This window comes from Mesoplodon bidens (assembly GCF_964165515.1).
Source record: "Mesoplodon bidens genome assembly, chromosome: 17".
Lineage (NCBI taxonomy): Eukaryota > Metazoa > Chordata > Mammalia > Artiodactyla > Ziphiidae > Mesoplodon > Mesoplodon bidens.
This window is the reverse complement of record NC_138174.1, coordinates 781,390-925,568: the sequence shown is the minus strand read 5'-3', so window position 1 is coordinate 925,568 and position 144,179 is coordinate 781,390. Positions and strand designations below refer to the sequence as shown.

General features: G+C 43.1%; 3 protein-coding genes across 8 annotated transcripts; 2 read left to right on the top strand and 1 right to left on the bottom strand.

Annotated features, from left to right (window-relative positions):
- Window positions 1-9,319: 9,319 nt before the first annotated feature.
- GJA3 (gap junction protein alpha 3) lies at window positions 9,320-10,552 on the top strand (the record flags this gene model as incomplete). Its single annotated transcript, XM_081214763.1, has 1 exon — window positions 9,320-10,552. The coding sequence occupies one exon, from the start codon at window positions 9,320-9,322 to the stop codon at window positions 10,550-10,552; it is 1,233 nt and encodes a 410-aa protein (XP_081070889.1).
- A 31,760-nt stretch (window positions 10,553-42,312) lies between these two features.
- Window positions 42,313-127,902, bottom strand: ZMYM2 (zinc finger MYM-type containing 2). Of its 6 annotated transcripts, none has more exons than XM_081214939.1 (26): window positions 127,858-127,902; window positions 126,740-126,808; window positions 105,312-105,813; window positions 104,957-105,050; window positions 99,318-99,603; window positions 97,958-98,123; window positions 96,800-97,012; window positions 84,281-84,352; window positions 79,218-79,368; window positions 78,640-78,755; window positions 75,888-76,004; window positions 73,832-73,982; window positions 71,386-71,558; window positions 64,398-64,563; window positions 63,714-63,748; window positions 58,068-58,197; window positions 56,761-56,876; window positions 55,983-56,151; window positions 54,645-54,770; window positions 53,743-53,837; window positions 52,092-52,260; window positions 50,855-51,006; window positions 45,756-45,870; window positions 44,875-45,126; window positions 44,464-44,584; window positions 42,313-43,185 (listed from the first exon to the last, which is right to left on the bottom strand). In XM_081214939.1, the coding sequence occupies exons 3-26, from the start codon at window positions 105,801-105,803 to the stop codon at window positions 42,993-42,995; spliced, it is 3,870 nt and encodes a 1,289-aa protein (XP_081071065.1). In that variant the 5' UTR covers window positions 105,804-105,813; window positions 126,740-126,808; window positions 127,858-127,902; the 3' UTR covers window positions 42,313-42,992. The 6 variants fall into 6 exon arrangements, with proteins under 6 accessions (XP_081071065.1, XP_081071062.1, XP_081071060.1 ...); XM_081214936.1 differs by lacking the exon at window positions 127,858-127,902 and adding an exon at window positions 127,742-127,763; XM_081214934.1 differs by having other exon boundaries at window positions 104,957-105,813; window positions 127,858-127,876.
- Window positions 127,903-138,038: 10,136 nt separating this feature from the next.
- LOC308604883 (uncharacterized protein) lies at window positions 138,039-141,874 on the top strand (the record flags this gene model as incomplete). Its single annotated transcript, XM_081214446.1, has 5 exons — window positions 138,039-138,127; window positions 138,994-139,050; window positions 139,396-139,756; window positions 140,454-140,603; window positions 140,698-141,874. 5 exons carry the CDS (start codon window positions 138,039-138,041, stop codon window positions 140,839-140,841), a joined length of 801 nt encoding a protein of 266 aa, XP_081070572.1. The 3' UTR covers window positions 140,842-141,874.
- Between the last annotated feature and the right edge of the window lie 2,305 nt (window positions 141,875-144,179).

Sequence of the window (144,179 nt, the reverse complement as noted above, 5' to 3'; positions counted from 1 at the left end):
TTCAGAGCACTGGTAGCTATTGCACCCCTATAGTTTTCTTGATTGTTTTTTACTCTTGGCCCAAACCAGCCTTCAGAAAGTGATGCATTAAGTTAAGGGCAATGACTTTCTTTTCATTATTCAGTTATTAAAACCTTAGGGCTGATGTTGAAGTACATTAAAATTAACACAACACTGAAATGTCTAAATAAAATGTTTGAATAAGTGAAAAATTCTAATGGTATTCCTAGGTCTTTCACAGAGGTCATTCTAGGAACGTATAATGCTGTTTAATAATGGGCAGAAAAACTAGAGGAGCCTGCAGGGTAGTGGGGCAGGGAAGCTATTTGGAGGGTTTAAAGAGGGAGCCCTGCGTGGCACGAATAGTCTTGGAAGACAGTCATGTTTCTAATTCCACTCCAGACTATCTACATTTTCTGTCAACTGAACTGAAGCTCAACCAGCTGGTAATTTTCTAGCTTAATATTAGAACTCTAATTGTGGAATGGTGATGTGATACTGATATCTAGAGGGAATATTTATTTTATTCAAGTATTTTGAGAGGAAATACTGTGGATAAAAACTTAAGTGTACTTTTAATTTTGCCATTGTTGAATATAGAACATTAAAGGCATTTGTTCTTAAACTAACACAGTCTTTAAATTGCTTCTAATTTAAAATTAGCTCTCACTAAGCTTGCAAGTGACAGAAGGTCAAAAGCAAAGACCGATGAGTACTTCCCTTTGACTAAAGATCAAAGTGTTACCCATATTCACCTTAGCCAAAGAAAGACTTTTTTGAATATTCATAAATGATTAAAATCCCCACATGAAAGAGAAAAATATGAGGATAATAATAATACATGGATGGCAGGAACTATTAAAAGTGCTTTCCATACATTCTTATTTAATAAATAAGATAATTAAAATATTATTTTAAAACAATTTTATGTTTCTGGAGATTTATCCTCTGCCAATAAAATATATAATACTAGAAGTGCTTTAGAATTATTAATAAAGAAGTTGAAAGTTAGTGTATTATAATTTCACTAAGTCAGTTGGTTCTGGATGAGACTGATGTTTCCTGCCAGAGCCTTACATTATTGAAAAGTTGAATTTCCATTTAAAATTAGGAAAGAAAACCCCTGGAACTATATAATAATGAATAATTTTATACTAAGGTAAAGGATACTCTTAAATTGTATGTATGCCATTTATAAAACTACCAGTAAACACTGAAATCTTCATTATCTATTTAAAAGATCCATAGGAATGTTTGGTAGATGTATTCTATGTACTGTGAATATAGCATGCATGGTAAGACATTGAAAAAAATAACCTCTCATTCTGTTTCAAGCATATCAAAGTTGGTTCTTTAATAAAAGAGAAACTTCTAGCAAGACTAACATTTTAAGCCTCAAACAATATTTGGAACCAAACAAAGGACTCTAACTACAGATATCATAGGGTTTTTTAAATCATAAGAAAATACCATGAACAATTTTATGCCAATAAATTTGAAATTTAAATGAAATGGAAAATTCTCCAAAAGATGTAAACGATCAAAAATGACTTAAGAAGGGCTTCCCTGGTGGCACAGTGGTTGAGAGTCCGCCTGCTGATGCAGGGGACACGGGTTTGTGCCCTGGTCCGGGAAGATCCCACATGCCCCGGAGCGGCTGGGCCCGTGAGCCATGGCCACTGAGCCTGCGCGTCCGGAGCCTGTGCTCCACAACAGGAGAGGCCACAACAGTGAGAGGCCCGTGTACCACAAAAAAAAAAAAAAAAAAAAAAAAAAAAGACTTAAGAAATAGCAAACCTACTTGTATGTCAATAACAGTTGATGAGATTGAATTTGTGATCTAGTCATCCTCCTAACCCCCTCAAAAAAAAAAAAAAAAAAGACGTTAGTCCCAAAAGCTATTATAGGACATTCTTATACAAGCTTTTTACATAGAGAATTTTTAATTTTTCAGGTTAAAATAACTTTCTTACCAAAATCCAATGATAGTACAAAAAAACGTTGAGATCAATCTTAAGTATGAACAAACACATAATCCAAAATAAAGTTGTAGCAAGTTTAATTTGATAGTATATTAAAAATAAAGTCATGACCAGTAAGGTGTTTCACCATCTAAAAATCACCATAGATGCAGGGGGGAAAAAAAGTATTCCACTAAATCCAATACTTGTTCATGATTTAGGAAACAAAAGCAGACAAAGACTGAAGGAAAATTTCTTCACCAGATACAAGTTGAAACATCATGCTCTGTGATAAAACTTCAGAAGCATTCATTTTAAGGCAGAAACAAGGAAAGATGTCACCATATCCACATTGTACCAGAAGTCCAGGCCAATGCAAGAAGTCAAGAAAAAAAAAAAAACAGGGATTCGAACGACACATCTCTTCTTCATGGCAGACGATATGACCGTGTGTCCTTCACAGAAAATCCAAAGGAATCTCCTGACTTTTTGCAACTAGGAGGGGCTTTCTAACAGGTCGCTGGATACAAGATCGATATATAGAAATAAGGTTCCTAGGTAGCAATAATAACTACTCAGAAATTATAATGAAAACAACTATTTAGAACGAAGAATTAGAACCACCACAAAGCTACCTGGGAATAAATTTAACAAAAGGTGTGTAAGAGCTTTCGGGACAGCGTCCAACAGCATAAAGATGCCCTCCGTGGAGCAGTTGTGCTTAGTGGTGGGGGCCCTACATTGTAAAGAGGTAGATTTGATTCATCTGTGAATCCTATGCAATTCCAATCAAAACGGTGTCCGGATTTTTGTGGAACTTGACAAGCTCTGCCTAAATTTCATATGGAAGAAATAAAAGGCCAAAAACTGTTGAGACAAATATGAAGAACAAGGCCAAGGACTTGTCCTGCCAGGTATCCAATGTGTCTGCAGCCATTGCCACTGGGTGTCCTGCTGGTCGCTGAGATCAGTCCTTCTCTTGCGGAGAACAAGTGTCCCGTGTTACTCAGTCTGACACTTCGGAGGTTCAGCTTTTTCCTCTTTCATGCTTGTCTCTGTGGTTGAACTTTTCCACGTTGCTGTGGCCCTGAATCGGGCCGGCTCTTACAGAGCTGGCTTCTCTCTTGCTCTTCGGAGTTTGGACAGAGCTACATGTTGGGGTCACCTCCCCAGAGTAGAAGAAGAATGAGTCTTCTGTTATGTTGACACATTTATTTTGAGTTGTTTCCTCTTTGCGCTCTGTTCCGACGTGACCCTGTGCGCCCTCTGCCCCGCCCCCATCGGACCCTCTGCTTTCACCCTGGCCCCCAAGACAGTCCTCAGCACAGATGCCAGGGGTCCCGTGAGAACATGGGTAGGATTACATCACAGCTGTTCAAGCCCCCCACCCAGTACCTTCCCGTCTCACCTGGAGTCAGAGCTTGGGTGCTGGTCACCAGCGCCGTGGTCCATCGGCCTCCACTCGCCTGTGCCTCTGACCCGCTCGACCCCCGCCTGCCCGCTGCTCAGCTCCCTCTGAGCCACCCTGGCCTGCCCTCTCCCGGGAGCTGAGAGCCGTGCTCCGCCCCAAGCTCCGCTCCGTGTCTCCCTCTCGGGGAGGCCGCCACCCTCCCCGGCGCCCCTCTCACCCCGCCCTGCGCCCCCAGCTCCCTGCGGCTCCAGGGCACCCAGGCCTGAGCCCCCTGTCCCCTTGCTGTCCAACTCTTTTCTTCTCGAGCTCAGGTCCAGCCCGTGCCCGAGAAGACGCCCACTGTGGCTCACAGAGGAGTCCTGTCTCGTGTCCACGCTCTGCAGAAGCTTCTTCCCACACCGGCCCCCCCCCCGCCCCCGCCCTGGCTGCCAGGCGGCGGCTGCCCCTGCTCTGCCTCGTGGTCCCTCCTCCGCGGTGCCAGGCGCCGCAGCTCCGTCCAGAGAGCCTCCCTCCGCCGGGCGCTAGTGCCCTGGGCCCTGTCTGCCCCACAGCCTGGGCACTGGAAGGGCGTCCGTGGCCGCCATGTTGTTACCTCAGAGGGCCTCGTCTCTGCTTCTCCGGGCACCCCGCTCCACCGGCCCGGCGCCTCCGGCACCTGCTGCCCCGCAGGGCCTGGCCTGTGCAGGCGGCGGGAGCGGCCCGACCACGTTGCCACTAAGGTTTTCCTCGAGGTGGGTCTTCCCACGGGAGAGGCGGCCCTGCTGCGTGCCCATGCCACGTGCCCATGCTACCACTTCCGCCCCGAGCACTTCCGCCCCGAGCACTTCCGCCCCGAGCACTTCCGCCCCGAGCACTTCCGCCCCGAGCTGCGGCCTCCATCGCCCCTTCCTTCCGGAACGAGCAAGGCAGCTCCTCTCCCTCCGCGTCCCGCCCCCGCCCCCCCTGCTCCTCTGGTTCCGCGCGGACACCGCGTGCTGCTCTATTCCGTCCTCACGATGTGTCTCCTTCCCGTCCTCTTCCCCTGTCGCGCCTCTTTCGGCACTCACCCAAGATCACCGCCCTTTGCCCAAGGCCCTTCTTTCTGAGCAACACTTGCAGGGTCCTGTCCCCTCGGGGTGAACGTCCGCCCTATGGCCCCCGCCCCGCCCCCTTGACTGCCCACCGCACCTTTGCCATGGCCACCGGGATGATGCTCCGGCCTGGAAAGGCACTCCTTCTCCCTCGTGCTTCCCGAAGATGCACCGCCTGATCCTGCGGCAAACCCCCCTCTTCCCTGGGTACATGATTTCACACAGATGTCCTTGTTCTCTGAGACCCTCTTCGCTTGCATCACTGCCCGTTTTCCTGACTTCCGTCTCCACACACAGATTTCAGAAGCAGGTGTGTTTAATTCTACTGTGTCCAACGGAACCTGTGGCCCAGAGTTGGACAGCAGGCTGCCACTGAGCAAATAACCATTGATGGACCGGAAGGGAGAACGACATGACCTCAAGCCCAAGGGGAAACATATAATTTTGGAAGGAAAACAACCATCGGAAGAATGGGAAAGCGGCCACGTAAACTTTGAGACATAAGATCTTCTTCGTTCTGCAATAGTGTCAGAATGAAATTTTTCCTTGAGATAAAAATAGAAAACAGTCAAATGCCATCCCATGAAGAAAATTAATGTCCCACCTCCGTGTGAGCTCAGTGGTGTAACAGCGTTGGGCTCTGGGGCCTGTGGGCGGCTCTAGCTTCGTCCTGAGATGGCCCTGCGCCTGGATGGTACGTTTCCTCTGCCGACTGCCTCTCAGGACGGTCCACTCTGGCCTCAGTAGGGCGTGGAGTCTGTCTGTCGTCGATTTCTGTCCTTACTTGGCCCAGCAGAGCTTGCTGTTCTGAGGGTCTCATCCTCTGCTGTTATTTTGTTCCTCAATTGCTATTAGGGATGCGTGGTACTGACAACACACCCCGAGGCCTCTGTGTGCTGTCTGGAGAGACAGGCTGAGGAGCTTTGGAGGCTCCCGTCTGGATCCGACCTGGCCCCATGTTGCCAGTCTCCCAAAAGATACTCAACCCTTTGGTTAACTTTTTTATTCATTCATTCATGCGTTTTCCACAACAAAACCAAAGCTTCAAAGTGTGGTAGGAAGGCCGGGAGCAGCAGGAGACAGTCCGGCCCCTGCGCACCTGGGGTCCCACCACGGGGGGAGAACGTAGCCCAGGGCAAGCCCTGCGTCCTCCGTGACGGCCACTGTTGGGCCAGTGGTGCAACATGTATTGTGCTCGTCCTTTGCGTGTTTATTAGGGACACGATTTAAGAGATCTAAGGTTACAGACCATAATGAGAGAACAATGAGAAAGGAATTGGCAGACTTTTTCCAAAACTAGAACTTCAGAAAATGAAAGTCATGGTCATTAATCTTTTATGATGATAAATGTGCTAAGTTGTAATGGGAAATGCAAACAAATATGAAAAGAACAGAAAATCGCCCGGTTCTCAGGAACCCTGCAGTTAACATTGCAGTATCATCCCTGCCGTTCCTTTTCCTATTTGCACGTACAAATGTTTGCAAAATCTAATGAATACCTTACATTTTGGTAGTTATGAATGAACCGTGGCTTTTCACTTATGCCTGGCCTTATTTTATAAAGATTTTAAGATAGCATATCAGTTGGGAGTTCTTTTGTCTGCAGGCGACAGAAAATCTGACAAGCAAATAAGGTTCTTCCTCTTCCGTGAGTCTGGAGGTGGCAGCTGGGGTCAATTCAGCAGGTCCACAGTGTCCCAGCAGGGGCCTGGGGACTTTTTTGATGGTTCCCTCACGCTTATGACACGTGGTTGCAAGACGGCTGCCCAGCTCCAGGCATCACATCTGTAGTCAATGTGGAAAGAAGGGAGGAGGGACAGCACGAGTAACGCCTGCCCTTTTATCAGAAATCCAGAGGCTTTCCTAGAGGTTCCCCAGCTGGCTTCTCACACATCATTGGATAGAACTGCCTTCTGTAGTCACCGCCAGCCACACAAGGAGACGGGAAAGCAAGAACTCCCTTCCTGGTCATGTTCGAGAAGAGCAGCACTGGGCGTGGCAGCTGGGTCACCAGACCACGATGTCGCCGTGGACAGACAGCTGCTCGTCTTCATTTAACTGTTCGTCTTTCAGGGGACACTTCACTCCCAAGTGTTCCTTCTTCTCAGCAGTATTACAGTAAACGTCCGTGTGCACCACTTATCAAAGGCTCTGATTAGCTCCTTCGTGTGACGTCCTGGAAGTAGAATTGTGGGTCAGGATGTCCTCACCTCCACAGCTCTTCACACATAGACGAAACTCCTTCCCAGGAAAGCGTCCCAGCCTGTGCTGCCGCTCAGTGCAGGGGATGGGTGCTCCCCCCGGGGACGCAGTCTCACCCGCAGGGGGACACAGGCTCTCCACCACCAGGGACACATGCTCACTGGTGCCGTCGTGGACTTAGTTTGCCTTGGAAGCTGCCAGATGCCCGCTGGGTTTGCAGGTGGTAACCCCCTTCTGTAGGCTGCACTTGGGGGTCGTGGTGCAGCTTTAAGGCACATTGTTTGGAAGTGTTTTGCGGCCCCTGGACCCAAGGGCTCTGGAGAGGCTGGGCCACCGCGCCTCCTCCCTCTGACTGACTGAACAAGCCCATCCATAGCCCGCGTCTCTCAGCAGAGGGCGTTTGGGGTGGGACGGTTCCTTCCTGTGTCTGGTTTCCTAATAAAAGGGCAGATGCCGCGGGTGCTGCCCCCCTCCCACGCGCACACACACACACACTGCAGGACATTTCGCCTCCCTGGCCCCGCAGGGAGATACCAGCAACACTCTCCAGTCTCCGGGTCCCCTCCCTCTGGGCGCCGGCTGTGCGGACCTGCTGCCCTCGGCCTGGCACATCCCTCCGACGGCTCCCCAGCAAGGATGACCTGCGCCCGCTCATCCCGACGAGGCAGGAGAAGGACCGAATGGCCCACAGTGTTCGGCTGGTGAGGCCCTGAGTGCCCTGTGCCCGACCCCTCTGCCTGCAGGTGTCGGACAAAGGGCCGTGGCCTCAGAACTGGAACCAAAGGGCAAGGCCATGGGTGGTCCGGACCGTCCGGGAGGTTTTCTGTGGAGGCCTGAGGCCACGCCGCCGGGGGCCCTCTGAGGCCGGGCGGCGGTTGGGGAGGGTGGCAGACCCGCGGGCGCAGCCTGATGAGGACGAAGGGCCAGCGCGGCCCCACGGTGGCCTAAGTGTGGACGTCAGCAGGCCGGGCCCCGCCCCCCGGCCGAGCTTTAAGGTGAAGAAACAGCAGGTGCGGAAACTCGAATGAAGCGCTGGGGGCACAGCGGCCTCGTCCTGCCCGGATGGGCTGGAGGGCAGCAGGGGCAGGGGGGCGGCAGGGGGAGGGGGGCGGCAGGGGGAGGGGGGCCGGGGTGAGGCGGTGCCGTCCAGGCCCAGATGGGCGGCTGCAGTGTCTGCGTGAGAGTCAGGTTTAACCCAGAAAGTGCCTGACACCTGACTTCCTTCACGTTCAGTAAGTTGTCTCTAAATTTAAACATTTTACCCTCTGAGAACAAGCAAAATAGAACAGGTGCCAGTCACAGTCAGGGGCAGGGGGGCCGGTGGGATCTGAGAAGAGTAAGATGTCTTGAAAGATCTCAAACAACCAAAACAGAGTTGGAAATTTGGTCTAAAGAGAGTTAACTTTTGTCTGTTTCTTTAGGTCACAGTAAAGTTTTGTATTTTGCCTCAGAACCAACTCATAAACATCAATATTTTTAAACATTTTAAAATTCAATGTGAGAAGAGTTGTCTTTGGTTCCACTGGAGGGCCATGAGTGTGTATATGTGTGTGTGTGCATGCGTGTGTGTGTGTCTGTGTGTGTGCATGTGTGTGTGTCTGTGTCTGTGTGTGCATGAGTGTGTGTATGTCTGTGTGTCTGTGTGTGTGCATGCACCTGTGTGTGTGTCTGTGTCTGTGTGTGTATCTGTGTGTGCGTGTGCATGCATGTGTCTCTGTGTGCATGCGTGTGTCTGTGTGTGCGTGCGTATCTGTGTATGTGTCTGTGTGTGTGCATGAGTGTGTGTATGTCTGTGTGTGTCTTGTGTGTGCATGCATCTGTGTGTGTGCGTGTGTGTGCATGCGTGTGTCTGTGCATGCGTGTGTGTCTGTGTGTGTGTGTCTGTGTGTGTATACGTGAGGCTGGCAGTGCCCTGCATCAGGGCACGGAGGCCCCTGGGTTCCCCCTGCCGCCTCCCGTGGGGCCGTTGGCCGCGTGCGCCCGGGTCCCGTCTTGCAGGGGGAGGCGGCATGGCTGGGCCTGCAGCGAGCTGACCGTTTGTGGAACATTTGCCTGGTGAGGAGGGGGGGGAGGGGAGGCAGTAGGTGGACATGGCAGGAGTCACAGCAGTGGCCTGGGAACCGCGGCCGTTTGGGAAAATCCCTCTGATTTCACCTGAACAGAAAGGTCCGCTTAGGAACCCACCCAGCTGTGTGCAGAGCATCATGACCCCCGAGAGCCGCTGGACGAGACCAGGACGGGAGTCGGGAGGCTGGGGAGAGGTCCCTCCCCTCGGGCACCTTTCCTAGCGTCCTCGGCTCTGAAGTGAGAGCGTGAGCAGCCTGCGGTCGTCTCCCTCACGCTGGCACTTGTGCCGTGTAACTGCCGCCGCTCAGGGCCACACGTGCTGTGGACAGCTACCAAACCCTGCTCGGCGGACAGCCGGGAGATACGCATGCAGGTGCCTGCTCACACCTATACCTACACACGTATACATACACACACCTGTGCGTGCACGTGCACGCACACACCTTCCCGTGGAGAGTTCCCGCTGGTCAGTGGGAGCATAGCTCCCCATGGCAGCGAATTCCGACGCCCGTCGGGGCCCAGGGCTGCCCGGGGGCCGCACCCTCAGCTCACCTGGCGAGCCTGCCTAGTAACGAGCCTGTTCCTTTGCAGGTTAGCAATCCGAAGCGATGGGCGACTGGAGCTTCCTGGGGAGACTCCTAGAGAACGCCCAGGAGCACTCCACCGTCATCGGCAAGGTCTGGCTGACGGTGCTGTTCATCTTCAGGATCCTGGTGCTGGGGGCCGCGGCCGAGGAGGTCTGGGGGGACGAGCAGTCGGACTTCACGTGCAACACGCAGCAGCCGGGCTGCGAGAACGTGTGCTACGACCGCGCCTTCCCCATCTCGCACGTGCGCTTCTGGGTGCTGCAGATCATCTTCGTGTCCACGCCCACCCTCATCTACCTGGGCCACGTGCTGCACCTGGTGCGCATGGAGCAGAAGAGGAAGGAGAGGGAGGAAGAGCGGCTGCAGACCGACGGCCCGCCCCTCGGGCAGGACAGGCCCCCGGTGCGCGACGACCGGGGCAAGGTCCGCCTGGCCGGCGCCCTGCTCCGCACCTACGTCTTCAACATCATCTTCAAGACGCTGTTCGAGGTGGGCTTCATCGCCGGGCAGTACTTCCTGTACGGCTTCCAGCTGAAGCCGCTGTACCGCTGTGACCGGTGGCCCTGCCCTAACACAGTGGACTGCTTCATCTCGCGGCCCACGGAGAAGACCATCTTCATCCTCTTCATGCTGGCCGTGGCCTGCGTGTCCCTCTTGCTCAACATGCTGGAGATCTACCACCTGGGCTGGAAGAAGCTGAAACAGGGGATGACCGACCCTTACCCCCCGGACACTCCCGGCTCCAGCGTGAGGGCCGCAAAGCCTGGGTGTGGGAGCCCCCTCCTGCCGCCCTCCCACTCCAACCCACCCGCCCTCACCATCGGGTTCCCGCCCTACTACGCGCCCTCGGCCTCTTCCCTGGGGCAGGCGTCGGCCCCAGGCTACCCCGAGCCCCCTCCGCCGGCGGCCCTGCCCGGGACCCCCGGCAAGGGCCACCCGGCCGGCTTCCCCAGCGGCCACCAGCACCTGCTCGCGACGGCGCCGAACTGGGCCGACCGGGAGGCCGAGCAGCAGACTTCGGCCGGGAAGGCCTCCCCGCCGTTGTCCGCGCCTGCAGCCCCGAAGCCCCCGGCCGGCCCCCAGCAGCCCCCTCCGGAGGGCGGGGCGGGGAGCTCGGGCGACGGCGACGGGGAGGGGGCGGTGACTGCCGTGGAGCTTCACGCGTCCCCCGAGCTCCCCGCAGACCCCGGCCGGTCCAGCAAGGCCAGTAAATCCAGCGGCGGCCGGGCCAGGGCCAGTGACTTGGCCATCTAGCGGTGGCCTAGCATCCAAGACCCAGGGGGCTCGCACCGGCGGTGGAGCCTGGAGGCGGGAGGAGGGGGCGAGCGGGGGTCGGGCTCGTGTGTCAGTGCTTGCTGTTCCTAATGCTGGGAGGTAGTGGGGAGCGCGTCCGAGGCAGGGAGGGGGCGCAGGGGCGGGGCCGCCAGAGATTCTCCCAGCAGCCCCCGCGCCCAGCACACCGGCCGCCTCCGCAGGTGCTGCGGTCTCCGCGGGGCGCTGTTCTGTGGTGGCAAAGCGGGGGTGTCTGCGGCACTTCAGTTCGGGGCAATTCGCTTTTCCTTTCCTACGCCCCCATCCCCGCCCCGGAGCCTCTGGACGGCCCAGCAAGTCTAGATGCTCTTAGCCTTATCTCTGTGTGAGACTTTAACTTAGAGTTGAATTTCATTTGGGATATTTGCCAAACCGCACTAAAAAAAGGTTTTGAGCAAGTCCATGTAGCGTCACTGAGTTTCTGAACCGGCATGTGAAGCCCAGGATATCAAGCCACACACTTCATGACAAGTGACAGGAAGCAGCCGCCCACCAGAGGCAGAACTGCGGCAGGGGGAGAGCAGACCCTTGAGATAAGTCTGAATAGCCGAGGAAACTGAGTGGAAGGGTGGCCGGTATGCCTTAGGTATTTATTTTTTAAATGACATTTTGTGCTTTGATCTGAGTCGTACAGGTAAGCCTATTTCCCCCACTTTCTAGCTTTCAGGGAAAAAATGAAAGAAAATAAAAGTATTAAAATGGATACTGACCAAGAGAATGCAAATGTGTCCCATTACATACTAGTAAAGATTTGAACTTTATTTTGAAAGAAATTCTTTGACTTTATGAGTCGGCTAATTACTATGAAAATGGACCGTATAAAACAAAAGCAGGGGAAATCTTTAAGTGCATTTCAAACGCTTGAAGTTGTGAAGTTTTTGAATGGGAGGTTAAAAGTTAACTACTGTTGCCAGAAAAATTATTTATACAGATGAATCCACGACCTACATTTTTTAACAGTACAAAATAAAACTCTTCAAGTTTCCTAACCATTCTTTGTGGGCAGCCTCTTTGCTTTCTGAAGCATGAGTGACAGTGTCGGGGTCTCCTGCCCGCGTGAGTGCACGTGCTGGTTGGGACGAGGGCCCCGTTTGGCGTCTACACGGATCCTGCGCTGACCGGGGACGCTAGAAGATGACACAGGGGTCCCGTCGCTGTTTGTGTACAAGCCAGTGGACACTGGTGATGTTGAGCCTGGTCCTTGTCACACCTCACATCCTACCTCCTCTGCGGTGGTCAGTTCTTGTCCCACAAAACTGTACCCTGCCCCACCTGATTCATCTTTTTGTGAATTACTGTAACTTCCTGATGATGTATTTGGGGTCAGACTCCACAGCAGACTGTTGTGTTTTTTCTTTTTAATTTAATTTATTTTTGGCTGCGTTGGGTCTTCATTGCTGCATGTGGGCTTTCTCTAGTTGCAGCGAGAGGGGGCCACTCTTTGTTGCGGTACGCGGGCTTCTCATCTCGGTGGCTTCTCTTGCTGTGGAGCATGGGCTCTAGGCGTGCGGGCTTCAGTAGTTGTGGCTTGTGGGCTCTAGAGCACAGGCTCAGTAGTTGTGGCGCCCGGGCTTAGTTGCTCCGCGGCATGTGGGATCTTCCCAGACCAGGGCTTGAACCCGTGTCCCCTGCACTGGCAGGTGGATTCTTAACCATTGCACCATGAGGGAAGCCCAGGCTGTGTCTTATATCATAAAGAGTGACCCACTGACAATCTGATGAAAAGGTGACTGTGTACAGCTGACTGGTGACCGCCTGCTTGGAAATTAAAGCCTTTCCCAGCAGACTGATGGAGAGACTTATCCAAGTGGCTATTTTCTCCATTCTCCCCAGGCTGGTGCACTGGAGAGAAGGTAATTCCTTACCCACAGGGGATGCCTCAGGCCCCCGGCTGTGGGGCTGAGTTTTCCTGGGCGAGAAGGGCCGCTAGAAAATCCAAATTTGAAAAGCTTTCTGATAAAAAAGCTTCAGCCGCTGTCGCAGTGACCAGACGGTGAAAGGACAGCTTGCTGGGTGGCTGTGAATGTTCTCAGTACCCCAGATTCCACCAGGACAAATGTCAGGTACAATCGTGACCCACGATGTGATTCTGAGTGGGGCTGGAGATGGAAGTGAAAACTGTAATTGTAGTTCGTTCCTACACTTTAAATGTGGATTTTATTCCCTGCAAGTTGGTGAAGGTGCCAGTTTGGTCTATAGTCTAGTAGGGCCGCTCGGTGCCGGGTCAGGAGGGTAAAATTAGATGCTCCTACTTGAAAACCACTAATTGATAAAGAAGCAAAATTTCACAATTCCACGGTGAGTGTGGTATTTCTTCAGGTTAGTGTTTTGATTTCAGTTCGTGTAAACAATGAAAGCATGTCTTACATTATGTTGCTATTTGGGGCGTCCGTGACCCTGAAGGCCACGGTCCTCCTCCCTCACAGGGACATGGCCAGGGAAACGGTTGCCTCTATTCAATCACTTTTAGCACTAATATGTGTGTTAAAAACAGAAACCATCACCCCTGTGGTCAAGATTCCAGATGTATTTCTTCTGGCTTGTTAATTATTTGGAAATTTCACTGAAACTATTTTTCTCCCAATTTAATAGAAAATTTTAAAATCCCTAAGCTTATTTTTAAACTGAAATGCCATACCTATTACATTTACACACTCTGTTTCTTTAATCCACAGCGTACAAGACAATTATATTCTTCCACCCCTGTTTTTGGAAGCCCGGTCATCCGGCTGGCACTGCACAATCTATAGTGGTTACAAAATGTCAAGTATTACTGCATTCACAGTGCCTAAATCCATTTTTTAAAATCCTAAAACACTTCACACATCATCACTCACTTTCCCTTTTTTAAACTTTATTTTACTGAGTTGTTTTTCCCCCATGAAATTAACAAAAAAGATACCTTAAGTTTAAAAAGAAAAGAGAAAGGGGAGAAGAACAAGCCTGACTCTTTCCGATATATCCCAGCTTCTTTGATCTTTAAATAAGTGGCTAGATCATAGATTTCTTGTACGAGAACACCTAGAATAAGAACTGTGAAGACAATTCAAACATCCTTTAAAAAAATTAACCTGATGAGGTTTAGTTCTCTTTTCTGTTTAGGCTTTTTTTTTTTTCCCCCTTCTATTAACACTTTCTTTAATTCTTTAGTGTTACTGAAAAAAGTGGTTTTTCTAAAATGCTTTCTTTTGAATTTTTCTTCTGATATTTGTAACGTTGACTTATGGATCAATTTTTGGATCTCCACCCAAACTAAACTCTTATACAAAGTATTGCATGATTTCAAAGGGTGAATCTTTTGTAAAGATCCTGCCACCCCACCCCTGCCTTCAGAGGGCTCAGGGTATTCTCGGAATAGCTTTTTAAAATAACATGTAGACATTGTACATTAAAGTCAGAAAATGTATTTCTCTTCCTAATTCCACATTACACTGCAGAGCTTCAGTTTATTCACTCTAAGATTTCTTACTGCCCAAAAGATTTTTTTCCCCTTTGCATTATGGAATGCCATAGGAAGACTTTTTAAGGTCAGTTAGGAATTTAAATAACTCTAAAACAGTGAACTGTTCCTAGTACCATATATGTAAATGGTAACTTAGGTCATAATATTTACAAAACTCTTCCTAAAACTTTTTGTACTATAACAGTATCTTTCATAGATTAAACTGTAACTGAAAATAAGCATTTTACCAGATAAGTAATTAAAACTGGCCTTAAATTTAAATCACTAGTTCTGTAGTGAGTTAATTGTTTTTCTTTTTTTTTTAACTTTTTAAAACTTTTTTTTGGAGGTATAGTTGATGTCAATATTATATAAGTTTCAGGTGTACAACAAAGTGATTCACAATTTTTAAAAGTCATACTCCATTTATAGTTATTATAGACTACTGGCTGTATCCCCTGTGCTGTACAATATGTTCCTGTTGCTTATTTATTTATACATAGCCGGTTGTGCCTCCACACTGGTAACTACTAGTTTGTTCTCCATCTGTGAGTCTGTTCCTTTTTTGTTATAGTCACTAGTTTGTTGTATTTTTTAGATTCCACATTTAGAGTGAAAACACACAGTATTCGCCTTTCTCTGACTTACTTCACTCAGCATAATGCCCTCCAAGGCCCTCCAGGTTGTTGCAGATGGCAAAATTTCATTCTTTTTTATGGCTGAGCAGGGCTCATTGTTTTTATTGATGGAATTCCTGAGCAGGTTTTCAAAATAACAATTATTTATATTATATTTTAGATATAATAAGGAGCAAAACCTTCTTCCCTACAAGAGAAGCTCGAGGAATTACTGCAGTAGCTCTTCTGTCTTTTCACATGTACTTAACCAACTTAGAAAAGTGACCTCGAGGATCCTTGTGGCAGAGCTGCCCCTTGCTGTCAGCTCTCAGGAAGAAGTCGTGCTGTAAATGTCACCTTCTTGTCTGTCCCCGGAAGTCCTCCTCCATCCACAAAGCTGCTAAGCTCTGTCTAAAGAGCAAGAGATCTTTCCCCCAGCAAGGCTGGAGTTTACGGTTCTTGGGGAAGACTCTTCTGTGTATAATTACACATAATTTTGTAGTTGTAGCTCTGCTTTTATGACGCAGGGCGATACCTGTATGTGTCTGACAGCAAGTTCTTAATCAGAAATGCAATATTCCCACTCACACTGCCCCCGCCTGGCAAACCCACTTCTGGATGGATGCAGGACACAGCATAACAACACCAAGACCAGCCCAGATGCTTCGAAGGCTCGAAAGAAACCCAAATTCAAAATGCAACCCCACCAGACACGAATTGGCGGGAAGTTCCCATACTCTTCACTGGTTGTGACCATGGGTGCCAAAGCTGTCCCCATGGACAGTTTTGGGAAGGGGCTCAGCCCTGTGGAAAGCGCGTCACCGGCGGTGCCAGGCCTGAGCTGCACGCACGGGGCTCCAGGGGCGCGTCCTGACCCGTCGCCACGGATACACGAGCGGCGCTCAGAGGGGAGGTGGCACCCATCGCCCCCCACCCCACCAGGCATTCCGGGGGGCGGCCAAGCGCACGGGGGCGGCGAGGGGACTCTCCACAGCCGGGGGGACTATGGCCACGCGAAGGTGCCCAGGTGCGCGCTCTGCGGGCCCTGTCGGGGAAGGTGACCCCAGGCCGCCAGGCTGCAGGCCCCGCTCAGCCAGGCCCAAGGTGACCCTGAAGTGGTCGGCAGGAAGTCACGGCTTCCGCGCAGGCTCAGTGGTGCCATCACGCATCCTGTAACTCAGAAGTTCCCCTCTCCCCCCGCGCAGCCACCCTGCAAGGTGGGCAGGTCCAGCCCAGCCCAGGCTCGGCCTCAGTCACAGGACAGGGTCTGCACTCAGCACTGCTTCTTTCCAGCCCTGTGACTTCGAGGAAGTGGTTTCACCTCTCTGCCTTTATTAATGTTTTCTCATCCGAAAAATGGAAATAAAGTTGTGGGGAGTAGACCAGAATGGACAGAAATTGCTCCGTGTAGACCCTGACCCACAGAAGCGCCACACAAATCCTCCAGGTAAATGAATTAAAATTATCCACGGGCTGACAAAGTTTTCTTGTGTCTATGCATTCCTACCTTTTACCTTTGTTTTAAAGCAGAAGGGTTTATACCATGGAAATGGAAGGGTTTATTCCCTATTATGGAATATTATTCAGCCCTAAAAAGGAAGGGTATCCTGACACCTGCTAAACACGCATGAACCCTGAAGACATCATGCTCAGTAAAGAAGCTGGTCACAGAGGACAAGTACTGTGTGACTCCACTTGCATGAGGTCCCTAGAGGAGCCAGATCCACAGAGGCAGGAAGGAGGGCGGGTAGTCGGGCCAGGGGAAGGGGATGCAGAGGCGTTATCCGGGGAGAGTTTCAGTTTTGCAAGATGACAAAGTTCTGGAGATGATGGCAGCGACGGCTGCACAGCAACGTGACGTAATGCCGCTTAAACATGGCCAAGATAGTAAATTCTATGTTGTGCATTTTACCATGATTAAATATATATATATATACCTATGCAAAAAATTTTTAAGTTTTACATTGAACTAAAATATACACATAGGAGGACACAGCTTGATGAACTGAACACACCTGGCAAGAAACAGAACTCTTCTCCTTCCCAAAGCCTCCCTCTCTCTTTTCTTGTCGGTGTCACGCTTTTCCTGTTGTTGTCATTCACTTGAAAGTATTCCTTCTGGGGGACCTTCGGGAGGGGGAAGGAGGCACCGTGTGGAGGGAAGCGGGTGGCGAAGTCTCACCGTCAGAAGCCGTCCAGCCCCGCTGCTCCCAGAGACGAGAGAGTAGCGAGCTCTGAACGCGGCCCAGAAACTACTGTCATTGAATAAGTTCTCAAGCACGTGTGAATATCGAGTGAAGGCATGTGGACGTCCCCCTGGCCTGAGGCCACGGGAGCCACACGTGGGGCCGCTGGATCAAAGCTCGCCGCCTCTGCAGGGACCTCCCCTGCGTTCCGAACGGTCTGCTGCTCCAGGAACAGGCGCCGGGCGCCAACGGGCCACCCCTCCCCAGAGTCTATGCACGTGCAGCTTTACTGTGTGCGACGCCGACAGAACCAGACCTGGACCTTCCCCGTCCGCCAGAACTGCAGGTCCCGTGGTCCACAGTGGGGTGGGCTGGGCGGCACCCCGGGACGCCCAGGGGTAAGATGATGCCAGCTGGGCTCCGAGGGCGTCCGTGGGGTGGAGGCCCAAACGGGGAGCTAGAGACTCTCGTGGAATAGAGGCCGCGCCCCCGCTTCTAGCTTCCTCTCAAAGCTGAAAGCGAGATCAACGGCAACAACAAAGTCACCCTCGGAAGTCAGCGGGCCTCTGGCAGGAGCTCAGACCTGCGAGGCCCCCGGCGCCGGCCTCGGGGTCCTGGTTCCCCAACACGTGCGCGGGGTCCCCACGAAGGAGGAAACATGGGAGCTAAGGACTTTCATTCCCAAGACCCTCAAACCCCTTCAGAAAGCGCGCCCTGCCTTCCAGCGTTTACCCCGAGTGCGTGAGTGTGTGCGGACCCCGGGCCTCCTCGTCGTCCTTTCAGGTTTGTTCTTCAACTGTTTAGGGCCCAAACCAGACGAAACACGAGGCAGATGCAGAACCGAGTGTGATTTCCTGCCGTTCGCTGCGGATGGAGGCTGCGGCTGAGGGTGCGCTTGGGGTCCCGCTTCCCTCGCTCAAAGGTGCTAGGACACCAGTCCTAGGGCACCTCTCGGGTGTCAGGGGTTGGTACTAGGGCATCGTGCCACATACCAAGAGCAGAGCGATCACAGGAAACCCAGTGTGTTCTGGAGAGGAAGGCTTTTTTCTTTTCTTAAGAAAAGGCCAACACTAATATCACAGATCCAAGCCTCAGTCTGCAGGTTCCTCTCCCAACTGCTCACTCCAGGTAGAGCTCAGGGCCTACATCACCACGATGAGGTCAACGCCAGGCAACCCCTCCCCCCTCCCTCCCCTCCCCCACTCCGAAGGCTGGGAGCCGGCACTGTGCACGAAACGCCAAGGCCCATTCAGTTATGAGTGTGGACTGTGTCCAGCTCTGTGTAAATTAAAGTTGTGAGACTGTGTCTATGTGTGGTTTGGGTCTTTGGGGTTTGTTTGTTTTTTTTTTTAATGAGCAAGAGGGACTTTAATGCACAGAAAGAACTTTACGGCTACTTAAATTTCAAATGAATGATGGCTTATTAAAGTTCAAATTCAAAAAAACCTTTTTTTCTCTAGCTTTTACATTCATTGTACAAATCTTACGTCATGTTCTACTATGTGTAAAACTTCAGATAACGTAAGAATCACCTTCAATTAGTTGAACCAACTAAACTCTTAAAAATCAATCCATTTAATTATCTTCTCCACATTCTCCATGAACTGCACTTATAAATTTAATATATTCATTTTTCTTCTTAAATATTTCAAATGTCTGAATGGCACATGCAACCTATATCCCCAACTCAAAAAACTTATGACAACCTTAAACAACTCGTTAAAAATCCAATAAATCAAAGTTGTAAGTACAGGAACTTTCAACTTCTTGTATACGTTCCAATAGCATTTGCAAACTTTGTCAAATGCTCTTAAACTTTTTAACTTAAAAATTACAAGTCTGTCAGCCATAAAAAGAAACGAAACTGAGTTACTTGTAGTGAGGTGGATGGACCTAGAGTCCATCATACAGAGTGAAGTAAGTCAGAAAGAGAAAAACAAATACTGTATGCTAACACATATATATGGAATCTAAGGAAAAAGTTCTGAAGAACCTAGGGGTAAGACGGGAATAAAGTCACAGACCTACTAGAGAATGGACTTGAGGACACGGGGAGGGGGAAGGGTAAGCTGGGACGAAGTGAGAGAGTGGCACGTACATATATACACTACCAAACGTAAAATAGAGAGCTAGTGGGAAGCAGCCGCATGGCACAGGGAGATCAGCTCGGTGCTTTGTGACCCCCTAGAGGGGTGGGATAGGGAGGGTGCGAGGGAGACGCAAGAGGGAGGGGATATGGGGATATATGTATACATATGGCCGATTCACTTTGTTATACAGCAGAAACTAACCCAACACTGTAAAGCAATTATACTCCAATAAAGATGTTAAAAAAAATTACAAGTCTACACCTAATTATACACTTTCCATAGAAATTACAAACCTATTTTGTCAGACTCCCTAATATGTCAGATTCTCCTAAAGATTATGGACATATTAAATATCCGATATACAAGATGTGACACTGACACTGACAGAAGGCAGATTAGTGGCTGCCTGGGGTCAGGGTTTTCACTTCATGGGGTTGTGGTGAGATCGACATCCAGAGATCATGTGAAAAGGCTGCATCCAAATGAAAACAGGCAAATAACACATAACTTTAGGTTTAAAGGCATCATCCAACATTAATAATTTTTACAATTACATCCTTAGCTATAAACTTCCAAAATAAATAACTTTGACTTAATGAACTTATCAGACAGTTTACCTAAATCAACTCACTTAATCCTCACAACAACCACACAAGGCAAATAGTGTCGTCAAAGGCAAAAGCTGCAAATTAGACCAAAAGCAAAATATGCATCATGCGCCTCACAGCTGGTGTGTCCTCTGCCCTCGGCCTTTGCAGCAGACTGTGTGTGGGGGGGGGGGGGAGGCTCCCATCGCCACCTCCTTCTCATGGGCAAAAGCTGAGGCACAGAGACGCCCAGGCACCTGCCCCAGGTCACAGAGCACCTTCTCTCCAGCACCGAGAGGGGCGCTCTGAGCCTGCAGGGAACATCGCGCACGTCAGATGGCACTGGCTCCTTCGCACCCCGAGGCACCCCCCCAAAGTCCTCAGCAAGAAAACACGTTTCCATTTAAAATGAATTCTCAGTGCATTGGACAAAATTCAGGTTACTGCTTCTATGATCAAGCGTTTCTCTTTTAATGAGTTCTCAAATCGGGGGAGTGGTGTTAACATGGCTGAAGGCGTGGTTAAGAAACTAATTCTTTAACTACAGCAGCAAAGTCGCCACCCGGCGTGGGCTGCACGACCAGATCTCCTAGGACCGCCTCTACTAGTCAGACGGGGCTGGTTCGGACGAGACGCAGAACAGCTGCCGAGAATCCTCGCACCCATTTGGAACTGACCCGTTTGGCAAGTCTGGCTAAAGCTGAAACAGGTCCTCCCTGTTCACCTGTGTTCCAGGCCTCGTGAGACTTCCGTTTGCTCCTTTACACTCTGTCTTGGGAAGCTTTCCCTGGTGAGAAGTGATCCATGGCCTCCGGATCGTGTTGAAGGTGGGAGTCGGCTCGGCTCGGCCCTCCAGGCATCGTGAGACTGAGGGTGAGGCCGGCTGGAGGTCCGAGGGCCAGGGACACCCCACGTTCTGTTCCGGCCCAGCCTCTGCCTCGTCAGGTCCCCCACGGGGTGAGGGAGGGGCAGGGGGGTGGGCAGGGCCAGCATCACCGCCTGCCTGGTACAGCAGCTGGAGGGGCACCCCCGCCCCGGCCCCTGCGCCCCAGGCGGGCTGGGCCCAACTTGGTTTCTGCCCGACCGTCTAAACGTCCTCTGACGCAGGTTGGGGCAGCGAAGGACACGGTTTCAGAGAAGGTCACTCCCGCCAGGCTGGCTGATTCTTTCTGCAAAACCAGCTCTACTGAGACAGAATGCACGTTTGCCCTGTGTGCGCCAAAGTGCCACCGCCACTGGGGCCGTGCCCGTCACCCCACGGGCTCCCCATGCCCCTCAGGTCACCTGCCCTTCACCAGCACCGCCAGGCTGCCCTCCAGCATCACAGATGCGTCTTCTCTGGAATTTCACACAAATGGAAACACAGTACGAACTCATCTGTGTCTTTTTCACTCCACACAGGGCTCTCAAGGTTCCTGTCTGTTGTTGCTGTCTCGGTAGTTTATGCCTTTTTACTGCTGAGAATTCCAGGATTCGTCCATTCACCGGCTAGTGAACCCTCTGGGCGGCATGGGGGTGTATGCTGAGGAGCTGCCTCCCATGGCTGTAGAGGCTGATGACCCCCGAGGTCTGCGGTCGACAGGCTGGGGGCCCCGGGAGCCCATCGCGTAAAACTCCAGTGCAAAGGCCAGTAGGTTTGAGACCCGAAACGAGCCAATGATTCAGTCCGAGAGTAAAGGCAGGAGAAACGCAGTGTCCCGACGGCTTCGCTCTTCCCCATGGGGGCAGTCTTTTCATTCTGGTCAGGCCTTCAGCTGCTCGGATGGGGCCCACCCTCAGGAGGCGTGCAGCTCCATTGTTCATCATCCACAAACACCTTCCCAGACACACCCGCGATCACGTTTGGACAGATACCTGGGCACCCCATGCACGGCCTGTCAAGTTGACACGTACAGTTGACCATCACAGACGGTTTGCTGTTTGGGGTTGACAGAGGCTGGCCATTGGCTGATGCGGGGCATCTGCCGACAGGAGGACCAGGGCCCACACTCCAGGCCCTGGAGCGGCGGACACAGGCCAGCAGGTGTCTCAGCCTCTGCTGGGGCCACACCTGCCAACCCCCCACAGCTGCGGCACATCCACAGCCGAACGCAGGATCGGGGGAGAGAAATGGCCGAGGAAATGCTCAGCGGCGGTGCCAGTGGTCAGGCTAGAGGGGAGGCCAGAGGGGACAGCAGAAGGGGGTCGTGAGAAGAGGTCAGACTCCAGACATAACTAGAGACAGAGCCACCATGATGTCCTGTCAGATTCATGGTGCAAAACAGAGAGGAAGAAACGGGTCAAGGATTAATCTGAGCCTCAGTATCCATGACGTCATAGGAGGAACTAGGGTTCAGGGTCACGTCCATCCGAGGAGCCTCACAGACACCCAAAGCCTGGCACCCAGAGGACCGCACACTCAGCTTAACAATTAGAAGAACAGGGGGCTTCCCTGGTGGCGCAGTGGTTAAGAATCCATCCGCCTGCCAATGCAGGGGGCACGGGTTCAAGCCCTGGTCTGGGAAGATCCCACATGCCACGGAGCAACTAAGCCCGTGTGCCACAACTACCGAGCCTGCACTCTAGAGCCTGCGAGCCACAACTACTGAGCCCACGAGCCACAACTACTGAGCATGTGTGCCACAACTACTGAAGCCCATGCGCCTAGAGCCCGTGCTCTGCAACAAGAGAAGCCACCGCAATGAGAAGCCCGCACATCACAATGAAGAGTAGCCCCCGCTCGCCGCAGCTAGAGAAAGCCCGCGTGCAGCAACGAAGACCCAACGCAGCCAAAAATAAATAAATTTTTTTTAAAAAGCAGGGTTTATGTTCTAAAAAAAAAAATTAGAAGTCCCTCCCCTGTTCCAAACAATGCAAGAAACGTTGCTGCTTTCAACCCTGGTGCCCAGGGGACGGGGTATCCTGCCCCAGGGACTTACAACCATCGCTAGTTCTCACTGCAGATTTGCAGCCTAAACTCACGTTCCTAGTTCAATAAAGTCCCTTCACACTGAGAGCTGGATTTAAGGCATCTCCAAACGGGGTAAAAAAAAACCCTGCACTTCCTCTCTGGAGGAATTTTTCTTTATCTTTCATCTCTAAGAAACCCACAAATGATTTTCCAGTGAGTAGCAACTGGAGAGGTAATACTCTCTTTCCCTTTCAGCGACCAGAAAAATTCATTTTTTAATTTACTCTTACAGAGCTCACAGATAAAACTCATACAGGCACAAAAGAAATGAGCCTCCAAGGAATTCCCTGGCGGTCCAGTGGTTAGGACTTGGCGCTTTCACAGCTGAGGGTGCGATTTTGATCCCTGGTCTGGGAACTAAGATCCCACAAGCCACTCAGCCAAAAAATTAAAAAATAAAATATTTTTTTTTAAAAAGAGAAAAAGAAATGAGGCTCCATGATTGAGGATAAACAGAAACAACAGACAGCAGAAATAGACCTACAAGGACTTTAGATTTTAGAATTATCAGACAGAATGTAATTGAACTATGTTTACTATGTCTAAAGAATTAAAGGCAAGATTAAAAATATGTGCAGAGAACAAGAAATTATAACTAATGACCAAATAGAAGTTCTAGAAATTTTTAAAAATAATAATGATATTTGAAATTTAAGATTCAATGGATAGACTGAACACACAGATGAAGAAACACTAAAGATACAGTTGAAGGAATGATTGGAATGTTGCAGGGAGAGCCACAGAAACGGGAAGAATGAAAACAAGGTTCAAGGGCATGAGGACAGAGAGAGAGGGTCCAGGGTGTCTAATCAGTGACCAGAGGGCAGGAAACAGAGGAGGAGCAGAGGCAATATTTGAAAAGATTACAGCTGAGAATTTGCCAGGATTAATCGAAGATCCTGTCCATAGACTCAACAGCCCAATAGATCTCAAGTCAAAGGAAAAAATATCTACACCAAGACACATGATACTGAAAGTACAAACACCAAAGCATGAAGAAAAATGCACAGGACACTTAAAATCCCACCCCCAGAAATAAACTTTGCTAATGTTTTGATTTTTTTACTTTGAGATACTTTCCAAGTGATCATATTTATTCTGATATTCTTTCCTAATATACTATGAACATTCCTCCAGGTTAATACATTTTCTTCTAAATCTTAATTTTAAAGGATTCATGACATTCCACCATATAAATGTATGACAATTTGTTTAAGCAGAATCCAACTGTTGGACATTTAAATTATTTCCGATTTTTGGCTATTTTAAATAGTGCGTGTGGTCCATAAATCTTTTCCACATCACTGTTTCTTTAGGACACATTCTTAGAAGTGGACTTGCTGGGTCAAAAGACATAAACTCCATCGAGACTTTTGATGTATCTGCCTCCCTGCCTCCCAAAGAAACCAGCAGTTCCCGTGGACAGAAGTCTCCTCACCTAAGGAGAGGATGTCCAGCTAACTCTGGACGGCTTGGTGGACGCACTTCCCAAGTTAACTGATTCTCATTTACACATCAGTCCCAAACCAAAAGAGCTGATGCTTCTATACTTGTAGAAGAACACCGACCAGGAGCTTGGGAAGGGGAGGCCGCCCCGTCCGAGGGCTTGCCGGTGAGGGGAGGGTAGATCAGAGCCCCCCCAGTGTGGGACCACGTCACATCCCACGTAGGAACTCAAGTGACCAAAGTCCCTCTGGAACGTAAAAAATATGAGCATTTGAAAACCTTTTCAGCTCTTTTAAAACTTTGCTTCCCTGTTTTCCAAAATGACTATGCTTCATTCACTTGAACAAAGCAGTTTAAAATGCAGTTGCCATCTATTCTATACCAGCCAGGCAGCTGTTTATAATAAAGGTGGTCTCAGTTCATGCTGTGTGACTGAGGGCATTCGGCCTCTAATCACAGCCGTAATCTCGTTTTCACATTTCTCTCTGGTCCATCCTACTTGACCCTGCTTATTGAAGCACTTTTATTGTGCTGGTTCAAAGGACAAGGGATTGAGCAGAAACAAAAGTGAGGTCTGAGGATTGTGTTCACGACATGTGCCCGGTCCTGCTCTACCGTCAATGAATAGAAACTCTCTGGAATCCGGCCAAGCCACTTAATGGAAAACTCTGACTTCTAAAAATTATTCCTGGTTCTTTTTTAAAGCATCACAATTCGCCCAGGTTGAAAGAGAAAGGTCCGTCTGCTCATGACAGGAGCACAGCTAGCTAGGTAGCCAGCCATATCAGCCAGGGTTCCTCAAATTTTCTGTAAACAGCTGGGTAGTAAATATTTTAGATTTTTCAAGCCAGACGGTCTCTGGTGCAACTACTCAGTTCTGCTGCTGCTGCTCGGGAGCAGCCAGACTCTGTGAGCCCCTGGTGTCCCCGCACACCAGGAAACCCCCCAAAGGCCGGGCAGGACCTGGCCTGCAGGCAGCAGCTTTGCCAGTCCCTGGTTCTCATCTGACAGTCACCTCGAGGGGCCCCTCCAGTCCTGAAATCCTTTGAATCTCTCAGTAGGCTTGGCATGTGGTGTTTGGATTAGGTTGCCCGATGCCGGCTGGTGTGGGGATAAGGGTGGAGGGAGAGGAAATTGCTCCAATCTGCAGAGGCAGACAGACCCTGGCAGTAACACCCGCCAGCCGTGGAGACTAAACGCCCCACTCCCTGCCTTTGTCTCTTGGCTTGGATGTTGACATTTGAGTCTTGTTTTCTTTTTAACTCAGATCCTGTTAAATTCTCTTCAGTCGGGGTAAATCTTCCAGTCTACCGATCTGTTAAACCTGTTCCCAGACGGTCTTGTGATAAGGACACTTCACCTCCCGTGGACGGAAGCCTCCTCACCTAAGGAGAGGAAACTTCACCGCATCAGAGGCCAGGCATAAGCTCATGACAAGACGGTGTGGATGGGAAAGGGCCAGTGGGCTGAGTCTGCCCTCACAGAGCCTTTCAGAGGGCCAGTGAGTGGGAACACATTGCCCTCGGACAGTTGCAGGGCCTGCTTCCAGGGCAGCCTCCAGAGGGAGGCTGGGCTCTGATCTCCACTCCCTTCACCAGCAAAGTCCTCAGACGGGGGCGGCCTCCTCTTCCCAAGCTCCTGGCCTGTGTTCTTAGCTCAGCATCCCCGTTGGCCCCGGTGCATCTGACGCCCGGGACCCTCTGCAGCCCCGCCCGCCCGCCTCCTGGCCATGCCCTACTTGTTCTCTCTCTTCTCCTTAAATGTGGCCATTCCCAGAGTCCCCGTCCTTTGCTCTCTTCCCTTTAGGGTTCTCCTGAGATCTCGTCCATTCCTAGGCTGTCATCACGGAGTTGCCCTTGGTCTTCAGGGTCCCACCTGGATCCCGACAGCGCGCAGCCAAAGCTGGATGAAAGGTCTGCCCAGGCTGGGTGCTGCTCCCCACGGCCCTCCTTCAAAACCTGAGAACGACCACCAGCTCCCTTCCCCTTCAATCCCACATCCTGTCTGCGCTTCAGCCCCGGTTCCCCTGCCTGGCAACTCTCACATTTATTCCTACCACCTGCTCCCTGGCCATTGGACTGCGTTCTCTGCCTGCAGACTGGGCCCAGTTCAGCCCATCCTGAACAAAACCACTTATATTAATATTTTAAAGCTCCATTTTGAAATCACTCACCTATTTAAAAACCATCTGTGGGTCCCATTTAAATAAAGCTTCGAGGGCTTCCCTGGTGGCACAGTGGTTGGGTGTCCACCTGCCGAAGCAGGGGACACGGGTTCGTGCCCCGGTCCAGGAAGATCCCACATGCCGCGCAGCGGCTGGGCCCGTGAGCCATGGCTGCTGAGCCTGCACGTCCGGAGCCTGTGCTCCGCAATGGGAGAGGCCACAACAGTGAGAGGCCCGCGTACCGCAAAATAATAATAATAATAATAAACTAACTAACTAACTAAAGCTTCGAGGTCCCACAGTCCAGCTCCAGCCGTTACTGGCTTTGGGGGACTGTTTCCCCACGTGGACTCTGCACCTGAACCAATGGAACACCCACTCACCCACCAATCTCCTAACATGGCTAGCGGGTCCTTCTTCAGTACCTGCTTCTGTTAGTCTCTAAGAGTAGAATGTCTCCTGTCTTTCCCAACCCACTCATCGACCCCAGTTTAAAATCCAGCCCCTCCAGACATCTCCCCATATCACCGACATGGACAACAGCTCCTTTAGCCTCCTTGCACTATGGCCCTGATTTTGTGGCCTTCCCATCCCATGGATCACATGACACCCAAGGGTGGAGGTGCCCTTGCTGGTCCTGATGCTCCCTGGCTGCTCTGTAAGACACTTCTCCCACATTGCCTTGTCCGTTGTTGATGCCCGATCAATACTGATCAAATGAAGAAGTGTGAATGAAGAAACAATGTTGTTTCTACCATTCCTAGAGATTAAGATCCTTTGTGTTTGGGGGTTGGGTTTTGTCGTTTTTGGGGTACCTTTTAAGTCACTTCACAGACAGGCACAGACATGTATTTCACAAGTGGTTCTTTTTCCTTTTTTTTTTTTAACAGGTGGTGGGCTGTAGGTTGTTTGTTTTTTATTTTTTATTTTATTTTTATTTTTTTTGCAGTACGCGGGTCTCTCACTGTTGCGGAGCACAGGCTCCGGACGCGCAGGCTCAGTGGCCATGGTTCACGGGCCCAGCCGCTCCACAGCATGTGGGATCTTCCCGGACCGGGGCACGAACCCGTGTCCCCTGCATTGGCAGGCGGACTCTCAACCACTGCGCCACCAGGGACGCCCTGTTTGGTTTTTAATATATATTTATTTATTTTGGTTGCGCTGGGTCTTAGCTGTGGCACATGGGGTCCTCGCTGCGGCATGCGGGATCTAGTTCCCGGACCGGGGATGGAAACCAGGCCCCCTGCGTTGTGCAGGGTCTTAGCCACTGGACCACCAGGGAAGTCCTCACAGGTGGGTCTTAATAAATATAAAGTTAATCTTAAGAAAACAGCAGTAATGAGTAAAGCACAGCGGCAGCCTATTCCCAATGACGTTGTGCTAAAAACCATTTTTAAGAGGTCACAGTAAACTACAGAGATATTTTATGTAATCAAAAATGCTCAGGAGAACTACATTAAAAATACTTATGGGGCTTTAAAAACCATCTGTGGGTCCCATTTAAATAAAGCTTCGAGGGCTTCCCTGGTGGCACAGTGGTTGGGTGTCCGCCTGCCGATGCAGGGGACACGGGTTCGTGCCCCGGTCCGGGAAGATCCCACATGCCGCGGAGCGGCTAGGCCTGTGAGCCATGGCTGCTGGGCCTGCGTGTCCGGAGCCTGTGCTCCGCAATGGGAGAGGCCACAGCAGTGAGAGGCCCGTGTACTGCGCAAAAAAAAAAAAAAAAATACTTATGATCTATCAATGCAAAGGTAGAATATAAATGTAATTGTATTTATATACAAATCACATGAACATATGGATAAGGACCAGATGGAGGAAATATTGATATGCCAAGAGGGTGAAGTTTCAGATATATTTGTTGTATTAAAATGTTTCCCCTTTACTATAACAATTTAATATTCTTTACTGCTTTTACAAAATAATCTTACCCAAAATATTTTTTTAAATCTAAAGCAGAATATTTACCAAAAAGAATGAGAATTGTCCAGAAAGCTATTATTTAAAAATCCTAACTCCAAAATGTAATGAATTACTTTCTACTATGTCTCATTAAAAAAGCTCTTTAGAATCTTTTTTGCTACCTGCTCCCGGTTCCCTGCAGGTCACCAATATGTGGTCCATCAGCCCCTCATCACAGTGTCACTGTGTAGCCGTGGCTCTTTGTTATGTGTTGCCTGAAAGCTTGACCACATGATTGTCTCAGAGATTCAATTCAGTAGGATGGAGAAGCTTCTGGTCCACATCACCAGACTAGGGGGAGAAGAAGAAAGACAAACGGGGATTTAAACCATTACCTATTATTTCAGAAGGTTTGCTTTTTCACAGTCTTTGAGCAAAACTCACCTAGATTTGAGGGCTTCTGGAATCTACCACAGGGTTGAGATTTCAATTACAAAATAAACCCGTTTCTTTCTTGGTTGATGCTCCCCCGTGTCACTGGAAATGTCATGCACAGGAATCCATCCCATGTTGCCAAAGAGAAAACCTCGTTCCTTCTTGCACACACGGCGGGGAACAAAATCATGAATGCGCCCAACCAACACATACAAGGCTTTCAAGATGTGGCGGCATGAAGCTGCTTAACTACCCACCAGCTTAAGTCAAAACATACTGTTTATCACACAAAGGAACAAGCTCAAGTGCATCCAGACAGGCTCTGGAACAACAGCTAATACTTCAGTATAGATTTTTTTTTTTTCCTTTCAAGTTCTGGGCAAAGGGCATAGTTTTTCTCCTGCAGCTTCTCAACTGAAGAATGTTGTAAGCTATCAACTTCCTGTAATAATAATAACAAGAGTCACCCTTCAGCGCCCACTGTGCGCCGAGCCCTACTTCAAGGCCAGCCCCACCTCTGGACCCCGGCAAGTGGCCGGCGGTCGGGGTGTCCGGTGGTCCTGGGGCCCGTCTACGGGCACAAAACATGACCAGAACGGAACCAGGCGGAGAAAGACGGACTTTGCAGAAGGAGCAGCAGGTGTGGGGAGAAGACACGTTGTCCTGGGCCGTCTGGGGAGGAGGCCAGGCCCCCGGCAAGGCTGCCCCGCCGTGGATGCCCCACCGCCTCCAAGGAAGGCCCCAGGGGACCCTCTGTCCGCCGACTGGGTGCAAACCCGACGCCTCCCCGGCGGCCTTCAGAGAGGCTGGTCCTTCCTGCAAGCCTCTCCACCCGCCACCACTCCCGGGTCAGCATCTCTGTTAAAGTAACGAGCGAGCAAATGTTTAAAAAGATTATTCGGAAACGGCTCCAGCAGCGCGCTCAGCCCGCCCGCCCGAGGCGCCCCCTGCGGAGCCTGTCTGCGATGGGGCCGCTCCCGGCCGCACCCGGACCAGGCGCCTCGGGGACCCCGCGCATCCCACGCACCCCGCGCCAGTCCGTCGGTGCAGAAGCAGCCCCACCCTCGGCGCACCCCCTACCCCCCCAAGGCCCCTCGGTGCATCCCCGACGGTGACTCTCCTGGAACGTCCGGGTCGCGCTTGTTGGAGCCTTGGCCCCGGGGCTCCGAGCACAGCGCTTGGTCGGGGGTCGGCGGACCCGCGGGAGAAACGAGCGCCCCACCTCCCCCCAACCCACAGGACACAGGTACCCGACCTCAGGCTCGCCCCACGCCCCCGCGCCTCCCCCTCCCCATCCGTCTGTCCATCCGCCCTCTGTCCTGTGTGACCGCGGGGACCGAGGACCGCTGTCCCACCTCCAGGGCATCCACGTACGCCCTGGTAGGGGGGCGGTGCTGGGACCCAAGTGCAGCTCCCAACACACCTGGTTCGTCGCTGGGGCGAAATCACGACCCAGATGAGGAAGCGAGGCGGCGGCCCAGGTGAGGAAGGGGGCCATTGACGCTGGCACAGAAAAGACCAAATTAACATTCACGCGCAGGCTGAGGCTCAAGCTCCACACAGACGTTCCTATTTCAAGTCGCCGACATGAATTAGTGCTCTTTCTCTGAGACTCATATATTTAATGCACCAATTTTTATCAGACTTAAATTTTCTCATTCTTATAAAATATACATGGAACTTTCTACTGTAACCATTTTTCAGTGTGTGGTTCAGTGGCATTAAGTACATCCACCCTGATGTGCAGTCATCTCCACCATCCAGCTCCGGAACTCTTCCATCTTCCCAAGCTGAGACTCTGTACCCATTAAATACTAATTCCCTATTCTCCCTCCCCTCAGCCCCTGGCACCCACCATTCTCCTTTGTCTCAATGAGTTTCCCTATTCTAGGTACTTCATATAAATGGAATCATAAGTCTTTTCCTTCTGTGTCTGGCTTATTTCACCTAGCATAATGTTTTTAAGGTTCATCCATGTTGTAGCATGTATCAGAATTTCCTTCCCTCTCAAGGTTAAATAATATCTCATTGTATCTCCACACATTGTTTATCCATAATCTATCGATAAACATTTGGGTTGTTTCCACCTTTTGGTTATTGTGAATTCATTTATCTTTTTTTCGGTAGTACATTTATATGATTTAAAAACAAAGCAGTACCAAGGGCAAATAGCAAGACCTAGCCGTCTCCTGTCACACTCCTGATTCCTGTCCTGTTGCCCAAAGGCAAGAACTTCCGTATCACTTAGCTCTGTCTTCTGGTCATTACAACCGTATTTCTAAACATACTTGCAGTGCATTTTCTTGAGTTTTAAAATGTGTAATGTCATCTCCTGACTCCCCACCACAGAAGACTGGCCCCGCTTCTACACCCCTTCGCGTACCCACCCAGAAACGTCTCCCTACACCACTGTCCCAACACAACCACGCCCCACATTTTGGCAAAATACATTTCAGTGTTTATAGTACCGTGTGTGCAGACAGGGTCCAGCCAGGAGACAGCACATCAGTAATATGAACAGAGAAAATTTAACACAACTATTAACTAGCAGTTAGGGAATTGACAACTCTAAGTGTGGAAACATCGGGGCTGGGGAGCAGCTGCTGTCTCTAGGATGGGGAGAGAGCGCCCTCCCCCCGGGGCAGAGACCTGTGCTTGTGACCTCCTGTTGGCAGAAAAGGTGGGGGATGTGCCAATGCTGAGGTTTCAGTGAAACCTGGCCGTCTTGCCTGGAAAAGAGAAAACCAATGCCTGAAACCCAAGAGAAGCCAGCCCCTTACTCTCTCCAGGCCCTCCAGTGCCCTCCAGCGAGACCTGACACTGTGACATCACAAAGGAGACGTGTGCGGGTCCAGCTCCAGCACCACAAGGCGGGGCCGGGAGAGACGCACCCTGGTCCCGGCCCGTCACCTCCCTCCCATGCTGTTCCTGGACCCACATCTTCCCTTTCCTCCTTGGTCACCTCATTTTGGGGGGAATTGAGTTGCTTTTTGACAAATGTATCCAAATGGTAAACTTTCTGAGAACTTGCATATCTGAACACATCCTGGTAGTCTGGCAAGCTACAGAATTCCAAACTGGAAATCACTTTTGTCACAATTTTAAAGGCACTGTGCCATCATTTTCTATCTCCCAGCACGGCTGCTAAAAAGCCTGATGACATTCTGACCCCTAACCTTTTGTATGTGTTGTTTTTTTAATCCTTCCTCTGTGGAACCCTTTAGAGTCTTTTCTTCACATGCAGACTTTTTACATTTCCCAACAACGCGTCTTGGGTCACAGAGTCTTTAGTCACTCTGTGCGCCCTGGGCCCTGCTCCATCTTCCTCCCCTGCATTTTCTGTTCTTTCTGGAAGTTCTGGTTGTTTCATGTTGGACCTCCTAGGCTGAAATTCAAATTTTCTTTTCTCTCTCATCTTTTGCCCTTTTTCATCTTCTTGCTCGACTTTATGCAAATCTTCTCAACCTTGTTATCCAGTCTTTCTACTAGGTATTTCCATCGTATATATTTTTAAAATTTATTTATTTTTGGCTGCGTTGGGTCTTCGTTGCTGCGCGTGGGCTTTCTCTAGGTGTGGCAAGCGGGGGCTACTCTTCGTTGCTGTGCGGGGTCTTCTCATTGCAGTGGCTTCTCTTGTTGTGGAGCACGGGCTCTAGGTGCGTGGACTTCAGTAGTTGTGGCACACATGCTCAGTAGTTGAGGCTTGCTGGCTCTAGAGCGCAGGCTCAGTAGTTGTTGTGCACGGGCTTAGTTGCTCCGCGGCATGTGGGATCTTCCTGGACCAGGGATCGAACCCACGTCCCCTGCATCGGCAGGCATTCTTAACCACTGAGCCACCAGGGAAGTCCCTCCATCGCATTTTTAATCTAACATTCCTTTTCCATAGCTTCTGATTGCTTCCTGTATGTTTATCTTCCCTCGAATATCACTTTTAAAGTTTTTAAAAGTTTTCTTCTGCTTCCTCCAGTTTTTTCTTGCACCTTCCTTTTATTTGGATGTCCATCTTTCCAGCTGGCAGTTTCCGTCCTTTCTCCAGAACGAGAAGACACCTGACAGGAGGCTGTGGACATGAGCAGGGGCTCCTGCCAGACTCAGGGAAGGCTCACCGTGGGGAGAAGACTGTGGGGTCTCTGTCTCTTGTCCTGGGCTTGCCTGTTTCCTGGGGTGGGGTGGGGGTGCCCCAGATCTCCAGCTGCCTGGGCGCTAGGCTGGGTCTCCCACCAGCCCTCCTGTCGGTTCCGCCTGGTGTCTGCGGCCCTCGGCCTCACCCTCCCATGAGCCTCCAGACCCCATGGGCGTGGGGAACGCTGCATTGCTGGGGCAGAGGATTTTGGAAAGGGCTAAACGACTCCTTTTAGAGACTTTTAAACCATCTACTACACCCTATCTTCAGGGTATCTGCTTAATCCAATTCCTGGGATGCTGGGGCATAAACCACTACCTCTTTGTTGGACGTATTTAGCCTTCTAGACACTAGTGTAGTGACTGAACACGTGGTGTCTGGAGCCACCCATGGGAACCCTAGCTCCATCACCTCCTAGCTGGTGAGCATGGGCAAGTTACTCAGCCTCTTTGTACCTCAGTTTCTCCATCTGCAAAATGGGGATAATATAACTACCCTACAATGGCTCCTAGTGAGGCCAGCACACAACCCACAGCCCAGATCTGGCCCACAGCCTGTGTCTGCGTGGCCTGTGAGCTGAGAATGATTTTTGCATTTTTAAAAGGTTGAAAAAACTCAACATGAGACAAAACTGTTAAGAGGCCCACAAAGCCTAAAATGGTTACTATCTGGCCTTTTACAGATCGTAAAAGCCTGGCTTTCAGGGCGGTTGTATCAACTGAGTTAATGCAGCTAAAGTACTAGAGCAAAATAAAGCCATTCTTCCCTTTATTCCTCAGTTTGGATATGTTTACTTTCACACGTGTGATGAAGTCCATAGTGTACTGACGGCACTTAGAGTCACTGAACCCACACGAGCGCCCAAAGGGCTCAGTTAATAGAACAGACGCCCCAGCTTTTAGAGGTTAGAGAACAAGGGGGATATTATCAAAATACCAAGAAGGGGCGTTATACAAAGAAGAATCAGGAGAACGTAGAATACAGGAAACTAAGTTTTAAAAAGCATTTCAGAAAGAGGCAGTGACCTGCAGCTGCTGACTGGCTAGTAACAAGAGGCCTCAGAGTCTCCACAGGTCCTGGTGACATGGAGAGCTCGCCTAGTGGGATGACAGAAAACTTCTCAACATTTAAGAGAAAACAGGAGTTAAGGACCATGAGGACAGACAACTCTGAGGAATTCTGCCACAGTGTGAGGGGAATTTCAGAGGATTTTGAAAGACAAGCCCTACAATGGACCGCAGGCTGGCAGGAGAGGCCCACGTGCTGTAGGTGAATGTGACAGGGACCCACGGAGCCTTCTGCCGGCTTGGACACCTGTCATATTTTCCAATGAAGCAAGAGGCAGGCCAAGCAACTCAGCACACGTCACCCGCCACCTGCTTCTGCGCAGCACACTAGCCAACGAGGACTTTTTTACATTTTTTAATGGTTCAGAAATTAATTTAAAATATTTCGTGACATAATAAATTTAAATTTCAGTGTCCACAACTAAAGTCTTATTGGAACACAGCCATGCCTTTGCAGCTGCGTATCATCCGGGGCAGCTTAGATGCATAGGGTGGTCTGGCCTCTCCCAGCAGCGGGCAGGCAGTGCTTCATGTGCTGGGTGTATTGCTCGTGCCCCCGTGTCACGTATTTATTTATTTATTTTACCAGTGCAAACCCACCACGTTGAAACAAAATGTTCTCTAAATGTCATGCTGCATTACTGTTATTGAATTACAGGGCGTTTGTTGTGCTGCTTTTGCAAAGACCCCCCAGCTGTGCTGAAGGAATGCAATATGCACAACACGACCAGACTGGGGCTCCATCCCAGTGTTTCCAACATACGGGAGAGCGACGGTCAGAAAGCTAGAAAACGCAAGATGGAATACCTCATTCCAGCAGGATTTCCTCACAAAATATAAACATCCGAATGAGGCTGCAACGAAAGCAAGTTTCCAAGCGGCTCATCGGTCAGCCAGGTGCGCATTTATGGATCAAATCAAATCATCTGATTGCAGCAGCCAAAGAAATGTATCCAGAGAAAACAAGCTCAGCCTTTTGGCAAAAGAGTAGCTCAGAGTTGAAGAGTCAAAAATTGAAAAAGGAGACAAATGTTTTCAAGTGCTTTTCCTCAGCTCTTGAAGAGCGAAAAGTTTTTTTACCCAAATTGCTTAGCTGTCTCTCCAAGAAGTCAATGCCAAGTCTGAAGGGAATGAAGACTGGCCTCCATGATTTGACAACTACAGACAAGAATACCTTCAAACAAGCTGACACAACACTCACTCAGGAAAACCTGAAAGCAGCATCTGGGAAGATGTGACTAACGGTGCAAAAACACGCGTGGAGCAGAAGCCGCTTCCGTTGAAATGGAAGTGTTCGGGGGTTATCCGCTCACCAGCGGGCCCCGAGGTGAACACTGAGCCAGAGGTGTCAGGGCAAGCCCCTCGCGGGGACTCTCCCGCCATCAGTTCTGGGTGTTGGGTCACAGGCCACACGCAGGCGGCCCCCGGGCTGAACAGGCGGAACGGCACCCAACCACTGTCACGGGAAATCAGCTGTTGTTGCAGGCCTGATGAAGTTCCCGAATAAAGTCAACCTAAAATGACGAGCGCTGGGTGTACCGCCCTGCGCCCCCACGGCACGTATTTCTTACCAGTGCAAACCCACCACATCAAAACAAAGTGTTCTCCAAGGCAGTGCTTGTACACAAAACACACTGCAGTTACGTCCAGCAACGAACGCTGCCTGAATCCCAAGTAGCGTCACTTCTCAGGCTGTCCCAAGTGAAAGCAGCAGCACCTCGGTTCCCACACACGTTTCCCACACACGTAGAGCAGGTATATTTTCCAAGCTCAAACGACAGTTCCAGCAGTGTTTTTCAAAGACCATTGCAATTGTAAAGGAAAATTCCGTATTTCAAATTTTATTTAGCTTTTGCAACTGAGGAGATTCCCTCTAATCTTCAGTTGGAAGTGATGAATCTGCAACATAATGTCTTGCTAAGAGGCAAACATCAAATATCAAAATCTAGGAAGTTGTACAAACGCCTCCCAAGTGAGAAACGTGCTTAATTAAAACCCTGTGCTCACGGACTGAGAGCAACATGTGGCCGTACTTACGTTTGAAAACATTTTCAAAACTGAAATACATAAAAGCTAAGAGATGAACATTTGCAATCAATTCTGATGACAGTGAAACCTTCTATCCTCCTCATAGTAGCTGTGTATTAGGAAATGTTGTACTCAATTATTATATTTCGAATTTGGTCAGTAAAAAATCTGTGGAAATTTGTTTCCTCTTGCAAGTGCCCACATACCATGCTTCATGTTGCCTCAAATATTGACTCTGGTCCTTTACATGAGTTTGCTGACCCCTGAGCTTCAGTATGGGGGAAAGTGTTAGATTTGAGGAGAAAGGCAAAGGTCTGAAAATAATTGAGAAGAAACAGTGGGTGGACAGAGCAGCGGGTGAGGGGCAGGCAGGGCACCTGCTCCAGGGGCGGCTGTTTGTGGCCCCAAAGTCCATCTGCCTACCTTCCAGAATTCTGCTGCTGCTCAGCCTTTACTCCGGTCTTGGTAGATGCTTACGAAACATTCCTTCTATCAGGGGAAGCAGTTCTTGGATGGCCGGCGTAGACCAGAACAGGAAGTGGAAAGCAGAGGGGTGAAGGAGCACACAGGCCCGGGGAAGACCTGAATTGGGCTCACAGCTGCACCACTTACCGAGCTTTACTTGGAGACCATCTCAACAATACCTCGTGGGCTTTCCCACCGAAAGCACTCCGGCAACTATTCATCTCACTCCCACAGCCACCCTGGAAGATAAAAAAGCCTCAAACTTAAGGGAACAGGCAGACAAAATGTCCATCTCAAATGAGCCGGGCGGCCACTTAGTCACGGCGAAACGAAAAGCTTCTGTGTTCACAATTCCCTGCAGCTCGATGTAGGTGAAACTAAGAAAGCAGGACTGAAAACAAAACAGAAGGCTCCCATTAACAGCGAGTCCTTCCACGGATATGCGGCTTCTCTCAGTGAGCTTCCTACAGGGAGTCTTTCAAACTCTGACCGAAAAGCATATTTCAGTACACAAGTACAGAACAATTTTCATGAGAAAAATGCCCGTATTAAGTTCTATTCCGTTCAATTCTATTCCATTTTTAAAAAAAGATGTTTGTGGCAGATTTTAAAAAATAAATTTATTTATGTTTAGCTGCGTTGGGTCTTCATTGCTGCACGTGGGCTTTCTCTAGTTGCAGCAAGCGGGGGCTGCTCTTCATTGCGGTGCGCGGGCTTCTTATTGCTGTGGCTTCTCTCGTGGAGCACAGGCTCTAGGCGGACGGGCTTCAGTAGTTGTGGCTCACAGGTTCTAGAGCGCAGGCTCAGTAGTTGTGGCACATGGGCTTAGCTGCTCCACGGCATGTGGGATCTTCCCAGACCAGGGCTCGAACCCGTGTCCCCTGCATTGGAAGGTGGCTTCTTAACTACTGGACCACCAGGGAAGTCCCAGAGATTTGCATTTTTAACAAACTTCACAAGTGATTTTTAAGTGTTTCTCTTTTGATCACGACTACAAATCATCAAGATCTACATCCCAACCCCTCAGCCGTCATAAATGGAAGGTTACAGGAGCTCAAGCAGCACCAGCGAACGCAGGGCAAATCGGACAGACACACACAAAGCATCCAGGAGACTAGTGTCAAAGGCGAACCAAAAAGCAGGTGTTATTTCATGGATCATGGGTCATGCTCCCCATGGTTCACGTTCAAGGTGCTTGAATCTTAAGGTACTTACAATCAATAATTCACTCAACAAACATTTATGACCACCTAGTGTATGCTGGGAGCTTCTCCAGGTGCTCGGGACAGAGCAGGAAGGCACATTTGCTCCAGCCCGTAACCTTACCTTCTGGTGAAACACCTGCTCCTGCAGCATGGCGCCCCTGACCATGGCCGGTGGTGCGGCCCTGCCCTATCCGGGCAGTCGGCGCCCACTCTCCCTCTGCAGGATGGGAAGCAGGGGGCACAGTACAGAGACCTGGCCTGCAGTCAGGACTGGAGAGCTGGGCTCACTAAGAGAAGGGGCTTGATAAGTTACCTGACCTGTGTATTAAATTTATTTCATCATACAAGTGATTGTGCTCAATAAGGCCCATGGCCCCATCTTATTCTGACATTCCATCACACTTTCACTTCTCTCCAACTAGACTAAGTCTTCGAGGAGAGGTACTGTGCTCCCAGTACCTGGCTTAGAGTACCTGAGAGAACCATCACTCGAGTGTTTGTTGAATGAATAAACAATGTCTCCAGGAAACGACAGCAGCCACTCAGAAAGCCCTATCACATTTATGCAGAACAGTCATGCTACAAATACTGAGGCAAAAAGGAAAGTAAAAGCAAGCAGTTGTTCTTAAGTTTCAGCATTCAGTAACGGTTCTGCAAGTGTCATTTTATTTATGCCTGTTCTAAGCATTCCCTGCGTTTTCCTTTAAATTGAATAGGCAAATTTTACAGTAAGCCTTTAGTTACCTCTACCCAAACTAAGCGATACAAGAGAAAAAACTACTAGATGTTTTATTGAAGGAAAATACCAGATCTGCCACTAGTTTTATTACAGGCTTGCAATTGCTCATCAGCAAATCTGAGATCCAAGAAGTCTGAAAATCTAGCTTTTTGTGCCTGTGACAAAAGCCGAGCTAAGCCATGCAAAGCATTCTGTGGCCACACACCGCTCACCCCGTCACTATCGATACCTGATTTAGCACGGAGGAGATACTGATTACAGGGTGTTGCCCCGAGCCCACTGAGGGTCCTATGTAACCTACAAGCACACGTATTTTTGAAAAAGAAAATTCTGAATTCTAAACCCCCAAGAATTTCTGCTAAGGGACTACAGTACACTCACAGTCATACAGAGACAAAAAAGCAACTGAAGCCTGGTGCTGTACACTACTGCCATCTGCTGACGGCAGTTGAGAAGTACAAATGCGTAATCAAAATGGAAACGTTTCACCTTGCTCATAGGGTTATGAGCAGCAACACCGGTGACTTAAAAAAATTTGAGATTCTGTTTTTTTCAAAAGCAATTGCTATGAAATAAATCCTCAGTGGCTGAAGTTCTTTTAAATTTCTATAATGTATTGGACCTCGTATGTTCCATCCACATCATATAACCTAGAAGCTGAATTATCTTAATTCAATGTGGTTTCATACTTTTCAGTATTATCTCTAACTCATGCTCTAGCGAACCTTTTGGGTGCTATTACAAGTTAGTCTGAAAGCCAGAGGTAAGGATCGATGCCACCAAAATGGAACCATTAAAATAACCGGAAATTGCTCCACTGACCATTTCTTACAGAGCCATAAGCAATGTCAAGGTTACAGGAATCTAAATAAACCACAGGTGGTGCTAATTCTATGAAAACTACTCTAGACCATAATAGCCTTTTAGGGTATTTCTGAGTGTCCACAATCTTGTCTGTTTTGAACTATTATGGATACATTCCCTACGTGTTCCCTAGGAGTTAAATAACCATACAAGTATAGCTCGTTTACCCTCATAATTGTAACCTTTGGAACACTGCTTTTATTTTCTCTCCCTCCCTAACTACCATGGTTGGCAGTAGCTCTTTAGCACAGGGGAAATATGAAACAAAGATTTGTTATTTAGATTTTGGGATAGTGAATTTTCATGTGCTGAGTTTACCTCTGAGGAGTTATCCAACGATACAGTGACCTCCGTTGGTATACCCACATGATCCGTGGACCCCCTCCGGTTCTATTCCTAATACGTACTTTATTTACAGATTAAATCTTAGTTTCTTTTTTCTCAAAAGGTCTAAATTCATGGATTGTTTAACTCAGTAATTAATTAGTACATTATATGTCCAGATATTAAGAGCAACTTTCTCTTGTCCAGTTCATTTATAAGGCAGGGGATCACAGCAACTTATTTGGGGTACCCCTCTAAGTAAATATCCTCTCTTGTCCAGTTCATTATAAGGCAGGGGATCACAGCAACTTATTTGGGGCACCCCTCTAAGTACATACCCTCTAGGTATTTTGGGGTACCTAGCTTCTAAGTAAAGCATTTTAAGTGTTTCTGCTCTCAGATCCAGACTGACACAATTAACCTGTTCTGGTCATCAACTTCTAAATTTATAAGATTTTGTTATGTGGTATCATTTTCAAGCATGATATACCCAGAAACGACCAAAAAAGTACTTAATACAGGAAAACAACATTAACAATGGTCTATTCCTAAGAACACAGCAGAATGGAAAAACTTAAATCCAAAGAACTTCTCTAAAAATGAGTAAGAGGCTTATTAAGGGGGAAAATTCAACAGTATTATAATTTAGTTAAAGAAATTTATTCTTTAAAAACATTTTCATGCACACTTTCACGACTGCATTGTTTGAGGGGGTAAGGAGATGACCCTACAGGCAGGGTCCACTCAGAACATACGTGATATGCGTATAACAATACATTTTGGAAATAATTGGCAAAATAAAAGTGTAAATTTTCGTAGTGATTTAAGACTGCAAGACATTTAAGATCTCAGGTTAAGTGGACCGATATTAGAGTAGTAGAGACCAAAACTATGCAACGTTATCACTTCTGCGTTACTGTGACCCTAACACGGTGCACTCCTAACCACCGCAGCCACAAAGCAGTCACCCAGGACAGAGGGAAACCTCATCAGAAAACAGTGACGGAAGTCTGAACGCACAGCACAACATGCACCCTTCTCCCTATCTCAGTGTGTGCAATCTACTGGTAACAACTCCACGCAGTAGGACAGAAAGAAACATGAACTACTATTTGAACAAAAAGTATTTTTATGGCCAAAAGAAGAGTTGAGCTTCTTGCCTAGAAAAGTCCTTTAATATCTTACATTACCCAATACAGTTAAAAGTCTTAAAAAAAAAAAAAAAAAAGGCAAGTGTTAATGAAGATTCAATTTTGCCTGGGAAATTCACTTTTCTCAATATGGATAAAAACTTTTGTATTGATTCATTTTAAATGGCAAAATCTTCAGAACAGAAAAATATAGCATCTCCAACAGACATCTAAAGGCAACGATATTGTATTTACAGGATGCCGTCATCAGAAATCACTAGGAAGCAGAAAGCAACTATCATTTCACTACCCTTTTCTCAGCAGTCATCTAGGACCACACAAACTAAGGAGATTCAGGAACTAACGAAACATATTCTAGATGAAGCAAGTTTCACAGAACAAACAATTCTCATAAAATAGTATTATTTTTTTCTTCCCCCCCTGAGAGTCAAGTTAACCAATCCTTGGATTGCAACCAAGACACAGACAAGAGCTCTAAATCCTCAATCATACCAACATCAAAACTATGCAGACACGTCTGTTTAGAAAAGCCAAAATGTACAATAAAGGAAATGAAAATAGCAAGACACGGTGCTATTAATAGTGGGATCATAGGAGAAATGTAGGGTATTTGGTAAAATATACATTAAGTGACATTTGGGGAAAACTTTATTGCTCTTGATGGAATATAGCACCAGTTCAAAGAATAAAAGATGCTTAGGATTAATCACCTTTAATCAACAATATGTGTTTATATGAAAAGTGCTTAAAGCAGTAGTTCTGGAAAAAGGTGAGGATGAGAAATTTTTTGTATTATATATTTTAAATATGTTAACTACTTCATTAAACAGACAACAAGCAATCTATACCTATTTAAGTGTATGGGATTTGTTACTGTCAGTCTGAATATCAAATCCAGAAATACAAAATCAATTAAGGGACAAAAACGTTATTCAAACTTATAAAACAAGTTAGAACATTAGAAAGTAATTTTTATGCCAAAAATATTTGTTAATTATTGCTTAAATATACAGCTGATTACACTTGTGAAATTTTCCAAATCATAAATGAGAAGATTTCTTCTGAATGTTAACATTTATCACAAGGAAGAGAGAAATATTTAAGGGATGTGTAGACATCGCTTAACCACTGTGGAAAATAGCCCAATTTCCCCCAAACAGTTTTAATAACGAACATCACCGTGGTGACTGAGGAACTGGAAACAAGACTACATGATCACACTCAAGCTCAATGAAGTCAGCCAAAGGATTTCTTCATGATAACTGCAGCTGGCACTTTCTCGGTCTTTAGAAGGTAGGATTTTATGTAAACTTCTTGTTCTAAAAGAAAAGGTCTGAATGGATAAATCGCTATGCAGAAGTACAAAGTTTTTTAATACAATCTTCTGTAAGAAGTAATTAAAATGTAAAAGCCAAACAATCTAACATCGAACGTAATTTCCTTCGAGATACACTTTATCCATCAGTCTGAACCGTCAGTCACTGCCCTGCTAACCCTCATAGTGAAACGGGTGCTGTCTTACTTAACTAGCTTGACTTTCCGTAACAACACTCTCAGGAGTGGCATTTTTAAATACCCAGCGTGTGCATCAGTCATATTTGAGGGCAGGCACAAGAATTCTCATAAAGTTGGTGAAGCTGTGGAGTACCACCCGGGGGATGGAAACATGACCTGTATCTTCGAGGGGAGAGAAAAACCAAACGCTTATAAATGAAGGGGATTTGGGATACTTAGGGTTGACGTAGGAAACAGAATTTTATATTTTCATCATTTTTGCAAAGAAAATGTCTCCATGATCATGTTATCAGCATCATTCTCTATATGTGTGTATACACATATGTACACACACACACACACGTATGTAAGTATATATACATAATTATTATCGTTTGGGGTGATGCAGAAAGCCACAAATGAGAAAAGGACACTAAGGTTTTAATAAGGGGAACAAAAAGTTCTGTTCACCAGTATAGATTCACATTACAGTACACCAGTATCGACAGCATTTTCTTGTCTATTTTTGGTACATAAGATGGTATCTCTCTACATAACCTGGTAAGGCTTCAGTAACTAAAGCAAAAAACAAACAAACAAAACCCCCGCAAAAAACAAAACAAAAACCCCAGCCTATTAGTTTACAGTTTATTTTAAAAATTCTGAAAGACGCTGCAAGTTCTAAACTTTTAGTAGGTGCTCCCCCCACACAACCGTCTTGTCAAGAACCCAGCAGAAGAGCCCCCTTTCCAGGAAGCTTTGCAACAGCAGAGTTGTGCAATATGGGTGTTTCTTACTACAAGAAAAAATTATACATGGCACATTCTCATTCGTATCTTGTAATGTAAAAAGTTACAAACATACCTAATCAAATAAATAATAATAAAAAAAAGAATTTGAATGTATTTGTAAGTATCCTAACACCACTACATAGAATAATGGCAGCTTTCACTCACAGGTTATTTACAAGGTAACACCCAGGGCGGGTGCACTGCTACGAAACTCAAAACAGAGGAGTAAACGTGAAATGTTTTCCATAGTAAAGATCTAGCAGCATGACTATCTAATGCTGTTCTCTCCCGATTGCTTCTAAAACGTTTCTTTTTACTCTGTGTCTTCATCCAGTTCATAATTGTCTTTATCATAAATATCTTTTACTAAAAGAACCCGTACGAGCATATTTTCCAAGGTGTTTCGGTCCAGCGAAGCAGACGTGTACCAGACAGGGCTGTCTGCAGAGCTAGAGCGTTCTGGTTGCAAATAGAAAACATCCATTCTCTGGTGTAGATTCTGTGGACTTCAGGAGAAAGGAGAAAGTCCATGTCACAGTATGTACACGAAATTCCTCACAACTTCCTTCTTTTCTTTCAAGAATAATTCTGCTACCATTAACCACATTACATGGGCAGACCACATGCATAATTACCTACATTAAATATTCTATCACTGAGATATTCTGAAAGTTAATTTCTACAATAAAAGATTATTTCCCACTATAATTTAAATTCTGTATTTCACTGAATCCAATACACCATCGATAGAAACATTATTTTTAATCATTATTTTAATATTGCCATTAAACAAGTAAAGCACTGCCAATTATAATTTCAAGATGCATCAATTATAATATGCATCCCAGTTTCAGAGACAGTATAAAATGTGAGAAATGTGTCTTAGAATTGATGAAATACAGTAGCATATAAAATAAAAATACGTAACAGCATTCCACAAAAGAAATAATTTTTAAAATAAGATAATACTGAGACAGGAATTTCCAACTAATAAATAGTTACTACCATTGGAAGATCCAGATACTGGTGCAGGGCCACCCAAAACTATTGTCAGAAATATTATTAAAAATAATCATTCTATAGGTGACATTACTGCTTTTATGGTTCTTGAGAGTTAACCTGGAGAAAATTTATAAAAACAATTTACAAAACTGTTTACATAAGAAAATACATTCTGAGTTCATGCCTGCCTTTTAAAAATTACACAGTGCATACTTAAAATAATGAACAAGCATAAAATAATTTGTGGTCTCCAAAAATTTCACTGGTTTAAAATATTTTAAATGCCTGTTGGTACCCGCGGGGGAAAGCAGTGGTGCAGTTGGAACGCACAGGGCCCTGAGAAGACGCCGCGCCCTGCAGACACCTCAGGGATCTCCCTCCAGAACCCAGGACTCGCCTCTCTCCACCCTCTCACCATGGCGTCACTGGGACCCAGGCCCAGGCAGGACTGCTCTCTGCTTGCCACAGCAGAGCTGGCTGCAACAGAGACACCACAGCCCAAAAAGCCTAAGATAAGACATGTACTGTCTGACTTCTACAACAGCAGTCATTTTGTTAGTAGAGAGCGATTTCTTAACATGTGCTTAAAACATGAAATATAAGCTGGGTGTTTTATAATAACAGGGCTAAAAACGTTATAACTGAAAGGATTTCATAAGTGAGAAAAGAGAGAAATCTAAAAAAAAGGACCAAGGAAAAAAATGTCACCTCTTGGTAGTGATAAATTCACAGCAACTAATTGTTACTACCATTTAAAAAAATCAAATGTCATTAACACTTACCTTTTAGACAAGTAGCATTCAAACATTTTCACAGGACATCTAGAAGGATTGGCTGTATTTTCAATTTGTTCAAATACTGGCTCATCATCTTCATGTTTTCTTTTTCCAGTAGTAATTTTATCTTAAGAAATAAAAATTACATAAACTTTCTAAGACCAACCTTGAAGAAAGGTGACACTATTCACTCTGATCACTCCCAGTATCTCTTACACCAAAGAATGGGACCAGGTGTGCTTCAGAGCTCTAAACTGTGGCTTCTGGTAATTCCTAATTTTAAGACAACATAGGTTGTCTTATCTTATGAAAATGACAGTCCTTAGGTTCTTAACAAGTGACCAGGTGGTCTTTAGTAAGGCAAGGAGTGGCAGTCCCTGCCACAGACAATCCCAAAATGAAAACCTGTTACACTACCTTCATTATCTGTTCCACATAAGGAAGACACTTGGTATCGAAGACATGCTTTATTTTCCATTGTTAAAGGGTTTTTTTTCCAATGCCTAAACACAGTGCCAAAGGAAAGCCTTAAGTGCTGTTCCACTGTTTTCAGGCCAAAATACTTAGTGTTAAAGTAGAACAGGGTATTCAGAAGAGCTACTGGAGAGTGTGATCCTAGATGTTTTATCCTCCAGAGATAATCTTCTTCAACTCGAGAAAATATTGACCCTTAAATAGAGAGAAAGATTTTTAAAGAATTACAATACACAGTTTTCACGTAACCAGCTAGAAACAGATAAAAGTTAATTCAAGAACAAACCTATTCCAATCCTCCATTCACTCCAGATCAACTGGAATGAATTTCAGAATCACCTATGCAGCTCTGAAACAACACAGAGCCGGGAAACACAACAGACTACACAGCCAGCACCCCCGGGGTCAGGCCTGGAGTCTGCTCCTGGTCTTCCAGAGGACAAGCAGACCATGGTCAGAAGGGAATTTTACATCTGTAGAAATCCTGAAAAAAAATAGGTGATTTCCATTCCAACAATTTTTCTTTATACATCTAAATCAGAGGTTTCTTAGAGAAATTTACATCAGAATCTCAACTGGAGGGCTTAAGAAATGAACATCCAGTTTCTTACTCCAGAGAAAGTGGGTCACGTTTATTACAAAGTTCTTCATAAACACTAGCTATCTAACCACATTCATTTCTAATTCAACGAAAGACAGGCCGATGCGTCCGTGAGTAAGTACTCTCTCATTTAAATTATTTCCTAATTATCTTTAGTACATTTTCTATAAACACAGAAAATCCCAGCAGCAAGTCGGCGACATTTTATTTAAAGGAGCATTACCATCTGGAAGTATGCTTGGTTGCCAACTTCGGAGTATTTTATTCAATTCTTGCTCAAATGTCTGGAATCCGGGATCAATAAATATGTTGTCTTTTCGATTACTACCATACAAGTACTACAAAAAAAAAAAAAAAAAAAAAAAAACTTGAAGGATTTAAGATTTATATGAGCTAATTACAGACCACTTATACTCTATTTCCTAAGGAAAAAATAAACGTCTTACGTCTTTGTCTTTATTAGCATACTAATAAGAGATGACTGCCTTCTCTATATATCTGGAAATCAAAGAAACATAAGTTACCAATTAATCTGTTGCTTAAAAAACTCAAAGCTGAAATACAAAGGCAAGAACTCAGAACGTAAGAACTAGATGAGAATCTTCAGTCTGTCAGATACAAACAGAGCACGTGGCTCCAATGCTCAGCACTCAGTCCACGGACACGAAGGGTGAGAGCAGGGTGGGAGGGTTTCTGCGCGTGAAGCCTCTCCGAGCAGCCTGTGAGCTTGATGCTTTCCCCCTTGTTTCCTCTCTATGCCCCACTCTCCTTGAGTTAGTGCAAATTTAAGAATCTTACAACTTACTATGACAAACCTTAACAGTGAGGGTTGCTAAAGAATGACTTAAACACCAAAGTTTGCGAAGTCCATCCCCAGTGGGTAAAAATAATGTACAAGTAAAATATGTGAAAACAGCACGAAGAACGGAAGGTGGTAACTGGGATTACAGGGCTTGAGGTTATCACATGTGAGACGGGGCAAGAAAATTTGAAGGTATATAATGATTAACTGAAGATGCACATTGCAAACCCACTAAAAATAATTTAACAGGCATAAATAATAAACCAATGATGGAGATAAATGTAATCACAGAAAAATAATTCAAAAGAAAGCAGACAAAACCAAAAAACCCCCACAAAGAACAGATACAGTGCCCCCTCATCCACAGTTTCACTTTCATGGTTTCAGTTACCCACAGTCAACCAAGGTCCAAAACTATTAAATGAAAGATGACAGAAATAAACAGTTCATAAATTTTAATTGCAGGCCATTCTGAGAAGCTATGATGAAATCTCGCGATGTCACGTCGTCCCGCCCGGAGGGACGTGAATCACCCTTGGTCCCCTTAGTCCGGCGCATCCCGCACATCAGCCACCTGGTGGCCATCTGGGTTGTCAGATCCACTGCAGGGTCGCAGGGCTTGTGCTCAGGTGACCCTTACTTTATATAATTATGGCCCCAAAGCAAGAGGAGTGAAGCTGGCAATTCGGACACGCCAGAGAGAGGACGCACAGTGCCTCCCTTGAGTGAAAAGGTGACAGTTCTGGACTTAATCAGGGAAGAACAAAATCGGATGCTGAGGTTGCTGAGAGCCACGGTAAGAACGAATCCTCTGTCTGCGATGTCGTGAAGCAGGAAAAAAATTCAGGCTAGGTTTGCTGTCACACCTCAAACTATAAAAGCTACAGCCACAGAGGGTGGTCAGTGCTTCGTTAGGATGGAAAAGGTGTTAAATGTGTACAATAAGATTTCTGAGAGAGAGAGAGAGAGAGAGAGAGAGAGAGACACCGCATTCACATAACTTTTATCACAGCATATTATGATAATTATTCTATTCTGTTAGTAACTATTGTTGTTAATCTCTTACTGCGCCTAATTTACAAATCAAAACTGTATCACAAGTAGGTGTGTAGAAGCCACTGTAGTATACACAGGCTTCAGCCCTCCAGTGGGGATCCTGAAGTATCCCCTGTAGATAAGGGGGGGTCAACTGTCTTACAAGCACAAACAAGCAGGATTTTCAATCCAGTGATTAATTACATTAAATGTAAAAGGTCTAAACCAGGGTCTGCACTACAGTCCTGAAGGCTGGCCTGCTGCCTATTTACAAATACAACCAAGTTTTCTTAAAACAGAGTGCAAGCGCCCAGGCTGCTTTCCACAGATTAAGTATGGCCTACAGAGCCTAAAATGTTTACCAGCCAGTTCTTTAAATAAAAAATTTTGTTGGTCTAAACACACCAAGACAAATATTACCAGACTGGATTAAAATTGTTTTTAATTTGAAAAACAGGGCCAGGACTTCCCTGGTGACACAGTGGTTAAGAATCCGCCTGCCAGTGCAGGGGACACGGGTTCGAGCCCTGGTCCGGGAAGATCCCACATGCCGTGGAGCAACTACGCCCGTGTGCCACAACTACTGAGCCTGTGCTCTAGAGCCCGCGAGCCACAACTACTGAGCCCACGTGCCGTGCTCCGTAGCAAGAGAAGCCACCGCAATGAGAAGCCCGTGCACCGCAACGAAGACCCAATACAGTCAAAAAAAATAAAAGAAATAAAAAATAAAAAACAAGGCCCAATAATATGCTGCCTAAAAGGCACCTACTTTATACCTGGAGACACAGCAAGTGGAAAGTAAAAGGATGAAGAATATAAACCATGTGTACGCTAACCAGCAACTAGGCCAGAGCACCATCATCTGAGTTGACCTAACGTTACTCCCGCTAGTCAGAAGGAAGATTAGAAATAAAAGCACCAGCTCTTCAGGACAATTATATAAGATCTGGCAGGGGGAGAGAGGGTGCACATTGTTTATAAAACAAAGGGAATGCTCGTCACTGACTGAATTCACTGAGCTCTGACCCAGACGTCTTCAGGGGCTGACACAACGACTGGGAAGCAAAGGGAAGGAAAGACACCAAAGTGTGTAACGTGGTTCCCTGTCCTTGGGGACAAAGCTTCCATGTCTTTTGCCACGTTCATAAAAAAACAGAGATGCATGCACATCTAGCCAAGTGCGATGGGGTGGGAGGACCCAGGGGAACAGGCGCCCACCACCCACTCTGGGTAAACGTGGTGTGAAGGACTCGCACACAGATGCAGAAGTGTGTGAAAGACTGACCGGGACTGTGGGGCTCACGGAGCCCCTTCTTTCTTCCTCAGACATTTCCATATTATGTGAACCTCTGGCGACAGCCACCACCCCTAACACCATCGGAAGAACAGGATTAGCTACTGCATCTATGAGGGAGGAAAGAAGCTGGCCCACCCTCACTTCTCATCACACCACCTGCCCCACACGTCCACAGGGCTTGGAGAGGAAGCCATGCTGCTTTTGTTGTCAGCCAGGGACGGAATCAGAAAACACATCACACGGAAAAAGACGCACATTCTTCCAAAATAGCTTCTACCTCTGTACGCATCCTTGAAGTACCAACAAACAGCAACGATTTCTGGAAACTATCTTTTAGACATCTTATCACCACAGTGAGTTTGAAGATTATTTTTAAAGCTGGTTATAAATACCATACAGTCTTTTACAAAAAATTAAATCAAGCCTGTGAAAATCTGTCCAGTGATGAGAAGGGTAAAACAACTGGTTTTCCAATTGTGGTAAAAATACACAGAACATAAAATTTACCATCTTGACCTTTTTTTTTCCTTTTTCTTTTTTATAAATTTTTTGGCTGCACCGCACGGCATGTGCGATCCTAGGATTGAACCCGAGCCCCCTGCATTGGAAGCACGGAGTCCCAACCACTGGACCCCCAGGGAAGTCCCCATCTTGACCATTTTTAAGAGTACTGTTCCAGTAGTAAAAATTTATTTTAAGGAAACATTTTTCAGTATATAAAGAACCTATTTTAAAAAGAAAGGAAATTCTGACGTGTGCTACAACATGGATGAACTTCAGGACATTATGCTGATTTCACTTACATGAGGTACCTGGGAGAGTCAAACTCACAGAAACAGAAAGAAGAGTGGGTGCCAGCAGGAGTGGGGGATGAGGAGTTAGTATTTAATGGGGACAAAGTCTCAGTTTTGCAAGGTGAAGAGGGTTATGAAGATGGATGGTGGTGATGTTTCCACAAGATTATCAATGTACTTTATACCACAGAACTGTACACTTAAAAAATAGTTAAGATGGTAAATTTTGTGTTATATGTATTTTACCACAATTAAAAAATTGGAAAAAAATGAACCTACTTGAAGACATAATTTATAATCATTAATATTACAATCCATTTAGCTTTCAAACCTCTAATGGTATTAGAAGTTCTAATATATAAATATTTTGCTGCTGTAAAATATGTGATGGTCTCTGAATACACAGTAATTTAGAGCTATGTGTTATTCCCCACCACTGCTTAGATAATCTTAGGCAAATTTCTATCCTGAAGAGGGAAAGTGAAATACAAATTAAGACAATTCTAGTTTTCTCCAGTAATTTATTTCAGCACCTACTACCTGTTAGCAGCGTAATATTTAATTTTAGGCCTATAAACAAAACTCTACATAAGAATATATCTTCCTATCATTTACCATATTTACAAATACATAGGATGTAAAGCTAGGACCTTTTCTGACCTCTGGGCTCAAACCTGTACGATCTGTTCAAAACTAAAAGTCATTATCTAAAGTGGATCTTCATGTTTATTATGGGAAATGTATTCATTCAAGATTCACAAACATGTGGTTGAAGTTTACCTAAAACCTCTAAAGAATGAAATCTTTTATAAGATGATTCCAAAGAACTAATGAGTACTTACACTATTTAACAAGTTAGAAACACAGCAGAGATGAAACAGACCTATTTGCACAGGGAAGTTATTTATCTGTTTACATGTATATCAGCACAGATCTATATATACATATATACACCACGCCTCAGAATGTTAATTCATTTATTTGCAATTGTAAGGTGGGGATGAAATCAACCTGATTATCATACATATACATGGTAACAAACAAACACATCATCAGTCCTGTTACAAAAGATGCATGAGCTTCGAGTGGTCCATTACTAACTTTGTTTTTCACCTAAGTTCTTTTTGGTTTTGGTACACAGTTTTGGAGAACCTGAAGTTCACTTTTAGGGACACAGCACATTATAGCAGAAACACCTGTATACAAAGTAGCTAAGAAAACCCTTTATAATACCCCAGTATTTTCGAATAAATTACTTTTGCCTTTCTTGGTAAGCCAGTAAACCCTGATGTTCCGTAATATTCCTGAAGCAAAACATTTTTTTCTCCAAGAACCTACCACAACAACCCCTCTAAACAACAATTATATTCAAAAGTAACCATAAAATCACTCACCTCTTGAATCCCAAGGCAAAGATAATAGATGCTGTCAGGTGCATAATTCTCCCCATTTGGCCTTCGGATCTCATTGACAAAATGGGCCAAGCCATAGTCAAGCTCAGCTGTGGTGTGACACAGCAGATCCTCGTTTAACTTTACTGACTTAGCTAAAAAGAAATAAAGTTTAAAATAGTAATTATTTACTGTCTTAAGATTAAGAAACTTTCTGAAACCACTTTATTCTGTGTAAGAATTTAAAGGTAAAATCACAGCTACATTTTTCCCCCTTTCCTTTTTCGGTACGCGGGCCTCTCACTGCTGTGGCCTCTCCCGCCGCGGAGCACAGGCTCCGGACGCGCAGGCCCAGGGGCCACGGCTCACGGGTCCAGCCGCTCCGCGGCATGTGGGATCCTCCCGGACCGGGGCACGAACCCGCGCCCCCCGCATCGGCAGGCGCACTCCCAACCACTGCACCACCAGGGAAGCCCAACAGCTACATTTAAATGTAAAATATTTTAAGCTATGTTCATGCTTTTAAAAATCAAAGGCAGTTAATAACAAAAACCTTGATTTATTTTTTTCAAGGAAAAACATTTTTTTAATGTACAGTACACGTAGCTTCATGGTAATTAAGGATTCCCTTGAGTACCTTCTGGATTTTCACATACTATGGGTATTCTAATATCAGTCAACATTAAGCCTTTACTGCAGATGCAGGAATGTTCTAAATTTATGTGTATTTTCTAATGTAACTCTCATGACAACCCTACAAGGTGGGTTCTGTTACCCCCCGCCCCAGCTTCAGAGCTGGGGAACTGAGATGCTACTCCGTGAAGGACCCCTGGCAGTCTGACTCTAGCACCTTAAGAAGGCCATACTTCCTACCCTCTTTGTGGTGCCACGGACTGGTCCATCCACGGTAGAGTCTGGCCTGCTGCAAAGGGCTCTATCTGCTTAGAGCAAACTTTCTTCTTTACCCACAATCATCATAATCATCAACTTCAATAAGGAAACAGAAGGTTTGTTTGAGTTGTACCGACCAGCAAGCAACAAGAGCTCCATGAACTGACATTACTGTAAGGGCTTCATTTGTGCAACACAGCGCATGCCCGTGCGTGTGTGTGTGTTGTGTGTACACGCGCGCAAGCTCGCTCATGCACATAAATGGAGGCACAGAAGAGCAGCTACCAAAATATGAATAAAAACCTTGCTTTTAAATAGTACATATGGGAAACAAAATCAGAACACTTACGAGATTTTAGCTCATCTAACACCAGAAGATCTTCATCAAGCTGCCTCGTTCTGACCCAGTGTTTCCAGGCATTTACCCCGTACGTGTACTTGAAAGGGAAGCTGCACTCCGAGTTGTCAGAACTGTCATCACGACACTGGTACCCTGACACTGCCTTCCTCTTGGCTCCCTGGTAGTAAAACACCCCTGTCAAATCTTCTTTTTCTCAAGCCTGTATTATTTCATGACTTTATGTAAAAAGCCATCTCTCAACAAGTGCACATTACAAAGGAATATATTTACATGATTAGAACTAACTGGAATTTCGGATCTGACAAGTTACCTATGACATTACTTGGACTCTCTCTCCAGGAAAGCTGCATTTCTACATAGACTACTTTGTACAACAGAATCATACTAACTACTGCTGTGAGTTGAGAGTCACTGATGAGAAAATACATATATAATAATTAAAATCTGAAATAGAAGGGTTCCAAATATTAATGTAAGAGAGAGACTGAAGAACTTCTCGAAGACTCCACCTCATAGGTGATGCCTCCTCAACTCCTTCCCACTTTCTTTTCTTTCTTTTTGCGGTACGCGGGCCTCTCACTGTTGTGGCCTCTCCCGCTGCGGAGCACAGGCTCCGGACGCGCAGGCTCAGCGGCCATGGCTCAGCGGCCATGGCCCAGCCACTCCGCGGCGTGTGGGATCTTCCCGGACCGGGGCACGAACCCGTGTCCCCTGCATCGGCAGGCGGACTCTCAACCACTGCGCCACCAGGGAGGCCCCTTCCCACTTTCTTGATGGTACTGTTTGCTGTACAAAAATTTTAAATTTGGATATAACCCTATTCATCTATTTTTTCCTTTTGTTCCTGTTCTTTTGGTGTCGCATCTAAGAAACAGTGTCTAACCCAAGTTAATGAAGATTTAGGCCTATGTTTTCTTCTAAGAGTTTTGTAATTTCAGTTCTTACATTTAGGTTTTTGACTCATTTTGAGTTCATTTTTGTGTGTGGTGTCAAGAGTACAATTTCATTCTACCGCAGGTTCTCACTCCTTTTTTCAATTTTTCCTTTCTTTCTTTTATGGGGAAATTTGTGAAAATCATCTTTTTAAAAAAAAAAAACACCTTGCTTTATGTTGGAAATCAGAAATACAGAAAGTTGTTAATAAAATGTTCAGAACAATGATATCCGTTTGTACATTTAGATTTGGGATCCCTGAATGACTGAATTGTCCAGCACATCCTCCTATGTGCTGGGATGCTTCAGCAAGACCAGATATAACAACTGTGTACCTCAACCTCATCAAAAATAACAATGGAAAAAACAGCTCCCTAGAAAATAGTCTCAGGTTGTTGTCTAATAATTGAATTTACTTTTTTAGTAAATATGTAAACCGTTTATCAATGACAACCTTTTATCGATAAAAATTAAAAATAAAAAGTTGCAATAATATTCACTCTTCTTCTATGAAACTACAGCTAAATAGGATATATTTTTATTACCTAGAAATGAAGTAATAAAAGCTTTACACCTCTTAAGTCTTTTTAATTCCAGAAAACAAAGTACCTTCCCACATTCTCAGGCACAACTGAAGCTGAAGTACACTTGCCCTCTATTACACAGAGACAGGATGTGAATGCAAGAATACTGTTACATTTCATACCTTTTTTTTAGATCGAGGTCTAGGCTGTTCCTCGTATTCTTCTCCAAAAACAGGTGGTAATAAAAACTCATTTTCCATATCAAGCTCCTCAGCAGCTGACAAATGAATCAGAAGAACTTTCATTTCAAACGTAATAGCAGACTTATGCTATATAAACTCAGCCAACGAAGGACCACCCGCTGAATGCGCACAAGCACCATGCACAGGGCAGCCTGTGCTGGGTGGAGAACAAACCATTTTCTCTACCTAACCTGGTCTGTAAGTTCTGATAACACCTGTTCATACTCTTAAAAAACACATGTACAATGCGTATCAACACAGAATTTTGTGGAAGTGTGTGACAGAAAAATTACTAAAACCTGAAATTTAATTATAAGATCTAAATGGTCTCAGTACAAATCTGTTTCAATCTATTAAATCTTTTCCAATGTAAAAGCCTTTACATTCTATTCAATATGCTTATTGGCCATCGATAAAGAAAATAAAACAATGAAAAACAGAACACATTTCTTTTACAATAAAAGACCTGAAAATATTTGTTTCCCTTTGAAGGTTAATTTTCAAAACGACTTTAAGAAAAAAAATATCAATATTTTATTTAAATTTTTAAAAAGACACCAACACTTCTATATCTGCAAAAGTTTCTATAATGAATTAGTTTTAAGAAAGTTTCTTTTTAAGGCTCTGGGAAACTCCTTTTAAGTTCCTACAATTCAACATACGCTTCATTTTGGAAGTTAATTGCTGAGTTTTATCTGGGTAAAAAAGAAAAGACCAATAATAACAGTACAGGCAATGACATGAACATTAGATTGTTAATGATCATAACCACGATTATGACACCATAACTAAAGTGCAGAACCACACTTCGCACGGAAAGAATAAAACAGCATTTTTACTACCTCTGGGGAAATCTATTTCAATGTCCAAATCTGGTTCATATGGTACATCAGGCATGTTGGACTGTGTCTCTGGGTCAGAGTTCTTCAAGAGATCTGAACCAATTATGTCCGTTTCAGTAATTACACCTGTAACCAAGCCATAATATCATCAGAAATCAAAACAGAAAACTGCAACAATACCTACATATAATCTGGCAAAAGCCATTTAATTGTAAATGCAAAATAGGAATACTTATATTAATATATACAAAACGAAAAAGCATGCAGCTACCTTGAAATGTAAGCTACTATAAACTTTGTATTAGATAATCACGAATACACAAAAACTTTCAATCTTTTAAGTTTTGACTGCCCCTCTACAAAGTTAAAAAGCATGCTTTAATAGTAAAACAACTCTGTAGAGTGTTTCTAAGAGCAATCTCTTGTCAAAAATAAACTTACGAGCATGGGTAACTGTAATTTTCAACATTCTTTTTGAATTGTGACCTAGGTTTTCACATCATTCAATATATGCTTATTCACAACTGGCTTCTAATGTTTTGATCGGTTGCTTTAAACACATTTGTACTGCAACCCAGTGAAAAAGGCATTTTATTGAGTTCAGGGTAGTGGTGGGAAACAGAGACACATGCGTACACGATGGAAACAAAAGTTTCACAAAACAATACCCTTTCTAGGAGGGATTCATCCTGACATATTTTTTCTGTTTCTTTCTTTTTAACCCCCCCCCACCAGAAAACACTGGTTGCAACCCACTAAATCCATTTCCCACTCCCTAACAGAGTGCTTCCCAAATACTGTCACCGCGAGACGCACTGTGCTCTGGGTGAGGGGGAGCAGGAAGCTCAGGGTGGCCCCAGAGGGCTGAGGCAGGAGAGGCATTCCCAGAGACACACGTCCTGCTACACCGTTTGGCAAGCACTGCCCTAGCAGAAGTTAAGACAAACGCTGGTTTAGATAATGCAACTTACTTTCTTAGTATAAATCAATAAAACAAAATTGGGGATAACCATCATAAAATAAGAGTTTGAATTATAAAAGCCTACTACAACTTAGCTTTTTGTGTCTGAGCTTGTCCACTGAAACAAGAATAACTGAGAGTCGATTTTACAAGTTAAATCCTGTTAGCAATTAAAACAGGGACCGTACAAGTTCCTGGGCTCGACATCAGAGAGCACCTGCTAGATACAGTGCGGGCTTCATAACCCGAAATCCACTTTTGCTGCAGCGTGCCCACACCCGCTCAGGCTGAAGCACAGCGACAGCCCGGCCTCGCTCTAATAGCAGCCCCTCAACCCCGATGCCGTCCCCCACCCGCCCCAGCAGCGGGGGACTCACTCTGGATGTCGGCGCCCTCTGCCTTCCCCTCGTCCTCAGCCATGTCGGTCACTGTCAGCAGCTCTGTGCCCAGGGAATCTGAAGAAACTGTGCTTTTGAGCTCCTCGGCTGACGCAGGGATCTTCTCACTGCTGTCCAAGGGGGCGGGCAGAAACACGGGTACTGGCACCTAAGTAACCAAAGGACTTACTCTCAGGCTCACTCAACATTACAAGGTATTTTTCCAAATTAAAAATCACTCTGACACATGATCTACTTCATAATGCTGCAGTGGTTAGAAGTTTTGGAAAGAACACGTATGTTAAGTATCACAAAGAAAGCCCCGAATACAAGCAGCTACTTTTTGAAGTAACAAAGTAATTTTTGAGGCATTTCTGTTGCCAGGGGACTACAGTACAGTAGCCAAGCCCTGATACAGTATCCCCAGCACTGCAGGGGATGACATTTATATGAGCCTCCATTCCATGTATCAGTTGTAAACCTTATGTTTCACAAATCTTTCTTTCTAAAATGAACACAAATATGTTTACACAGTATGTGTAAAGCAGGTGCAGACATCGGCTGAACTTCTCTCTCAAGGACAAGCGCTTACCTGACTGATTACACACAGAGCAACCCCTGGCAAAGCCTCACCCAGACCCAAGTGAACCGCTGAAGAAAAGCCAAGCCTCCACCCTCTGTCCCACCAGTGTCACTGAAGCAGTCACCGCCACCCCACTGCTGCCCCGCCTGCACCTGAGAGATGTCAGGAAGAAGGGGAGCTGGAAGTCTGACTTACGGGCACAGGAATGGTCATGGGCACGGGGATGCTCTGGCTGTACATGTGCATGGGCACCGGCACGTACACGGGCACCGGGATGGGCACCGGGATGTACTCTGTCCTCCACTCACCGTCTGGGGGCACAGAACGTGTTCAAGGAGCAACGTCAACCATGACCACACTTAAACACAGCTGCTCAGACAAAGTAATGTGGTAACAAAGAAAAATTTAAGTGCCTCAGTACCCATTTAAAAGAAACTCCCAGTTTTCAAAAAATTAGGTAAGTTAAAAACAACAGGGACGGGCTTCCCTGGTGGCGCAGTGGTTGAGAGTCCGCCTGCCGATGCAGGGGACACGGGTTCGTGCCCCAGTCTGGGAGGATCCCACATGCCGCGGAGCGGCTGGGCCCATGAGCCATGGCCGCTGAGCCTGCGCGTCCGGAGCCTGTGCTCTGCCATGGGAGAGGCCACAACAGTGAGAGGCCCGCGTACCACAAAAAAAAAAAAAAAAAAAAAAAAAAAACAACAACAGGGACTTCCCCGGCAGTCCGATGGTTAAGACTCCACGCTTCCAGTGCAGGGGGCATGGGTTCCATCCCTGGTCAGGGAACTAAGATCCCACATGCCGCGCGGCGTGGCCAAAAACAAACAAACAAAAAAACCAAAAACAACAAAACTGAATGCAGTAGCTGTCCTAAGTTATAGAGAGCACAAGCAGAATTTAGACTTTTTTTTTTTTTTTTTTTTTGGCTACATGGCACGTGGGGATCCGACCAGGGATGGAATCTGCGCCCCCTGCAGTGGAAGAGCAGAGTCTTAACCACTGGACCGCCAGGGAAGTCCCTAGACTTTTTTAAAATAGAAAGAAAACATCTTTTAAAGTATTATATGGTCCCAGACACTCTCACACCCCCCAAAAATGGTTTACTTAATCAAACAATCAGAATACAGGTAACGTTTAAATTTGATGAAAATACATATCTGAATGATTTCAACTCATTCTGACAAGGAGACAGAATAGTTACGGTTGTAGACCACACTCAAATAGATGGTTTTCTCAGAAGAGCACTGTAACTTTAGTGGGTCTTGGCCCCCAAGGAAATTTTTGATACAGCGTTTTATCACTGGTGACATAACTTGCAGGCCTTTGTTAGAGATTGATCTTTATTAATGACTTTAAATGACATGCTGTATTCTGAAGGCATGTCTAAAACCAGGTAAGCAAAATCAACAGAAAGTGACAAAGTGACCCAACAAATCTATTCTGTAGCCCATTATTTGAGAAAAGGATGGATTTCACTCAGCGAGGGTCAGGATGCGAGTCACCTGTCTGACAAGACTTGCTCTGCATGTGAGGTTTGCAGTAAGTTGCCTTCGTCATGGTCAAAGGTTTGCACAGAACTGCCTTGTTCTTCATCTCCTTGTTGGGGGTTGGAGAAGGGGGTGGTGCTGAGCCCTACAGAGAAGCAAAGAGAAACATTTTTATTTCTGCCTCTAATTTTTATTACTTTATGCTGTTAATAGTATCTGGTTTCTAGGTCCAGCAGCGAGAACACACAAAAGTGGAAGAATATAATCAATTTATGCTGTTTCTACTATGTCTACCAAAGTCTTAATCTGGAAGGATCAACATGAATCTATCCCAGCTACTGGCAAAGCAGTAGTAATCGTTCACTCTACAGATTTGTGTTTTTCGAAAGATACCACAGGGTACTTTTTTTTTTTGCGGTACGCGGGCCTCTCACTGCCGTGGCCTCTCCCGCTGCGGAGCACAGGCTCCGGACGCGCAGGCTCAGCGGCCATGGCTCACGGGCCCAGCCACTCTGCGGCACGTGGGATCCTCCCGGACCGGGGCATGAACCCGCGTCCACTGCATTGGCAGGCGGACTCCCAACCACTGCGTCACCGGGGAAGCCCCAGCGTACTTTTTAAAATAACATAGAAGACAAGTCTCACTCTTAAGTAAAAAAGCAAGGTTGTTGGGCTTCCCCGGTGACGCAGTGGTTGGGAGTCCGCCTGCCAATGCAGTGGACGCGGGTTCATGCCCCGGTCCGGGAGGATCCCACGTGCCGCAGAGTGGCTGGGCCCGTGAGCCATGGCCGCTGAGCCTGCGCGTCCGGAGCCTGTGCTCCGCAGCGGGAGAGGCCACGGCAGTGAGAGGCCCGCGTACCGCAAAACAAAAACAAAACAAAACAAAAGCAAAGTTGTTAACCTGAATTTTGAAAATAATTAGACTCTTATTATGGCTTTCTGATAACTCTAGCTCTCTCCACTGCACAAACTGCTTATACGTGGTGCTAAATTTGAAGAGAAAAATGATGAAAATTATTACCAAAAATGTTATCAAACTTGAAGTTGTTTCCTCTGTCCCAACCACTGCAATTTTCGGAACGTCTCCTCTCGATACAGGCGTTTCCGCCTGTTCACCACAGTACCGTTTACACCACAGAAACACACACACACGCTGTAAAGCAAGCTGCAGCTCTGTGCCTATGGGGCGACATGAAGGTGCTGTGCACACCACCTACCGCTGCGGGGAAAGGGACACAATTCAGAGTTTCGGGTCTTCGGGTGCCAAGCGCACACACCCCGGCGGACACGGAACCCTCGCTCCAAAAGGGAACTCAATCCGCACGCGGCGTACGGAGCCCCGCCCCGCGCACGCAGCCCCGCCCCGCGCACGCATGCGCAGCAGGCGGAGCCCGAGTCCGGGAAAGCGAGGGCGCCTCGCCGCCGTCCCAGGGCTGCGCTGCGCGGGGAAACCCGGGCGTCCCTGCGGGGCTCGCGTCAGAAATGAAGCCCTCATGGTCTCTCGGCGTTTTGCCCAGGCCCATCCCGGCCCCGCGGCAGGACCCCAGGACAGTATCTCAGCCGCGGTCAGGGCAGAATTCCGGGGGTCTCGGGCCGTCTTCCAGCAGCCATTCTGCGGCTTTGATCTGCCACCTTGTCCGGTCTCCCCGCTGGGCTTGGCCACCTTTTCTGCCACAACCACCTCCACTCATCTGTGTGCGATGCGCACCATGTTTTCAACGCTCCTCTTTTTATTTTCTATAACACCTTAAAAGACGGACATTTTCCACGCAGTCTCGTCAAACATCTTCCAACGCCACTCATTTGCCAGGCGGGGCCCGTCCCCGGCGTCCTCGCTGCAACTGGGCCCTGAAAGCCCAGTGCGCCCTGCTGGGGGTGGGGGAGGGGTACTCCGCGTCTGGGGGTGGCTTCTGAGTCCTCCACCGCAATGGATAACATCCGATAATCAAAACCCGAAGGCTCAAGGTTTTCATTCTGGAGGCCGAGTTCAACTTCTAGGATGATGCAGCTGCGAAACCAACCCCAGAATATTTTGGACACCACCCCTGCTTTTTCTGTCAGGTTCCCCTCTAAGCGCTCGTGGTCTGGGGCTCTACGCACCAGAGGGTTGCACTTGGTCACCCTTGGCCTTGGCCTTGGCCCAAGAGCAAGGTCACAGAGTCTCAGAAGGATTCAGGTCAGGGCTTCGAGACCACTAGCACTCGGTAGGTTCGTTTTACCAAAGACCTTGCAAAAACTAGCCAACCTGCATCTTCCTGCGTAACCCCCAGCAGCCCCCTCTGCAGAGCCCAGACCTGCAGAACCCACCGGGGCCTGCAAGGCCCACATTTTTCACATGTGAGTGGGCCAGCACCAGCACAAAGAGGCCACCCTTTCCCTGATCCTGGTGACAGGCTGTGAGCTCACAGTCTCAGCACCCTGCCTGCCGGTCACTGTGCTGTGCTGTGATCAGTCACAAGCTCGCGAATCCACAAATTTGGTCACCATACCATCTTTCCCACAGCTTCCCCACGCACTAGAGTTTACCTTAGCCCTACAGACGCTGGATCTCTTATCCCTCTTTATAGATGAACCATATCGTCCATCCACAAAACTGAACTCACACGGGTCCCCCAGTCAGACACACAGCACTTTCTGGTGCTTAACCCAGCAGCAAAATCACCAACACAAAGCACAAAAATAGGAAAAACTGGCACTCGTCAGACTGTGAAGAGGACACTTGCTTAAAGCATAAGCTGAGAGGAGATGGTCAAGCAGCCCCAGTAGCCCACACCCCTGGACACGCACGGTCTGCAGGTGACCTCGACAGCTAGTGGGCACTGATTCAGGGGTGACAGACACATCTTAGAGAGCAGGCCGATCCACAAACATGAAAGGGTACTAATACAAAACGGTGTACGGTGGATCTCTCGTAAGTTTCAAGTCATGCTCATGGCCCAGGGGGCTGGTCCCGTGTGAGCTCATTCTACGCTCACCAGGATTTCCAACCCCGTGCCACGGAGGCTGGTCTGACGGCACCGCTGTGCAACATCAGACAAGTCACTCGGTCTCCTGAGCCTCAATTTCCTCAACTGTAAAGCGGGAGGAACAGTTAACAAACAGCTATTGAGTATCTACTACATACCAAACCTGGGTAAGTTGGGTCTGCACTGGGAAATACTCTAGAACCCCCTCATGAGCCAGGGGTCAAAGGCACAGACATCCTAGGTTACTCGTCACTCTGCTGACAGGGCACTAAGTCGACTAAACTATGCCACCTGGTAAAAACCAACACTTGATAATGCTTCTTACTTTTCTGTTGGTCAACAGGCAGGATCTATTCCTACTGATAATGAATTCTGAAGAAGGACCCCAAATAATGAAAATTATAATGACGAAAGCCACCACACCTCTTGAGTATTTGCTATATGGCCAGGGACTCTAAGCTATAGAGAATGTCTATGACCCCCTAAAATTCACACTCAGATCTAATCCCCAGGGGATGTCATGTGAAGGTGTGACCCTTAGGTGGTGATTCGGTCATGAAAGCAGAGCCCTTGTGAATGGGATCCGTGCCCCTCACAGAAGAGACCAAAAAAACCCCTCCCCCACGTGAGGACACACGACAAGACTGCCGTCTGGGAACCAGGAAGCAGGCCCTCAATAGACACCAGGTCTGCCGGAGCCATGATCTCAGACTTCCAGCCTCCAGAACTCCGAGAAATACCTTCTGTTGTTTGTAAGCTGCCTCGCTTATGGCATCCTGTTATACAATATATAGTAGCTCAAACGGACTAGGACACTATGCAAAGCACCAAAGTCACACAACTCGTGAAATGAATTCTTTAACCCTCTCAGCACCACAAGGGGTAGTAGGTGTTTTCTCACTCCTATTTTACAGATGAGGAAACTGAGGCTCAAAAGCTGTACAGCCCAGTGGAGGTGACAGAGCGAAGAGTTCTGAAGTCAGGGTTCAAGTGGCTTCCCCGATGCAGGCCCTGTGTGTCCAACACCACACGCCCTGCCCCCGTGGGTTAGCGCTCTTGGTGATGACCCCGACGAGGTTCCGTCTTCATACCCACATTACAAATAAGGGGAAAGTCACACAAAGAACCGTAAAGTAACGTGCCCCAAACTCTACAGCTGAGCTCTCATCCAAGGACAAGGTGGAAGGGGCTCTACGTGACAGGAGGTGATGGCTGCAAAGGCCCATCCTTCCATCCGTCCCATGAGGCGGCCTCAGTGCTCCTGCAGAAGAGCACCTGCTTCTGTGCGGGCGGAAGGGTGTCTCGAAGCCTTGGTCAAAGCTTTGAAACAAGGTTGGGAGTCGCCTTACGGCTGCAAGCAGATGCCAAACAGGGAGTGATCATCTTTACACTCCTCAGCATGGATCAAGTGCCTGGTTAGAACCTGACAATTCAGCTGAATACTCCTGAATTATCTGACTTAAAAATATATTACCACAAGGGCAGAACAGATAGGGGAGGAAAGCAAAGAAAAAAGCACTCTTACTTGTCTAGCATTCTAACTATTAACATCAAAGCCCCAAACCGGGAATTCCCCGGTAGCACAGTGCTTAGGACTCTGCACTTGCGTTCCATTTGATCCCTGCGCGGGGGAACTAAGATCAAGCCAAAAACAAACACTGCATGGAATAATATAAAAACACCCATCTTTCATCTACATCAGAGATCCTAAACTGTGGTTACATGTTAAAATCACCTAAAGAACTTTTCAAAACTACAGAAGTTCTGAGTTGGAGCCCAGGTATTCGAAAGGTTTTGAGAACTCCCCAGGTAATTCCAATGTGTAGCCACAGCTGGTTAACTCCTTCTGCCCAGGGCCACACGAGCAGAGGCTCACCATGATGCTGCTAAATGGCTCCCACAGAGGACCCTGGATCAGGGTGGCTCCTGCAGGCGGGCACAAGAGGGCCGGCCCACTGTTCAGTGCAAGGCTCCTTTTATACAGAAACGGCCACTTTCAGCCCACAAGAGCCTTGAAATGCTAATGTAAAAGCAGAATCTGATGTATTACACCAAGAGAAAGAAAAACACTACAGAAAAAAAAGAAAACAGAAAAAAACCCAGGAGAAAGCATTACAGGAGAACTCCTCAAGCTTACAAACTCCCTGGGCCTGGCCCCCAGGACAGATCTCCAGACCTGTCTGAGGGGCATCCGCCTAGCCCGGCCTGCCTCCCGCTTCCCAGGATCCCCCTCAGGTCCCTCCAAGGTCGGCCCCAGTGAACAGTCTGGCCAAACACGCACGCCTCTGAACATTATTATTCCTCCGACTCTTCATCGTCTACTGGCAACCTTCTACTCAGCTGTTCAGAAGTTTTGTCACAGCTGCCAGGACCGCATACACTCAACCATTTCAAACGCACCATTGCTACTGCCCTAAAGATGCAGCTGGGATGAGCGCTTCAATGCAAATATTTATATGTCTGTCTCACCCAATGTGGGTAAAGGCCACAATTAATTCACCTTTATATTCCTTAGCAGGTAGAAAAGGACCTTTTTTTATATCGGGTAATTTAGCAGAATATGAATCTTCAACTGTCTCAACAGAGGAAAGTAAAAAAATCTTTTATTATTACAATCAGATGAAAATGGACTAATTACTTTTTCTCCCCACATGAAGAAAGTCAGTATTTAGCACTTTACTTAAGCAATACTTACTGTCATTTTGGTTCGGGACGTCTGACAACCCTGATCTAAAAACAAACAAATTTAAAATAAGACAATATCACTTTCTTCAGGATTTTCTAAATCCATATTTCTCATTAATTTTTACTGATTTTTAAAATAGTTACTGAAGAAAATATATTTTAAGTTCTTTCAAGTAAAGAATATGAGATTTGAGAGCTGAAATACAGAGCTAAGTAGTGGAATTAACTCTTTCCCCATTTTGTCCCCTCAGAAAGTATACACTGCTTTGGGAGCAATACTATATTCTTAGACTTAACTCATTTATTAAATAAGTCTAAAGGGTTTTCGTTGTTTCTCCTACCTACCCCCAGGCACATACAATTTGCTAAAAATAGTTTTCATTTAAAATTGCAAGTGACACATGATAGGCAGATCAACTTTTCTACAATTTTTGTTATAATTCTGTTTAGCTTCTCTCTACCCCCAAGTAGACTCTATTTTTTTCAACTAGCATTAAATTTTTAAGAGAATAAAACAAAAAGCAGTACATCTACAGAAACATCACTGAAGGCACTTCCACCCCGGGAAACTACGGAAGTTGCTATTAAACTATCTCTGAAATCAACTGCTTATTATCATTACCTTGAATCCAGATCTCTGAAACTAAAAACTGCTTTACAGGTTTTTCAGGTTACTGCCTAAACGATCACATACCATAATGTAAGTTTTCAGGGCCTTTCTGGGTTGTCATGTTGGGCTCGTTCTGCTGACAGTAGAAACGCAACAAGCAGTGCTGGTCGCAGAAATGCTTCATCTCCCCTCGCCACTGCACCCTCTCCCTCAGGGTGCCTTGAGATTTACAGCAGTCACACCTTGCAGCCTTGACGACAAAAGGAAGGTGTCAGACATCTCCCACGACAAGGTTTAAAAAGTCAGACATGTATTTTACAAGATTTCTAGACATTTCAGTGACTGTTGTCAAATGTGATAAAACAATGTCAGATAAAGAGAAAATAAAATTGTAATATAAATCATAAACATACAGTAAAATCCACAAAAGTTTAAAAAGTAGTAATTTACCTAATTGTCAGAATCCCTTTCTATACTTACCAGAAGTCAAAGACCAGCATTACAAAGATAGGCTAACCAAAAAAACTGAACAGTGGTAGACCAAATTGGTATGATGTTTTTTTTTAAGATTTTTTTTTTGGATATGGACCATTTTTAAAGTCTTAATTGAATTTGTTACAATACTGCTTCTGTTTTATGTTTTGGTTTTTTGGCCCGAGGTATGTGGGATCTCAGCTCCCTGACCAGGGATCGAACCCACACCCCCTGGATTGGAAGGCAAAGTCTTAACCACTGGACCACCAGGGGAGTCCCAGTACAATGCATTTTAATATTACAAAATAATTTTGAGAGCCATAATGATATACTGGTCGAAGTCTCCCACAATCATACTACACTGAAAATCTCTGATTAATGAACAGATTTCCCAGGTTCAACTGAGCTCATAATGGACCCATTTAATACAACTGTATAGACCAGAATAATTTTGAAACCAGCTCTTATGCTGAGAAAATCATGGATGTTAATTTGAAATGTTTTGTTTCAATAGTTTAATATAATAAATTTGAAGGGCTTTGATACTGTTTTTTTTTTTAAATTTATTTTTGGCTGCGTTGGGTCTTTGTTGTTGCACAGGGGCTTTCTCTAGTTGCGGTGGCTTCTCTTGTTGCGGAGCACGGGCTCTAGGTGCGTGGGCTTCAGTAGCTGTGGCTCACGGGCTCTAGAGAGCAGGCTCAAGCAGTTGCGACAAATGCGCTTAGTTGCTCCGCAGCATGTGGGATCTTCCCGGACCAGGGCTTGAACCCCTGTCCCCTTCCTTGGCAGGTGGATTCTTAACCACTGCGCCACCAGGGAAGCCCCAATAACTGTTTTAATAACAAGAACTTCAAGTTCATGTCTTAGAACACTCGGTATTTAATTAATTAAAAAACAATTATATTTTAAGATCACAAATGTGAACTACATCTAGGAAAACAATCAGCCCTAACTAGTCTACAACTTAATATGCAAAATAAAACCAACTAAAATTCATACATAAAAAGTTATACTTTATGATTGGGGAATCAATTAATCTAGGGACAGATTTTTGAGAGATTCCATTTACCTAGATTTTGCCCATTTTCACTATTTCTTAACATCTTGATCAATGAGTGGGCCAAAAGGTATAACAATCAATTTCAAATACAGTACCTTTCATAATTAAGCTTTTTATCTACTTACAGTAGAAATAAATTACTGCAATTTTAAAAACTGCCCTTTAGTTTAGCCACCAACTTAGAAGTTTTGACAAAGCAGTAAATATTAAGTACTTGGTAGCTGGTAACAGTCACAGCTGTAGCTTTCCCTCGCTGCTCTAATCACCCAGACTTTTATACTGTGGGTTTGGAAACCACTCACTTTATGTCTCCACAGGAGTCCCATGAATCAACACTACAACAAATTCCTGGCTGGCACATGAACAAAGGGCTGTGTGGGTAAACAGGTCTTATGTAACAGACATACCCACCCAGGGTCAGAACACAGGCTCTTTATTTCTCCAGGTCAGGGATTTCTCCTGCCGAATAAATGTTAAACCAATGAAGATTTGCAGTATAAATTATGACTATTAAGTGATGCCAATATTGCATCTCTTGTCCAAAAACTTGTGAGCTTAAATGGTATACTGCTGGTAATATAACATGGTAATCACAGTAACATTAGCACTTACTATCAACCAGGTCCTAGTTTACTCAATAATAAAAAAAAAGTCCCTATATAAAACTCTCACCAGCAAAGACTGTTCTTTAAAATAATCATTGAAGTGCTCCAGGTTTCCGGGATTTTTTCCTTTCTATACTTTATACTCAAAGAAAAGCCAAAGTACCACGGGAGGAACTGAGTCTAAACAGTCAAGAACACAGCAAAAGTGAAGATGAGAACCTGAAAACAAAGGCCAGGCTGCCCTCTCCATTCCACAAGCCTCACAACAGGGCGGGAAACTAAAGTCCCAATACAGTAAGTTACTTCTTAGGGCCAAATGCCAAAGTGCAGAGGCAGGATTCAAAGCAAACAGTCCAAGTCAAAACCAAGGATTTACTAAAGTGCACCAAGTTACAAAGACAATGGAAAAACAAATGAGTTAATATGAGTAACTAGAAATAAAAATCCTAACATGTAAAATGCTGTAAGAAGGTTCTCAGTGTAACATCTAAAACCCAAATCAATTTGTATACAATTCGTATTTGTATAAAAAGTACTGTGCTGACTCTTTGTATACGGTAATATTTCCACTTACACAATAATTTAATAGGCCTAGAGCCTACAACCAAGTACATTCCACCCAAAGAATCTGAACAATAAAATCGCTTCATTATTTTATAATTATAGACATTTGGATTTCTGTCCTAACAACACTTTAAGCTCCTTTCTTCCAGGAAGTTCAAAACAAATTTAGATGATTTCAATTAAAAAAAATAAAAGGAGCAAGATTAGTGCTAATTTGCAGATGGCAACAAAATATGTATGTATTTTTTCAGGAAAAAGGATAATAACAGAACTCAATACTAATTCAAGCTTAATACCATAATCAAAATTTTAGAGGTTGTGAACCTCTTGTTTTTTGGCTTGTTTCTTCCTTTTGCAGCCACTCATACAAACTCCTGGTAAAGTGCCTGGAACCATGCTAAATGGAAAATCTCACTAATGCCCATCATTCGTTACCTACACCAACACCACTACCTCCTACTCACCAGACAGGACTCTTAGGAGAGCTTAACATTCCTACAGTATAAGAACACATGTTTCTGGTTTAAAAAACACTTCGTGGTTTTCCTGTCACTGTGAAATATCAAGGGTTGTGTATTATTTTGAGGAGGAAAAAAAAAAGTTACTGATTCAAACAATCTAAATAATAGGCAGGTACTAATGAAACTCAGTTCAAAAACCTTAATCCAACCACTCCACTAATCCAGGAGCCTCCTCTGCAGTAACTGAGGAAAGGTCATTGGACCTACACTGACACAGCCCCTTACCTGTCTTGGACAGTTTGGGTTGATGTATACACATCCTTGTAACCTTCCACCCTCTTGTTGCCCACTTCCCCAGTCAGACCTAATTTTGCAAGGGGGAACCACGAACAAAATGAAACAGGGGATTTTATAGTCATTTATTTAAAAAAAGAATGCAGTAATAAAAGATTGGGCACTGGATACTATGCAAAGCATTCAAGTGATAAGAATTCTTCAGTTACCCAAAGGTACATTTAAAGCGAGAATATTAGGTATTTCCTTTCAAAACTTAATGTCAAAAACAATGAATGATTTTCTAAAATCAATATTTCTGGCAGTTTATAGACAAAAAAGAAAAACATAGAAGCCCCAAAATTATTTTTCATTCAGGTATCCTTTTATGAATAAGGCTTATTAAAATGTAAGTATTAATTTGATTACAGCCCAAAGTCATGCTGTTTGACTGTTGGGGCATTTGCACTGAAGAATTTAACACTGTCACCCTTCACTACTGGTTTTTAAGGCAAATCGAAGTCTGTATTAGGGCTTCCCTGGTGGTGCAGTGGTTAAGTTAGTCTGCCTGCCAATGCAGGGGACACGGGTTCGAGCCCTGGTCCGGGAAGATCCCACATGCTGCAGAGCAGCTAAGCCTGTGCACCCCAACTGCTGAGCCTGCGCTCTAGAGCCCGTGAGCCACAACTACTGAGCCCATGTGCTACAGCTACTGAAGCCCGCGCGCCTAGAGCCCATGCTCCGCAACAAGAGAAGCCACCGCAATGAGAAGCCCACGCACTGCAACGAAGAGTAGCCCCCGCTCGCCACACCTAGAGAAAGCCCGCGCGCAGCAACGAAGACCCAACGCAGCCAAAAATAAATAAATTTTTTAAAAAAGCCTATATTAAAAAACTGTAATTTGAAGAAAGTTTAAGAAAAGCTTATTAGTTCTATTAAGAAGTACTATGAAAGTATTCTTGGCAAACAGTGGGACTTCGGAAGTATCTTCGCTGTGTGTCAAACACCTAGCTTTTATTCTATTACAATACAAAATCCTTTTTCTCCAAAAAATTTAAACTTACAGAAATGAAAAGAACTATCCTCCCACCTGGTTTCACATTATGCCTGGAAACATTAACCTTGAGGAAAAGTAAAACCTAATTCCTTCTAAAGAGTTATCTGGGAGAAGAAAAAAACATTAATTTTATTCTCAGCGTTTTTTGGTTGCATGATTTCAATGGCTTTTGTATTCTAATTTCGAAGAGACAGTATTTAATTAACCTCTATTTTAAATCCAAAAGGAAACCATTTTACAGGCCTGAAAACACAGATTATTCAAAAGGTCTTGTCAAGTTCAACAAACATGGGTATAAATATTATATTTTTAATTTTAAAAATATAGTATCAAATACTTAAATTTAAACAAACAAAAATGTAAAGCTCTTGAAACTCTAGGTAAATACGGCGTGTGCTCCTCTGTGGCGGCATCAGCTGGGCTGGCTGCTCTCGTTGTAAACATTCCTTGATGAGGCACTTTTTATAGATTATGGGTCACATTTTCTAATGAACTAAAATCTAAAATTCTGAGTTCTTAAATTTAAAAAGTGGAAGGGGAAAGAAGGTCAGGAAAAAAATCATAATTTGGTTGGGACTCAATTTAACACATTTTCAAGATGACCATGTAATGGTAGCAGTGGATAAGGGGACTCATGAAAAATGTCAGAAAAGACGCTGCTCGAGCAGAAAGCACAGAACACAGGGATTCTCTGACTCAGCACTGGCTGCCTCCACACAGGGCCCAATTAATTAGGAGGGGCGTTGTAATCCTATTGATTACATTAAAAATCATCACTGTTGCTTGCTTTACAAATTCCTATCATGTGTCTTTACTCCTCAGATTAGTACAGTTTGTAATAATGCTATTGTATATATTATATAAAGATTTGTGGGGTTTAAAGTAAGACAAGGAATAATAAAAATGTTTAATGTATAGAATACTGACATTAAACATAAACACAGAATTGTCACTAGTTATTTAACTAACTTTCTGAAATGCACTGCCTCCCTGAAATTTCATCATTGAACTTATAAAAACATGAGCTACAATTATCCTTTAAATAGGAAACTGGAACAAATGGCAACACCTAGAATAACTTGGTCTTTCGCCAAAGAGCACTTCTTTGCTTCCCAAAAAAGGAAACCAAACGATTTCTCTCTTTTAATTATAAGTAATATAAAAGAGAGCAGGGTGGGCTTCCCTGGTGGCGCAGTTGTTGAGAGTCCGCCTGACGATGCAGGGGATACTGGTTCGTGCCCCGGTCCGGGAAGATCCCACATGCCGCGGAGCAGCTGGGCCCGTGAACCATGGCCGCTGAGCCTGCATGTTCGGAGCCTGTGCTCTGCAACGGGGGAGGCCACAAGAGTGAGAGGCCCGCGAACCGCAGAAAAAAAAAAAAAAGAAAGAAAAGAGAGCAGGAAGAATCAAAGAAAGAAGCCAAACAGAGAAATACAGCCCATGTGTTGTGAACAAAAAACAATATCCTCCAAGAAAGACTATTTGAAAGAATTGAAGTTTTGAGTTCACAATTATACGACTGGACAGAAATCTATATGATAAACTAATGACAGGGGTTCCTCAATATCACACGGTAACAACCTCTGTCTCAAACAGCAAAGCAAATGGTGAAAAGGGTGACAGACAGTAAGAACAAAATGGAGTTTCCACATCTGTGTCCACTAAACACCTGCATCCAAAATCAGTTTTTGAAAATAAAGCCTCCTCAACAGTGGAGGAAAAGGTGTATTTGTGTGCTAAACTGAAACTGAGCGCTTAGAGGCATCAAAGTAACATTTCCTGAGTGATTTCTCATCTGTCTGTAACAAGGTACTGATCCAGACGGAAAGGGATGCAGCCTCCAGTGTGTTAGTATTTGTGCTGTGTGTTTCTAAAATGTGAACCTTAATTCTAAGGCTTAAAGTAGTCAGAAATAACAGTAAAATAGTGAAGTAACTTTCAAAGTGCAGCAAAATCTTAGCCTATAACAACTTGGAAAGTATCTTGTTCCTCTCTTTATTTAAAAAGATGTTTGGGGACTTCCCTGGTGGCGCAGTAGTTGGGAATCTGCCTGCCAATGCAGGGGACATGGGTTTGAGCCCTGCTCCGGGAAGATCCCACATGCCACGGAGCAACTAAGCCCTTGCACCACCGCTACTGAGCCCATGTGCCACAACTACTGAAGCCCGCACGCCTAGAGCCCGTGCTCCGCAACAAGAGAAGCCACCGCAATGAGAAGCCTGTGCACTGTGACGAAGAGTAGCCCCCACTCGCTGCAACTAGAGAAAGCCCACGTACAGCAACAATGACCCAACGAAGCCAAATAGATAAATAAAGAAGTAATAAATGTATGAAAGAAAAAAAAAGATTGAACCCTGTTATAAACTATGGACTTAGGAAAAAAAAAAACAAAACACATCCTAAGTATCTAAAACAATTACCTGCCAATGTTCATAACTGATAAAGTACTCATCAAAAACATTTCTATTTAGTGAGATAAAGACACAAATTTTAGACAAATAATCCACTTTGTTAAACTACACTGCTGAAAATACAGATACATCTTAGTTTGGGGGCCCACGGGGCTGGCGGTACTCGCCTTGTAGTACCAGTCCTGGAACCGTCGGCAGCAGTCCTCGCTGCAGAAGTCCCTCACCACGCCGTCCAGCTCCTTCGTCGCCCCCTTCTTACACAGCTGAGAGCAGTAGTTGCAAGTCACACACCTCAATCCTAAACGCCTTGCAAAATCCTGTTTGTACAACAGTTTGCAGCCTGAGAAATATAAGGTTTTATTATTAAAACAAAAACTCATTTTTGAGGTAAGAAAGAGTTTTACGGGTCAAACAGAGCACTGGCTTTAGGAAGTGTTTATAAATTCACATATACAGTCCTCTTTCTCTCCTGATCAAAACTGTGAGATCTACTGTGATCAACACCAGCCTGTGAAAACTGCAACAGAACATGGAATGTTACAAGAGATATGGTGTGGGTTCAAATAATTCATGTTCTAAGACTTTCAAATCTAGTAACACTTCAGAACTGTTGAACCTGCTCTGTGTAAATATAATCCAATAGAATCCTGCTTAAGTATCACAAACACACCACAAATGGGCATTTTAGAGAAATGAAAAGTGGAGACTGTTGAGAGGCAATGAGCAAACTTAAAGATACCTTCAGCTAAGCAGGCATTTTAGCTCAGTTTTCTAGCCTTGCCCGTCTCTGTCACCCTAAAGGACCTTCGGGGAAGTAACACTGGTTTAATGACTCGTCCAAAAACAGCATTTTGTTATTCTGTTCTTTAATCAAAACACTTCCTTTACCTACTATATAAATGCATTATTTTAACGGTCCTTACATTTAAATCTTAGTTATCCCCTATGATATCTCTATAAGGATTAAATAATCTTCATATATCTACTCATGCTGTGCACTTAAGAATGACCTTCCACTCATGTATCTACCAAAATACGACCCATCCTTTCATAGGGGCTGCAACTGTTTCCTATGTAATTTACTTGGCAATTACTTACGAACTGTCCTTATGGCTTCTTTTCTGTCACTTTGAACTATATCTTAAAACATGTTTCATATTTTACCTTTATTAGCTTTATCTTTCTAACTAGGTTTTGATGGTAGTACCAGGTATTACATGTTTTGTTATTTCTGACAGGTTCCAGCAGAGAACTAGGTGCAGTCAGGGAAAGCAAATATATTACTAAACAGGAAAAAAACAGACGTCCTTTTTAACCTTTTATTGCCCAGAAAGTCCTCCCAATTGAAGATTATGTTCTTTAATGTCAATTATCTTTTTGTTTCAACTTGTCGTTCATTTTAGTAAAATCCATATAATCCAAATGATGCAAGATCCTTGATATGTATGCTAGCCCTCAACACTAATGCACTCTGATTTGTGAATCACTGAGACTGTCACTGCACAAAAATTCAGGTAAAAGAGTTAAATTAAATTCAGAATCAATCTCTTTAATGAAACATTACGTCACTTTTCATTACAGCTGCAATATTAACAGTAAACGTGGTTACTATTCATCTGGGGGACTGAGCCTTCATGAATAGGAATGCCTGCTGTAAGCAGTACCCTCTTGCAGACATGACCTCAAGTGTGAAATGCTTAATGTATAAACGGAGGCACCTGTTGAATGGACTAATAATCTTTTGATATTGCTGCCATTCCCTACTGCTTTTTTAAGGATTTTCCAACCTTTTTCTTGCCTCTAACTAGCAGTAGAAATCGATAGAAAAAGTGGATCCAGGAAGAAGGGGAAAAAAAAAAAAAACTGGAAAATAATTGATGAGGACAGCAGGTAGGAAAGCTGGGAGGCCAGTGCCTGGGGCCAAAGAAAGAACAGAGAGTGAGAGCCACAGAGCAGAATAGGACATTTGGGGAAAAGTAAAAATAGAAAAAGCCCAAAACCCTTAGCTACAATCCTGGCTCCTATCTCTGGAGAATCAGAATGAGAAACAAACTCCATTTTTCTAATCTGCTGCCTGGCACCAGAGCAGCAAAAAGTATAAATGAGAGGAAAGAGAATTCCTGAATGTACTAATACAAAAGCCAGTGTCTCCCTGGCATCCCAAATAGAAAACCTAAAAGTCTTTTCTGCCTGTCGTAATGCCTCGTGTGATGTTCCGTCTGGTATACTGAACACCTCTGTAGACTAGGCAGTAAATGGGCAGGGAATGAAGCCAATGGAAAGTAATTCTAATCCACTTGGAAAATCAGCTTTCAGATCACCATCTGTCTGTTCAGAAATGACGTGGTATGATAATGCTTGTGGTTTATTCTCAAAACTTCCTCGTAATGGAAAAACATGTTACCAAATTCTTAGAGATAAAACACTCTGAGGCCCAGAGGTCTATAAATACATATAAAATAACAGTAGAAAAGCTAACTCAAGTTTTTGGTTCAGCTATACAATTGTACCACTACTCTGAACATATGTAGTTACGTATTTTGAAAATATTTTGGCAAAAAATAAACATTAAATATTAATGAAAGTTATGAACAACACTGTATATGCACTTGCCTTCACTACAGAAAGGTCTCTTAACTCCAGAGAAGTTCACTGTTTCGTGAAGAGTCTTCTCCTCTTGACAGTATTCACAATATGTAACTATGCAGTGCAGCTTCTTATAGTCATCTGAACAAGTTTTGCTGCAGAATTGATGCACTTTGTTCTAAATGCACAATGGGAACCTTGGTAAGTATATGACATCCACCTCAAGAACAAGTTTAAGAAATACACAAGCCACTTTTACAGAAACAAAGTTAAGTCACTTACCTACTTAATGTTATAATCCTTAGCGATACATTTCCTATAGGCCACAGACACCCAGTTTAACTAATTCACTGCTATATTTAGACATAGCTCCACAAAATTCAATACCATTAACTACCCTAAAATTAGTCAGTGAAAGAATAAAGCTATAAGTATCACTAAGACAAGATGGCAGTCTGGTGTTGCTAACAGAACTGGAGAAATGGGAAGAAAACAATGGAAGATACAACATGGATAAGCTACAAAAAGATAAGAACTATGACAATTATATCATTTTCACTCAAAAAGAAATATTCTTAAAAAAAAGGATAAAGAAATATTCTGTGTTGAGTACAGTCAAGCAGACTCGATCGCATTCCTACCACAGCTTAATAGTGACAGACCTACTATGGGAAAAGTATTCCACTGGGGGTCATCACACGGTGTGCGGCCAAGTGTGAGACTGAGTTGGTTCCCTTGAATAGAGCAAGGTTAGTAATTATTTAGTTATTTCTCCTGGCCCCAAATCCACAAGAGCCAGAGCTACTTCTCAAATATCCAGCCGACCAGGAAAGGGCGGCAGCTTTTCTTTTCCCATTTCTCCAGTTCTGTTAGCAACACCAGACTGCCATCTTGTCTTAGTGATACTTATACCTTTATTCTTTCACTGAGTAATTTTAGGGTAGTTAATGGTATTGAATTTTGTGGCGCTATGTCTAAATATAGCAGTGAATTAGTTAAACTGGATGTCTGTGGCCTATAGGAAATGTATCGCTAAGGATTATAACATTAAGTAGGTGAATGATTTAACTTTGTTTCTGTTTTTTTCAGGGCCTTCAACATCCTTCCTGCTGTGATTTAAAGACGGTAACAGTCACTAAAACTCACCACTGGGTGCTGACAACGGTCTCAAAGAACGACTGGTTTAACTGCTCTTGAGACGGCACCAAACACAAGAACCAAACACACCACTTCTCTAGGGACTAAATGATACACTGTCAGAGTTCCGAAGTACGTTAGAAATCACGCAGTCCAGTTCTGGGGATCACCTTCTGCCTAAGACTCAGATACGGAGGGATTGGCCAAGAGCCACTATTAAGTTTGGCTCAAGAGCAGCTGTTGTTAGCACTACAGCTTGTACACCATTTATTACATACTCCATGCCCTTAAAAACATGGAAAGAAAGAATAGCCGAAGGTGAACACTGCTCCAGGAGCAGCATCCAGCCAGGGCCACCCTGTCCCATCCTCCTCCCACCCCCATCCATCCATCCATTCCTTACTGCCCCCTTACTGAACCAAACATTAATGCTCACAGTTTTTGCTACGGCAAAAAGACACAGCAAAGTAAATTAATAAACTGGTGAAGGAAAGAGTGATGAGAAAGGGAGAATAAAATCTATATTAGGATTCCTTTATTAAAACACAATTATAAAACGTTAATGACAACATGGTAAACATAAGGCAATGTAAGATACTACAGTTAACAGACAATACTTATAAAGATGGGGGGTGGGGAAAGAGACGGGAACAACACTGCACAAACAAAAGACACCCCAGGTATGTGGCTAAAATGACATTCTGTACGCTACTATGAACACAATATATCGTGGATATGACTTCAATAATTTTTTGTTTGACCTAAAAAGAAACAGATCCTTTCTTGGTGCTACTCCCACATAAAAAAAGCAAATAATCCAATCATCACATAATCTGAACTAATCCTTATCCACTAAGAAATAGGTTCTCAAATGGAAATGTCATAGTTACTATACCAGACTTTCATTTTAGCACTAGATAACATACATTAACAAAATAGGACTTGCCTCCCATTCCAGGATTTCTGGCTTTGAACAAAAGGAATTTTTGCAATAGTTGCACTTCAACTGAATATCACTTGGAGCTACAAACTGGCCGTTGGGAGATGACTGCATGCTGAGAGCCTAAAACAAAGCACAAAACACACGGAGTCTGAGGTGGATTTTAGAAGTTTTTTTTTTTTTGTGACGACCATCAAATATCAACGACGTCCAGGAAAATAGTACCTATCTTTCTTAAATACTTATTTCCTCAACGTATAAAATTACATTTCTAAATTTTGTCTTTAAAAATACTAGTATGCTAAGTTCGTTTTATGAAACTGAAGTTCATTTTCTACCACATGATTCCTACTAACTATTTAAAATAATACGGAAAAGGAAAAAAAATCATAAAGTTCAATTATGATTTTTTCTTTTAAGAAAATACAAGCAAATAATAGTGAGGTCAGTTCACCAAGTTCTGAACTAGTAAATAAACACAAAAGAACCTAGCTCCTAGTTCTGCCTCTAGTAGCTAATTTACTAATGATTTGTTGCATTATTGCCATCATTTTCATTCCAAGTCCATCCATGAAAATAGCCTTTTTATACTTTTTTTAAAACAAAGTTGGGGGGTGGGTAAGCTTTACAGACTGGTATTGATGCCAGAAATTTATTTTAGTTTTATTACATTTTTAAGAGTTAAAACGATTTACAGAGTAGAAAAAGATATAAGCATACATGGGCTTTAAAAGTTTTGTTCTGGGACTTCCCTGGTGATCCAGTGATCAGGACTCGCACTCTCACTGCCGATGGCCTGGGTTCAATCCCTGGTCAGGGAACTAAGATCCCACAAGCCAGGCAGCATGCCCAGCAGTGGGGGCGGGGAATTTGTTCTAATTTCTAATCTGAGTGATGAGTAGAGTATGCTGATATTTAATTATCACTCTTTAATCCATATTACATATAATCTGTTGAATGTATGAAATAGTACAAAATTTTTCAAGGCAGCAATGGAGGGAGAAAAAAACCTTTATCATTTTAAAACTTCGACATACATCATACAACACAGTTAGAGTTTGTGAAAAGAAAGAAAACACGTTTATTTAAGACCGTAACTACCAGGTGAATGAATTATTTAAAAAAATAAAACCCAGCAACAATACCCTTACCTTAGTGTTTCCAAAAAACTGAAGTCCATTAAAGTTAATTATCCCTTCAAAACAAATGAAATGTTATCCCATTATCTTACTATGAAATGGAAAAACATCTAAGGAAGACATAAAACTTCAAGATCTACGGTTTGCTTTAAAATAAAGAAAAAATGCTGCTTTTCTATTTGTCAACTTTGTACTTTTGTGCAGTCACAGAGTGATGAGGCTGCCCTACAGGCTTATCTTGGATGCATTCCTCCGAAGTAAGAGTCTAAATTGTTTCTTTAAAATATACAATGTATATACACAAATGTTCTTATCAAATGATGGGCAATACAAGTTTCAATTAAATGAAAAAAGTAGTGAAAACATTTTTAATTCACATTTCAGTTTACCCAACATCAAAAAGGAAGAAAGTTAAAAATCTGACAAAGACACTGTCCTCCTCTCCCATAATTAACCCTTAGTCCCTAATTTCTATTTTGAGAAGAACCAACAAGTGGAAAGCAATGTTTACCACTCTCAGGATGTATCAGGGGCCACATCCCAACTTCCAAAAGAAAAGTTTAATCTTGAATGTGGTTAATTACCTAAGCTCAGGCAAGGTCTAACTATTAACAAAAACAACATTCCCCTGGCTGAATTCAAACTAATGAACTCAATCTAGCCTGAAATTTCATACACATCAGGTAAACCACTTAACTCATACTGAATCCCCAACTACTCCACCTTACTGGTCAACCAGCTTACATCTGAACACATCCAGCAGTCCTATCCTGAGACTATCCATACTCCAGCTCTGACAACTATGTCAGAGAGCTCTTCTTTACACTGACCGAAACGAAAAACGTCTCCCTGAAGCTGATCTTGAATGAACCGAAGGCCGACCGGGACGAGTCCCGTCTCCAGTCCCACAGCAAATTTCTAAGACGTGAAGAAAACGTGCACACTTGTCACTTCCGGGGTAAGGGTACCTACATCCTCCACCCACTTAACATAAAACAGAACCCGTAAAAGTCAGATGCTACTCAAACCATCTGCTAAGAAACAACTGCACGGCAGGCACTGAGCTCAATGACACTATGTGAAAATGAATCAAGAAAAACCTCATTCAAAATGGGGCCAGGAAGCTGGGCGGCTAACTTCAGACCAGCAGGAGGAGAGGTGCGTGCTTGCCCAGCAACCCAGGGGCAACCCAGCGGTGAGCAGCCCCACCCGGGACGCTCGCCCTCTTCCAGCTCCCCCAGGCTCCAATCTCACCCAGCTCCCCCCTTTCCTCCCCTCTTTCAGTCTCCAGGTGTGCCTGTGGGGCCGCCTCCTCGGCTACTCCGAGTAAACTCGTTTGCTGGCTAGACCACTCACCCTTTTGTTTTAAAGGCTGGTAGCTAAAATTTACTTTCCTTCCAAGTCTGTATCATAAATAACAATTAAGAAGTCAATTTCGAGCAACTGTGCTTAGAGAGCTGGTGAAGCTACCTCTGCGCTGACTCCAGAATCTCTACCCTCCAATTTGACCCTCAACAAAATATGTAAAAATCAGCACATTGAATAAAGATGAAGTATATTACATCGTTAATTTTCTTTGTGTATTTTACTGGAAGCATTAGGCAAAGTAAATAACAAACCTGGAATTTAGCCACACAATTGGAATTGCAAAAGTTATACAGTTTTCCATCAGGCATTGTGGCTTGATACTGAGGTAAAGAGTTTCGCTTACAAAAATGGCAAATAATTCCCAAACCTAGGAGAGAAAAAGTACATATCTGATTTTTTATAAAATAATCAAAGTTTTTTAAAAAAAGTCTTAATTGACCTCTGAGAATAGTTTAATGAAACTTTATGTAAATGTTATTTTATTAATTTCTGAGATTATTTGCACCTTAAAAAAATACTGTCATAAAAGAAGACTGATACTATCTCTAAAACATACACAGATACATGAAACAATCTCAGCTTTAGATCATGTCTGAATGGAAAACAATTTGAGTTAGGAGTGCAGACATGGGCAGAGCTTCACCAACCATTTAAAAATTAACTGATCAAAAGCATTAAAGTTTGCACTAAGGAAGTTCAGTGTGATAATAAAGATAAACCAGTTACGCAGTTAAAAGTGAGCGTAAAAAGAAAGTCAGAGGAGAAAGAGTAGTTAAGAAATTATTAATGTTACTAAAGTTTTTTAACTTTCCAAATACCTGAGACTTACTTTGTGATTTTGCATATTTTGTCTTGTGACTGTTCATGCAAGCAGTTGAACAATAAGGCTCCATATACCCATTAGGACCTATACACTGAGTCATATCAAAAAACCTGCACTGTGTTCGGCAGCCAGTACAAGTGGTCAGTTTTCCATATTTCTAAAATTTGAAACATAAAAAGAAAATTAAAAATTTAACTAGAACAAAATATTGTACTCTTCATTATACTTTTTCTCTCTGCAAAACAATTCTGTTCATCTCTAATCAGGCTTAGTGGGTCAGAAGTCTTCATCTGATGCAAAGAGTTAACTGCAATGCAGCTATATTAGGGTCAAACAAAACTATGATCTAAGCTGTCTCCTTCAAAAATAGTGGTTTTCCCTATTAATAGAATCCTTACATATAAGTAAGTAGAAACTGAAGAGGTAAGAAAGGCACAGTGTTTTCTGTTCACAATGATGACACACCTCCTTGTCATGCAACAGAAGAAATTAAATGAACCTACAAAATATTAAGTCCTAATAATCAAACAACTACCCTCCTTCAGAGCTGAGCTGCTATTGTCCCAAGGACTCTGACACTTCTCTTAAAACTGATTTAACACCTTTCTACTACATTTAAAACCTCGTTCAACCAAAATAAAATATAAAAACTTTAACATTTTTTTAGTTTAAAAAAACTTCATTCAAAATGATTTTTGGTTATTAAAGTTAATAATTAGTCAATAGGTAATAATAAAGTCATTCATGTCAAAGGTGAATATTGCCAACCCTGATGTAATTCGGAGAATGAGGTAAGACCAAAGGAGGAAAGGCCAAAGGAGATGCAGCTTGGAAATTACTAGACAAAAGCAGTATCACTGAAATATGGACAGTCTTACAAAAATACAATTCAGAGGAACTGGTGTGTTTGCATTTAAAAATTGACCTGATAGTCACAATTAGAAATCAAACGAAAGTAAGAGTAAAAGCCTTTAAAAGTGCAACTTGTAGTTGACTTCTTTTCTGAACTGTGACAGAACTGTCATAATCAGTTAAATCAAATATCACATGTCACGATGCAAAGTAATCGTACAGTCAGTCCTCCGCATTCGTAGACGCAAGGTCATTTTATAGAAGGGACTTGAGCATCCGTCTTTCCACATGATGTTTAGATTACTTCACGCATCTTCGCACCCAACACCACCTAGTACAATATGATGACATAAGAAGTGCTCAACGTTCCATGGATGGATGAATAATAGATGTCAGGGAAGAAGACAATCAGGCCAAAAATAACAAAAAAATGAGTAAACTGCATGGATAAATTTCACAAATGCCACAGGATTTGAGAAAATAAAATAAGAAACTGAAGGTAAAAACGTTAGCCAAAAACAACTTAACATCAACACCAAAAAAAGAAAAAAGGAAAAACCTTCTCAGCATACAATTAATATAAAAGTCATGAGAAAACACAGCTATTTCCATGCCAGGAATGCGTGTTCTATTCCTAGTGGTTCCTTATTGACTTAAACATCACCCAAAGGAAGCCGTAAGTTTTACTTTTCAAAGTGGAAACCAACTCATTCTTCAAGCTCTGATATGCTCAAAAAAAAAGAAAAGAGAAGAAAAACCAAAAAGAAAAACTTATCAATAGCAAAAGGATACTAACACGGAAAAAATAAGAATAACTGTAAACCTATTCAGTCTGATTCTGACTCTCCCAATGTTCGGGACAGCAGAGGAGAAGGCTGTTGTTCTGTTTGGAAGGACAACATGTTTTCCTGGGGCCTAATATAATAATTTAAATTTTATTTATATAGGAAGAAGTATCAAGGAAAACACATCAATGAAACAAAGAAAAATAAAAGAATGTTTAGAACCTGGCACCACAGTACAAATGAGGAACACTAAAAATATCAGGACACCTGCCATTGTATCACAGAGTTACAGAGAGAAAAATAAAGCAGCTCCCAGCAGGTGGATGTGAGACCTCCACAGAGCAGCATCTATGAAGAATTCTTTTACAGCTATAAATGAGGTCCAATCATCCATTCTAATCTTGCAATAGATTTTTTAACTTATTAGAAATATCCTTCAAGTCGACAATGATTTTACTGCCACAATGGTTAAGTAATTAGTAAGTTTTAAGACGTACCCAAAAAAAGTAGACCAGTTGACCTGGGTCAAGTAAGCAAGAAGCTAAGCAACTGGTCCCCACTGAGAAATAGTTTTGTGTGAAACTGAGAAAAACAGAATCATTAACACTGAAAACGCTTTAACAGCCACTTTCACAGTTGCCACTACTTCAACAACAAAAAGGCCCATCGAACGGGAGAGTATCAGCAAAAAAGATACATGCTGTCATGCCACGTTTTCTCTGTTTCCTATGTAAACAACATAATCATATTTAAATTCCATGCACCCTCCAAATATGCACTGAGTGATTTAAGGAACAAAACTAAGTGGAACAAATTCACAATTATTATATTCCCCATTCAGGCATGGGGGGGAAATAAATTATAAATTCAGTAAAAGAAGGAGTATGAGGTAGGTGTGATAGAAACAACACTGGTGAGGTAAAACGAAAAAATAATGGGGAGTTTGCGGCAAATGGGCTCGTTTTCAGTCTAGTCATTGAAAAAAGGTGCCTTACATTTTCATGTTAACCAGCTCCACATGAACATCAAAATTAACCATCACATGATTCTAAAACTTCTCCCTAATTTTTCCTTTTAGATGTAAGTAAAATATCTCATTTACTACATTTTTAACCAAGCAAGTGGACGGCAAGGGTAGGTGCTCAAGAGATAAAGCCTTGATGGACTTGTTACTGCAAATCTAATCTAGGAAATGGGCACAAGTGTGGCTGCACAGAACTGACTTCCTGGCCACATCCAGATACAACTGAAAAAAACTTAGGTCCATGACATCACATGGAAAAGTTATTATCTTTATATTCATTAACATCTAACTGAAATGTAGCTTTCTTTTCATTCTGATTAGAGGTAATAAACCACATTAGTTTTAGCAAAACCTGCTAAAACAAAAATCCCCAACTTTTTATCTTATACTGGCAGGTGGCTCAATATATCATTGATGTCCAACATTACTTCAAAAAACATTATAGTGGGCTTCCCTGGTGGCGCAGTGGTTGAGAGTCCACCTGCCGATGCAGGGGACACGGGTTCGTGCCCCAGTCTGGGAGGATCCCACATGCCGCGGAGCGGCTGGGCCCGTGAGCCATGGCCACTGAGCCTGCGCGTCCGGAGCCTGTGCTCCGCAATGGGAGGGGCCACAACAGTGAGAGGCCCGCGAACCACCCCCCCAAAAAATTATAGTTAATAACCACTATACCTTATTACTTAATGCATTAATACAGTGTATATATATCACATTTCAAAAATTTTTAAATATTTTGATAACTATATTTGGAATAATTGGTTCTAGTTGTAATCATAGATATTTTATTTTATGCATTTAACAGCATGCTGAGAAACCATCTAACCATGTTACCAAGGGAGTCCAAAGCATAAAAATAGTGAAGAATCCTGTGGAGAGGGGGACAGTGATAAAACTTCAACAATGACATGCTATTATACTAATTTTTATACTAAGTGAAGATTAAGAGATAAATTCAAGTAAACCTTATACTTCTTTTATTCACTCAAGTTGACTCTCAGTCAACTGTATAACTCATTATATAGAAATTTTATATAGAAAAGACAGATAGGAAAATAGTAGGCAAAGATGTTAAAAGAGCTACTATGATAAATACGCTGATATACTCAAGAAACCCATGGAGGAAAACTATGAACACAGTGAGGCCAGGAATAGAGGACATAAAAGACCCAGATGGAACCTCTACAGATAACCAGTAAAGTCCAAGACAAAAAATACACCACATGGAGCCAACAGTTGATTAGAAAAGATTAGTAAAACTAAAGACACATTACAAGGTCTCTAAAATGAAGCCAGAAGGAAAACAAGACTTTAAAAACCTCAATAAATAATAGAGCCACCGTGACCATGGGACAGGAGCAGGAAATCTAATACACCTGGAATTAGGGTCTCAGAAGAACAGAGGGAGAAACTGAAAAAAACTTGTTTTTAAATAATGGCTTATGATCCTGGATTGGATGCTATACAATTATTTTTCCTCAATTTGCTATAACAGACATTAATGAACAAAATTTGAATAAGGTCTATAGGTTAATCAGTGGTATTATATCAATATAAAATTCCTTATTTTGATCACTGTACTACAATTATAATTATTCTTAATTGTATACATTTATTATTCAGGTCCTAATTTATTCATGTGGCTTAATGGGAATAGATTTGGAAACATTTTTTGAAAGAAAGGATTTTTCCCCCTCCTCTTTCAGGTAGGCACAAGAGAAGGACTCTTATATCCTATATTTAAATGCCACTGGGGGCTTCCTTAGTGGCACAGTGGTTAAGAATCGCCTGCCAATGTAGGGGACATGGGTTCGAGCCCTGGTCCAGGAAGATCCCACATGCTGCGGAGCAACTAAGCCTGTGCGTCACAACTACTGAGCCTGCACTCTAGAGCCCACGAGCCACAACTACCGAGCCTGCGTGCCACAACTACTGAAGCCCGCACACCCTAGAGCCCACACTCTGCAGCAAAGAGAAGCCACCACAATGAGAAGCCCGCGCACCACAACAAAGAGTAGCCCCACTTCACCACAACTAGAGAAAGCCCGTGCGTAGCAACAAAGACCCAACACAGCCAGAAGTAAATAAATAAACAAATAAATTTATTTTTTTTTAAACGCCCACTGAGGTCAAGGACTGTGCATTAAAAATCTATATCTTAAAATAATTTTTTAATAACATAAATACCTAAAAGCAAATGAGTGCATCACAAGAAAACACATGTAAAATTTAGTGAAATGAGAAAGTTTGTCGGTCTTGAGATAAAGTAAGAAAATAATCATCATCTGACATATTTTAAGTTCATAAATGTTAATACACTTCAAAACGTACACGATTTTTCAGACACACAATAAAGGCAGTAGCAGAGCATGTCATGTCGAGGCCTTAACCCCAGCCACACTCCTGCTTACCTCAGGCTGCATTAAGAAAGAGTCCTGCATGTGATCGCGAACCTCCTTCAGAAAGCTTGGATGGCTACCTACCTAAAAAAAGATTTTAAAAGGCTTTATAAAAAGATATAAAGAAAGGCTGCTAGATCGAAAGGTCAACAAGCAATCTGTAAAAGTTGATTCTTAATTACCTGTTTTGTGACTTACAACCTCGTTCCAACTTTTAAAAATGCCTATCTGTCTTACAGTGCCACTGACCAGCTTACAGAATAATTATTATATATCATAACTTTATAATTATCCTATAAGAAAATAATAGTAACTAGATAAAAAAGAATTAAAAACAGACCCTTAGATTTGACTCACCTCTAAGTAGACCTTGCAAAAAAAATCACATATTTCTCTTAGATGACAATGTATTCTAAATGTATTTAGTAAAATCTATTAATAGTACATAAAACGGTATCTCTCAGCAGTTCCCTGGCAGTCCAGTGGTTAGGACTCGGTGCTTTCACTGACGTGGCCCTGGGTTCAATCCCCGATCAGGGAACTTAGGATCCCACAAGCCTTGCAGTGCGGCCAAAACAAACAAACAAACAAAACAAACAAAAACAAAAGAAAACTGATTTGGAAATTACACAGTTACAGTTTTCATCATCTGCAAACGGGTTGTTTTGGAAACTCTTTTTAAAGCACATATAACAGCTTCCAGCACATAGAAATTTATATCCTTACTCTTTGCAGAAAGCTTCCTGCTTTCCTTACAAGTCAAAATACTATGCAAGAAAATGGAAAATAGTCTCCTAGAGTAATGGAAATAAAAACAAAAATAAACAAATGGGATTGAATTAAACTTAAAAGCTTTTGCACAGCAAAGGAAACCATAAACAACACAAAAAGACAACCTACAGAATGGGAGAAAATATTTGGAAATGATGCAACTGACAAAGGATTAATCTCCAAAATATACAAACAGCTCATGCAGATAAATATGAAAAAAAAAGTCAAAAATGGGCAGAAGACCTAAACAGATATTTCTCCAAAGAAGACATATAGATGGCTAAGAGGCACATGAAAAGATGCTCAACATCATTAGAGAAATGCAAATCAAAACTACAATGAGGGCTTCCCTGGTGGCGCAGTGGTTGAGAGTCCGCCTGCCGATGCAGGGGACACGGGTTCATGCCCTGGTCCGGGAAGATCCCACATGCCGCGGAGCCTGCGCGTCCGGAGCCTGTGCTCCGCAACGGGAGAGGCCACAACAGTGAGAGGCCTGCGTACCGCAAAAAAAAAAAAAAAAAACTACAATGAGGTGTCACCTCTGGCCAGTCAGCATGGCCATCACCAAGAAACCTACAAACAGTAAATGCTAGAGAGGGTGTGGAGAAAGGGAACCTTTCTACCCTGTGGGTGGGAATGTATTTGGTGCAGCCATTATGGAGAACAGTATGGAGGTTCCTTAAAAAACTAAAAATAGAGCTACCATATGATCTAGCAATTCCAATCCTGGGCATCTATCTGGAGGAAACCATAATTTGAAAAGATACATGCACCCCATTGTTCACTGATGCACTATTTACAATAGCCAAGACATGGAAGTAACCTGAATGTCCACTGACAGAGGAATGGATAAAGAAGATGTGGTATATATACAATGGAATATTACTCAGCCATAAAAAAGAATGGAATAATGCCATTTGCAGCAACAATGGATGGACCTAGATAGAGATTATCATACTAAGTGAAGTAAGTCAGACAGAAAGACAAATATCATATGATATCCCTTATATGTGGAATCTAAAAAAAAAAATGATACAAATGAACTTATTTACAAAACAGAAGTAGACTCACAGATATAGAACAAACTCATGGTTACCAAAGGGGAAAACGGGGGGAGGGGGACAGGGATAAATCAGAAGTTTGAGATTAAAATATGCATACACCACTATATGTAAAGTAGATAACCAGCGAAGACCCACTGTACAGCACAGGGAACTACACTCAACAGCTTGCAATAATCTACAATGGAAGAGAATATAAGAAAAGAATATATAGATTTATGTGTACATATAACCAAGTTACTTTGCTGTACACGTGAAACTAACACACTGTAAATCAACGATATTTCAATAAAAATTAAAAATTTTTTTAAATAAAAAAATTTTTTTAAGAAAATGGAAAATACTGAAAGCCAAGTGTTGAGCACTAGACCGTCCCCACTGCCGGGATCTAGATGATTAATCACCTGTATCTGTACACTCCAGACACTAAGTGGGCTCCACGGACAGGGATAAACAACAAGAGCGGCCAACTTAGATGTTAGAGACAAAAGGCTGGGGGTGGAGGAATGCGGGAGCAGGGACCAAAAAAAATCACTGTACAGTTTTCGTTCCCAGGCTTTAGAAAAAGAAGACATTCACTAGAGCATCACTGCAGTGCTCTCCAAACATGTCTGAGTATGTCCCTTTATCAGTAACAACACACACACAGATTGATTCCCTCTTATTTACTTAAAATTATGAACAAATAGTATGAGAAATATAAAAACTATGACAACTAAAAAAAAAGATGAAACACTACTTTGAAGTAAGCTTTATTTATTGATATTATGAAGAATACTTTCTCTATCCTCTGGAGGAGAATCATCCTGGTGCCAGTGGGGCTGCAGCGAGTGCAGTAGCAGGCCCTCCTGGAGCCCAGAGGGGAGGGAGCCAGAGCCACAGAAGGAGACAGTCAAAAGATGCTCACGCTGAGAGCACTGATACCCTAGGATTATGCGCCAACGATTTTAAAGCAGCCATGATAAAAATGCTTCAACAAGGGAAAAAAACACAACAATTAAACAATAGAAATTCTCATCAAAGAAATAGAGGGTCCAAATGGAAACTGCAGGACTGAAAACAGGGGCAAAAGTCCTATGCAGAAAAATTCCAAGTAACTATATACTCCACCTTAAAGGAGAGTGACTTTCTTCCAAACATTACACGAGGAACGGAGGCGGGGGGCGGCAGGGGCTTTCCAGTGGGGAATCCTGACACCACTTGAGCGAGGTGATCTACGTCAACGTCAACGGTCACAAGTCATGTTGCGACATGTGCCCTTCCTCGTTACGTGGTGGAAACTGCAAAAGTGCAAAAGGCCAACACCGCTGTCATCTCCCTCCTGAAGCAGCAGAGGGGACTCGTACAACACACTCGACCCCTACAAACTGTCAAGCTTGTCAAAGACAAGAACAGTCTGAGAAGACGTCACAGCCAAGGGGGGCCTAAGGTGACACGACGGCTGAATATGATGTGGCATCCTGAATGGGATCCTGGACCAGGAAATGGACATTATTCAGATTTTCTTAATTTTTACGTCAACTACGGACTTCACATACTAGTAATATTTCAATATGAGTCCACTAATTGTAACAAATTATCATACCAATTTAAGGTGTCAATACAGAGAGAAACGGTGAGGGGAGGGGCTATACCATGAGAATTCTGTATTATCTGATCAATGTTTCTGTAATACTGAAACTGTTCTAAACGAAATAAAGTATTAGTAAAACAAATAAATAACCACCACCAAAAAAACCCTAATGGATGGGACCAAGAGCAGAATGGAAAAGACAGAGGACAGGACCATGGAAGGGGAAAAGAGAAATTATCCAATCTGAATATCAGAAATAACACAGCCTTGGAGGTAAAAATAAAGAAGAATAGAGCCTCGGGGACCTGCAGGACTGTAACTATAGTAATATAATAACTACATTATTAGAGTCCCGGAGGAAGAGGAAAAAGAGGGCAGGGCTGAACGAGTACTCAGAAGTCTGAAAACATTGCAAATTAGGCAAAAGACTAATTTCAGGGAGAAGAAGCTGAAAGAACCCTAGAATGGATAAACCACAAGAATCCCCACAATACACCACAAATTTCTAAAAAAAATTTTAACATCAAACAAAATAAACTTTAAGTCAAAAAACTAATACAATAAACAAAAGAAAACAAAACCATACTGGAAAAAGGGTAAATTCATCAAGAAGATATAACAATTACAAACTTTTTCACCAAATATCAGAGACCCAAAATATATTAAGCAAACATTGACAGAAGTGAAGGGAAAAACAGGCAATTCTACAGTAACAGCTGTAGAACTCAATACATACACCCATTTCAATAATGGACAGACCAGCCACACGGGATTTTGGCACTTATGTACAGGATATGAATAACACTACAAGCCACTATGTTCTCCCCAAGTGCACATGAAACATTCTCCAGGAAAGACCATATGTTAGGCTACAAAAAAGTCCCAATAAATGTATAAAGGTTGAAATCGCAGAGTATCTTTTCCAATCATAACAGAATGAAATAAAAAATGAATAACAAAAACAAAACTAGAAAATTTACAAATACAGGGATATAAAAACTACACATTCTTAACCAATGGGTCAAAGAAGAAATCACAAGGGAAATTTTTCAATACTTAACAGATGAGTCAAGGCAAAACCAAAATATACCAAAAGTGACAGGATGCAGTGCAAACAGTGCTCAGAGGAAAAATTATAACTGCAAATACCTATTTTTGAAGAGAAGATCTAAATCGAATACATAACTTACACCTGACACCTTAAAGAAACAGAAAAAGAGAGAAAGCTAAACCCAAGACAGCAGAAGAAAGGAAATAATAGAGTGCAGAGAAATAAAGAGCATGAAAATATAATCACTGAAACAAAAAGCTGGCCAATGAAGAGACCAAAAAAAGCCAACAAACCTTTAGTTAGACTAAGAAAAAAGACACAAAGAACAAAACAGAGAAACAAAAGTAGGGACAATACTACAAATATTCCCTAAGAAAGGACTGTGAGAAAATGCTATGAATAATTATACACCAACAACTGGATAACCTAGATGAGACAGAAATCCCTTAAAAAATGCAAACCAGGGGCTTCCCTGGTGGCGCAGTGGTTGGGGGTCCGCTTGCCAAATGCAGGTGGCTCGGGTTCGAGCCCTGGTCCGGGAGGATCCACATGCCACAGAGTGGCTGGGCCCACGCGCCACAGCTACTGAAGCCCATGCGCCTGGACCCCGTGCTCCGCAGTGTGAGAGGCCACTGCAGTGAGAAGCCCGCACGCCGCAACGGGGACCCAACGCAGCCAAAGGTAAAAAAATTAATTAAATGAATAAATAAATACCTGGAGTGGTTTCCGTTTAAAAAAAAAAAGCAAAACACCAAAACTGACTCAGGAAGAAACAGAAAATATCAACAGACCTGTAAGAAGTAAAGAGACTGAATCAGTCATCAAGTTTTGCAGCAAAGGAAAGCCAGGATCAAATGACTTCGCTGGGACATTCCGCCAAACATTGAAAGAGGAGCTAACACAGATTCTTCTCAAACTCTCCCCAGGTCAGAACAGGGTGGACACCTCCCACTCCTATTCCATTAGGCCACCACTGCCCTGAATCCAAAGACAGACAGACAGTACAGACAAATATCTCTTACAAATATACATACAAAAATCTAAAGGAAAATATCAGTAAGGCAAATTCAGCAGCAGATTAAAAGTATTACACACCATAACCGAGTGGGGTTTATCCCAGTAATGCAAATGTAAAATAATCAATGTAATATACCACATGAATAGAATGAAGGTAAAAACCACATGATAATCTCAAATGATGAAGAAAAAGTTTAACAAAATTCAACACCCTTTTATGATAAAAGACAATCAACAAACTAGGAATAGAAAACCACCTCAACGTAACAAATGCCATATATGAACAACCCATAGCTAACAGCATACTCAAAGGAGAAAGACACAAATCTTTCCCTCTAAGGTCAGGAACAAGAAAAGGATGCCTACTTTTGCCACTTCTATTCAACATGATAGTGAAAGTTCTAGCCAGAACAAGTTAGAAAAAGAAATAAAAGACATCTAAATTGGAAAGGAAGAAGTAAAACTATCACTACTGGAGATGAACTGACTCTATATAAAGAAAACCCAGGGACTTCCCTGGTGGCACAGTGGTTAAGAATCCGCCTGCCAATGCAGTGGGACACGGGGTCAAGCCCTGGTCCGGGAAGATCCCACATGCTACGGTGCAACTAAGCCTGTGTGCCACAACTCCTGAGCCTGCGTCTAGAGCCTGAGAGCCACAACTACTGAGCCCACATGCCATAACTACTGAAGCCTACGCACCTAGAGCCTGAGCTCTGCAACAAGAGAAGCCACTGCAATGAGAAGCCTGTGCACCACAATGAAGAGTAGCCCCTGCGCGCCGCAACTAGAGAAAGCCTGCACGCAGCAACGAAGACCCAACGCAGCCAAAAATAAAAATAAATAAATTTATAGAAAAAGGAAAAAAAAAGAAAACCCCAAGGGATCAACAATAAAGCTACTAGAGCTAATAAAGACCTAAGTAAATGAGAAAACATCCCATGTTCATACATAGGAAGCTTTGACATTGCAGAAATGTCAGTACTACCCAAAGCGATCTACAGAATCAATGCAATCACTTTCAAAATTCTAAAAGCCTTTTCTGCAGGAATGGAAAAGTCATACAAAACTACAATGGGGTTAGAGTATCCAAACAGAAGAACAAAGTTGGAAGACTCATTTCCTGATTTCAAAACTTCCTACAAAGATGGTTATCAGAAATAAACCTACTCATCTATGGCCAATTAATATTTGACAAATATCACAAGTCCAATTAACAGGGACTTCCCTGGTGGCCCAGTGGTTAAGACTCCAAGCCTCCACTGCAGAGGGCGCGGGTTCGATTCCTGGTCGGGGAACTAAGATCCCACATGCCACATGACACAGTCAAAAAGCTAAATAAATAAATGAAAAAGTAAAAAAATTAAAAACAACAACAAAAAACCCCACACAAATCCAATAACAGATGGTGCTGGGACAACTGGATTTCCACACACAAGAGAATGAAGTTGGATGCCTGCCTCACATCATCAACAAAATTAATTCAAAATGGACAAAAGACCTAAATATGAGTTAAAACCATAAAACTCTTAGAAGAAAGCATAGGGATAAACCACCTTGACCTTTGATTTGGTAACATATTCTTAGATATGGCACCAAAAACACAATCAACAAAAGAAAAGGAGGTAAACTGGCCTTCATTAAAATTAAAATGTTTTCTGCAAATGACATTATCAAGAAAGTAAAATGAGGGACTCCCCTGGTGGTCCAGTGGTTAAGACTCTGTGCTCCCAATGCAGGGGGCCTGTGTTTGATCCCTGGTCGGGGAACTAGATGTCACATGCCGCAACTAAGAGCCCACATGCCGCAACTAAAGACCTGACACAGCCAAATAAACAAACATTTTTAAAAAACTATATATGACTTCTATAGATACTCCTCCAAGGAAGGCATACAAATGGCCAAAAAGCACATGAAAACATAGTCAACGTCATTAGGGAAATGCAAGTCAAAACCACAAAGATATACCACTCCACTCCTACTGTGATGTCTATAATAAAAAAAAAATTTTTTTAATGGATAATAACAAGTGTTGGCAAAGATGGACAGCAAATGGAACCCTCATGTATTGCTGGTAGGAATTTAAACTGATACAGTTGATGTGGAAAACAGTTTAACCATTCTTCAAAAAGCTAAACATAGAATTACCCTATGACCCAACAATTCCACTCCACCCACAAGAACTGAAAAACAGACCTCAAACTGATACTTATATGCTAATGTTCATTGCAGTATGATTCACAATAGTCAAAAGATGGAAACAACCCAAATGTCCATCATCAAATAAATGAATAAGCAAAATGTATATGCATACAATGAATATTATTCAGCCATAAAAAACAATGCTACAACATGGCTGAAACTCAAAACATTACATTAAGTGAATAAACCAGACAAAAAGGACAGATATTGTATGACTCCAATTATATGAAATACCTAGAATCACCAAATTCATAGACAGAAAGTAGATCAGAGATCACCAGGGTCAGCAGGGAAGGGGAAGATGAGGAGTTATTGGCTTCATTGTCACAGAGTTTCTGTTTGGGTCACGAAAAAGTTCTGGAAATAGAGGTAATGACTGCACAAATTATGACTGTAATTAATGTCACTCAATTGTATAGTTAAAAATGTTTAAAATTAGGAATATTATATTATATACACTTACCACAATTTTTTTTTTAACACAAGTAGTTTTCATCCTTTTTAATGCTTTGGAATGGTTTAAATAACATTAAGGTTACCTAGTTCAAATCTGATGGAATTTCCCTGTGAAACCATCTGAGCCTATTTCATTTTGTGGGGTAGTTCTTTGATAACTATCTCTATTTCTTCTATGGAAATTTCTCTGCCTTATTCTATCTGCTCTGGAGTCAATTTAGGGAAATTATATTTTGATAGAAAATGACTCACTTGATCTAGGTTTTCAACATTTCTATATAGGGTTGTACAAAGTAGTCCCTTGTTGATTTTCTTCAATTTTCTCTGTTTTGATGGGTAAGTCCAACTTGTCATTTCTTATCTTTGTGAATCTGTGCATTTTTAAACCTCTGTTCCTGATTGACAATCGGTTTGTCTAGTTTTGCAAAGACTTGATTTCCTACAGAAGCAACATTTTGAATTATTTTAGTACTATTTTTATATCCTAATTCATTAATTTCTACTTTTATCTTTTTTCCTGTCTTTTGCTTTAATTTATTTTCTTTTTACAACTTTGAGTTTAATAGTTAATTCATTTATGTTCATTTTTACTCATTTAAGTATATAAGGGTATGAATTTTCCTCTGAGCATTTTTATAAAGCAAATATAACACTGATACCTTAAAGACTGCACCAAAAAAAGGAAATTCAAGACCAATCTCACTTATGAATACCAATGGAAAAGTACTAAATATTAACAACTAGAAATAAAATTTAAAATACAATAATGATCTGGTATGGTTTATTCTAATAATGCAAGAATGTTTAGATGAATTAGGAAATCCATTAAAATAATTCACATATTAATAGATTTAAAGGGGTGGGGAGGGACATCCCTGGTGGTCTAGTGGTAAAGAATCCGCCTTCCAATGCAGGGGACACGAGTTCTATCCCTGGTGGGGGAACTAAGATCCCACATGCCGCGGGGCAACTAAGCCCCCGTGCCACAACTACTGAGCTCGCATTCCTCAACAAGAGAGCCCATGTGCTGCAAACGAGAGCCCACGTGCTGCAAACTAGAGTCCACGCGCTCTGGAACCCGCATGGCACAACTAGAGAGAGAAAAACCTGCACGCCACAACTGGAGAGAAGCCCGCACGCTGCAACGAAATATCCCGCATGCCTCAACAAAGATCCCACATGCCACAACTAAGACCTGACACAACCAAAAAAATAAATAAATAAAGGGGGGGGGGAATCATACAATCACTGCCATAGACACTGAAAAGACCTTCAAAACTTGATTCTCATTTCTGATAAAACATGTAATGAAACAAATCCTTGGATACTTCTTTAATATGATAAAATATATTTACCAACCCTGAAGTTGGCATCTAATTTAATGAGGAAACACCAAAGGCATTACCACTGGGAAAAGAAAAAGGTACTTACTATTTCCACTCATTAAAAATTGTAGGGGGCTTCCCTGGGGGCGCAGTGGTTAAGAATCTGCCTGCCAGTGCAGGGTACACGGGTTTGAGCCCTGGTCCGGGAAGATCCCACATGCCGCGAAGCAACTAAGCCCATGAGCCACAACTACTGAAGCCCGCGTGCCTACAGCCTGTGCTCCACAACAAGAGAAGCCCTGGCTCGCCGCAACTAGAGAAAGCCTGCAAGCAGCAACAAAGACTGAACACAGCCAAAAATAAATAAATAAAAATTTAAAAAATTGTAGGAAATACCATCAGGCAAGACACGTGATGAAAAAAGGCAGGGTGCGGGGGGGGCGGGGGGGGGATTTAAGCAACTGCCCAGGACACAGAGGATGAGTGCTGGGCCACGACTTTAACCCAGGGCAGCTAGCTCTTACCAAACCTAGGTATCAGAAGATAACTCATGCAATGATATCACCAACATCAAACACCACATTGAGTTCTGGAGATTATAATTAGTCTGATCCTTTCAATCACCGCAAAACCTTCCTTATGTTAACAAATCTGAACTACACCAGCACAATGCAAATCCCATGAAAGCAGGAACTGTCTACTGTACTTCCCATCAGACTATTTCAAGCAATTAGCACAGTACCTGCAACATACTAGTTGCTAAATAATTGTTTCACGAACAAATTACAGATGCACTTTGCTCATTAAAAGTTTGACTTAATGGGGGAAAGACTGAGACAAACCAAAGCCCAAACAGAAAAATGGGTATAAGAGGTAAACAAACAGTTCACAGAAAAGGAAAGACAATGAGCTCTGAAATATGAAAAGCTGCTCATCAGCATTCCTAATAAAAGAAATACAAATTTTACTAAACATACTGTTTTTACCAAACAGAATAAAGTGCTAAAAGTCCCTGCTGGAGAGGCTATGGAGAAACAAGCACTTCCACATACACTGCTGAAAGGAATGCAAACTGGTCCAACTCTAACAGAGGGAATTTAACAGTATCTAACAAACTAACATGTGCATGTACCTCTGGCTGAGCAATCTTGCTTCTAAGAATCTACCCTGAAACTTCTCCACAGAGTCAAGCATAGACAGGCAGACCTCGTTGTAGTGCCTTTTTTACAGATTGGAGGTCTGTGGCAACCCTGCGTGGAGCAACTTCATCAGCGCCGTTTTCCCAACAGCATCTGCTCACTTCGTGTCTCTGTATCACATTTTGGTAATTCTTGCGACATTTCAAACTTTTTCATTATTACTGTATTTGTTACAGTGATCTCTTGGTATAATCAGTGATCTTGGAATGCTACTACTATGATTCACTGAGGCTCAGGTGATGGTTAATATTTTTTTTAATTAAGGTGTGTACATTTTTTTAGACACAGTGCTATTGCACACTTAATAGTAAACATAACTTATGTGCACTGAGAAACCAAAAAATTCACATGACTCGCTCTACTGCAACATTCGCTCTACTGCACTGGTCTGGAACTGAACCCGCAAGACCTCTGGGCTGTGCCTGCACAGGTTACTCATCATCTGTCATCTGCAGCAGCAAAGCACTGGAAATAACCCCAACACCACCAACAGCAAAGTGATCAAATAAACAACAGTCAGCCCCGTGCTGTCTTGTACATGGTTAACCACTAGCTCTTGGGAAGTGAAAGTAAGCACCATATTTATTGCAGCATCAACCATGAGACTCTCCCCACTGTGGCTAATTTCAGGCCACCAACATAAAACTAAACATGAAATTGGGAAGAGATACACAGAAGCACACCATTATGTATAATATTTCCATCTCACAAGTAATGTAAATAACCTCAAGAGCACAGGTAATACTGAAATGTAATAAAATAATTAGGAAGTGGTATGTTTTAAGTATTTACTTTCTTTGTCTTCAATATTGTGTCTCACCCCACCTCAAATGAGTATCTTGAAGCCCTAACCGCAACAAGACTGTATTTGGGATAGGGCCTTTAAGGGGGGCGGTTAGGGTTGAATGAAGTCCTACAGGTTAGGTCCAAGAAGACAGACCAGGACGCTCTCTCCTTCTGAGAGCAAAGGAAAGACCACGTGAGGACACAGCAAGAAGGAGGATACCTACAAGCCTGGAGAAGTGGCCTCACCACAAACCACCCCAGAAAGGCACCTTGATCTTAGATTTTAAGCCTCCAGAACTGTGAGAAAATTAATTCTTGGTTGTCTGAGCCCTTCAGTATTTTGTTACAGCAGCTCTAGCAGACTAATACAAAGATAATTTACCTGTAAGTTTCTATAACTTAATTTTTAATAATGCGTGTTTTAACAACTGGCTCACAGAACTCCTGAAAATTTAACTCAGCCATAAAAGGAATAAGGAAGAATAAGGAATATACTGACAGGGAATGATTCCAAGATACAAATGGAGGGTACAGTACAGTACATACAGTATGCTGCCTTTTGTACAGATAAAAGAGAAACTAAGAATACATTATTTCCTTAATTTTTCAGAAAGAAAACAAAATAGTAAGAATTAAAAACTGATATGTATAAAGGATAAGTAGGAACCAAGAGAAAAAAGAAATGTGAGCTAGACTGCTCTGACTTTTGAAACCACAGGTATATATTAAAAAATAAACTAAGTCAAAGACCTTAAATTTTAAATTAACAATCATATGGAAATAAAATAATCATTCCTACGCTAAGCATCAACAATTTGAAAAACCATATTTACGACCCCTCTCCACCACCCAAAAAAGGAATCACTTTGGTAAGCATCTACCTTTCTATGTAAAATCACAAACTTATTTCCAATAACCTACATGTATTTCAGTATTCACTTGAGATTGGTTATCTCTAAGCTGTTAAGACAATAATGGAATTAAATGAGACTTCAAGATAAATCTGATTAATGCTGTTAGAGTGAAACTATTATAGCAATTTAAAAGCACATTCAAAACAACGGTTGATTCTGATCAGATCATGAATTACCTGCTTGTATTCACTGACACAACTCTGGCAGCAAAATCTCTTCTGCTGACCATCAATGACCAAGACGTTGTTTCCAGCACCTTTGCTGGGCAAGTACTCCCCACACTGCTCACAGCAATTCATTATTAGACCATTGGCCATTCTGTATCTATTAAAGCAGTGGTCACTGCACAGCTTATGAGTCATATTTTTAAAGCTAACTTCATGGCGAATCTAAAAGAAAAACAAGCAAAATTTTAAAAAACAAATCAATATATGACATGTAGCTAAGTAACAAGGTGCTCCAATAGAAAGAAAATGCCTCAGTTTTTCTGTGTAAGGCTTGTTTAGGGAAAAGGCAAGACAAAGTACATTTCATTCTTCTTTAAACTTTTTTTATACACATATATATACGGTGCAAGGCAGAGAGGACCACCAGGGTCATCGTACAAACTTCTCTAGAGGTATCTAAAAGTGACAGGAAACAACCCAGTTTGGGCGGTGTTAGTATAAAACTTCCAAACAGATTGGAAATCTTTAGACAAATCCAAAAGAAAATTATTTAAATATAAGTACATTGCTGTACAACAGGGAGGAGAGGACTAACATTATAAATAATTCAAATGAAGTACGTATACACAGATTTCTTTTTAGTTCATCAAATGCAAAAACCGTAATACATTTTTAACGAAGTCCTCAAAAACATCCCCTCCGCTTGTTCCACTTCTTAAGCAAGATTGTTCCTTGTCTCTCACGTGCAGTCACCCTATTTAAACACTATGGTTTTTTCTGTGAGTGCTCCCAACCTCAGGAAAAAAGTCAATTGATGTTATATTTCAATTTTTTTGTGAATCATTCTCCCTATGGGAGAATGGGATTATATAATGGGATATTTATAAGATAGGTTTTATATACCCTCACTTTTAAGGAAATACATACTGATGAAAGATTATGTCAAAAGAGTTAAAAGTCAAAAATATTCCCATTAGGGCTTCCCTGGTGGCACAGTGGTTGGTCACGGAGCGGCTGGGCCCATGAGCCTTGGCCGCTGAGCCTGCGCGTCCGGAGCCTGTGCTCCGCTATGGGAGAGGCCACGACGGTGAGAGGCCCGCGTACCGCAAAAAAAAAAAAAAAATTCCCATTAGTTAGAACTAAATGATAAAGCACAAAAATACAAACCTCTGTTAGTTTACCACAAATTGTACATCTTGATTTATTCAGAGCTCCTTTAGTAGGATTCTGTTTGTCTTCATAAAGAGACAGACAAGATGTACTACAGAATTCCTGGAAGGATTCGCTCGAATCCACTTGAGCAACAATAGTTCCTTTCATTGTAGTTATATCTCTGAAAAATACGAGGAGCAGCAAAGTCAAACTCTTCTTTAAAATAAATTAAAGAGTAATAACTGACATTTTTAATTTCCACAAGGCTTTCAGATATTGGAATCACTTTAAAAAAAAAAGCTGTTGTTATTTACATGGAGTTTAATGTCAAGGCCTAATTTACTGAGGTATAAATTTACGATACCTATTCAATTTCCCTCTCATGGGTAAGCAGAAAGCATGAGGTACCTAGGTCACAGAAATATGGAGAGGATAAGTGAACTTAAATACATCCCATAACCCAAAATAACCCCACCTACCATTCTATACAGCTTTCAACTACAATTAGAAATGTTAGGAAATGACACTATTGATGACCTTTGAAGTTTTCCTTTAATTCTGAAGTTCCGGGTCCTATATTGCTGTATGCAGGTCTACTGCTGTAAAGCAATCAAAACACTGTGTAACAATTGTTCCACTAGTTGAATTTACTGAACCTACACAGAGCACTCAGCCTTTCCCAGGTCTAAGACCTGAAAATATCTTTACAAACGTGGGCTGCGTCAAGAGATGGCGCAGAAAACCTACCTGGTTAACCTTGCACACAACATACCATATTCAGCTCATGTTTAACTAGTGAGACCAGACCTAAAAAATGGCAGGAGAGGGTCCTGTCACTCCAAGGCTGTCAAAAAAAAGGTACCTGAGTCTTGAAGAAGTGAGTATTAAAATGACTTAACGTTCAAGACAAACATAAATAAATGCAAATAATATCCAAAGATTTGCCAATTTTTAACAATCTTAACATGAAGGTAGTCCAAATTTTGACCTATTTTAACACAAAACTAGTCATACATAAATTGCTTAACAATTTTGTCTGGCTACAACGAAATTCTTATAATTAATAATGTAAATAAGCATGTATGTATTTTTACAAATTCAGTAAGTCCAATGGAGATTACAGATAAAATTAATTATAAGGGCCTGGTATCTAAATCAACCCCAAAGCCTATCCAAATAGGAAGGCTTTTAATCCTAAGCCACCTCAGCTTGATAGAGAACACTCCAAAGCCATCACAAATGTGAGTTTGGCCTTAATATTCAAACAAGCTTACAAGTTTTTAAAACATAGTAATTCACCTTTAAAACAATTTTTATCGCATTTTATACCACCAATATTCACCCATAAGGAAATACGCTGCAAGGTAAACCTTACTTTTTACACATGACACAAAGTTTCTTTGGAGCAGGCTTGTGGGAGAAGGAGGAGAGGCAGGTGGTGGAACAGAAGAGGTGAGCTGAGCCTTTGCGCTGATAAGCTGTCTGTCCCTTCTGCAAAGGCTTTTTGCAGTTTGCACAAGTGACTTTAACGGGTTTAGTGGGTTGCTGTTGGGCAGAAGGCTGGAAGATCTGTTTAGGGAGCGAGGCCACTGGTGATAAAGAATCCACCCCTGGCTGTTTCTGATTTCGGGGAAAGGATGCTGACTGGGAGATCCAAGAATCTAAACAAACAAAACAAAACAAAAACACATACACTGAAATTTATATCAGAGACACAGTTTTAACTTTCCATTCTGTCCAAGTTTCAGACATTGATAAGGCGCAGTATAGCAGAGAGGTCAAGGGCACAAACTTTGGAGTCAGAATTGATGGCTGAAATTCAGGCTCCATTACCTACTAGACTGGGAAGTTACTAACCCTGTGCCTAACTCTTCTTTAAACTGGAAATGGTAACTTTAAATGAGATAGTACATGGTTTATAAACCAGTGACTGGCACATATGCAGCACTAAAAAATATTAGCCATTAGTTACTAAACAGGAAGAATTTACAAAATATTACTTTAAGCGAGGAACACATACATCAACATAAATATCTAATAAAATCTTTCCCAACCAGAACCTTTGACAAATACAATATAGCTTGGATAAAGTTTACAAATGACTATATTCAGAACATCTTTCTAGGGCTTCCCTGGTGGTGCAGTGGTTGAGAGTCCACCTGCCGATGCAGGGGACACGGGTTCGTGCCCCGGTCCAAGAGGATCCCACATGCCGTGGAGCGGCTGGGCCTGTGAGCCATGGCCGTTGGGCCTGCGCATCCAGAGCCTGTGCTGAGAGGCCACGGCAGTGAGAGGCCCGTGTACCGCAAAAACAAACAAACAAACAAACAAACAAACAAAAAATCTTTCTAGGGACTTCCCTGGTGGTCCAGCGGTTAAGACTCCACGCTTCCAATGCAAGGGGTTCAGGTTCGATCCCTGGTCGGAAAACTAAGATTCCCACATGCCACGTGGTGCAGCCAAAAAATTTAAAAAAAAAAACACCTTTCTAAGAACAGCTTTTCCATATACATGTTTCATTCCATGGCTTCTAAGTATACCACATGATGTCAAAGAAATTAGAGTGTTATACAGAAGTGGTGACGTTAAGCCAACGTCTAGGGACCAACGCGACATCCCGTTGCTCTACCACTGCCAGCAGCACAGCTTCAACGGCACAGCATTAAGGCCTGGGGAACCGACTGCCAGGGTGCTGAGTTCTCCCTCCTCTCTTTCTTAGTAAGCTTCTTTGGGACTTCACAGGACATCTCCAGCTCACCATACTACTTACTGTTACACAGACTCGCACTACAATACCAATACACCGTAATGTTTTTTCAGTTTGAAACTTTTCATGTTACCACTTCTATTATAATTTCTACTACTTTGGTCTCTTGTAATATTTTTCCTTTCTAGTTTCTTCTGAAATTTGTATTTCCATACAAAAAAGATGCCCTTCCATATGAGAAACAATGTATAAATATATCCAGAGTATGAGAAAATTTCTTTACTACCAAAACCTTGAAGAGGGCAATTTCCTGGTTCTGACCCAGTCCATCAACCTAATGGTTTCAAGGGGTTTCATATACTGCTCTTCAAATTTTACTTTACTCCACAACCCCTCCAAATAAATATATGTTCTATACACAGAGTAAATGGAGTACCTTCTGGAATCCTGTTATCCTGCTATCATCAGGGTAACTGACCTGTTTTAATAAAAGAGGTAAAAATACTAAGGAACACGAAGAAAGCAAATCACTGAAACAACTGGCAATCCCATATTATGAAGGGCCTTAAATCAAAAATTATATTTGAGGACGTCCCTGGTGGTGCAGTGGTTAAAAATCCGCCTGCCAACGCAGGGGACACAGGTTCGATCCCTGGTCCAGGAAGATCCCACATGCCACAGAGCAACTAAAGCCCGTGCACCACAACTACTGAGCCTGCACTCTAGAGCCTGCGAGCCACAACTACTGAGCCCGCATGCCATAACTACTGAAGCCCGTGTGCCTAGAGCCTGTGCTCTGCAACAAGAGAAGCCACCGCAATGAGAAGTCTGCTCACCGCAATGAAGAGTAGGCCCTGCTCGCTGCAACAAGAAAAGCCCCTGCGCAGCAACGAAGACCCAATGCAGCCAAAAATAAATAAATTAATTTAAAAAAATTATATTTGCATACATGTTAGAAGTAATAGCTTTTGCAACATAAATAGTGGCTCCTTAGGATTTTCAAACCTGCAGGCTTGTCATTTGAATATATACTTAAAGGAACCTAGTTAGGGACTTCCCTGGTGGTCCAGTGGGTAAGACTCCCTGCTCCCAATGCAGGGGGCGTGGGTTTGATCCCTGGTCGGGGAACTAGATCCCACATGCATGCCACAGCTAAGAGTCCCCATGCCGCAACTAAATATACCGTGTGCCGCAACTAACACCCGGCAGAGACAGAATAATTTTTTTTAAAAGGAACCTAGTTAAAACTAAAGGCATCTATCTATTAACTTGATTTTGAAAAATGGCAATTTTTCTCAATTTCATGCTAGGCCCTGTATAAATAATGAAATGGCTCCTTTTATCTATGCTTCAGTTCTTACATTCCCCTACTTTCAAATTTTCACCTCCTCCAACATCGAAATACTTTTAGGAATGGAAGAGACTTAATCATTCTCTATTTTATACAACGGACATTAAGGCACAGAGGTTCATTTGCCCAAGTCACCATTAGTCTGAGAGCCAGCAGTATAAACAGCCAAGATGTTATAATTCTCTATGACAAACAAAGCACAAACACACAAGAGCTAATCCATAAAGTCAGGAGCAAGAGGTGTATCTGTCTGGTTTTCTGATGCGTACTTTACATTCCCTGTGTTAAGAGTTTGTGTGAACAGGGGCTTCCCTGGTGGCGCAGTGGTTGAGAGTCCGCCTGCCGATGCAGGGGACACGGGTTCGTGCCCCGGTCCGGGAAGATCCCACATGCCGCGGAGCGGCTGGGCCCGTGAGCCATGGCCGTTGAGCCTGCGCGTCCAGAGCCTGTGCTCCGCAATGGGAGAGGCCACGACAGTGAGAGGCCCACATACCGAAAAAAAATAAAAAAAAAATAAAAGAGTTTGTGTGAAGAGGAACACAATTCTTAATGTGCTTTGACCCAGCAATAGTCCTCAGGTACTACCTATCCCGAGATACATGGATAAGAATATTCCTGAAGAGTTATTTAAATAGTAAAAACTGGAAGTGAACTAAATAGAGAATTAACAAAATCAAACATATACTCTTGATATGGTCAAAAATTCAAGATTATTGTTAGGTATTTAAAGGAGCAGGAGGGCTTCCCCGGTGGCACAGTGGTTGAGAGTCTGCCTGCCGATGCAGGAGACACGGGTTCGTGCCCCGGTCCAGGAGGATCCCACATGCCGCGGAGCGGCTGGGCCCATGAGCCATGGCCGCTGAGCCTGCGCGTCCAGAGCCAGTGCTCCACAACGGGAGAGGCCACGGCAGTGAGAGGCCCACGTACCTCAAAAAATAAATAAATAAATAAAAGAGCAGGAGAAAGGGAAAGTCTGCAAAGCTATACATATATTGCAATCTCAGGTTAGAATTAAATGTTTCTCAACAGTAAGACTGAACGTTATGTTCTTTTTCATACACTTATGTTTTTCATATATTTATAAGACAAAATAGCTATTTTGAAACTAATTTGACTATTATCATGTCTTAAACTTTTATGTGAGGTAGAAGGAAAGACCCTCTAATACACAGCTGATAGCAGTATAAATTGGTAAAAACTTTCCAGAAAGAAGTATCACAATATATTTCCACAACTTAAAAATGTTCATACGATGTCACATACACATATATGCATACAATAACCTACCAACAGATATATATAAATACATACAGGGGGAAAGGATCTTGGAAGACATTAGGAATTTTCAAAACTGAGTAATAAGAAACATATTTCTTTCAAAACACTATAAAGCAGAAAATTTTTACAACCAAAAATCTTTGGAGGGATGGGAGTAGTGAGAGTCTTTGGCCCAGTAACTTCACTTCTAGGAATATAATCTAAGAAATAATCAGAAATTTGAAAAAAAAAAAAATTCATCATAGACCGACAAGAGCAAAAAAGGAAAACAATGTAAAAACTAATTATGGGAATGGTATAACCAAATCCATTGTGCAGTCATTAAAACTTCTGTGTATAAATAACTTTAATGGTATGAGAAAATACAGAGTAATATTAAATGGGGTGAAACGGGAAGCAAAATTACGAAGAACTGCACTTCAACCAAGTTAAGAAATACAAAGGAAAAACACTGAAAGACAACCACTCAAAGTATTAATAACAGTGGTAACCTTTCTTCATCATTTTTTAATTATGGATTTTCCAAACATTCTTCAATAATTAGACATTACTCTCATAACCAAAAGAATAATAAGTATGAAAGGAAAACAACTCGCATTTCACAGAACATTCTATGTGGCTTAGCTTTCAGTCATTCCTTATTATTCTCCACAATCCTAGGTTGATTAAAGTTGCTAAGGAGCCTAAAACGATGCAGCCTGAGAAGGACGGAGAGAAGGCGTGTGAGAGACCGGCAGGCCACACAGAGGCCTGCGGCGGACACAGACACAGCCAGGAAGAGCCACAGAGCTCTTCTCACAGCTGCCACAGAGCAACGATGCCTGCAGAAAATGTTTTCAAGTAGTCAAGAAATTTACCAATCTTTAAATATAAGAAAAAATAACAAAGTGCTAATAAGTAAAAATTATAATCAGACAGGCAGTCAAAATTAAACACAGGAAAAGTAAAAACAAATCTAAATGCAATTATACAACATATTGCTCCTTACATGTGCTATTTATCTTTCTGTTCTCTTTTTACACATTAAAACAATACTATTAAAAATACACTAGCATAGGGCTTCCCTGGTGGCGCAGTGTTTGAGAGTCCGCCTGCCAATGCAGGGGACACGGGTTCAAGTCCTGGTCCAGGAGGATCCCATGTGCTATGGAGCAACTAAGCCCGTGCGCCACAACTACTGCTCCTGCATGCCACAACTACTGAAGCCCTTGTGCCTAGAACCCATGCTCCACAATAAGAGAAGCCACCAAAATGAGAGGCCCGCACGCCGCACCAAAGAGTGGCCCCTGCTCACTGCCAACTGGAGAGGGCCCGCGCACAGCAGCGAAGACACAATGCAGCCAAAAATAAATGAATTAAAAAAAAATACACTAGCATAAAGTCAGTATGTGACAAATAAGATGCCAAATTATTAGACTTTAGTGGTGGTGAATATAAAGAGTATTTTGTTTTACTTCCTTTAGACATTAATGTATCTGATTTTCTAATTATCTACAGAGAAATACTATATACACGGTTTTACATCCCTTATTAGTTAAAATTTCAAACTTAAAAGTCAATAGAATTAATATATCTTACATGAATAAACTAACCAAAGTAGCACCAATTACTACAATAAAAAAAAGAATCCACCAGTGCAAAATCCCTTCCACGGGGCAGAAGCCCCCTCCAGGCTTACCAGGATTGTGATGAGCTGCAGACTCTCCGTTCTGAAATACGTCTCCTGCCACATTCATTCTACCAGGATTAAAAGGTCCTACTGCAGTCTTGGTCTGTGAAGTTAAAGACGGGGTGTATGTTTGCATATTAACACCAAAGTTACTCGACTGCAGTCCGTTAGAGACATCTCCCAAGCTGGTATTCTGCAGTGATGTTACGTGTGTGATCATTAGGTTCATATCTCGCCCGTCAGTATTTTCTAATTGGCCATCACTCACAGAGCTGACACCTGTTTCTAAGGTCGTAACATTAGCAATCTGAATTTCAGAGTCTGGTTCTGTGGTGATACCACTATTACCCATTCCTGCATTTACCTTACTTCTTGAAAAACTGGAAGTGGAGAAATCCACATCATTGGTTCTGTTTTTAGACTCGGGTGGTCTCCGTTCAATAAAATTGGAGGAATTTTTCTCTTGCCCTTGATTTGTTTCCATGTCCTCTTCATCATCGATGACAATTGTCTCACTTACACTTCCCTTCTGAGAAGCCAATTCTTTTGAGGAAGGAAGAATTTTGGAATCATTTCCTTGTAGATCTTCATTTTTTGATGATGTAAATGTTATGGTTCTTTGATCGGCTACCACTGGTGCAGAAGGCGGAGGAGGTTGTACAGGTTCGATAAACACTACATCATCGTCATCTTCCACTGATGAGTTCTGAAATTTACTAGACCTATTCACTAAAGGGTTAGGTGGCCCACTAAATGAATTTCCTACGTCCGTGAGGCTAGCTGCCATGGCCGTCCTCCCCAGCAAAACAGGAGTCTGATCAGTCAGTTCTAATCCTCCTGATGAACCTGTGTCCATGCCAAAGAACCTGTTAAGGAGATGGGGGGAAAAGAAATTTTACAAATGTCACTGTATGGTTTTTGATGTTACTCTAATTCAAAAAATTTCTTAAAGGTACTTTTACTGGTCCAGGAAGATCCCATATGTCACAGAGCAGCTAAGCCCGTGCATCACAACTACTGAACCTGGACTCTAGAGCCCACGAGCCACAACTACTGAGCCCTTGTGCCACAACTACTGAAGCCCAAGCGCCTAGAGCCCATGCCCTGCAACAAGAGAAGCCACTGCAATGAGAAGCCTGTGCACCGCAACGAAGAGCAGACCCCACTCGCCGCACCTAGAGAAAGCCCGCGCGCAGCAATGAAGACCCAACGCAGCCAAAAATAAATAAATTTATTTAAAAAAAAAAAAAAAGGTAAGCTGTCCAAAACCACAGCCAGGAAGTGGGAGAGGTCAGGATGTGAATATTCATAACTACTATATAATATGTGATTAAGTATTAAACAATACAATAATGTAGCACAGCTCTTGTTAATTAAAAAAGGACAGCCATTCAATAGAACAGAAACCAAATCAATATTCAAAATACACAAGTATCAAAAGAAAGAAATATCAAGCCCAAAGTGCCAAGCTAAAATGAGATTTTTTTTTAATTGGAGTATAATTGCTTTACAATGTTACAACGAAGTGAATCAGCTGTATGTATGTCCCTCCCACCCCCACCGCCATCCCACCCATCTAGGTCGACACAGAGCACTGAGCTGAGCTTTTTAAACACAAATGGAGCCGAACTTGTAGTTAACATTCATTTGCCAGAAGGTAGGAAGTATCCTCATCAACAAAAACAATTTTCAGAGGAATGTGGCGTAAATCTACTGAGATTATGGAATGCAAAGGCTTTTAAAGCACGAGTTTTCTCGATCTTGTCCATGTTTTAGTATACCTAAAACAGAAGACAATTTCTGGGGCTTAAGCCACAACTGAATCCACAGTGCCCTCTGGTGGCTGCAAGGTATCCATTCATTCTCCTCACAAGATAACCGTGGAGCAGAGAATAAGACTTTCCTTACTACACGGTTCTCTGCAGTAATCCACTTCCCAAGCAGAATAATTACTCAACCATAACAAGTTATTTTCAAATCCTATACTATAAATAAATTTGGTCACTTCTATATGTCACTGAGAATATGCTTCAACTACCAAATGCTCATTTAGTCCTATAAAGAAAAGAATCTGATTAAAATTGATCATTTCTACCTTATCCAAATAAAATCTATTCCTTTTAGCCACTTTTCTACATTAAGTCAATTCTAATTAGCTATTTAACGTCAAGCAAATAACTACTTCTCTGGGCTTCAATTTTCCCTAGAATAAAAGGGTATAAAAATAGTTCCCAGGGTTTTTCTTATAATTTAAAGAGATAAATAACTGAATGAAAATCAATTAACACAGATAACTCCTAATAACCACCAGGCAGTTTTTGCCTATACCTCAAGATTTCCATAAGTTTCTAATTCATTTTTAAGCTTCCACTCCATTATTGTTATGGACCGAATGCTTGTGCCTCCCCTCAAATTCATATGATGAAATCCTGGCCTCCAACGAGATGGTAGTAAGAGGCGGGGCCTCTGAGCAGTGATTAAGTCAGGAAGGTGGTGCCCTCTTGAGTGGGATTAGTGACCACTTTGTAAAAGACACAGAGAGAGCTCCTCCCCCCCTCCCCCGCCACCATGTGAGGACACAGCAAGATGGCAGCCTGTCTATGACCAGGAACAAGCCCTCACCAGACAACCCCATCGGCAGGAGCCTTGATCATGGACTTCCCAGCCTCCAGAACTCTGAGAAATGAATGTTTGTTGTCTATGGTACTTTTGTTATACTAGCCCAAATGGACTGAGACAATCATCATAAATTATAAATGCTTTCAGCTTTATAATATTTTGATTCTGTGAGAATCAACATAATACTCAATGTTCTCATGAAAAAACAAAGAAAAGGTAGTTAAAAAATAAAATGTTGACATTCATAACAATAAAGTATCAGTAGTTGCTGAGAAAAGCTTATGAACTTTCAAAGAAAATCACAAAGAAAGCATTTCAAAGTGACTCAAGAAAAGCATTCATCACTTTCTCATTAATAAGCTCCAGAGCTTTCTAGGTACCATAAGAGGTACAAAGAAAGCTAAGGTGAATTATTCTCTACTCTAGAGGAAAGGGTATTATTCAACATGTGTTAATGGCACTTGAAATAGTTCTGAGGCAGTATGACAAATTAAAATTTGTAAGAATAAAATTTCTTGGGAATTCCCTGGCAGTCCAGTGGTTAGGACTTGGCACTTTCACTGCGGTGGCCCAGGTTCAATCCCTAGTAAGGGAACTAAGATCCCGCAAGCCACATAGCGTGGCCACAAAATAAAGAAAGAATAAAATTTCTTAATAAAATGGGAAAAATGGGGCTTCCCTGGTGGCGCACTGGTTGCGAGTCCACCTGCCGATACAGGGGACACGGGTTCGTGCCCTGGTCCGGGAGGATCCCACGTGCCACGGAGCGGCTGGGCCCGTGAGACATGGCTGCTGAGCCTGCGCGTCCGGAGCCTGTGCTCCTCAACGGGAGAGGCCACAACAGTGAGAGGCCCGCGTACAATCAATCAATCAATCAATCAATCAATAAAATGGGAAAATGGATTTATAAATATATATATATATATATATATATCAAACCAAAAGATATCATCCAGCTTAATGGGAAATATTAAAATACTATCATTAAAGTCAAGGTTAAGGTAAGGATATTCTTTATTATTACTACACAGCACTGTTCTGGAAGTACCGTCCAATGTAATAACATGAAAAAGGAAGATATAACAATTTGAAATAAGGAAAATTATCATTATATGCAAATTGTATTAGCCTTTATCTCAAAGACTCAAAAAATTTACCTGAAAAACTACTATAGTGAGATACAGACATACCTCAGAGATACTGTGGGTTCAGTTCCAGACCACCACAAGAAAGCAAGTATCGCAGTAAAGTGAGTCACATGCATTTTTTGGTTTCCCAGTGCATATAAAAGTTACATTTACACTATACTGTTGTCTATTAAGTGTGCAACAGCATTATGTCAAACACAAGTACATACCTTAATTTTAAAATGTTAGAAAAATGACACCGATAGACTTGCTCAATACACCTTCAATTTTTAACAAAAAACTTTCAATTTCTAATAAAATGCAATATCTGAGAAGTGCAATGAAACGAGGTATGCCTGTAATTTAGGCAAATGATGGGTATAAACTTAATATGTAGAAATTAATATTAAATTAATTGTATCGTCAACTGGAGACAGAGATAAAATGTTGCTTCCATCAAAAGACCAACTAAATAAGGAGATTAAAAAAAAAAAAAAAGACAAACCCACAAGAACAAGGAGAACAAGGGATAATTCAACGGCACCAAAACTCTGGAAGAGGGAAAGCAAAGGAGCATGACTCATTGTAACCAACTCAACACACCTCAAAAACCCACAGTAAAGAAAGTTTGAAATGACTGGATTACAAATGAAGTTAAACTTATAGTCAACATTCACTTGTCATAAAGTAGGAAGTATCTTGATCAACATAATTTTTAGAAGAATAAGGCAACAGGTCCTCACAGGTCCTTAAAAACAGATGTAGACAGATGTCACCCAAAATGGCAGCATTAGAAGTTCTGGGTATGGGTCCCTTTACCCAAGTAACTAATGAGCTGGACTAGACAGAGGGACTGGAAGCAATCTCTTGGATCTCTGCACCTGACTGGACATTAGGCACCAGGGGAGTGTGTGAAGAAGAGGCTGCTGCTCACTTTAAGTGGGCGAGCATCCCCCATTCCTCCCCCCAGGTCGGCCAAGGGGACAGCACCTGCAGTCCTCTGGGGTCTGGCTGAACACAGGACTGGCAGTGAGGGACTTCCAACAAAATCTGGGATTGTGGCTTGGGCTCCTCTTGGTCTCAGCCCTCTGGGCAGCAGAAGCATTCCCAGTAGCATCTCTCAGATTTAATGAAACACAACCCTGTATAGTGTTCTTTTTCTTTTCTACCAGACATTTACAAAAACTTTTTGTCAGGTCACTAGCTCACCACAGGGGTGATAGAACAGTAACTTCAAGGACACAAGCAACAAGAAATTCACACTCTGCAAAAAAATGTTTAAAAAGTCAAAAATAAACAGCTCCATCCCCAAGGAAAAATCAGCAATCTAAGGAGAATGGGAGAATCAGATATCCAGAGGTATAATATTCTCAGAATGGTATAAACACACAAAGAAACAGAAAAGTATGCCCTATTCACAGGAATAAAAGAATTAGAAACCATCCCTGAGGAATCCCAAATACTGGAGTAACTAGCCAAAAACATTAAATCAGGACTTTCCTGGTGGCCCAGTGGCTAAGACTTTGCGCTCCCAATGCAGGGGGCCCGAGTTCAATCCCTGGTCAGGGAACTAGATCCCGTACACCACAACTAAAAGAGCCCGCATGCTGCAATTAAGACCTCACACAGCCAAGTAAATAAATAAATATTAAAAAAAAACATTAAGTCAACTACCTTAAATACGCTCAATGAGCTAACAGAGAGCATGGACAAAGAATTAAAGGAAATCCAAAAATAAGGTATGAACAAAATGAAAACTATTTTAAACAGATACAAATCATAAAAAGTAACCAAACAGAGACTTCCCTAGCGGTCCAGTGGTTAAGATTCCGCCTGCCAATGCAGGCAACATGGGTTCGAGCCCTGGTCCGGGAAGATCCTACATGCCGCGGAGCAACTAAGCCTGTGCGCCACAACTACTGAGCCCATGTGCCACAGCTACTGAAGCCCATGTGCCTAGAGCCCATGCTCCACAACAAGAGAAGCCACCACAATGAGAAGCCTGCATACCACAACAAAGACCCAACACAGCCATAAATAAATAAATAAATTTATATTAAAAAAAAAAAGATTCCACGCTTCCAATGCAGGGGGCATGGGTTCAATCCCTGGTTGGGGAACTGAGATCCCACAAGCCATGTGGCATGGCCAAAAAAAAAAAAAAAAAGTAACCAAACAGCTGAAGAGGGTGTGGACAAAAGTGAACCCTCCTGCACTGTTGGTGGGAATGTAGATTGGTACAGCCACTGTGGAGAACAGTATGGAGGTTCCTTAGAAAACTAAAAATAGAACCACCATATGAGCCAACAATACCACTCCTGGGCACACATCCGGAAAAGATGAAAACTCTAGGTCAAAAAGATACGTGCACCTCAGTGTTCACAGCAGCACTGTTTACAATAGCTAAGACGTGGAAGCAAGCTAAGTGTCCATCGACAGGTGAATGGATAAAGAAGATGTGGTACATATATGCAATGGAATATTACTCAGCAGGAAGAAAGAATGAAATAATGCCATTTGCAACAACATGGATGGACCCACAGATTCTCATCCTAAGTGAGGGAAGTCAAACAGAGAAAAACAAGTATCACTTGGTATCACTTACTTGTGGAATCTAAAAAAATGATACAAATGAACTTATTTACAAAACAGACCATAGACAGAGAAAATAAACTTATGGTTACCAAAAGGGAAATGGCGGGGGGGGATAAATCAGGAGTTTCGGATTAACAGATACATGCCACTTTTATATATAAAATAGATAAACACTACTTTTATAATAAATACACACTACTTTTATACATAAAATAGATAAACAAGGACCCGCTGTATAGCACAGGGAACTATACTCAATATCTTGTAATAACCTATAATGGAGAATATGAAAAAGAATATATATATGTATAACTGAATCACTTTGCTGTATACCTAAAACTAACACAACATTGTAAATCAACTATACTTCAATTAAAAAAACAAAAAAAGTAGCCAAACAGAAATTCTGGAGATGAAAAATAGCAGAAATGAAAAACTCACTGGAGGGGATCAATAGCAGATCTGAGCAAGCAGAAGAAAGAATCAGTAAACTGAAAGGCAGAATAATTAAAATTATCCAGTCTGAGGAGAAGGAAGAAAAGAATGAAGAAAAATGAACAGAGCCTGAGGGATCTGTGAAACACCACCATGTGCACCAACACATGTAACATAAAAAGAGAAAAAAAGGGACAAAAAATATATTTGAAGACACAATGGCTGTAAACTTCCCAAATATGATGAAGATGAATATACACATCCAAGAAGCTCAACAAACTTCAAGTCTGTTAAGCTCAAAGATAGCCACACCAAGACAGGTAATAATCAAATTGTGGACCCGACAGTAAAAGAGAGTTTTGAAATTAAGAGAGAAGTGACTCATCATATGCAATGGATTCTCAAAAAGATTTGGATCATCAGTATATTTCTCATCCAAAACCATGGAAGCCATGGCATGACATTTAAAAAGGTGAAGAACAACAAAAAAATCTGTCAACCAAGAATTCTATATCCAACAAAAAAACTCCTCCAAAATTAAGGAGAAATTAAGACGTTTCCAGATAAACAAAAGGGAATTTATTACCGGCAGACCTACCCAACATGAAAGACTAAAGAGAATTCTTCAAGCAAAAATAAAAACACACCAGAGAGTAAATTGAAGCCATAAGAAATAAAGAACACAATTGAATATATAAATATAAAGTAAATCAATAGAAAGCCAGTATTAGTGTACTTTTGGTTTATAACTACTTTTTCCCCTATGATTTAAAAGGCAAATGCATAAAACAATAATTATCAATATATGTTAATGAGGGACTTCTCTGGTGGTGCAGTGGTTAAGAATCCGTCTGCCAATGCAGGGGACATGGGTTCGAGCTCCAGTCCAGGAAGACACCACGTGCCACAGAGCAACTAAGCCCATGTGCCACAACTACTGAAGCCCACTCGCTCTAGGGCCCGCGTGCCGCAACTACTGAGCGCACATGCTGCAACTACTGAAGCCTGCGCATCTAGAGCCCGTACTCTGCAACAAGAGGCCACCGCAATGAGAAGCCCACGCACCACAATGAAGAGTAGCCCCCACTCAACACAACTAGAGAAAGCCGGTGTGCAGCAACAAAGATCAAACACAGCCAAACAAATAAAATAAATTAACTTATTTTTTTAAAAAAATTTAAAAGGATCAAAATGATACAGTATCTTTTCTAATCACAATGGAATGGAATTAGAAATAACAGAAGCATAAATGAAAAATCACAAATAGGTAGAAATTAACACACTTAAACAACCAATGAGTCAAAGAAGAAATCACTAGGGAAAGTGAAGAAATACTTTGAAACAAAAACCAAAAACACAACATATCAAAACTTAAGGGATGCAATGAAAGCTGTGCTCAGCAGAAAACTTATTGCTATTAGTGCCTACATTAAAAATCTCAAATCAATAAACAAACTTTACACCTTAAGAAACCAGAAAAAGAGCAAACTAAACTAAAGCTAGTAGAAAAAATGCAGTAATAAAGATGAGTACACAGATAAACAAAACAGAAAGCAGAATAGAAAAAAAAAATAAGTGGTTCCTTGAAAAAATTAAATCTTTAGCTAGACTGACAAAGAAGCAAAATCTCAAATTATTAAAACCAGAAACGAACAGAATTCCCTGGGGTCCAGTGGTTAGGACTTGGCGCTTTCACTGGTCGGGGAACTAAGATGCCACAAGCCATGCGGTGCGGCCAAAAAAAAAGGAAAGTAATTGATATGTGAATAGCAGACCAAAAATAAAAAAGTTTAAAAAAAATCAGAAATGAAAATAAGATATCACTACTGATTTTACAGAAATGAATAAGAGAACATTATGAGCAATTATATGCCAACAAACTGTATAACCAAGATAAAATGGACAAATTCCTAATACAAACTACCAAAACTGACTCAAGAAGAAATATAAATTCTGAGTAGAATTATAACATGCAAAGAGATTGAATCAGTAATCAAAAATCTCCCAACAAAGAAACCAGGACCAGAGGGGTTCACAGGTGAATTCTACCAAACATTTAAAGAAGAATTAACACTGATCATTCTCAAATTCTTCCCAATGATACTATGCTCAACATCATTGGTCATTAGGGAAATGCAAATCAAAACCAGGAAACATGTCACATCCATTAGGATGCCTACTATCAAAACAAACAAAAAGTAACACGTATTAGTGAAGAGAAACTGGTTGGTTGGTTGGTTGGTTGGTTGGTTGGTTGGTTGAAGAAACTTGATCTCTTGTGCACTGCTGATGGGAATGTAAAAAGGTGCAGCAGCTATAGAAAACAGCATGGAGGTTACTCAAGAAATTAAAAATTGAATTACCGTAAGATTCAGCAATCCAACTCTGGGTATACTATATCCAAAATAACTAAAATCAAGATCTCAAAGAGACACTTGCATGTTGATGTTCACAGCAGCATTATTCATAATAGCCAAAAGGTAGATGCAACCAAAAGTTCAGCATTAAAAAGAAAGGAAATCCTGTTATATGCTACAGCAAGGATGTGCCTTGAGATCACTATGCTAAGTGAAAAAAGATAAACACTGTATGATCACACATAAATGATATAATGTATCTCAAGAAGTCAAAAATCATACGAATAGAAAGTAGGGTGGTGCTGAGGAGTAAATGCGGAATTGTTTAATTGTTATAGTTTCGGCTTTTCAAGATGAAAAAGTTCTGGAGATCTGCTGCACAATAATGTGAATATACTTAACACTACTGATCTATACACTTAAAAATGGCCAAGATGATAAATTTTTTTTTTTTTTTTTTTTTTTTTTTTTGCGGTAGGCGGGCCTCTCACTGTTGTGGCCTCTCCCCTTGCGGAGCACAGGCTCCGGACGCACAGGCTCAGTGGCCATGGCTCACGGGCCTAGCCACTCTGCGGCATGTGGGATCTTCCCAGACCGGGGCACGAACCCGTGTCCCCTGCATCAGCAGGCGGACTCTCAACCACTGCGCCACCAGGGAAGCCCCAAGATGATAAATTTTATGCTATGTGTTGTTGTTTTTTTTTTTACCACAGTTAAAAGTAAAAATTTAAAAAAAAACAAAATGAGATACCATTTCACAGCAATGAAGATGGATTTTTTGTTTGTTTGTTTGTTTTATTTTGGCTGTGCCATGCGGCATGTGGGATCTTAGTTCCTCGACAAGGGATCAAACCCATGCCTCCTGTTGTGGAAGCACGAAGTCTTAACCACTGGACCACCAGGAAGTCCCTGAATGTTTAGTTTTGTTTTAATAAATCTATCTATCTATCTATTTATTTATTTATTTATTGGCTGCGTTGGGTCTTTGCTGCTGTGCGCAGGCTTTCTCTAGTTGTGCCAAGTGGGGGCTACTCTTCGTTGTGGTGCACGGGCATCTCCTTGCGGTGGCTTCTCTTGTTGCAGAGTACAGGCTCTAGGTGCACTGGCTTCAAGTAGTTGTGGCATGTTGGCTCAGTAGTTCTGGCACGTGGGCTCTAGAGTGCAGGCTCAGTAGTTGTGGCGCACAGGCTTAGTTGCTCCACGGCATGTGGGATCTCCTGGACCAGGTCTCAAACCCATGCCCCCTGCACTGGCAGGCAGATTCTTAACCACTGCGCCACCAGGGAGGCCCTGGATGTTATTTTTTTAAAAAGGAAAATAACAAGTCCTGGAGAGACATACAAAAATTAGCTATATGTAGAATTAACATATGAGCAGTCAATTCCACGTCTAGATTTATTTATATACATATATACAAAAGAACTGAAAGCCAGGACTCAAATGGATACCAATGTTCACAGCAGTCTTATTCGCAATGACCAAAGGGTAGAATGAGCCCAAGGGCCCATCAACAAATGAATGGATAAACAAAATGTAGGCATACAATGAAATATTATTCAGTCCTAAAAAGGAAAGAAATTCTGATATATGCCACAACATAGATGAACCTTGAAAACATGCTAGGTGAAATAAGCCAGGCATAAAATGGCAAACATTTTAAGATTCTACTTATTTAAGGTACCTACCATAGGCAATTTCATAGAGACAGAAGGTAGAAGAGAGGTCACTAGGAGCTGTGGTAAAGAGGCACCAGGCATTATGTTTAATGAGTATGACGCTTATGTTTGGGAATGATGAAAAGGCTCTGGAAATTAACAGTGGTGATTTTTAAGAAACACTTATGAATATACTTAATACCACTGAACTACACATTTAAAAAAGGTAAAAATGGTAAATTTTATGTTAATACATTTTACCAGAATTTTTTCTGAAAAAAAAAATAGAAGACACCTCTATGGGGGGAAAAAATACCAAACATACAACAATGATTAACTACAAAGGAAATATTTGCGACTCATATCCTAAAAAAATGAAGACAAAGAGGTCCTACAATCAATGAGATAAACCAACAACCAGTGAGAATAAAGGACCAAAAAAAAGTGAACAGAGTTCACAAGAAAAGAAAATACAGATGTCTCTTAAATATATGAAATATTTAAGAGAAATCCAAATTAAAACTCCAATAAACGGCCACCAATTTTCTCCTAACACACTGACAAAAATCAAAAGGTTTAACTGTGTACTCTCATAGTGTAAATCAGTGTAAACTGGTACAACTTCTACTGACAGCAACTCAAAAAAATATTTCTTTGACCAAGCAATTCCACTTCTCGACATTCTTCCTACAGATATATCATCTCATGTTTTTAAGAACAAAATGTAGAAAGGCATTCATTGTAAAGTTAAAAGACTGAAACACCCTAAATGTCTCTCAATAGACAACTGATAAAATGAATGACAATAAAGACAAACAGTGAAACATCAGGCAGCCTTGGAAACAACTGAGGCAGCTCTCAACATACTTCCACACTAATATGGAACCACCTCTCCCATAAAATAAATGCAAGCAAGGCACCTAACAACAGATAAACACACGCACCATGAGCACGCGCACACATGCACAGAATAACTACATAAACAGCCAAGAAAACGACAACAGTGGTTTGCTTCTAAGGAAGAGAACTGTGTGGATGGAGAGGGGGGAAGTCTTCCTTTTTTTTTTTTAACCTTTCTACCCTTTTTACCTTTTAAATTTGGTACCATATGTATCTAATCTGGTATTTAGTTAGGATTTCATTGAATTTAGAGATATTTGAAGACAAAAATATTAATTTTTTTACATTATTGAAGTCTTCCCATCCAGATATATGTAAATCTGTCCATTCTGGTTTTCTCGTATGCCCCTACTGTATTATTTTACAATTTCCTTCATAAAAGTCTTGCATATTCATTATAATTGCTCCTATTTCTTGCAATAGTGAAATGGATTTTTCCCATTACATTATAAAATGTTTACATAGCAAAGAAGCACCATAAAAAAGGTATAAAAATTTACAAAAGATATATAGTTATATATAATATACAATGTGTATATATATTTGTAATCGATATAACAAGAACTGATATCCATACTTTAGAAAGAACATAAATTAAATTGACAAAACTTTAACTATTTGAGAACATCCAGTATTGTCAAGAATGTGGAGAAACTAGTAGAAAGGGTAGTCAGTACTGTGGTCCAGTGGAAGGCAATTAGGCAGTACCTATAAAAACATGTAATATGCACGTACTGACTCAGTAATTCCTGTTCTCCAGAATCTCCCCCAGAGAAAACACACATGAACCCAAAGAAACTACTACACGTATATTTCATGCAGAATTTTATATATAACAAAAAATTCCAAATAGACTAAATGTCTACCAACAGAATAGCTAAACTGTTAAATCCATGTTATGAAGTATCACACAACAGTTTGAAGAGACCTTTACGTACTAACTCAGAAAAATGTTTAAGACATACCACTAAGTGAAAAAAGCAAGTTGCAAAAAGATACATATACATGTTTTTAAAATGCACATATAAATTTACTTTATTACTCTTATAGGTACATGTCAGCATATGCACAAAAAGGATTTGTAGTAATACACACTAAACTGATGCTACCACTAACCTCTGGGGAGTGAGCAAAGGGGACAGGGGTCAGTGACAGATGAACACAGATTACGACCTCTGCATACAACCTCATGCTGCTTACCATCTAGCCACGAAATCATTTTATAACATCTTTATCAGAGATCCACAACAATGCTACTCTGGCTTTAGAAGCTGACAGGAATCATTTAATTAACTAAAAATCCATTCAAGGGTTATGACAGCGTCTGAACAAAAATCTCTTTTGATCTAGTAAATTAATTAATTAATTGATTGATTCAGGTTAGCTCTAGGGCACAGAATTTCTGGGGTAAGGAATAATCTCTTCTTTCCCAGAGGACCAAACTTTAACTGCAATGTACTTTCAAGTAATTTTAACTTTCTTTAGGGATCTCATCCACTCCCATGATTTTAAATAATACCTCAATGTCCCAGAGTCCTTAATTTATCTCAATCAAGATGTTTCAAAGCCCCAAACTGCCTACTCCCTACATCTAGTTATTCAAGCATGCTCTTTCACTCTTTATCTGCCCCTCCTCCAGTCTCTGCCATTTGGGGATCTTATGTGTCTAGCTACTCATACCACAAGTCTGGAGGCCTTAATTTCTTCTCCTTTCTTCACCAACAGCCATGCCATCCCCAATTCCTATCCTACTTCCCAAATAAATCTTGAAACTGTCCACTTTTAACCACCTCTTCTGACACTCCTCTAGCCCTAGAAATTCATCACCATTTTTCTGTTGGATTACTGACGTCACCTACTATATTCCCCAGACTATCTAAAGATCTTTTTAAAAATTAAATCAGACTACATCAATTGCTTCTTCCGTGGCTTTCCAGTCTACTTCCGTTATAAGACTCCTGCCTGATCTGACCCTGCCTTCAGGGCAGGCTCAGTTCCAGCACCACTCTTCCCACCTTGCTCATTAAGCTTCTGCTGAACTAATGCTACCACATGACCCTCTATCATATAGAACTGAGACTTGTGACCTGCTCTAATACACTGATTAGTAGAATTCAAACATTAATCAGCTGAAGACTTTGGCAACATAAGGACAGGGAAGCAATTATCGAAAATGTTGACTGTTGGTAACAATATATATGCAAAATTATTAGTATGATGAGCAGGAAAAATCATCATGGGATTATGGGGGAACTTACACTTTCTATGTCACATACTTCTTTATTACTTGATTGTAAGGGCACATTTTATCTTTATAACCAAAATATTAAGAACTATCCTTTCTGATATGCATACAACTACTCATTTCTGTAGGTCACCGATTACGCTTCATTGTTTACAGTTATTCATTTACATGACAGTCTCCACAAACTGAACACTGAGAATCTACCTAAAAAAATCACATATTATGCATTTCCTAATTGATTTCTTCTTTTTAAGGGTTTTAAAGCCCAGGCTTAGTTTATAAGTTTGTATTTTGTTTCACATGCCAGCAAGAATCCCTGAAGATTCTGGAAAGTGAGTGATGTGATCAGACTGGGCTTTAGGGAAAATTAATCTGGCTGTAGACTGGGGAAAGAAATAGGATGAAAGTGCCTTGTAAATGTAACTCCCACTTTCTAACAAAATGGACTAAGGTCAAAGTACAAAACAAAACAGGAGAGGGCTAAGTACTTTAGGAAATAAAGATACATAAAGGTCTCCATATTTGAATCTAATGAGGGGAAGTGAAGGAGATCATCACAAGTATGAGATAATGTTAAGTTCAAAGTCCCAGAAGTCAATAGAGTTTCAAGGAATATAATAAATTTCAAATCTTACAGAATTAAGACCAAAAAAAGGCACCTAAGATTTGAAAATTAAGTCACTAGTAACCTCAAAACAGCAGATTTGGTATAGTGTTGAGAGTGCAAATCAGTGAGTTTCTTTGGAAAAGTACAGGAAAAGGAAGTTTGGGAAAGGTGCAGAGATTCTGGAAGAGAGAGCATGTTAGCACACTTAAAAGACTAATGAAGGAGCCGTCAAGAGAGAAGGCTGTGAACAGGAACATAATTCCTTCTATCGCATGAGCATTCACTGAGTGTACTATCCCAGTGGTGGCAACAAATTCATGATGTTTGCTCTATATAAATAGGGAAGAACTGTAGCTGCTGTTAATTGAGCACCTACTATTGGCCAATCACATACTCTGTATTATTTTTAACCCACCTCACAGCAATCTCAAGAAAGTAGGCAGTACTATACTTATTTGTCATATGAGTAAATTAAGGCTTAGAGATTAAATGACTTACCAGAGACCACAAGTTGGTAAATGGTGGAGCAAAAATGGTTTTTAACGGTTTTACTGAGGCATAATTTATATAAAATAAAATTTATTTTAAGTGAAATTTGATAATTTTCAGCAAATTTCTTCCATGATCTCACCAAATTCAAAAGTTTAATAAAATCTGGATACGCCTCATATAAGTACAGCAAAATTAGACTTACAACATAGGATGCCTTTTCCAGATACTGTGTGGTAATTTTTCTTTTTTTTAATGCAAAAGAAAGTTAGGAAAGGCAAATGAACACTTAAGTCCAAGAGGAAGATAGGATGAAAACAGCTGGGCAAGGACATCAAGGATGGAAAACGTGATTATACAAATGAAGACAACAAGGAATAGTGGTAGTCAGGAGCTTGTGTCATGGAAGAAAAAGACCAACTTCAACACAAGCTTTGATGGGCAACTAAAACTGTTTGCAGATATAGAATGTAATGACTTCCTGGAAACAGGACTTCACAGTATTAAAACAGACATACAAAAATAAACATAGAAAGTGAGACAATATTCATAGTAATGAAAGTTGTAAAGCTAAAACAAGTTTAATTTTAAAGCGACAAGTTTATATAACTAATTAAAACAAGAGCAAATTTTTCATTACTTCAAAACAAACAAACAGGACTTCCCTGGTGGCACAGTGGTTAAGAATCGCCTGCCAATGCAGGGGACACGGGTTCAATCCTGGTCCAGTGGAGCAACTAAGCCCGTGAGCCACAACTACTGAGCCTGAGCTCTAGAGCCAGTGAGCCACAACTACTGAGCCCGCGTGACACAACTACTGAAGCCCGCACGCCTAGAGCCCGTGCTCTGCAATGAAGAGTAGGCCCCACTTGCCCCAACTAGAGAAAACCCGCGCGCAGCAACAAAGACCCAGCGCAGCCAGAAATTAATTATTTAAAAAAAAAAGAATTTAGGGAAAAAAACAAACATGCAAACATGAACATACAAGAATTCAGATACCACATGAGGGCCAGAAATAATCAAAATAAACTAAAATAATTAAAATAAAACAAGCTTCAAAGAAAAAAATACCAATAGAAATCTAAAACAAAAAGACAAGATAAAAATTTCATTTAACCTAAATTTTCACTTCCACTCTAACATTTCTTTACTTCCACAGAACTGGAAACAAAATTCACTAATCTGATAATCATTGGGGCCACCCCAAATGAGCATTAGCACCAAAGAAACTGCTAGCCAACATTAACAGAACACATCTTTTCTGACTACCTGATATATAATAGATAGTATACGATACACAATTTGTTGAATAAATGATTTCCACAGTGCCCTGATTACCCTGAACTACTCTCAGTCTGGTCCAGCTCAATAGTCCAAGAAACACCACTCTTCCTAGGCAAAAGATATACCTCTTTGAAAAGAATGATTATGAAACTGTTCCAGTATTACAAACTTTCTTTAATGTTTTTAAGTTACAAAACCATAATTTCAGATTAAATTCTTACGATTAATAAAGGAATCTAGGTTACTACAGAAAAAGTCACATATACATGGCACTGCTATAAAGTAAAACAACTGAATAACTTGTTTCATTGTATTAGTCACATTTTATAAACTTTCTTCTGTCTGAAACCTCTAACTGTGCATCACAATTTTACTTAAAATATTTACTTAAAAAGTTTTTCTTTTTTTGGCCATGCTGCGCAGCATGTGGGATCTTACCCCCATCAGGAATCACACCCACAGCCCCTGCAGTTGAAGCACGGAGTCTTAACCACTGGACCGCCAGGGAAGTCCTAAGTATTTTTCTTATCCAATCAAAATGTATAGTTAGAAAACAAAATGTTTATTGCAAGAACTATAACAGATCCTTCCCAAAAATTTTAATGAGGTTGCAACAATTAATCCTATTCCTAGTAAATTTATCTTAAATCACAGTTTAATATCAGAATCACACTAAAATATTTAATAATTTAAGGATAAAATACTTTAAATTCACAAAAACAAATCTGACCTTCAAATTCACTAGGAACAGAGAGAGACAAATATCTAGAACCCTCTGGAGAAGAGAAATCTGACCCTTGGCAGCCTATTGATATTAAAGAGAATGGTTGAAATTCTCTAACAATAATTAGGTAACTCTTCAAGAAAGATAAAAACAAGATCACATTAATAACACAAATATGTGAAAGTTTGTTTTTTTTTTTTTTAAAGCCAGGACTATCAAATATTTATCCTAATATCCAAAGTTTACTCTTGAATCATTTCTTGAAGTAGTAAACATGAACACTTATGGGACACTGATCAAATCAGTAAAAATAAAACCTCCAACAGTCATACCCTTCTTTCAACTTAAAGACCCCAAATTTTTCTTAAATTTTATTACTTGTAATTTTCAACGGACTGCTATGAAGTTAAAAATAAACTAGAACTAAGAACAAATCCCAAACTAGTCATGTGAGCAAGCAATTCAGCAAACCTCTCTACACATTTTAACCCTAGACTTTTCAATAGTTCCCAAAATTTATTCTGCAGTTACAAAGTGCTTCAAGTGTTGTGTAAAACTTGATCCAAAAAATTAATACGTTTAAAAATATGCAATAAAACAACAGATATGCTCAAATGTGCTGTAATCCAACTTTTAACACACTTCAAGATGACCAACTTATCTTGTTACTAAGTTGTGTTTAGTGCTGGCCTTCATAATTCTCTTCTCATTACTATTTTAATAACAGAAACCTAAGATTACAAAAGTGACTTGTTTAAAAAACAGGTTACAGATTAAAAAATTTGCAATTCCAACTACGTAAAACAATTTTCTTGCTGGTAAACAACCAAAATAAAAAATAAAAAACTACAGTTGTTACCCAGAGCCCCATAGTTCAAAATTACTGATTTATCTAAAAGCAACTTTTCTCAGTGACAACTTTATGGTTCTTACATACTGGAGTTGTCCATAAGAACTCTGAGATTTCATTAGCTTTAGAAGTCCTGTTCAGTTCTAAAATCCCAATTCTATGCTCTGACAGGAACAGAAAAAAATTAACCAACTGAAATGAAAAAATGGAAAATGCATGGAATCAATACAATCTCTCTGTGTACTTGTTTCCTAACTTAAAATGCCCTACATAAAATACTGTTAGATAATCCAACGGGAGAAAGCACTTGGGTTTAGGCTCATCTTGCATTGCCTAAAAAAAACACATGCAAGTTGAATAAGCCAAAGTCCTCCTAGAGTAAGTGTTATTCAATATAATAATATATGTGTGAATAATATTGTTAATGGGGCAGACAGACATGAATGCCTAGAAAAAGATATAAAATTTCTAATTATACCACACCTTTTGACAACAAAGATAGAGTTCCGGCATTCATACACATTCTTTCCATCACAGTAATAACACAGCATCTGACTAAAGGTGAAGATTCATTTTGTCTCAAGTACATTAAGTTTAGTTAGGCACTTTTGTACCTCAAACAAGGGCAACATACAATAAAACTTTTAAGGATATGAACACTGTTGTACAAAGATGGTATGTCAAGCTCCATATCCACACACAAGTCTGAAAACATTCGTTGTCAGCATCTGTGTGACATCTGAGTGATTCAGAGATGTCCCACCACATGAGGTACAAAACTCCAGCCCATGAGATTATATAAGCAGAACATGGAAAAGCAGGGACCACTCTCTCTTTCCCTCAACTGTTTAAAAGGACAATGGGAGGAATACATACTATTAAGGATGCATTAAAGAAAGGTACCATAAATATGTGAAGTATTTTTAAATGTCAAAATACTTTTAAGTACATCTAAAAGCACCTAACTCACATTAAGTGTGCAATAAATTTAAGTATAATAAAGAACTTTGATTTAATCAATGTCAATTTAAAATTGTCAGCTTATCTTCATCTTATTGTCTGGCGCATTAAAGCACCATTAGTTGGTGTTTTTAAGTAAAAGACTTTAATTCTGAGCTAAATCATTAAGGAAAACAAGAACTACATCCCTTCAAAAAATGGGGGTGGGGGTCAGGGGGTAGCAGTTGAAAATCCATGTATAGGGAATTCCCTGGCGGTCCAGTAGTTCGGACTCCAAGCTTCCACTGCAAGGGGCACAGGTTTGATCCCTCATGCATGGAAAGAGGGAAGGACGGAAGGAAGGAAGGAAGGAAGGAAGGGGGGAGGGGGGGAGGGAGGAAGAAAAATCCATGTATAACTTATAGTTGGTCCTTCCTATTACTGAGTTCCTCCGTATCCACAGATCCAACTGCCTGCAGATGGTGTAGTACTATTGAAAAAAATCTGGGTATAAGTGGACCAACAATTCAAACCTATGTAGTTCAAGGATCAACTGTATTAGAAAGAACCACGGTTTTCATTGGTATACATGTGTTGACATTACAGGAAAGTCCTGATTATATATTTTGTATGTCCTCATCTCCAAATGTTTACTTAACCAATCGACCTTCCCCCATCAACATCACAAATAAGAACAAAGGAAAAAACTTTATAAAGGTAAATCTTTTGTGAAAATATGGGGTGATAAAATAAGCATTGCCCATCTAGTTGAAAGATCTAATCCTTGATCCATTATATCTGAATGATCTAATGCCTGAAAAGAGCTTTAAACTCATTACAGAAGTTACAGTCATTCAAGTTACAGTATTTAGGAAACAATTATAGATACTAAATTGCACAGACACACTGAAAAAAGAGAATATATTATTTCTGTTTCAAACAGACCCTGTTAGTTTTAAGGCAGTCAAATAATCTAATTGATAACTGTGGTACTATTTTTTTAAAAGGTACTCAGTAAGAGTTAAACATTTCGTATTTGTTTACCCACTGTTCTCCATGAAAACAATATCCGCTGAGAAAATTGTAACCTTCAATTTTTTTTCAGTTTCAATTTCTAAATTTGTAAAACAAGCATATTATACACTTTAAAACAGGACAACACGTGGGACTTCCCTGGCAGTCCAGTGGTTAGAACTCCAAGCTGCCAATGCAGGGGGCGTGGGTTCAATCCCTGGTGGGGGAACTAAGATCCCACATTCCACCCCCGCCCCCTCGTGGCCAAAAACTAAAACAAAATAAAATAAAATAAATAAATAATTTAAAAATAAAACAGGACAACACAGTTGCTGAACTTAGGCCTGTAATCAAACTGGTTAAGTTCAAATCCTTACTTTACCAAATACTACTACCTAGCTATCTGCCTATGCCTCTGTTTCCTCCTCTACGAATTAGGAATAAAAAACACCAGGTTTTCATGAGGATTAAATTACTTAATACATGTTAAAAATTAGTCTGGGGCTTCCCTGGTGGCGCAGTGGTTGAGAGTCCGCCTGCCGATGCAGGGGCCACGGGTTCGTGCCCTGGTCCGGGAAGGTCCCACATGCCACAGAGCGGCTGGGCCCGTGAGCCATGGCCACTGAGCCTGCACGTCCGGAGCCTGTGCTCTGCAACGGGAGAGGCCACAACAGTGAGAGGCCCACATACCGCAAAAAAATAAATAAATAAAAGAAAAGAAAAGAAAAAAAAAAAAAAAAAATTAGTCTGGACATGTGTTGATAATTATAGAATGTAAATGATAGGTACAAAGAGGTTCAATATACTATTCTCACTCATAAATTTGAAAGTTTTCATAGTTAACTTTTTAAAAAAGCTTAGCTTACTATAGTGCTGGCATACAATAAGGGCTCAATGCATGCTATTTTTATTACCCTGCAGGCTATTTGCCAAGAGTAAAGGAAATAATACATGAAACTGCCTCAAGTAGTGTTTGCTTCGTACAAGTTGCCATCCTCATATCATCCTTCACAATCAGTATGCAATCAGTATGTTCATCATCAATTATTTTTTGACCCATTTGGGACTTAAGATTTAAGCAGGAGCTACTATACTCATGACTCACCTCTGACAGAGATCTGCAAGTTACCATACCAACTGTCAGGAGGCTCCAGAGATACAATTTTCTAGGATGCTAAAATTCACTGATATTTTGTAACTAATTTCAGTTGATGGAAAATGACTCGTTATGGTTACCTTAGTGTCTCGCACATTCCAAGACTACCTTAAAACCAACAAATTGCAAGCAATAAACGATAACCCTCAGATAACACGTTCAAGAACAACTCGAGTGAAGACTAAGCATCACAAAATATGGGGGACTAAGAGTAACCACAGCAGCGGACTGGTCTCACCAGCACACTAGCTGGTAAACTAAGAGAACTGGAGGAGTGGACCTCATGCCCTTTCCTAAGCAAACACATCAAAGACATCTACCAACTCATGAACCCCAAGGGTCAAAATTTGTGTTTTACGTCGTACACACAGAGTTAAATCCGTCTTTCTGTTCCTCCAACCCCTTCAATCAATTCTCCATTGTAAAGGAAGAGAAAGTGTTAAAGATGGTTGCACACCGAGCATCAGGAACGCAACAACTTCACTTCCCGCCCTGGAACTCTAGAGGGCGCCAGCAATATGCCCTCCTTCCCCCACCCCCCATCCCGGGTAACGTGAGCAGCTGCAGGAGCCCGTCGTCTGGTTGCTGAGGTTGGTATTGCAGCAGGAGGGATGTCTGCAGCGGTGCAAACAGCAGCGCCCACTCCCAGCTGCCTCACCAGCCATTACCCAGGCTGCGCCCCGGGGGCAGCTGCCACCCAGGGGAAAGCTCCTCCCCCTCAAAACAACGGAGACGCTCCGGCCCGACAACCTGACAACGTCCTCTAAGAGCCTCAAATGAGGGGCAAAAGACTCACAATGGGGGTGTTTTCCTCCTCACGTTCTGCCAGAGATGCACCAGGTAGAGATGAAGGCAATTCCTGGTCCTGGGTAAGAGGAAAAATGAAAAATGGATCAAGAACACCTAACCAGGTGGGAGAACCAAGCCTTTTCCACCAGGAGGAGACAGAGAAGGGAATAAGAGGTCAAGGAGGTTCGGACCTTCGATTATTGCTCCCCAGCCCGTGATCAACAACCCCCTCCTACGTAAAGTAGAGCGAAACGGCGTAAAATTTTTATTTGGGACCAAAACCCACGTGAAAGGCAAACCCTGGAGGGAGGAGGCGGAGGGCAGCAGGCCTGCTCCGGGAGGGGGAGGGGGAAGGGCGAGCGCAGCCTCGACGCCAGCGGGGAATCCTATCCCCCGAATCGACCCACCCAGCGCCGTCCCCATCGCGCCCGCATCCACTCAGGGGCGGGGGGCGGCTCGCGTCACCGCGGGGCGGAAACCCCCCACATTTGCCCCGAGCTCTTGCCCCGGGCCCGAGACTTGCCCCCCCGCAGTCGGCGACCGGCAGCGCTGCCTCCCCGTCCGCCATTAGAGACCCGGCCAAACAATACGTGCGGAGCCGAGCCGCGCGCGCGCCGGGGCCGGGGCGGCAAAGGAGGGGACCGGCGCGGGGGGCCCGAGCCCTCGCCGCCAAACTTGGGGACCTCGCGCCGCCGCCGAGAGGGTGCGAGCGCGGCCCCGAGCACCCACGGAGGCGCCCCTCCCCCCCGCCCCACCCCCACCCACCCCGCGACCCCCGCCGCCGGCCCCCGCCCCGGGCGGCCCCGAGCGAACCCCGCCGCCGGCGGCCGCCTCACCCGGCCCTCGCGACCGCGCCCGCACTCCCGCAGCCCGCGGGCCGCCCGCCAAGGCGCCTGGGACATCAACGGAGCCGCCGGCAGCCCGAGGCCCCGACGCGCTAGCGGCGACGGCGGCCGCGCCGCGGGGCGCTTGTCCCGGGTCGGTGGGAGGCTCCGGAGGCCGCCCTCACCCATCTCCGCCTCCCGGCGCCTCCGCCTCCGCCTCCGCCTCCGGAGGCTGCGCCGCTCCCGGCCACCCCCACTGTCGGCGGCCCTGGGCTGGAGACTCGGCGGGGACAAGCCTCACCCGGTTCTGGCTGCGGCTCCGCGGAACGAACCTCCCCGCCCCCGGCCCCCCCCCTTCGGCAACACGCGCAACTCCGCTCGGTCCAGTCCCGGCTTTAGCGCTGGTGAGGAGGCGGAGGCTGCGGCCGCGGCGGCGCGGCCCGGCCCGGCAAGCCCCGCCCCCCACGCCCTCACTGGCGGCCGGAGAGGGCGGGCCAGGGGCCTCGGGCACGCCCATTGGCTGCGCCCGCCTTCCTTCAGGACCCCCCCTTCGAGGGGGTGGTCCGACGCCCTGTCCTTTAGGCGTAGGCCACACCCCCGCACCTCCATTCCACCCCCCTTCCCCGCCCCCACTCCGGCCCGGCCCGTTAGGGTCGGGCCGCTGACTCTCGTCCCCGCCGCACCCGCCTCGGCTCGACCCCTGGGGGCAGAGAGCTATCGGGGCCGGGCGGCCCGAGGGCCTGAGCCGGGCCGCCTGACCCTGCAGCGGCCGCGAGCGACGCCGCCCGAGGAGCGCCGCGGCCTCGATGTCCCCCACGCCCTCCCTGTCCAGTGTCTGGGAGCCCCGTGAGGGCCGAGCGGGCAGGGGCTGCGGCGACGCGGGCGGGAGCCGGGGGCCGGGAGGCCGGCGGCAGGGGGGCCCCCGCGCTCCGAAGGCTGGAAGCGCTTCCCCTCGCCTCAGCCCCGTGGGGAGGCGTCCCTCGCTCCCGTCATGGCTGCGGGAGGAGACTACGTCCTCCATCTTGTCGGGGCCGCGGGGGGAACTGGGGGCAACTCCGACTCGTCCCGTGAAGCCCGGGCTGGGCCCCGCCGCCCGGCCGCCGGGACGGCGCCCGCTGCCGGCTCCGCACCTGGCCCCGGCCGGCGCGACGGGGCCCGGGCCGGACGCCGCTCCCGCCTCCGCTGGCCAAGATGGAGGCGGCTGCGGGTCCCCGAGCCGGGCGCCCGCCTGTCGGAAGGGCTGGGCCGCCCCCGGCGGGGCCGCCGCGTCCCTGCCCTTGGGCCTCTGCCCTCGTTGGCACCGAGGCGGACGGGCCGACCCCGTGGCGGGAGGGAACGCAGGTGCCGGCCGGGCTGGGCCCGGTGGGGCCGGGCGAGTTCCGACCAAGGAGCCACCTGGGCGGCAGGACTCGGCTTTTGTTCGCCGTCTACACCTATGTCCCGAGCGCACGTCACGGGCTGTGCGGGTCCCGAGGTTCCACGTAGGAGGCGAGCGGGGAGGCCGCCCTGGCGGCCGTCGGTGGGACTGCAGCCGACGATGTTGGGGAGTAAATGGATAAAGTGGACCCAGATTTCAGGATTGCCTACTGGTAAATAGACGGGTGTTGTTACACTTTAAAGTTCAACACGATGGTGAACAACATGAACTTTTTTTTAAACATCTTTATTGGAGTATAATGCTTAACAATGGTGTGTTAGTTTCTGCTGTATAACAAAGTGAATCAGCTATATGCATACATGTATGCCCATAACCCCTCCCTCTTGCGTCTCCCTCCCACCCTCCTTATCCCACCCCTCTAGGTGGTCGCAAAGCACCGAGCTGATCTCCCTGTGCTATGCAGCAGCTTCCCACCACAATGTTCCATCGCAGCACTCTACAATAGCCAGGACATAGAAGCAACCTAAGTGTACATCGACAGATGAATGGTTAAAGAAGATGTGGCACATATACGCAATGGACTATTACGCAGCCATAAAAAGAAACGAAGTTGAGCTATTTGTAGCGAGGTGGATGGTCCTAGTGTCTGTCATACAGAGTGAACTAAGTCAACATGAATTTTTTAATGAAGTTATAATCATCCATGAAGGTCTCAGTAAAGACCGACTTTATAGAGATGCCACTTAGCGTAGTCTAGTAGAAAGTGAGATTCATTATGAATAAAACAATCAAGTAGTCCTCACACCTATGGCTAAGTGCAATAAATATGCTGCTCTTTATTTAAATTGGAGGATGTCCAATATGTATTTAAACCCACTTTCTCAAAATGGCATTTATTTTTCTGCATTTTATTTCTTAATTATAAAATTTTTCAATTTTTGATAAAACAAAATATTGTAAGACTCTGTGTATTACACAGTACTGTTCTACATTGACATTCTCGATGTCAGTATCTTCACACAGAAATGTCCCCTATTACCAAATGCAGGGCAATACTGTAATCACTCCGTGAAAACTTACAGTACCATCCCTTTTCTGTCACCATGTACCGTTGCAGTAACTTCTCTTCATTGAGTTTATAGTTAGTTAGAAGGCTTAAGTAGAGGTACTTCCAAATAAGCTCTGTCATAGACTTCAGCGATAGATTGGATTGCTGCGTGCTGTTCAATTTAAGGAAGCTCTATACTGCTACTAATTATGAAATTATTTATGTTTTATAATTAATTAACAAGACTAATAATTACTGTAGTATATATTAGTCACATTTTGTATTCATTCAAATCCATTTGTGCATGAAAATGTTCACTGGGTTACCTACATGATATCAGGGAGAATTTTAGCTGAGAGTTGAAAGCTGGGGGGAAAAAAAGGTTTGTGTCATAATTTAAAGAAAAACTACACTTGGGCTTCCCTAGTGGCGCAGTGGTTGAGAGTCTGCCTGCCAATGCAGGGGACACGGGTTCGTGCCCCGGTCCGGGAAGATCCCACATGCCGCGGAGCGGCTGGGTCCGTGAGCCATGGCCGCTGAGCCTGCGCGTCCGGAGCCTGTGCTCCGCAATGGGAGAGGCCACAAAAGTGAGAGGCCCGCGTTCCGCAAAAAAAAAACTACACTTAATTTTATAGAAAAGTACTTATAAAAATAATTATTTGAATGTTCACAACAGAACTATTCATAATTTACAAAAGGTAGAAACAACCCAAATGTCCATTAACTGATGAATGCATAAACAAAATCTGGTAGATCCATACAATGGAATATTATTCAGCAATAACAAGGCATGAAGTTCTGACACAGGCTACCACATGGGTGAACCTTGAAGACAGGATGCTAAAGGAAGTAAGCCAGACACAAAACACCATACACCGTATGATTCCATTTATGTAAATTATCCAGGTGAGGCAAATTTATAGAGATAGGAAGTAGAATATTAGTTCCCTAGGCCTAGGGAGGTGAGGAGTCATAGCTAAAGTGTGTGGAGTGTCTTTTTGGAGCAAATTGATTGTAGTGATGATTGGACAGCTCTGAATATATTAAAAACCATGGAATTGTTCACTTTAAGTGGATGAATTTTATGGTACGGAATTATAACTTGATAAAGCTGTTACTAAAATTGTGTGTGTGTGTATGTGTGTGTGTGGAGTTATTCTGTACTAATCACAAAAGCATACTAAGCTTTGCAGGAAGGCAACATGAAGACTTGAGCAGAGGACTTGCATTTCAAATACTTGTGTGGCCACTCAAACCCTTGAGCAAGTTATCTTCTAAGGCTCAGTTTAGCCATTTATAATATATAGTAATGCAGTGTTGTAAGGACCAAATAACTCCTATGAAAGCAATATACAAATATTAGAAGTTGCTAAGAGAGTAGATCTTAAAAGTTCTCATCACAGGACTTCCCTGGTGGTCCAGTGGCTAAGACTCCATGATCCCAAGGCAGGGGGCCCAGGTTCGATCCCTGGTCAGGGAACTAGGTCCCACATGCCACAACTAAGAACTCGCATGCCATAACGAAAGATCCCGCATGCCACAACGAAGACCTGGAGCAGCCAAATTAATAAATAAATATTTTTTAAAATAAAAAAATTCCTCATCAGAAGAAAAAAAATTGTAACTCTGTGGTCATAGATGTTAGCTAGAGTTACTTTGGTGATCATGTCACAATATACATATATCAAGTCATTATGTTGTACACTTGAAATTAATATAATATTATATGTCAATTATACCTCAATACAAATAAGTGTTAGGTACAATTGTATTTTTGGAAACCAAGAGCTCACCAGTAATTGAGATGCAATATAACAGCTTAGGAGGCAGGCTGCCCAAGTTTGAACTTGCTTTACCCACAACGAGCTGGGTGATTTTAGGCATATGTTAATTTTTTTTAAATAAATTATTTATTTATTTGGCTGCATTGGGTCTTTGTTGCTGCACGCGGGCTTTCTCTAGTTGTGGCAAGTGGGGGCTACTCTTCATTGTGGCGCACGGGCTTCTCATTGCTGTGGCTTCTCTTGTTGTGGAGCATGGGCTCTAGGTGAACGGGCTCAGTAGTTGTGGCTTGTGGGCTCTAGAGCGCAGGCTCAGTAGTTGTGGCGCACGGGCTTAGTTGCTCCACGGCATGTGGGATCCTCCCAGACCAGGGCTTGAACCCATGTCCCCTGCATTGGCAGGTAGATTCTTAACCACTGTGCCACCAGAGAAACCCTGGCATATGTTAATCTTTTGAAGAAACTCCATGCTGTTTTCCACAGTGACTGCACCAGTTTACATTCCCACCAACAGTGTACAAGTGTTCCCTTTTCTCCACGTGATTGGTAGCCATTCTGGCAGGTGTGAAGTGATATCACATTGTGATTTTGATTTGCATTTCTCTAGTGATTAGCAATGTTAAGCATCTTTTTGTGTGCCTGTTGGCCAACTATAAGTCTTCTTTGGAAAAATGTCTATTCAGATCTTCTGCCCACTTTTTTAAAATTAATTTTTATTGGAGTACAGTTCATTCACAATGTTGCATCAGTTTCTGCTGTACAGCAAAGTAAATCAGTTATACATATTCATATATGCTTTCTTTTTTAGATTCTTTTCCCATTTAGGTCATTACAGAGTGTTGAGTAGAGTTCCCTGTGCTATACAGTAGGTCCTTATTAGTTACCTATTTTCTACATAGTAGCGTGCATATGTCAATCCCAATCTCCCAATTTATCCCTCCCCCACTTTTCTGCCCACTTTTTTTTTATCAGGTTGTTTGTTTTTTTAATATTGAGCTGTATGAGCTGTCTATATATTTTGGATAATAACCCCTTATCAGTCATATCATTTGCAAATATTTTCTCCCATTCAGTAGGTTTTTCATTTTGTTGATGGTTTCCTTTGCTGTGCAAAAGCTTTTAAGTTTAATTAGGTCCCATTTGTTTGTATTTGCTTTTGTTTCCTTTGCCTTAGGAGACAGATCCAAAAGACTATTGCCACCGTTTATGTCAAAGACTTTCCTGGCCATGTTTTTTCCAGGAGTTTTATGGTTTCTAGTCTTACAGTTAGGTCTTTAATCCATTTTGAGTTTATTTTTGTACATAGTGTGAGAAAATGTTTTAATTTCATTCTTTTACATGTAACTGTCCAGTTTTCCCAGCAACAGTTATTGAACAGACTGTCTTTTCTCTATTGTTTATTCCTGTCTCTTTGTCATAGATTAATTGTTCATAAGTGTGTGTGTTTATTTCTGAGCTCTCTATTATGTTCCATTGATCTATGCATCTGTTTTTGTGCCAGCACCATACTGTTTTGATTACTATAGCTTTGTAGTATAGTCTGAAGTAAGGAAGCATAATTCCTCCAGCTCTGTTCTTCTTTCTCAAGATTGTTTTGATTGTTTTCTTAACTTCTCTTCCTGATAGTTCATTGTTAGTGTATAGAAATGCAACAGCTTTCTATATATTAATTTGTATCCTGCAACTTTACCAAATTCATTTGATGAGCTCTCCCAGTTTTCTGGTGGCATCTTTAGGATTTTCTATGTACAGTATCATGTCATCTGCAAACAGTGACAGTTTTACTTCTTCCTTTCCAAATTGTATTCCTTTTATCTCTTTTTCTTGTCTGATTGCTGTGGCTAGGCGTTATGAAATTTTTTGATCATGACAATCACTAGGATATATATTATACATGGAGGCATAGTACAAACCCACCTTCATACATAATTACATATCTGAATCAAAAGTTTCATAGTGGGCTTCCCTGGTGGCGCAGTGGTTGAGAGTCCGCCTGCCGATGCAGGGGACACGGGTTCGTGCCCCAGTCCGGGAGGATCCCATATGCCGCTGCGGAGCTGCTGGGCCCGTGAGCGGAGCTTGCGTGTCCAGAGCCTGTGCTCCACAACGGGAGAGGCCCACATACTGCAAAAATAATAATAATAATAATAAAATTTAATTTAATTTAAAAAAAAGTTTCATAGAATTGTTTCATTTACTACCTTAGATGGATTTTAATATTTTCTATTCTAATCTATTTAGTCTATACTGTTTTTTGTTTTGTTTTTTATTTGTTTGTTTTTTAATGAACAGTGGTTCCAGCCCACCAAATTGACTACATGGCTTACAAACTTTGGTTTGAAAAACATTATTCTAGAGAAAGCAAATCATGGATAAATTCAGATTCTAAAACAGAAGTGAAAACACAAGATGTTACTGAATACTGAGAGTAGTCTGGAATGAACTATAGATTGAAAAACTCATTTTTAAAAAAATAGAGATTTAAGTTGCCATTCTTCCTAATATATGAAATACTTATTCCTTCCTAAAAAAATGCTTTACATTTGATGAGACTGAAATACAGCTGATGCACAAGTCTCTGGACAAGCATTGTAATGATCTGGAAGAGAACGCAGAACTGACATTGATGTGACTCCACCATTCATCAGCTTTGTGACCCTGGACCTTCCAGAGCCTCAGTTTCTCCTTCAATAAAATAAGGGAATTGTGCATAATATGCTCTTGAAGTAAAGTCCACTTTTATCTTCACAGCCTTCTCATCCCTCAGGATCCCAGTGTCTCCTCCAGCCCCTCTCACTTTCCTAACTTATTATGAAGGTTGCCTTCCTCTCAGTTCCTGTGGCTTTTTTATTATTAAATAATCCAATGTTTACCACTATATATGTGTGTGTATATGTATATACATATATATGTGTATATATATATATGTATATTCTTTTTTTTTTTTTTTGGCCGCACCGCACTGCTTGCAGGATCTTTGTTTCCCAACCAGAGATCGAACCTCCACCTTCTGCATCGGATGCACGAAGTCTTAACCACTGGACTGCCAAGTAAGTCCCGTACCACTATATTCTTAACAAAGAATGCTCTTCGCTCCACCTTACCTGTTTCATACTTGAGTACAAGGACCCACCATTTTTCTCATTTTATCTTGCAGGCAGCATTGCCCACCCAAATGCCTTCTAAGCTTTAGAGGTCCTGACTGCAACCAGAAGCAAATTTTTAAAAAGAAAATTCTATTCAGTGATTATGGAGGTCCTCTCCAGTAATTAAATTCTATGGTTTTTATAAAAGTATAAGCTGGAAATAATGATTTAAAGCTTAATTTTTGCCCATTTAAGCATTCCTTATATTATCAACTTTTTTTTTTGAGTTTCTGTACTAGGTAGCTATTATTCTCTAAGAGATTAAAACCTAAAATTAAGCAAGTCTAACAGTTTTGAATTTAGTATACTTACTTTTTAAAATATTTTTCCTACTTCCATAGTTAATAAATTCACAGTCAGTGACAAAAGCAAAAAACAAACAATAACAACAACAAAACTTGGAAAGCCTGTGCAAAAAGTGCAAAAGAAAAAGAAAATTACCTGTAATTCTTTACCCAAGGATGGCTATTGGTAACATTTTTTTCAACAGACCTTTTTTTTTTTTTTAGCAGTTTTAGGCTCACAGCAAAATTGAGCAGAAAGTACAGAGTTCCCATGTACCCACTGTCCCTACACATGCACAGCCCACCCCACTATCAACAATGTCCACCAAAGTGGTGCATTTGTTGTGTCAATGTGGATGAACCCACATTGACACAACATACTCACTCCAAGTCCATAGGTTACACTAGGGTTCACTCTTGGTGTTGTACATTCTGTGAGTTTTAACAAACACATGATAGCATGTACCCAACATTATACCATCATAAGAATGGTTTCCTGCCCTAAAAATCCTCTGTGTTCCACCTATGGAACTCCATCCCCGTAACTTGTGCCAATCCCTGACCTTTAGTGAAAGGGTCTATAGTTTTATATTTCCCAAAATGTCATAGTTGGAATCATACTATGATTCCAAAGCCTGGGTAAACAGCCTTTTCAGATTGACTTTCTCCATTAAGCAGTAAGCATTTAACATTCCTCCATGGCTTTTCTGGCTTGACAGCTCATTTCTTTTTAGTGCTGAGTAATATTCCATTGTCTGGATGCACCACAGTTTATTTATCCATTCACCCACAGAAGGGCATCTTGGTTGCTTCCAAGTTTTTGGCAGTTATGAATAAAGCTCCTATAAACATCCATGTTCAGGTTTTTGTGTGGACATATTTACAACTCATTTGGATAAATACCATGGATCAAAGTGAACTTTTGCATTTCCACTGATAATGATGAGAGTTTCTGGTGTCCACATCTTCATCAGCATTTGGTGCTGTCAGTATTTTGCAGTCTCACCACTTAACAGGTGTGTATTGGTCTCTCCTTGCTATTTTACTTTGTTAACATTTTGATGTATCAATATTTTTCCACAGAATGTTTTCAAATATTTATATCACCAATAAAAATATATGTCTTGTTAGAAGTGAAGAAGAGATTCAGTAAAAAACTGGTGATATCTAGAAGAATAAAATCATCATTGAGGACTTCCCTAGTGGCGCAGTGGTTAAGAATCCGCCTGCCAATGCAGGTGACAGGGGTTCGAGCCCTGGTCCGGGAAGATCCCACATGCCACGGAGCAACTAAGCCCATGCGCCACAACTACTGAGCCTGCGCTCTAGAGCCCGCGAGCCACAACTACTAAGCCGGCGCGCCACAACTATCGAGCCTGCTCTCTAGAGCCCATGAGCCACAACTACTGAACCCACGTGCCACAACTACTGAAGCCTGCATGCCTCGAGCCCATGCTCCGCAACAAGAGAAGCCACCGCAATGAGAAGCCCCTGCACCACAACTACAGAAAGCCCACAAGCAGCAACGAAGACCCAAGGCAGCCAAAAATAAAAATAAATAAATTAAGGAAAAAAACCTGTTTAAAAAACAATCGTCATTGAGAATAGGATCATCATCTCTGTTTTGTTGTTGTCAGGTAAAAAGATTTTAAGATGAGATGCATACGGTGGAGACTAATATGTAGCTACAGAAGACTTGCACTTTGGCTTCCCTCTACCCCTAAAACAGAAATCATGTCCAAGGATCTATCCATGGAAAAGTGGGACCCGGAATGACTGCATACTCATGACAGGTAGGGAAATTAAAAAAAAAAAAAAAAGACATGCTTATTTTTTATGTGTGATGTGATATAAAACGGTTTGTGGGAAATGCTTTTGAGACACCATATCTATGTTGATAATTTTGAATTATTCTAATTTTGAATTCAATTGTCATTTTTTAAATGTAATAAAGAAATAAGAATTGTAATCAGGGTTAGAGTCATCAAGCATGATAAGACAGAAAAGTTTTATCAGCTAATGCTTAATGGTACTGTATAGCACAGGAACTATATTCAATATCTTGTGATAAACCATAATGGAAAAGAATATGAAAAAGAATACATATATGTGTAACTGAGTCACTTTGCTGTACAGCAGAAATTAACACAACATTGTAAATCAACTATACTTCAATAAAATGAAAAAAAAAACCTAACACTTAGTGGTAGTAACAAAAATTAGTCATGTTATTAACATTGTGTGGAACTTTTAAGATTCTTAAAAATTAATTTATTTATTTTTTGGTTGCACCGGGTCTTAGTTGCGGCACGCGGGCTCCTTAGTTGTGGCATGAGAACTCTTAGTTGCAACATGTATGTGGGATCTAGTTCCCTGACCAGGGATTGAACCTGGTCCCCCTGCATTGGGAGTGTGGACTCTTATTATCCACTGAGCCACGAGGGAAGTCCCTCAGATCTTTGATGTTCATTCATTCCACAAATGTTAACTGAGTTATGCCAGATACTATGATAAGTGCAAGGGATAGAACAGTGAATAAGACAGATATAATCCCTAGCCTCATAGAGAGTATAGTCTACACTCAATTAGAAGGATCTGACAAACACTAAAATGAACGAAAACGAATATGAATAAAATAATTACAGTGGAGTGCTAGGAAGGAATTAAACAGAGCTTCTTAATAGGGAATATCAGTGGAGACCTGTGCTACTGATCGTGGGAGACCTTTCTGAGCAAGTAACATTTAAATTGAGATCTGCCTTAGGAGGAACCATTAAAATAACAAGGGGAATATTGTTCTAGACTGCCGGTAAAGCAAGAATTAAACCCATCCTAAGCAGTGGAGATGAACAAGGTGGAGTGTAGTGGACCAAGGGAAGCAGTGACACCTCCTGAGCAGGCAGTGCCCAGCAAGCACAGTTCAAGGAGGGTTTTGTAGGCCGTGCTGAGGAGTCTGAATTTTCTTTTCGTGCCTGGAGAAGCCATAAAGAGGGTTTTTAAGTGAAAAAGTGATACAGTATGATGTGAATGTTAAGCAGATAACCCTGCCCACTTTGTGGAGGATGGCTCGAGGGCAGCAAGAGCAGAATTTGGGAAGCTGATTTGTGGTCTGGGCAAGAATTGATGCTGCTGGCCTCAGCAGGGAGGTAGAGCGGTCAGTAGGTGGCACTGAGATAGAAGGATGCGGGGTACAAATGCACTGAAAGCCACTTCTAAGACTTAGGAGGGACTTTCCTGGCGGTCCAGTAGTTAGGACTCCAGGCTGCCACTGTTGATCCTACAAGCCGCGCTACGTGGCCAACAGAATTAAAAAAAAAAAAAAAAGACTTAGAAGCTAGTTTAAAGTTTAGACGCAAAGACTTTCTGATATTAAAGTGTCAGCAAATCTGATCAATTTTGTTCAAGAAAAGATGAGAAGATTCACACACAAAAAAAGCTATCTATCAAGAAGAACAGCTGATAGGAGAACAAGAAAGTAATCCTAATTTGAATTGACTGGATTTTTGAAAGAAATATAGTCCAAATTTTGTAAGTAAAACGTTATTGAGCGTTCTACTTATGAGTGCTTTTTACTTTCTTTTTCCACAAACTTGAAAACAGCTGTTAGGAATACATTAATGCTTCTGAATACAAATAAATGACTGTTATTTGTAACTAATTTCAAAGCTGTCCAAGTTCTGTTTTTCTAATTTAATTATTTTCATATAATACCATAATAGTTCTTTATAATATTAGAAATAACCTTGAAGCGTTTTTTCTTTCATTTTGTTCTTGTTTTATGTGTTCTTCAGTTAACCGAGCTGCCCTGGAGTCGCCCAGCTGCCCAGGTGTATATACAGGATCACCCAGCTGCCCAGGTATCTATCTATCTATCTGCCTATCTATCTACCTATCTATCTATCTATCATCGCACAGCTGCCCAGGTGTATATACAGGATCACCCAGCTGCCCAGGTATCTATCTATCTATCTATCTATCTATCTATTTATCTATCTATCTAACTATCGTCGCCCAGCTGCCCAGGTGTATATACAGGATCACCCAGCTGCCCAGGTATCTATCTATCTATCTATCTATCTATCTATCTATCTATCTAACTATCTATCTATCGTTGCCCACTGCCCAGGTGTATATATAGGATCACTCAGCTGCCCAGGTATCTATCTAACTATCTATATATCTGTCTATCTATCGTCGCCCAGCTGCCCAGCTGTCCCGGAAAAAGACCTGGGGCGGCGGGACCTGACGGGCGTGGCGCGGCTCTTTGGGTGGCCAGTGGGGCAGGGCTCCCAGTCCCACCCTAGGACACACGGGCCCCCGCCTGCAAGGCGCAGCCCCCGCCGCAGGCCCCGCCGGAGTCCCCCCGCCGGCGGAGGAGGGGGCCGAGGGGCAGCCATCAGACGCGATGTGAGAAGCGGGAGGCAGGCTGCGCAGCCCGAGGGCAGAGCAGCGGCCGCCGTGCAGGTGCCGGAGCGCGAAGCCGCGGGCGAGGCCGGCCCCGGGGAGCTCGCGTCCCGCAGCCTGCGTCCCGGACGCGGACCGGCTGCAGCAGCGGGGCCCGAGGTGAGTGTGCAACCCGTTTCGGAAACGTGCCGGTGGAGGACGGGAGGCCGGGCTCGGGAGAGGGGGCTCGGGCTCTAGAGACCCCCGGCCGGCGTGCGCCGCGGGGCGGGAGCCCGTCTGGAGAGGCCTGGGGTCCGGGCCGCGGCCGGGGAGGGAGGCGGGGGCCGGCTGGGGGCGGGGTTGGGGGGACAAGCTCCGCGGGGGCCGGTGGGGGGCCGGCCGGTGGGCGGTGGCTGCAGAGCCTCCTGGTGCCCGGGCCGGGGGCCGACCCGCGGTGAGCAGCTGGATCTCAGGTGAGGGCGATGGACGGTGCCAGCCCCCGACCTCGGCCTGCATGTTGAGCCCTCGATCCTCTCCCTCACGCCCCCTGCCCGGCGCTAGGTCATTGCCCACCCAGTCCTGCCCCTGGAGCTGCGGCCCCCGGGCCTGCTGCGCTGGGAGCGCCCTCAGGACGGTCTTCTGGGTCCGCCTTCCCCGCAGGAGGGTGGAGAGTAAAAGGCCTTTCCGCGGCTCCAGGGTCCTTCCAGGCGGTCCGGGGGTTGGCCGTCCTCTGGAGCCGGTGCTGAGGTGTGGGCAGAGTTCTGCTGTTCAGCCCAGGGGCTTAACGAAGCGCTAGAAACTTCGTCTCGTACCGAAAGGCTTCGTTCGGGATCAGGCTGCAGGTCCGAGTGACACGTCTCGCCGCCCCTTCTCACAGGGATCACCGGGAGGAATGATCCTCCTCCTGGCTGTCTGGCAGGCCTCCCACGCCACCCATCGTGGACCACAGGACCCTCCGTCCCCTGCTGACACCTGTCCCTTCTTCCCTGCTTGGTGGCCACGGTGGATCCCCTCTGCCCTGGATGCTGTGAGTTTGATGCTGGCCGGGGAAGCAGAGGACATGAGGGACAGAAGCGGGCTCCTGGGGTCAGATTTCTTGCTCTGCATCGTCCTGCTCTTAGGGGCCTGAACAGCACCCCATATGTGAGAGCTCGAGGCACCTACAGAGCCGCGGGCCTCACCCCGGGCCGCTGGGTCGTGCGCTGCATGGTCCTTGGCACCATCTTCCCTGTGGCCAAGCATCTTCTCTGACCACAACGACATGAAGCTGGAAGTCAACCACAGAAAAAGAAATGAGGAAAAAACCATTACATGGAGACTAAATGACATGCGACTAAAAAAAAACAGTGGGTCAACGAGGAAATCAAAAAGGGAATTGAAAAATACCTTAAGTAAGAGTTTTCTATAAAATTCTACTTGCGGTACGCGGGCCTCTCACTGCTGTGGCCTCTCCTGTTGCGGAGCACAGGCTCCGGACGCGCAGGCTCAGCGGCCATGGCTCATGGGCCCAGTCGCTCCGCGGCATGTGGGATCCTCCCGGACCGGGGCACGAACCTGTGTCCCCTGCATCGGGAGGCGGACTCTCAACCACTGCGCCACCAGGGAAGCCCTAAAATTCTACTTTTTATGCATTATTAATTGAAGTGCATAGTACATTGTGTCGGTTTAATGAAAGTTAGCAATGTAATTCATATTTCATTGATTAAAAAATGTCTAACACTTAGCTTTATGGGCCTAGAAAATTTTCAATTAAAACTTATTTACATATTTTTGTTGCAGAGCAATATCATAGGATGATTGCCAGCAGACTTTTAAGAACAAATATATATTACACTAGGATAAAATTCTATGGGGGAAGTAGAAACGAAATGAAGTTCAAGCAAGAAAAATGAATCATGTAAAATTTCCTACTACTGAAGAATTTCTTGTTCATGTACTTTTTAATTTTTTATTTATTTATTTATTTTGGCTGCGTTGGGTCTCTGTTGCTGTGCGTGGGCTTGCTCTAGTTGTGGCGAGCAGGGGCTACTCTTCATTGCGGTGCATGGGCTTCTCATTGCGGTGGCTTCTCTTGTTGCGGAGCCTGGGCTCTAGAACACGCAGGCTTCAGTAGTTGTGTCACACGCACTCAGTAGTTGTGGCTCACGGACTTTAGGGAGCACGGGCTTCAGTAGCTGTAGCTCAAGGGCTTAGTTGCTCTGCGGCATGTGGGACCTTCCTGGACCAGGGCTCGAACCCACGTCCCCCTGCATTGGCAGGTGGATTCTTAACCACTGCCCCACCAGGGAAGCCTGACAATACAGTATTTAGATGCCATTGAACACATTAATAAAAGTGATTTAAGATTTGTATTTTTAATGGGCATATTTTAACTACACAGAAATTATGTTAGATGTCACTTTATATGTGTAAAAGTGTTTATAGTTCATCAAAATCTTTCTAGGGAGTATGTGAGCAAAAGTTTAAAGACTGTTGTTTGAAGGTCCAGCTGAAACATTACTTCCTCTGTCGAGTTTCCCCTACCCTTTTCCCCTCCTCTTCCGCAGAACTTTGCTACAGCGAAGAAAATACTGTAATGTAGGTGGAAATATTTGTTGTCTACAGGTCTTCTCCCTGTTCTCTTGGGGGGCGGGAATGATAGTTTATTTATCTTTGTATTCCCATGTGCGTTGTAACTATAGATGCAGAACATATACTTACTAATTTATTTCTGTTATATAGTTCATAAAAATTTTCCTAATATAGGACATGTCCTAGAGTTTAAAGTGGGAATAGGTTATAGCGTGTCTCTGGGGAAATATGCATTTTAATCCCCAAATGCACTGACAAAATGTCTGGTTCTACCTAGAGAAACTGAATTGAAACCAAGTAAAAGGCCCCAAGCCATCTGCAATATAGTCCAGTGGGCTCTCTTACAGAAACATTGGGAAAGCTAAGTGAAGATGTAAGAGTTATTTGGAACTAATTGGCTTAAGAAACAAAATCTTTTGTTGTTTTCAGAAAAAATCTGGAGGCTAGTTAGTATTGCAAGTGGGGAATGGGGAGGAAGCTGGTGTGGTAGTGACCAGTGTATAATGTAGTAAATATCAGATTCAGATCGTGTAATAATCAGATGGTTGGAGAAAACTTAGTGACTTTGTTTAAATAAACTAAGGGGACACGTTTGCTTTGAATCACTTCCAAATTCTGAGTAGGTTAATAATTTTCTTCTCTCCATCACTAGGTGGAAGGAAAAAGCTGCTTAACCATGGTGGCACCCAATTTTTGCTTACCATTAAGGATGAACACTTTTTTTTTTTTGAGCACAAAGCATGTGGGATCCACCAGGAATAGAACCCGCGCCCCCTGCATTGGAAGTGTGGAGTCTTAACCACTCGACCACCAGGGAGGTCCCAAGGATGAACCCTATTTCACTTCTTTATTTTACTTCTATCTTTTCCTTCCTCCTCTTTTTTCTTTCTTTCCTTTAAAATTAGGTAAATTAGACATTAGGACATCAGTCGGAACCCTCTTCACAAATCTTTCAAGTCCAAATTATTAATAGAATAATATTCTGTATTTGATTCTATGCTCACACAGGTATGTTTACATAAATATTTATACTCTTAAAATATAAAATGGAATCGTATCATTTATCACTCTCACATTGGCTTTTTCAGTTAATGATATGGTACAGACATGTTCCAGATCAGTACAAATAGGTCCCCCTAATCCTTTTTTTATATATATAAATTTATTTAGTTTTCTATTTATTTTTGGCTACATTGGGTCTTCGTACGTGCTTTTCTCTCTAGTTGCGGCGGGGGCTACTCTTCGTCGCAGTGCTCGGGCTTCTCATTGCGGTGGCTTCTCTTGTTGCGGGGCACAGGCTCTAGGCGCATGGGCTCAGTAGTTGTGGCTCATGGGCTCAGTAGTTGTGGCTCATGGGCTTAGTTGCTCCGCGGCATGTGGGATCCTCCCGGACCAGGTGTCCCCTGCACCGGCAGGCCAGGCGGGTTCTTAACCACTGCGCCACCAGGGAAGCCCCCCACCTAATCCTTTTTAATTGCTGCTTAGTAGTCTACAGTATTGCTATGTGGTACTGCCTTGGTTCCCTCATTTGTAATTGTTAAAGGAAAAAAACCATAGGCCCAAAATGGCATCACTTGTGCTAAAGCCAAGATTTAACACCTAATCTAATTACAGTTTCAACCTTCCCCAGAAATGTAATCTTAACCAACCAGTTTGGAATTTTCTGGTTGGCACCAATGAAGTAATACCATCCTCTCCCCCGCCCCTCCCCCCCACCCCCAACCAGGAGGAAGGAGAGGCAGTCTGCATGACAAAACCCTTGCCCAGTCCTTTATCCCCAAAAATGATGTCCTGGCCCCAAATAACCCTTTCTTTTCTTTTGCTAATGACTTCCTTGCCCCACCCTCCAGCTTATAAAAACCTTCCATTCTGTACAGCTCTGCAGAGAGCCCTTCTATCTGCTAGAAGGGATGTTGCCAGCTTCATGAATCTTTGAATAGAGCCAATTAGCTCTCCAAACTTAGTTGAATTTTGTTTTAAACACAAGTTAAGTATGATGATAGCACTGTCCACATGGGGTTGTAATGAGAGT

What these genes read in the sequence shown, in the direction of transcription:
- ZMYM2 (XM_081214934.1), bottom strand. Translation starts at nt 105,803, where the DNA reads ATGGACACAGGTTCATCAGGAGGATTAGAACTGACTGATCAGACTCCT. An exon ending in GAGACCTTTCTGTAGTGAAG is followed by an intron (nt 71,559 to 73,831) that starts GCAAGTGCATAT and finishes TATATTTCTCAG; the next exon opens with GCTGCAAACTGTTGTACAAA. An exon ending in GTTAGATGAGCTAAAATCTC is followed by an intron (nt 51,007 to 52,091) that starts GTAAGTGTTCTG and finishes ATTTCTTTTTAG; the next exon opens with CTAAGTCAGTAAAGTTAAAC.